This window comes from Chanodichthys erythropterus, chromosome 12 (genome assembly GCF_024489055.1).
Source record: "Chanodichthys erythropterus isolate Z2021 chromosome 12, ASM2448905v1, whole genome shotgun sequence".
Taxonomy (NCBI): Eukaryota; Metazoa; Chordata; class Actinopteri; order Cypriniformes; family Xenocyprididae; genus Chanodichthys; species Chanodichthys erythropterus.
In genome coordinates, this window is record NC_090232.1 from 35035029 (window position 1) to 35179207 (window position 144179).

The following is a 144179-nucleotide window of genomic DNA, read 5'->3' on the forward strand; positions in this document are numbered from 1 at the left end:
TTTCACTAATGCAAAACACAATTTACAGATGTACAACTATGCACAAAATGTTTTGAATGTTTAAAATTTACTAGTTTATCACTGAATCTGAATCAAATTGTCATTCACGTGTGAGTGGCCTTGGATTTGTGTGTGTGTTTGGATATTTTCCTGACAGCACTCTCCTCCGACACGGGTTTGTTGAATTTAGCCAAAAGAGTGGTGGAACTATGACACATTTTTGTAGGCCAAAACCCAGAAGGGAGTTAGAAGTCAATGAGTTTTTTTAATGGGTTTTTGGTTAAATGGCTGAAATAAGGTCCAAGCTATGCATACTTTAAAGGTGCCCTAGAACCCTTTTCACAAGATGTAATAAGTCTAAGATGTCCCCTGAATGTGTCTGTGAAGTTTCAGCTTAAAATACACCATAGATTTTTTTATTATTCAATTTTTTAACTGCCTATTGTGGGGCATAATCAGAAATGCGCCAATTCTGTGCGTGTCCCCTTTAAATGCCCCCAAGCTCACAACTCTATAATACATTGCATAAACAAAGTACACACATCTAATATAACCCTCAAAATGGATCTTTACAAAGTGTTTGCATGCAGCATATCAGATCATGTAAGTATAATATTTATATTTGATGTTTACATTTGATTCTGAATGAGTTTGATAGTAAGAAACGATGGCAACTTTAACCACATTTAACAGTACATTAGCAACATGCTAACGAAACTTTTAGAAAGACAATTTACAAATATCACTAAAAATATCATGATATCTTGGATCATGTCAGTTGTTATTGCTCCATCTGCCATTTTTTCGCTATTGTCCTTGCTTGCTTACCTGCACAAAGTCTGTTGATTTGTCTGTGCAACTCCAGACGTTAATATTAGCTGTCTAATGCCTTGAACATGGGCTGGCATATGCAAATATTGGGGGCATACATATTAATGATCCCGACTGTTGCATCACAGTCGGTGTTATGTTGAGATTCACCTGTTTTTCAGTGGTCTTTTGCACAAATCAAATTTACATGAGAAGAAGGAAACAATGGTGTTAGATACTCACTGTATGTCATTTACATGTACATAACTCTAATTATTTAACTATGCCGAGGTAAATTCAATTCTCAATTCTAGGGCACCTTTAATGTTTCTATTCTAAGATAAAATACATCAGTATTACCTTAACCGTGACTCAACGCTGTTACGTGTCTTGAAAAAGACGGTTGCTAACAAGTGGCTAAATAAAACTAGAGGCTGTCGGTGAAATTACATGTCATCATACTGAACAACAGGAAAGCTCAGTCCACTTTTACAGCCTAGTTATGCTTATTATTGCGCTCTTAAAAAAAATTCTAATTCAAACATTTTGGTAAAATGTTTTTAGAGAGTTGTCGGAGGCTAAGTGGTGGTGACGCTGAAGTTGAGGGACATTGGTGTAGTTCGTTTATAGCCTACCTTTAGCTTTTTGATTGCATTTAGGCATCAAAAGTAAGAAAAGTTGTAGACTATTCATCTGTGAAAGTGATCTTGATGGACAAAATGTGTAATACCGGGTTCAGACTAGGCCTACACAATATTTTTGTTGGTTACGATAGTCACTTTGTCAGATTATATGATTTTGACTCTTGTCGTGTCATGGACAAGAAACGTCAGACTACACGTTGCTACAAGACCATTCATTGCTTGCCGTCTTTAACCACATGTATGCTGTGATCGAGAAGGCTGGACTATCGACCGACAAAAGGTGCCGTGAGAGTCTTGTCAGAAAAGCCCAAAAGTGGACATATATCTGGATTGCATGGCTAATTAGATTTCCTCCAAAGAGAACTGAGGTAACATACAGTATGTTTCAGTTACCTTTTTCACTCTGTTTCAGTAGTCGAAGAAAAATCAAAAACACAGGAGTGTTGATGCCATAGCTCCACAAACATTGTAAAATTCCACCTAAGTTAGCAGGAACGATATTGTCTCTCTTTTGTTTTGAAAGCATGTAGGAAAGCACTTAACTGTGCTTCTATTTGCCAGTTACACCCGTGACGGAACTTGTCATGGATGACTGAAAAAAGATTAAACAAAATTCTGTCGGTTCAGCATCCCAGACGCAGTTTACCAATCCCCACAACTCCTGAAGTCAAGCAGATCATGGCAAAATTGGGCTAAAATTGTGTAGTCTGAACCGGGCATAAAGATCATTAACTTTTGTTGATCACAGAGCTTATTTTTTGTGAAACCCAAAAGCCTATGGGAAAATCCTATTGTTTTTTTTTGTCGAGGGAACCATCGAGATGCTAACTGCCGATTGGCTTAGTGACGTCATAGTTCCACCATTCTATCAGATTTAAGCTTATCAAACAACCAATCATAATCATGTGAAGGCATGCCTACCTGGATGTTACTTTATCAGCTTTCGGCCACAGTTCAAGTCATGGTAGAGCAGAGGTATGTGCAGTTAATCGGTTCATTTCTGTGTGTTTATCTGATCGCTAACTTCTTTAACTTCAGTAAAGCAATAGTTTATTAACTGCTGTTTAGCCCATAAACATTAATTTTAAGTATTCATGGATTCATAAGTTTACTTACTAAATAATTAAAGAATTATTAATTTAAGATTCATAAACTCCATAGAAAGCATAACAATGTTTTGACTGATGGAAGATGTTATAGTAATAGACGATTATGAAAATATAATATTTTGGGGTATTTTTTAAGTGGTCTCTTGTGTTTTTTAATGAGGATAGGAAAGAGCGGTCCATCACACATTCAACTGATGATGATAATGTAATGATATGCATACATTGGAGACCATTTAGATTTCATTTATGGTTTGTTTCAAGTTTTGTTTCAGATTTCTGTGGCAAATAATGTGCAGAGATAACCTACTGGTGACCTTACAATTCCTACTGTAATTATTTGAATGCAGTCATGTTGCAAATGCAAGCCATCCATTTTGACAGTTGTTTCAACAAGAGGTTAAAAAGTCATGCTTTGTTACTGTATCCTGCTGACTATATGTACACGCTCAAGGCATAAAGCCCTGCTATGCATTATTAAATGTTCATGTTTTATATCAGAATTAAAAGATTCAAAGACATTTGTTACAGTTGATGTATAAGTTTTATTAATATAAAAGTTTCTCAATCCTTTGGGAATAAAATCTATATAAAATATCTTGGACATGATTAATTGTATTGTTCCTGATACATATGAAGATCATGACCTGACAATCTCAAGTATGAAGTAGCACAACATTTAGTACAGAGAAATATATCTTTTCTTCCAGTTGTGCTGACTCATCAGGGGTGAAAAAGTTGACTTCGCACAAAGCATTTCAAAATCCTTGATTATAATTGTCCCAAATAATGTTTATAAAGACTTCATCCTTGTCTGTAAGACTATATGTTTTAATATTAGAAACAGTGTTACAGTATAAGTTTGATGCCAAAAATATTAATGTTTTAATCTTAATTTATGATTAAATCTGGATAATCTGGATTTATTTTTTTTTTTTTTATAATCCTATAAGGTGACATTGTGTTAGGAAAGCAAATGGGACTGGAGGAAAAATAACTATGAGTTTAATGACAAATTATGAAGTTTGCTTGAAAAAGCAAGGCCAAAAAGTTTGCAAAAGTTTTAAAAAGCTTGACATTTGAGGGTTTTCAGTGTGAAAAAGTCTGAAGTTTAAAGCTGCAGTCTGCCATTTTTCCTCTTTGTCTCCATCTCTGTTTGAAACCTGCGATTGCAGTCATATGCGGAATTGTTATTGTTACGTGCCTTGTGCATCGGCACGACTCAGCGGATGAATCTACTGTTTGCTTTCAGTCACCACACCGGCGTGGATACTATACTTCAGAATCACAGATTCAACATCTTGAATATGACCAATATAAGAATTTTCACTGGAAAATATCATCTGAACAAGTAAGAACATTTCTGCAACTTTTGTTCTGACCAACTGAGGAAAAAAGCATCAGGCCTACAATAAATCGTGCTGATTAAATCTAACAAAAAATTTGCTTTTTTAGCAGCAAACACTTAAGATGGGTTTAGTGCACACAGGGGTAAAAAGTACCAAATGTGTACAATGAAATATACTGCTGTATCTTTAATGTTGTGGCTTATTTTTCTGACAGAAGTCCTGGACATCTTGTTCAGATACATGGAATAATGGATTCTATTAAATACTTACAGATAAAAAATAAAAACCTGACTGTCCCTGTTAGAAGCCATATAATGGGCTGTGGTTGGATCTACCAACAGTACAATGATCCAAAACAAACATCAAAATCAACACAAAAATGAGTCCCCTGACCTGAACCCTAAAGAAAATGAGTGGAGTGAACTGAAGAGAAGAAGCACCAACATGGAGCTGGAATCTGAAGGATCTGGAGAGATTCTGTATGAAGGAATGGTCTCTGATCTCTCCTCAGGTGTTCTCCAAACTCATCAGGCATTATAGGTGAAGACTCAGAGCTGTTATCTTGGGAAAAGGAGGTTGCAAAAAGAATTGAATAAAAGGGTATGATTCATTGTGAGCAATGTGTATTAGAGGAAAACATTTCTCTCATAATGAGATTTTCCCCCCATTTAGAATTATTATTCTCCAATGAAAGGTTGGATTTTTTTGTAGATTTTTAAAATAAAAGTATTAATGATGCAGATTTATTTTCATATTTACCAAGGGTATGAATAATTTTGAGCATGACTATATATAGACAGATAGACAGAGATAGATATGTTTTAACAACTTGCTAGCATGATTAAACATGTTGTTGTTAGCATGATTTAGCACACTGATAGCATAAGCATGTTGCTAGCATGATTTAGAACATTGCTAACATGATTTAACATGCTGCTAAGACTGTATGTAATAGCATGTATGCACAATTAATAATTAAAAAATTGCAATCTCTATTCAAGCACACACGATCTTATTCCAAAATGACAACGATTCCAATGTCTATTAAACCTTGAAAGTTACGATCATGTACGATCAGAATATTTAATTTAAACCTGCTTTCGCACTGCCGCTGATCCAGAGAGTGCAGCGCTCATGTAAGCTATATGTCTGAAACAGCTTCTCAAACAGTGTTTTCGAAAACAGTATTGCTTTTCCTTTGTTGCCAACATATGAAAATATTGGGCTAAAAGTTTAGAGTCTGGATATTGTCACAGTCACCAGTTCCAGCACTACGTTTCCCAGCATCCCTTCTGTCCTGTACCTGCACGTCATCATCATCATCACCCGCACCTGAAGTCACTCATGATTATCACTTATCTGGACTCCCTTTATAAACAGTCACCTTGCTCATTAGTGTTGTCCGTTATCTTATGTTGTTAGTGTGTGTATCCTGTATTCCTGTATGTTCCATTGAATTTCCTAGTAAAGTCTTGCTCTTAACTTCTATTCCTCATCTTGAGTGTTCCTGCACAGCTACCGGTAACAGATACAAACACAGATGTTGTGGCAACCACAATCAATCCTTTAGAAATAAAGTAATGCCTGATAAAGATTCTATTTATTATTCTGTTAAGCCTGTAGGTGGCGACCAGTGACGGTTAAAATGTATCTTAAGAAATTTGTTCATTTATTTCAAACAATTTTTATATAATGAATTCATTTAAATTTAATAAATATATTTAATATATTCTCATTTAACATTTAGACATTTATAAAAATGCATAGGCTTTCAATCGAGGGAACCCGTGTGCCACTAACTTCCGGATTGGCCTACAAAAACACGTCATCCCTGGGGTATTCTATTGTAAAACATTATTACAAGCTTACTGTTGTGAATTGAGACAAGATAATTAGATAGTTTTGAACACTGTTATGTACTTGTTCAAAAGTTGATTTTGGATCATTTTTTTTACCAAAAAAAAGTTGCAGACTGCAGCTTTAAGGATTTGGGGGAACAATGCATTATAATGGAGGGTTCTGAAATATTTTCTTATTTTAAACATGGCGCTTCTCATCCATTGTGCGAAGTTCTTTGCTTTCTCAGCGCAGAGCACAGCGTTTTGTCGATATGTTACCCACATGAGCAAGCTACAGTGTTTGAGTGGGGTTCAAGTTTTCGCGGGATGTAGGTGGGCATTATGCAAATATGTTAACTTGTGACGTGAGCTTCGCGGAAATAGGATTCGAATTACAAATGACTCATTTAAGCGGTTTAGAGTTGACTCTTTTGAGAGACAATAACTTTGTTTATGATGCACTTTCAGCTTTACAACTTTGAGCACTGTTTACATTCACACACAGCTACATTACACACATTACATCACATTAATTTTCTAAAATCAATAATAGGGGCACTTTAATAATGGTCTTATTCTTTCACAGCCACCTGTTGTTTACTATAAAACCCCTGACTGTCCCCCTAATCTTTTATTATATAATTTTGGTGAACTGGTGCAAATTGTAGCCTCAGTTTCCTCTTGTTAGCTGTCAGGAGTGGCACCCGGTGTGATATTCTGCTGCTGTAGCCCATCTGCTTCAAGGTTTGACGTGTTGTGTTTTCACAGATGCTCTTTTGCATACTTCAGTTGTAATGAGTTAATGGGTTATTTGAGTTACTGTTGCCTTTCTGTCAGCTTGAGCCTGTCTTGGCCTTTCTTCTCAGATCTCTGACATCAACTGTCGCTCACTGGATATTTTCTCTTTTTCTGTCCATTCTCTGTAAAGAGATGGTTGTGCATGAAAATACCAGTAAATCAGTAGTTTCTGAAATACTCAGATCAGCGCCAACAACCATGGCACATTCAAAGTCACTCAAATCTTTCTTCCCCATTTTGATGCTCAGTTTGAACTTCAGCAGATCACCTTGACCTTGTCTAAATGCATAAATGCATTGAATTACTGCCATGTGATTGGCTGGTTGCATTAACAAGCACTTGAACAGGTGTACCTAGTAAAGTTTCATGTCTTTCTTTATTCTGTGGATTGCAGTATGTATTATTAATAGCAGAAGGTCCATACATACAATGGTGGCCACAAAGATTTTCAATGAATATCAACTTAGATTTTAGTCTGTTTGCTTTCATATTGCTTTCATAAGACTAAAAATGTGGCATAAAAGTTGTATGTAGTTTTTTTTAGGATGCATTTATCACAATTTTTCCCCCTTTTGACAGTTTGTCAGCCCTTTCACTGTATGGAAAAGAACAACATATACATTCTTCAAAACATTTTATTTTGTGTTCCACAAAACATGACATAACCATACTAAGAATTTCTGAAATTCATGTAATTTTTGTAACTATTTTACTTGAATTATGCTGATAGTATAATTTGTAATGACAATTTGTATACAATGAGAAAAGATGTGCAATAGACAGCAGTTAAAGCTGTTTCATCATACAGATTTTTATTTTGTTTTATTGTAGAGTAGTTTAGTGTTTTCTAGTTAAAATTGTTTTTCTAGTCTGTAATTTAATTAAAAGTAGTTTTTTTTCCTGATAAAAAGACAAAGCCTGGGTGGCCTGGGTTAAAATTAGCAGAAGTTTTGTGTGTGTATATATATACTATATATAGTCAGTAATCTGAGCAATGCGAGAGAACAGAGACAGGAATATGGACCATGTTTTGTTGTCTGTGATTGAGGGATTTTTGTTTTAAGTTCATTTGTTTTTACCAGTGGCAAGGACAAACTCTCTTTAATATTCTCAAAATCACAACAACCTCAGAGGTAATCCAGTACGACTATGGCTTAAATCAAACCAGGAAAGAGACACAGAAAAAGATAAAGGCTTATAAGGCTATACCATGATTGTAACCTCTAGTTGGTAGATTGTAGTCCACTCAGAAACATCAGGAGTCAGTACCAGGTAATGTTATTCCACATGATGAAGTTACATTTTGTCATCTCTCTCTATCTCATTTGTGGGACGGCTTTTAAAGCCGAGGAGGTTGATGGAGCCGTGGGAGTCACGCTGGATGCGGCGAACTCTAGGAGGGGTTGGAGAGCTGAGTGAAGTGGAAGACGATAGATCTTTTTTCCTCATTCTTCCAGTAACCAGCACTACTGGCACAACTTCCTCCACCAGCCCCTCAAAAAGCACCCCTAGACTTTGGCGGATTCGAATGCAGAAGTTTGGACAGCTAAATGTGTAGATAATCGGATTCAACACAGAGTTCAGGAAAGTAAATGTTGTTGCGATAGGTAAGGATACCTCCACCAGATCTGCGATCTCTGTCTTGTACTGAGCCGTCACCTCCAGCAAGCAGAAAACATGGTAGGGCAGCCAGCAGAGAATAAAAGTTGCGATCACAGAGGCGACCATTTTTGTGAAACTTTGCGAGAGTCGAGTGCTTTTTTGTCCGCCTGGTGAAGACGGGCTGCGGAAGAATTTTGAGGATCTTTGTTTGCCATTGCTCACACCCTGCCTTCTACTCTTGAGCCTCTTCCTGCGAGCCCGCAGCTCTAAAACAAAGCAAGAGTAACTGGCGGCAATGACCACCAGCGGCACGACAAACGCCAGCAACACTTTAGACACTGCTGTCGCTACCTGACGCACCTTACAGTCTGTATGCAGTGTGCTCTGGGAGGAATAGAGAGCAAAATCATGATAGCAAAGTTTGCGGCCATCCTGCTTATGCACGACAGAACGGAACATGAAATAAGGAATCGTGTTAACCGCCGCCAACACCCATCCAAGGCCGCAGATCTTCCATGCTGCCGACACAGTGCGACGGTTCTGAGTCCACACCGGCTTAGTCACCAACAAACAACGGTCCAGCGATATCACAGCTAGCAGGAAGGCAGAAACAAACATGTTGATGAAAAAGATTGAGGCCTGAGCCACACACAATGGTCCGCCCAAATTCCAGCTGTGGTTCTTCAGTAGGTAATGAGTGAAAAGCGGCAAGGTTAGTGTGGTTAGGAAGTCTGACAGTGCCAGATTGAGAATCCACACAGCTGCAACTGTCTTGGGACGAAGACGGCAACCGAGCACCCACAGCACCAGTCCGTTTTCCAGAATGCCCAGAGCGGACACCACACCATGCACACTCACCACCGCCAGGTTCACTCGAGTGTCATTGTTTAGGGTGCGAGAGATCATTCTCTGCAGAAGGGGACAGTGGCCAAGGGAGGAATTCATTGCTGTCACAAAAAAGAGAAAAAAATATTAATATATTTTATTACAGCCATCTAAAATGAAGCACATGGATCAAAAAATGAAACCCTTATTATGTAAGCTTGAAATGTGTTTCTTGTTCTTTCTTAAAGTTTAAAAGACTCAACCAGGGGTCCGCGCTGGTATTGTAGTGGAACTGACAATTTTTTGAGAGATTTTTTGAAAGAAGTGTATTATGCTCACCAAGGCTGCATTTTTGATAAAAATACAGTAATATTGTGAAATACTATTGCAATTTAAAATACCTGCTCTCTTTTAATAGACTTCAAAATATAATGTATTCCTATGATGGCAAAGCTGAATTTTTAGCATTATTACTCCAGTCTTCAGTGTCGCATGATCCTTCACAAATCATTTTAATAATCCTTTTAATAATTTAATCCTTTAAATCATTTAAATTAATACAGTTAATTTGACAGTGACAATACTAAGTAGATCACAAAAAGAGTTTACAAATTTTTCACAACAGAACATTTTCCAACAATTTCAAAAAAGAGCAAGGAAGAAGCAGAGAATGTGAAAACAAGCAAATAGGAAGCTGTGGTGAATAGTTATAATCAGATGAGCTTTGAAGTTTAGCAAACTCTGTCAACTTAACTGCATTTACAGTAATACTCTAATGAACCGTCTTAGTCTCTTAACTGTGTTAGTCTGTCTGTGAGGTTTCTGCTGTCGCTGTTTTGACTTCACAACACTTTCATCCAAGACTTCTCTACAATAACATCCTCCTGAGGTATGTTCAAATTTTGTCTTGATTTAGGCATGTACGGATGACCGAGTCACAGCGTTTATCACTGCATTTTGTTTTATGTTGTTATTTCTGAGTCAAAAATCAGCAGGCAGACTATAGTTTATCAACAAATTCACACATTCTCTTACATAGTATTTAAAACACAATTTGACATTATTTACAGTATCTGAAACACATAAAGGCTTTCATAGTGATACATGTTATAGTGTTGAGATCAAGATTCATTGGTATTACTATAAACAGGTACTTATCTCATGCACGTATCTCGCACTTACAGAGTAATTGATGTTTTAGTAGAAATGATCACTGTACGATGACTACCATTCGCTCATCCTCCATCAATCATTCATAAAAGGGCTGTTGCAGTTTATATTCCTCAGCAGAATCTTGGTGTTGATGATGTAAATGTACTACAGTTTCATTCAGGACTGATAATGGATCTCATGTTTTCCTTGGAAAAAAAGAAGCTTGCCATGGGACACTTGAGCATGTCACGGCCTGCCCCATGAGTATCTCCAACAACAACATCATTTACTTAGAAAAACATGAAAAAGGTTGTAGGAAGATCAAAGAAAATCTTGGAAAAAAGAAGAGTGAGCAATCAGGTTCATATATAATGTAACACAGCAGGTGTACATACCATAAAGATTGGTCTCCAGGAGAGATTGCCTGAAAAATTCAGTGATTGTATAGATGAATTCTGTGTAATCATATTTTAGCAAACAATCAGTTAAAATAGATTTTGTTTATGACATACAATGGGGTCCAAAAGTTTGACATCACTAGTCTGTTTCCATTATGCTTCTATATTTTGCTTCAGTTTTTTTTAATTTACACTGTGTTCCAAATTATAATGCAAGTTTTTGTCATTCCTGTGTCTCAAACACAATTTTGTACTGTAGTTTTCAAAAGACAGGGTGTATCGTAGTAAGAAGCAATGCAGAACTGTAGAAAGGAGTAGGTGTTAATGGTAGTGGCCGTAGAGTAGGTCTTTCTGTCACATGACAGTTCTGCTGTTCATAATTAATTTTTCTTTTTCATACAGACAGCAGCTGGTCATAATGTATGTGTGTGCACTTTTTAAATGTATAAACAGTGTTGGACAATGCATATGGATTGTATTATAAGACATTTTGAAGCTCATGGGAAATGAAAACATAAAATTAAGCAGACATATGGAAATGTTTTACTAAATACAGAAAAAAACATGGTCATATTTTCCAACATACAATCGAATATGATTGAATAATTAATGACCTTGTTGAAAATTGAGAGAAAAGGGCCTGTGAGCTATGTGGATCAAGAACCATGAGATTCATCTTTTAAAAGAGAAGTTATTCAGGTATATTCAGGTATATATTGTCATGATCACTAGTGAGAGTGCCCTAGTCAGCCACTAGAGGGCACTCCATTCCGGACTCTTGTTTTCACCCCTTGGACTACATTACCCATACTCACTCCTGGACTCATTATCCCACTCATTGCACACAGCTGTTTTGTGTTTATTCATTAGTGTCTGTCTATTTATACCTGGTTTGTCTCTGCCCTTGTTATGGTGTCTTCACGAACGTTCCTGGTTTCTCTGTTTTGGTTTTCGTTGTGTTTTTCTTGTTTTGTGTACGGACTGTTATCATGGATTTTGACCCTTGCCTGTTTCTGGATTTACGCTTTGGATTACCCCAATAAATACCTGCAATTGGACCTACCCTGTTTGTCTTCGTGTGTGCCGTGACAGAAGACACCATCACTTTAGGATCCAGCAGGATGGGGATTTGGATCACTCCTCCAGCCACGGTGAGGGAGCGGATGGCTCTTGTTCGGGCGGTGCTGGCTCTGCGACAGGAGGGGAGAGAGATAGGGTGTTTTGCCCAGTTTTTCTGGACATTTTCAAGAGGGCTGCGGTATAATGATGAGGCGTTAAAAGGGGTTTTTAATGTATGCCTTGATGACCCTCTGCCCCAGTGTGAGTTGGAGGGGCTCCAGACCCTGGATTTTTGGGGTTTTATCCATTATCTCTCCCGCAGAAACCGTGGGCCAACTCATGCTCAGCCAGAGGCCGCTCTTGCCCGTGAGCCCGCCCCAGAGCCTGCTCTAGCCCGTGAGTTCGCTCCAGAGTCTACAGAGGAGGTGGGCACAGGTTCAGTGCTGCACTCACGTAAGAGGAGGAAGAGGAGGAGGAAGGCTTCCGTCATCCCTCAAGGCCTGGAAGCCTTCCCGGAGTCCGCTCCAGCCAGTGAGTCCACTACAGAGCCCGTTCCAGTCAGTGAGTCCACTCCAGAGTCCGCTCCAGTCAGTGAGTCCACTCCAGAGTCCGCTCCAGTCAGTGAGTCCACTCCAGAGTCCGCTCCAGTCAGTGAGTCCGCTCCAGAGTCCGCTCCAGTCAGTGAGTCCGCTCCAGTCAGTGAGTCCGCTCCAGTCAGTGAGTCCACTCCAGAGTCCGCTCCAGTCAGTGAGTCCGCTCCAGTCAGTGAGTCCGCTCCAGTCAGTGAGTCCGCTCCAGTCAGTGAGTCCGCTCCAGTCAGTGAGTCCGCTCCAGTCAGTGAGTCCGCTCCAGAGTCCGCTCCAGTCAGTGAGTCCGCTCCAGAGTCCGCTCCAGTCAGTGAGTCCGCTCCAGTCAGTGAGTCCGCTCCAGTCAGTGAGTCCGCTCCAGTCAGTGAGTCCGCTCCAGTCAGTGAGTCCGCTCCAGTCAGTGAGTCCGCTCCAGTCAGTGAGTCCGCTCCAGAGTCCGCTCCAGAGTCCGCTCCAGAGTCCGCTCCAGAGTCCGCTCCAGAGTCCGCTCCAGAGTCCGCTCCAGAGTCCGCTCCAGAGTCCGCTCCAGAGTCCGCTCCAGAGTCCGCTCCAGAGTCCGCTCCAGAGTCCGCTCCAGAGTCCGCTCCAGAGTCCGCTCCAGAGTCCGCTCCAGAGTCCGCTCCAGTCAGTGAGTCCGCTCCAGAGCCCGCTCCAGTCAGTGAGTCCGTTCCAGTCAGTGAGTCCGTTCCAGTCAGTGAGTCCGCTCCAGTCAGTGAGTCCGCTCCAGCCAGTGAGTCCGCTCCAGCCAGTGAGTCCGCTCCAGCCAGTGAGTCCGCTCCAGCCAGTGAGTCCGCTCCAGCCAGTGAGTCCGCTCCAGCCAGTGAGTCCGCTCCAGCCAGTGAGTCCGCTCCAGTCAGTGAGTCCGCTCCAGAGCCCGCTCCAGTCAGTGAGTCCGTTCCAGTCAGTGAGTCCGTTCCAGTCAGTGAGTCCGCTCCAGTCAGTGAGTCCGCTCCAGCCAGTGAGTCCGCTCCAGCCAGTGAGTCCGCTCCAGCCAGTGAGTCCGCTCCAGCCAGTGAGTCCGCTCCAGCCAGTGAGTCCGCTCCAGTCAGTGAGTCCGCTCCAGAGCCCGCTCCAGTCAGTGAGTCCGTTCCAGTCAGTGAGTCCGTTCCAGTCAGTGAGTCCGTTCCAGTCAGTGAGTCCGCTCCAGTCAGTGAGTCCGCTCCAGTCAGTGAGTCCGCTCCAGTCAGTGAGTCCGCTCCAGCCAGTGAGTCCGCTCCAGCCAGTGAGTCCGCTCCAGCCAGTGAGTCCGCTCCAGCCAGTGAGTCCGCTCCAGCCAGTGAGTCCGCTCCAGCCAGTGAGTCCGCTCCAGAGTCCGCTCCAGCCAGTGAGTCCGCTCCAGAGTCCGCTCCAGCCAGTGAGTCCACTCCAGAGTCCGTTCCAGCCAGTGAGTCCGTTCCAGTCAGTGAGTCCGTTCCAGTCAGTGAGTCCGTTCCAGTCAGTGAGTCCGTTCCAGTCAGTGAGTCCGTTCCAGTCAGTGAGTCCGCTCCAGTCAGTGAGTCCGTTCCAGAGTCCGTTCCAGTCAGTGAGTCCGTTCCAGTCAGTGAGTCCGTTCCAGTCAGTGAGTCCGCTCCAGTCAGTGAGTCCGTTCCAGAGCCCGCTCCAGTCAGTGAGTCCGTTCCAGTCAGTGAGTCCGCTCCAGTCAGTGAGTCCGCTCCAGAGCCCGCTCCAGTCAGTGAGTCCGCTCCAGAGCCCGCTCCAGTCAGTGAGTCCGCTCCAGAGCCCGCTCCAGTCAGTGAGTCCGCTCCAGAGCCCGCTCCAGTCAGTGAGTCCGCTCCAGAGCCCGCTCCAGTCAGTGAGTCCGCTCCAGAGCCCGCTCCAGTCAGTGAGTCCGCTCCAGAGCCCGCTCCAGTCAGTGAGTCCGCTCCAGAGCCCGCTCCAGTCAGTGAGTCCGCTCCAGAGCCCGCTCCAGTCAGTGAGTCCGCTCCAGAGCCCGCTCCAGTCAGTGAGTCCGCTCCAGAGCCCGCTCCAGTCAGTGAGTCCGCTCCAGAGCCCGCTCCAGTCAGTGAGTCCGCTCCAGAGCCCGCTCCAGTCAGTGAGTCCGCTCCAGAGCCCGCTCCAGCCAGTGAGTCCGCTCCAGAGCCCGCTCCAGCCAGTGAGTCCGCTCCAGCCAGTGAGTCCGCTCCAGCCAGTGAGTCCACTCCAGAGTCCGCTCCAGAGTCCGCTCCAGCCAGTGAGTCCACTCCAGAGTCCGCTCCAGCCAGTGAGTCCACTCCAGAGCCCGCTCCAGCCAGTGAGTCCACTCCAGAGCCCACTCCAGTCAGTGAGTCCGTTCCAGTCAGTGAGTCCGTTCCAGTCAGTGAGTCCGTTCCAGTCAGTGAGTCCGCTCCAGTCAGTGAGTCCGCTCCAGTCAGTGAGTCCGCTCCAGTCAGTGAGTCCGTTCCAGAGCCCGCTCCAGTCAGTGAGTCCGCTCCAGAGCCCGCTCCAGTCAGTGAGTCCGCTCCAGAGCCCGCTCCAGCCAGTGAGTCCGCTCCAGAGCCCGCTCCAGCCAGTGAGTCCGCTCCAGCCAGTGAGTCCGCTCCAGCCAGTGAGTCCGCTCCAGCCAGTGAGTCCGCTCCAGAGTCCGCTCCAGCCAGTGAGTCCACTCCAGAGTCCGCTCCAGTCAGTGAGTCCGTTCCAGTCAGTGAGTCCGTTCCAGTCAGTGAGTCCGCTCCAGTCAGTGAGTCCGTTCCAGTCAGTGAGTCCGCTCCAGTCAGTGAGTCCGCTCCAGAGCCCGCTCCAGTCAGTGAGTCCGCTCCAGAGCCCGCTCCAGCCAGTGAGTCCGCTCCAGCCAGTGAGTCCGCTCCAGCCAGTGAGTCCGCTCCAGCCAGTGAGTCCGCTCCAGAGTCCGCTCCAGAGTCCGCTCCAGCCAGTGAGTCCACTCCAGAGTCCGCTCCAGAGTCCGCTCCAGTCAGTGAGTCCACTCCAGAGTCCGCTCCAGCCAGTGAGTCCACTCCAGAGTCCGCTCCAGAGTCCGCTCCAGTCAGTGAGTCCACTCCAGAGCCCACTCCAGTCAGTGAGTCCGCTCCAGTCAGTGAGTCCGCTCCAGTCAGTGAGTCCGCTCCAGTCAGTGAGTCCGCTCCAGTCAGTGAGTCCGCTCCAGTCAGTGAGTCCGCTCCAGTCAGTGAGTCCGCTCCAGTCAGTGAGTCCGCTCCAGTCAGTGAGTCCGCTCCAGTCAGTGAGTCCGCTCCAGTCAGTGAGTCCGCTCCAGTCAGTGAGTCCGCTCCAGAGCCCGCTCCAGCCAGTGAGTCCGCTCCAGCCAGTGAGTCCGCTCCAGCCAGTGAGTCCGTTCCAGTCAGTGAGTCCGTTCCAGTCAGTGAGTCCGCTCCAGTCAGTGAGTCCGCTCCAGAGTCCGCTCCAGAGTCCGCTCCAGTCAGTGAGTCCGCTCCAGTCAGTGAGTCCGCTCCAGTCAGTGAGTCCGTTCCAGAGTCCGTTCCAGAGTCCGTTCCAGTCAGTGAGTTCGTTCCAGTCAGTGAGTCCGTTCCAGTCAGTGAGTCCGCTCCAGTCAGTGAGTCCGTTCCAGAGCCCGCTCCAGTCAGTGAGTCCGTTCCAGTCAGTGAGTCCGTTCCAGTCAGTGAGTCCGTTCCAGTCAGTGAGTCCGCTCCAGTCAGTGAGTCCGCTCCAGTCAGTGAGTCCGCTCCAGTCAGTGAGTCCGCTCCAGAGCCCGCTCCAGTCAGTGAGTCCGCTCCAGAGCCCGCTCCAGTCAGTGAGTCCGCTCCAGAGCCCGCTCCAGTCAGTGAGTCCGCTCCAGAGCCCGCTCCAGCCAGTGAGTCCGCTCCAGAGCCCGCTCCAGCCAGTGAGTCCGCTCCAGCCAGTGAGTCCACTCCAGAGTCCGCTCCAGAGTCCGCTCCAGCCAGTGAGTCCACTCCAGAGTCCGCTCCAGCCAGTGAGTCCACTCCAGAGTCCGCTCCAGCCAGTGAGTCCACTCCAGAGCCCACTCCAGTCAGTGAGTCCGTTCCAGTCAGTGAGTCCGTTCCAGTCAGTGAGTCCGTTCCAGTCAGTGAGTCCGTTCCAGTCATTGAGTCCGTTCCAGTCAGTGAGTCCGCTCCAGTCAGTGAGTCCGCTCCAGTCAGTGAGTCCGCTCCAGTCAGTGAGTCCGTTCCAGTCAGTGAGTCCGTTCCAGTCAGTGAGTCCGTTCCAGTCAGTGAGTCCGCTCCAGTCAGTGAGTCCGTTCCAGAGCCCGCTCCAGTCAGTGAGTCCGCTCCAGAGCCCGCTCCAGTCAGTGAGTCCGCTCCAGAGCCCGCTCCAGCCAGTGAGTCCGCTCCAGAGCCCGCTCCAGTCAGTGAGTCCGTTCCAGTCAGTGAGTCCGCTCCAGTCAGTGAGTCCGTTCCAGTCAGTGAGTCCGCTCCAGTCAGTGAGTCCGTTCCAGAGTCCGCTCCAGTCAGTGAGTCCACTCCAGAGCCCGCTCCAGTCAGTGAGTCCACTCCAGAGCCCACTCCAGTCATTGAGTCCGTTCCAGTCATTGAGTCCGTTCCAGTCATTGAGTCCGTTCCAGTCAGTGAGTCCGTTCCAGTCAGTGAGTCCGTTCCAGCCAGTGAGTCCGTTCCAGCCAGTGAGTCCGTTCCAGCCAGTGAGTCCGCTCCAGCCAGTGAGTCCGCTCCAGTCAGTGAGTCCGTTCCAGTCAGTGAGTCCGTTCCAGCCAGTGAGTCCGCTCCAGTCAGTGAGTCCGTTCCAGAGCCCGCTCCAGTCAGTGAGTCCGCTCCAGAGCCCGCTCCAGTCAGTGAGTCCGCTCCAGAGCCCGCTCCAGCCAGTGAGTCCGCTCCAGAGCCCGCTCCAGCCAGTGAGTCCGCTCCAGCCAGTGAGTCCGCTCCAGCCAGTGAGTCCGCTCCAGCCAGTGAGTCCGCTCCAGCCAGTGAGTCCGCTCCAGCCAGTGAGTCCGCTCCAGAGTCCGCTCCAGAGTCCGCTCCAGCCAGTGAGTCCGCTCCAGCCAGTGAGTCCGCTCCAGCCAGTGAGTCCGCTCCAGCCAGTGAGTCCGCTCCAGCCAGTGAGTCCGCTCCAGCCAGTGAGTCCGCTCCAGAGTCCGCTCCAGTCAGTGAGTCCACTCCAGAGTCCGCTCCAGAGTCCGCTCCAGTCAGTGAGTCCACTCCAGAGTCCGCTCCAGTCAGTGAGTCCACTCCAGAGCCCACTCCAGTCAGTGAGTCCACTCCAGAGCCCGCTCCAGTCAGTGAGTCCACTCCAGAGCCCACTCCAGTCAGTGAGTCCGTTCCAGTCATTGAGTCCGTTCCAGTCAGTGAGTCCGTTCCAGCCAGTGAGTCCGCTCCAGCCAGTGAGTCCGCTCCAGCCAGTGAGTCCGCTCCAGCCAGTGAGTCCGCTCCAGCCAGTGAGTCCGCTCCAGCCAGTGAGTCCGCTCCAGCCAGTGAGTCCGCTCCAGCCAGTGAGTCCGCTCCAGAGCCCGCTCCAGCCAGTGAGTCCGCTCCAGCCAGTGAGTCCGCTCCAGAGTCCGCTCCAGAGTCCGCTCCAGAGTCCGCTCCAGTCAGTGAGTCCACTCCAGAGTCCGCTCCAGTCAGTGAGTCCACTCCAGAGCCCGCTCCAGTCAGTGAGTCCACTCCAGAGCCCACTCCAGTCATTGAGTCCGTTCCAGTCATTGAGTCCGTTCCAGTCAGTGAGTCCGTTCCAGTCAGTGAGTCCGTTCCAGCCAGTGAGTCCGCTCCAGCCAGTGAGTCCGCTCCAGCCAGTGAGTCCGCTCCAGAGTCCGCTCCAGAGTCCGCTCCAGCCAGTGAGTCCGCTCCAGAGTCCGCTCCAGAGTCCGCTCCAGAGTCCGCTCCAGCCAGTGAGTCCGCTCCAGCCAGTGAGTCCGCTCCAGCCAGTGAGTCCGCTCCAGCCAGTGAGTCCGCTCCAGCCAGTGAGTCCGCTCCAGCCAGTGAGTCCGCTCCAGCCAGTGAGTCCGCTCCAGCCAGTGAGTCCGCTCCAGCCAGTGAGTCCGCTCCAGCCAGTGAGTCCGCTCCAGCCAGTGAGTCCGCTCCAGAGTCCGCTCCAGAGTCCGCTCCAGTCAGTGAGTCCACTCCAGAGTCCGCTCCAGAGTCCGCTCCAGTCAGTGAGTCCACTCCAGAGTCCGCTCCAGTCAGTGAGTCCACTCCAGAGCCCGCTCCAGTCAGTGAGTCCACTCCAGAGCCCACTCCAGTCAGTGAGTCCGTTCCAGTCAGTGAGTCCGTTCCAGTCAGTGAGTCCGTTCCAGTCAGTGAGTCCGATCCAGCCAGTGAGTCCGCTCCAGCCAGTGAGTCCGCTCCAGCCAGTGAGTCCGCTCCAGCCAGTGAGTCCGCTCCAGCCAGTGAGTCCGCTCCAGCCAGTGAGTCCGCTCCAGCCAGTGAGTCCGCTCCAGTCAGTGAGTCCGCTCCAGCCAGTGAGTCCGCTCCAGAGCCCGCTCCAGCCAGTGAGTCCGCTCCAGCCAGTGAGTCCGCTCCAGAGTCCGCTCCAGAGTCCGCTCCAGTCAGTGAGTCCACTCCAGAGTCCGCTCCAGAGTCCGCTCCAGTCAGTGAGTCCACTCCAGAGTCCGCTCCAGTCAGTGAGTCCACTCCAGAGTCCGCTCCAGTCAGTGAGTCCGTTCCAGTCAGTGAGTCCGTTCCAGTCAGTGAGTCCACTCCAGAGTCCGTTCCAGTCAGTGAGTCCGTTCCAGTCAGTGAGTCCGTTCCAGTCAGTGAGTCCGTTCCAGTCAGTGAGTCCGCTCCAGTCAGTGAGTCCGTTCCAGAGCCCGCTCCAGTCAGTGAGTCCGCTCCAGAGCCCGCTCCAGCCAGTGAGTCCGCTCCAGCCAGTGAGTCCGCTCCAGCCAGTGAGTCCGCTCCAGAGTCCGCTCCAGTCAGTGAGTCCGTTCCAGAGTCAGTGAGTCCGCTCCAGTCAGTGAGTCCGTTCCAGTCAGTGAGTCCGCTCCAGTCAGTGAGTCCACTCCAGAGTCCGCTCCAGTCAGTGAGTCCACTCCAGAGCCCGCTCCAGTCAGTGAGTCCACTCCAGAGCCCACTCCAGTCATTGAGTCCGTTCCAGTCATTGAGTCCGTTCCAGTCATTGAGTCCGTTCCAGTCAGTGAGTCCGTTCCAGTCAGTGAGTCCGTTCCAGCCAGTGAGTCCGTTCCAGCCAGTGAGTCCGTTCCAGCCAGTGAGTCCGTTCCAGCCAGTGAGTCCGCTCCAGCCAGTGAGTCCGCTCCAGTCAGTGAGTCCGTTCCAGTCAGTGAGTCCGTTCCAGCCAGTGAGTCCGCTCCAGTCAGTGAGTCCGCTCCAGAGCCCGCTCCAGCCAGTGAGTCCGCTCCAGAGCCCGCTCCAGCCAGTGAGTCCGCTCCAGCCAGTGAGTCCGCTCCAGCCAGTGAGTCCGCTCCAGCCAGTGAGTCCGCTCCAGCCAGTGAGTCCGCTCCAGCCAGTGAGTCCGCTCCAGCCAGTGAGTCCGCTCCAGCCAGTGAGTCCGCTCCAGAGTCCGCTCCAGAGTCCGCTCCAGCCAGTGAGTCCGCTCCAGCCAGTGAGTCCGCTCCAGCCAGTGAGTCCGCTCCAGCCAGTGAGTCCGCTCCAGCCAGTGAGTCCGCTCCAGCCAGTGAGTCCGCTCCAGAGTCCGCTCCAGAGTCCGCTCCAGTCAGTGAGTCCACTCCAGAGTCCACTCCAGAGTCCGCTCCAGAGTCCGCTCCAGTCAGTGAGTCCACTCCAGAGTCCGCTCCAGTCAGTGAGTCCACTCCAGAGCCCGCTCCAGTCAGTGAGTCCACTCCAGAGCCCGCTCCAGTCAGTGAGTCCACTCCAGAGCCCGCTCCAGTCAGTGAGTCCACTCCAGAGCCCACTCCAGTCAGTGAGTCCGTTCCAGTCATTGAGTCCGTTCCAGTCAGTGAGTCCGTTCCAGCCAGTGAGTCCGCTCCAGCCAGTGAGTCCGCTCCAGCCAGTGAGTCCGCTCCAGCCAGTGAGTCCGCTCCAGCCAGTGAGTCCGCTCCAGCCAGTGAGTCCGCTCCAGCCAGTGAGTCCGCTCCAGCCAGTGAGTCCGCTCCAGCCAGTGAGTCCGCTCCAGAGCCCGCTCCAGCCAGTGAGTCCGCTCCAGCCAGTGAGTCCGCTCCAGAGTCCGCTCCAGAGTCCGCTCCAGTCAGTGAGTCCACTCCAGAGTCCGCTCCAGTCAGTGAGTCCACTCCAGAGCCCGCTCCAGTCAGTGAGTCCACTCCAGAGCCCACTCCAGTCATTGAGTCCGTTCCAGTCATTGAGTCCGTTCCAGTCAGTGAGTCCGTTCCAGTCAGTGAGTCCGTTCCAGCCAGTGAGTCCGCTCCAGCCAGTGAGTCCGCTCCAGCCAGTGAGTCCGCTCCAGAGTCCGCTCCAGAGTCCGCTCCAGCCAGTGAGTCCGCTCCAGCCAGTGAGTCCGCTCCAGCCAGTGAGTCCGCTCCAGCCAGTGAGTCCGCTCCAGCCAGTGAGTCCGCTCCAGCCAGTGAGTCCGCTCCAGCCAGTGAGTCCGCTCCAGCCAGTGAGTCCGCTCCAGCCAGTGAGTCCGCTCCAGAGTCCGCTCCAGAGTCCGCTCCAGTCAGTGAGTCCACTCCAGAGTCCACTCCAGAGTCCGCTCCAGAGTCCGCTCCAGTCAGTGAGTCCACTCCAGAGTCCGCTCCAGTCAGTGAGTCCACTCCAGAGCCCACTCCAGTCAGTGAGTCCGTTCCAGTCATTGAGTCCGTTCCAGTCAGTGAGTCCGTTCCAGCCAGTGAGTCCGCTCCAGCCAGTGAGTCCGCTCCAGCCAGTGAGTCCGCTCCAGCCAGTGAGTCCGCTCCAGAGTCCGCTCCAGAGTCCGCTCCAGCCAGTGAGTCCGCTCCAGCCAGTGAGTCCGCTCCAGCCACGGAGTCCGCTCCAGCCAGTGAGTCCGCTCCAGCCAGTGAGTCCGCTCCAGCCAGTGAGTCCGCTCCAGAGTCCGCTCCAGAGTCCGCTCCAGAGTCCGCTCCAGAGTCCGCTCCAGTCAGTGAGTCCACTCCAGAGTCCGCTCCAGTCAGTGAGTCCACTCCAGAGCCCGCTCCAGTCAGTGAGTCCACTCCAGAGCCCACTCCAGTCATTGAGTCCGTTCCAGTCATTGAGTCCGTTCCAGTCAGTGAGTCCGTTCCAGTCAGTGAGTCCGTTCCAGCCAGTGAGTCCGCTCCAGCCAGTGAGTCCGCTCCAGCCAGTGAGTCCGCTCCAGAGTCCGCTCCAGAGTCCGCTCCAGCCAGTGAGTCCGCTCCAGCCAGTGAGTCCGCTCCAGCCAGTGAGTCCGCTCCAGCCAGTGAGTCCGCTCCAGCCAGTGAGTCCGCTCCAGCCAGTGAGTCCGCTCCAGCCAGTGAGTCCGCTCCAGCCAGTGAGTCCGCTCCAGCCAGTGAGTCCGCTCCAGCCAGTGAGTCCGCTCCAGCCAGTGAGTCCGCTCCAGCCAGTGAGTCCGCTCCAGAGTCCGCTCCAGAGTCCGCTCCAGAGTCCGCTCCAGAGTCCGCTCCAGAGTCCGCTCCAGTCAGTGAGTCCACTCCAGAGTCCGCTCCAGTCAGTGAGTCCACTCCAGAGCCCGCTCCAGTCAGTGAGTCCACTCCAGAGCCCACTCCAGTCAGTGAGTCCGTTCCAGTCAGTGAGTCCGTTCCAGTCAGTGAGTCCGTTCCAGCCAGTGAGTCCGCTCCAGCCAGTGAGTCCGCTCCAGCCAGTGAGTCCGCTCCAGCCAGTGAGTCCGCTCCAGCCAGTGAGTCCGCTCCAGCCAGTGAGTCCGCTCCAGTCAGTGAGTCCGCTCCAGCCAGTGAGTCCGCTCCAGAGCCCGCTCCAGCCAGTGAGTCCGCTCCAGCCAGTGAGTCCGCTCCAGAGTCCGCTCCAGAGTCCGCTCCAGTCAGTGAGTCCACTCCAGAGTCCGCTCCAGAGTCCGCTCCAGTCAGTGAGTCCACTCCAGAGTCCGCTCCAGTCAGTGAGTCCACTCCAGAGTCCGCTCCAGTCAGTGAGTCCACTCCAGAGCCCGCTCCAGTCAGTGAGTCCACTCCAGAGCCCACTCCAGTCAGTGAGTCCGTTCCAGTCATTGAGTCCGTTCCAGTCAGTGAGTCCGCTCCAGCCAGTGAGTCCGCTCCAGCCAGTGAGTCCGCTCCAGCCAGTGAGTCCGCTCCAGCCAGTGAGTCCGCTCCAGAGTCCGCTCCAGAGTCCGCTCCAGAGTCCGCTCCAGAGTCCGCTCCAGAGTCCGCTCCAGAGTCCGCTCCAGAGTCCGCTCCAGAGTCCGCTCCAGTCAGTGAGTCCACTCCAGAGCCCGCTCCAGTCAGTGAGTCCACTCCAGAGCCCGCTCCAGTCATTGAGTCCGCTCCAGTCATTGAGTCCGTTCCAGTCAGTGAGTCCGTTCCAGTCAGTGAGTCCACTCCAGAGCCCGCTTCAGTCAGTGAGTCCGCTCCAGCCAGTGAGTCCGCTCCAGCCAGTGAGTCCGCTCCAGCCAGTGAGTCCGCTCCAGAGCCCGCTCCAGCCAGTGATTCCGCTCCAGAGCCCGCTCCAGCCAGTGAGTCCGCTCCAGAGCCCGCTCCAGCCAGTGAGTCCGCTCCAGAGCCCGCTCCAGCCAGTGAGTCCACTTTGGGTGAGCCACCGCCACACCCTCATAAGCGGAGGAGAAGGAGGAAAAGGGCTTCCTCCGTCCTACAAGGCCTGGAGACCACTTTGGTGGTTGTTCGTGGGTTACCGAAGCGCCTTGCCCTGCCGGCGCCACCGAAGCGCCTTGCCCTGCCGGCGCCACCGAAGCGCCTTGCCCTGCCGGCGCCACCGAAGCGCCTTGCCCTGCCGCCTGAGCAGCCCGAGCCTGCTGCCATCACCGAGCTGTCCGCTCTTCCTGATACGACCACGGAGGTCGTCCCCGAGCTGCCCGCTCTCCCTGACACGGCCACAGAGCAACCTTGGTCTGCCCTGCCGCCATCGCCCAGATCTTCTGTACTGCCGCCGTCATCCAAGCCTTCTGCCCTGCCGCCGCCGCCCAGGCCGCCAGCCCCGCCGCCAGCCCTGCCGCCGCCGCCGCCGCCCAGGTCGCCAGCCCTGCCGCCACCGCCACCGCCGCCCAGGTCGCCAGCCCTGCCGCCACCGCCACCGCCGCCCAGGCCGCCAGCCCTGCCGCCACCGCCGCCGCCCAGGATATCTGCCCTGCCGCCGTCGTCTAGGCTTCCTGCCCTGCTGCCACTGCCCCGGCCGTTGGAACCGCTGGAACCCGCCTGGTCAGTTCCTCCAGCGCCGCCCTGGCAACCAGCCAGGACTCCAGACCCCAGGGAACCCGCCTGGTCAGTTCCTCCAGTGCCGCCCTGGCATTCAGCCAGGACCCCGACCCTCTTAGAGCCCCCGTGGTCTGTTCCACCGGCTCCCCCCTGGCCTTTGGTTGGGGGCTCTGGTCCTGGCCCACCATCCCTCCCCCTGATCCTCCTCCTGTCCACCTCCCTCCTGAGTTTTTGTGTTTTTTGTTTTTGTTGTCTGGTGGAGCGTCTGGTAGCCGCTCCTTTGAGGAGGGGTAATGTCATGATCACTAGTGAGAGTGCCCTAGTCAGCCACTAGAGGGCACTCCATTCCGGACTCTTGTTTTCACCCCTTGGACTACATTACCCATACTCACTCCTGGACTCATTATCCCACTCATTGCACACAGCTGTTTTGTGTTTATTCATTAGTGTCTGTCTATTTATACCTGGTTTGTCTCTGCCCTTGTTATGGTGTCTTCACGAACGTTCCTGGTTTCTCTGTTTTGGTTTTCGTTGTGTTTTTCTTGTTTTGTGTACGGACTGTTATCATGGATTTTGACCCTTGCCTGTTTCTGGATTTACGCTTTGGATTACCCCAATAAATACCTGCAATTGGACCTACCCTGTTTGTCTTCGTGTGTGCCGTGACATATATTCAGGTTTGTTTTTGAAAACCTAATTGTTATTTATGCATAAAACCTTTTCTTTAATGAGGGAAAATTTACTTGGTGAACCTTTAAATAAAGTAAGTGAATAATACAAGAGTAATGATGAGATTATTAACTAGTTAGTCACAATAATGTATTACTAATGCATAAGGAACATTCACTGAACCTGTAATGCCATGCGGTCGATAATTTTATTGACTGAACAACTTCCTGAAGTTTCTGGAACCTCAATGTGCAAGAACAGGTGTGGTCCTATTGCAGAATGTGACTATTGTTTCCAAAGATTATGAAACTCGGGAAAACTTTTTACTGGAAAGTCATAATGCATGTTAAAATGAGGCAATGTAGAAGTTTTTATGTGAATGGTCAAAGGTGGTCTTATGGATTGGAGCCTCACTCAACAGTTAGCATCAGGTTAGTTTTATTACTGCTGTAGTTGTTTCCAAACATGTTTTTATTATTTCACATTTAACGAAGGCTATCATAGGTATGCTTTTTACTTTTTATGTTTGAGATGTCATACAATATTTTAAAGGTAGCAATGTTTTAATAATATAATTCCTCCATCATAGTTAATCATTTGCTGAGGTCTGATTGCATGACAACTTCTGTTCACTGTGAGATAAGACAATGTATAAATGTATGTCATCAGAGCCTAACAAGGATCCATAATCAAGGGGACAGACAGGAGGAACCGAGACAGATTGAAGGTACCTTGAATGTAGAAGGTAAGAAGGTCTATTCTATTCTATTCTATTCTATTCTATTCTATTCTATTCTATTCTATTCTATTCTATATGATGAATACATCCCATTAGCATATATATATATATATATTTTTATTTTTTCTAAATTACAAAATTGCATTTTTCCTAACTCAGATGATCATGAAGTCATCTGTGCCCGTCGTGGCCCTGATCGCACTAGTGGTGTCCAGCGTGCAGGCATTTCTGTCAGTTGGGGGTAGCGGAAACACCCATGTGACCATTACTGGTCATGCTGTGATGGCAAAGATCCACGAGGTGTGTGAAGCAGTGGCTAAATCTGAAGGAAGAGAATTCGATCCAACGGTGAGTTTATGTACAAGCTGCAGGGGTGTTTCCTCCAAGGAGGCAAGGGAGGCAGTGAAAAAAATACTATAGTATTTACTATACAAAATTATAGTAAATTGCAGTATACTGTATACATGAACAGCATACTGAGGTATTAACTAGTGAATCGATAAACTGTAATAAATACTGTTGTCTAGTATATTTTAGTTTTTACTACAGTAAATACCCTATAGTTGTAGAAAACTTTATTGGGTAAAGATGATTGGTTCACGCGATAAATCCTCTTGTTTTCGTGCACGTTCTCATTGGACTTGAATGAAGGCAATGATGGCGTTAATGGGAAGACTAATTAAAAAGTATACAACTTGTGACATAAAGCGGTGATTTCATTTCACCGCTTTATGTCACATCAAAATCAAACTTAAAATGGCCTGAAAACATGATGACTGTGGGGGGTTTTAGTGAACAAATCAGCCGGGGGAAATTAAAGTACCGTCTGTCTGTGAGTGTGTGGCATTAATGTATTTTGTAAATTGTACTGCTTTTAATTATTATTTTGGAATAAATGTAAAAAAGTGTAAAAACACAAACTAATAAATAATTAATTACATAGTTATTGCAAAAAAAAAAAAAAAAGTAGCAATGTATTTGGTCTCTCTTTTTTGTGTCATGCTTATTTAACCAGGAAAATTAAGAATAACGGACATAAATTTACATTTGATATACAGTATATAAAAAAAAAAGTGAGAACTTTGCCTCCTCATTTTAAAATACCACCGCAAACCACTGACAAGTAGGGGCATAAAAAGCACTATAAACATGCCATGAAAACTTTTTCTGAAGACAAACAATAACTTTGTTCTGAGAAATGTCATGTTTACTCAAAATGATGACAAATAACTTTTTTTCCACTGTAACACAGGGCTCATCACCCGAAGAGCTGCTGCGTGCATGTCTGGGCACGGCCACAGGTGAGGTTTCGGGAGCCAAGTTTCGCACAGCACTGAATCAGATCTACATGCAGAATGGATTTGTGGACCGTGATTTCATGAGCAGTGCACCACACCACTTCAACAACGAGGCCTTCACTGAGGGGCGCAACCTCATCATTCAGGGGATTGCAGCCATTAAAGCAAATGTCCGTACAGACAACCTTCAGTCTGCCAGAGAATCACTGGGGCGAGTGTGTCACACACTGCAGGTGGGTGAGAGGGGCGATACAGTCAGTGACTATGACAAGCATATTGCTACAAAATTATTCAAGGACCTGGATTTACTTATTAACTATTTGTCAACACATTTATATAGTTATTATAAGAAATGCTTTTGTTTATGGTTGTCACGTGTTTCTCTAAAAGATTTCTAGCAAAAAAAAAAAAAAAAAAAAAAAAAAAAAAGCTACAGTCTGTAACTGTTTTTGGTTAAAAATGATCCAAAATCTATTTTTGCAAATAACCAGCCAGTGTTCAAAACTATCTCCTTACCTTACCCGATTTACAATGGTAAGCTTGTAATAATGTTTTCTAATTTGAGTGCTACTGGTAGATTTCCGCTGGAAATTTGAGCATGCCGCCGTTTGTCTTTGTGTCATCACGTCACGTCTGTTTACATAAAGAAGGAGTCCCAGCTTGTAGGCTATATCATGTGAGTATCTTATACAGTCTATGGCAGTGGTTCCCAACCACATTCCTGGAGCCCCCCCAACACATTTTGAGTGTCTCCTTTGTCTGACACACCCATTTCAGGACTTGGAGTCTTGACTAATGAGCTAATGATCTGAATCAGGTGTGATTGAAGGAGTCATGGAAAACATGCAGTTTTGGGGGGGCTCTAGGAATGTGGTTGGAAACCCCTGGTTTATGGTGAGGATGCTGCAGGTGGCGGATCATTTATAGCCTTTTCTCACAGCAGCATTGTATGGTATGACAAATGGACAATTAGAGATTAGACTGTACAGAAATTGAAATCCACAGGTAACGCTAATACACACTAAATACATGTTGTCATGCAATGCTGATGTTGTTAACATTAACAATTTGAGAACATAGTATAACCGTAATAATAATTTGATGTGATGTGAGCTAAGCGATCGTCAGATTTAATCACTATTGGTAATTATTTTAATGCTTTTTTTCTCAGTTGGTCAGAACAAAAATGGCTGATTTGTTACTTACTTGTTCAGGTGACATTTTCCGTTGAAAATTCTTATTTTGGTCATATTTCCAAGACAGAATCTGCCATTCCAGTGTGGTGACTGACAGCAAACATTCTCCTCAAAACATTAGATTCATCCGCACTGAGGAGCTGTGCCGATGCACAACCCACATAAAGATGATAATAATTGCAGGTTTCAAACAGAGATGGCGACATGGAGGCAAACGTACGGACTGCAGCTTTAAGCTTTCAATATTAATATTATTTTAAACATCCAGTCAACAATATTTGTCAACATTTACTTCTATTAAAAATACAGTAAGGATATGGTAAGTGTACATATTAAAAATCAAAATAAAAAAACGAAACTGGCGCCGCGTTCATTCCGTAAGTTGAATAGGGAAGGTGTAGGATATACAGCGTAAGCTTTTTGAAGAATGCGAAAAGCGGAAGCACGTTCAAGGCGATAATTTGTGTTTATAAAGCATATACAGTTGTGTTTTTTTTTCGAAAATGGCCGACCGTTTCGCTAGATAAGATCCTTATTCCTCGTCTGGTATCGTTTAAAGCCCTTTGAAGCTGCACTAAAACTGTAATTTTGACCTTCAACCATCTGAAGGCCGTTGAAGTCCACTATAAGGAGAATAATCCTGGAATGTTTTCATCAAAAACCTTAATTTCTTTTCGACTGAAGAAAGAAAGACATGAACATCTTGGATGACATGGGGGTGAGTAAATTATCAGGAAAATTCTTATTTGAAAGTGGACTAATCCTTTAAGTCGACTTGGCTCCCGAGTTATGCCCGGTCATAATTCCACAGGAAGTGAAGAAAGCCGAGCTGGGGCTCCATACTCCCAACATAGAGGGCCCACTGGGTGACCCCTTCATGCCCGGAATCTGGAGCCCCAATATAGATTGGGTCCCAAGTTATGCCCGGTCAAATCTGGACAGGAAGTTGCAATATCTATCAGTCTTGGGACTGTGGGGAAAGTAGGGTCCCTCTGGGACCTCTCCATGCCCGGAGTCTCGAGCCTTAACTCGGCTTGGCTCCCAAGTTATGTCCGGTTATACATAAGGCAACTTTAGGACAAAACAGACAGAATGTTATCATTAAACACTTTCACATAGAAAACTGATCAAAGTTTGTAATTAGAGGGGTTCCAAATTGAAACATAAGGTGGGCTTAAATGGTTCCACAGTGAGTAACGGTGAAAAAAGACAATGTTTTTCTTTAAAAATGTAAGATATGTTTATGGATCTTAAATATAATGTGGACTAAGCATCTTTCATTCAAGTTTAGCTTGTGTTAGCTATAGTTTGCATGCGTTTTGTGGCATTATACCATTCAAGCCCATCTTTAAAAAAAAGTTAATTTATGAAAATAATCTGCTCTACGAAACAATATATGATGTATTTATTTGTAAATTAATGAATCACAAAACATTTAGTGTTTGTAGTTCACATGCTTAATTCTTTAGCAGTCTATCTTTCAGTAAGGCTAATGGTTTGACCTTGAGATTAGCTTTGTGTGCAAGCTAATAAAACTCGTCTTTCCATTTAAAGGAAAGATACTATTAAAATGATAAAATACTATTTGTTTATACACAAAAAACAATACATTTATCTCTTATTTGACACAACATCAATGTACTTAGCAAAGAAATGGATGAAAATTGCAGAAATATAACCCGAATTTAAGGCTTTTTCACTTCCAGCCATTAACAATTATATAAATGATTAAAAATACAAAATGAATAGTAGTTATTAAGATTGATGTGTTTGATGTATATATACACACACACACACACACACACACACACACACACACACACACACACACACACACACACACACACACACACACACACACACACACACACACACACACACACACACACACACACACACACAAACACGCATTGCTATCTTAGTGGGGACTCTCCATAGGCTTAATGGTTTTTATACTGTACAAACTGTATATTCTATCCCCCTACACTACCCCTATCCCTAAACCTAACCATCACAGGAAACATTCTGCATTTTTACATTTTCAAAAAAACATCTTTTAGTATGTTTATTAATCCATTTCCCTCGTGGGGACCGCTGGCTGGACCCCACAATGTAGGTGATCTCAGGTTTTTAATACATCGTGGGGATGGCCCCATGATGTAATATAAACAAGAACACAAAAAAAACACACAGAGTAATTTTTTATACAACCATATAAAAAAGCATTTCTTAGTTACAAGATAATGCTTTCATCATTATTTATTATAAGAAATGCCACTGCATAATATCATTGCGCCTGCTGCACCCATGGTACGGCAGCAAAGTTCCTTGATTATTATGCAGGAATGAGAGTATAGTTCTCAGCCATATCGGCCTAGAAAAATCACAACTTTTCATTTTCCCTCAGTCTTAGTACACGATGTACCTATAGTCAAGTTTTCAATAAGAAAAATATTGAAATACTTGGTCATTTTTGTGCGAGATGCTAACGGTCTAATCAGACTCAATGAAGTATGCTAAGCTATGCTAAAAGTGGTACCGCCACAGCCGGAGATCGGCTGAATGGATTTGAAAACTGTAAAACTCAACTGTTTAACTCTAGGGGAGTTGGAAAATGAGCCTATTTTCAAAAAAAGTGGAGTGTTCCTTTAAGCAAATACAAAAAACAAAATTTGAATATTAATATTATGTAAAACATTCAGTTGAGAATATTTGTCAACACATTTACTGTACTTCAATTAAAAATACAGTAAGGACTTAAAACACATACGTGTGCGTAAAAAAAGTAATTTTCATAAACAACCATAAACAAAACCATTTCTTTATTGTAAGAGTACATATAATGTAAGCTTTAATATCAATGATATTATTTTATGCATTAATTTTATTTATTTATTTATTTATTTCAGGATTTTTACAGCCACAGTAACTGGGTTGAATTAGGGAACAAAAGTACATATGCCAACCTCATCAGACCGGATCTCAACATTGAGAACATTGCAGGTAGATAAACCAGTGGATGTGATTTATGAGAGGGACTCATTTGTGGAAAATAAATATGATTACACAATTCTTTTAGTGTTGACATGTCCAATGTTCATGTGTAAATAGCTCTTAATAATCAATGTTTCAAATTAAAATTGGAGATAAGTGAACAGGTGACTTGGTGCAGCTGATAACAGGTTACACCGGAGAGTACACATCATATTGTATGAGATTCATTTACAAACCCCATTTACAAAAAAGTTGGGACGTTTTGTGAAATGCTGTGATTTGTTATTCTCTTTAACCTTTATTTAATTGACAATAGTACAAAGAAAAGATTTCCAATGTTTTCACTGGCCAAATTAATTGTATTTTGTAAATATAAACAAATTTTAATTTTGATGGCTGCAACACACTCCAAAAAAGTTGTGACAGAGGCACGTTTAAGACTGTGTCACATCACCTTTCCTTTTAATTACACTTTTTAATCATCTGGGAATTGAGGATACTAATTGGTGAAGCCCAATCTTGCTTGATACAAAGCGTAAGCTGCTCAACACTGTGGTCATCACTGTCTGATTCCTTTTTTCATGATGGGCCATACATTTTCAATAGGAGTCAAATCTGATGGCCAGTCAGTCACATCTACATGTGTCTACAAAATCATGCTTTTGTATCACATGCAGAAAGAGACCTGACATTGTCTTGATCTAATAACCATGGACTTTTCATGAAAGATATCATCCTGATGGCAGTATATGTCTCTGTACAATCCCAATATATGCCTCCACGTCAATTGTATCTTCACACATATGCGAGTCACCCATGCCGTTTGCACTGATGCACCCATATACCATGACAGACGTTTGCTTTTGCACTTGTCGCTTCTGAAAGTCTGGATGGTCACTTTCATCTTTGGGACTACAAACTCAACATACTTTTTTCCCACAGAAACAAGCTTAATCATGCAGTAGCATGTTTACCCAGCACGCAAAGCACGCAATTGCATGGGGCCCCATGCTATTGGGATGTGAAAGTAGGCATCCCTTAAGTCCACTGAGGTGAACCAATCCCCTCTGTTAATGCTTTGCAGAACATCCACAGTATGCAGCATGTGGAATGGAAGAATCTGAAAAAGCTTGTTTAGCTGCAGGAGGTCCAAAAGTGGCTGCTGGCCTCCTACTTTCTTTGGTATTATAAAATACGTTGAATGAAATCTTTTGTCTGGAGCATGATGGTTCACCCTCTCTATTGGTCCTTTCTTTAGGAGGGGACAAATCTCTTGAGAAAGTATTGAGGTATGAACCGGGTCTCGAACAATGGTGAATTTGGGCTAAGAGCTGAGAGAGGGCCGGTGACGAAATTGCAGCCTGTAACCTTCCGTCATTGTGCGTACGACCCACAGGTCCTTGATGCATGTCTGCCAATAGGCCAGATGTTGGGCTATCAAAGATCCTGTCACTGACCGAAACGAGAGTCAGCGTCTGTTTATTCTCGCCCCGTTGTCAAAAGGCTGACGTTGAGGTGGGTACCATGCCTACCGTCACTGGGGGGCTGGCATGGCAGCTGTGCTCAGTATTTACGGTTAATAAATGTAGTGTTGGGGTGGTGAGATTGCCTGATTTCTCTAGGGTGGGGAAACCGAGAGAAGCCTGGGTAGCTAGCAGTGGGCACTGGGGTTCGAAATTGAAAGGTTCTATGCACGCTCTCCTGTTGCCGTGTTTCAGCCAATAAGGCACGACGGTCCAGGGCATCTTTCACTGCTGGTCCGAACACATGGCCTGTAACAAGGAGCAAGCCATACTTGGTAGCGGCCATGCAACAATGTGCCTACCATAAATCTTGGGCCGTATAGCCCATTGTCTGAAATGCTGTACTCAAGAGATCCTCCTGAGTCTTCTCTTCTCCCCTGCCTGATAAAGAGGTTTGAATCACCAGTAGCAAGTGACTCAGTGAATTAGAAAGCTGGCCCACCCGTGTTGCTTTGTTTTGAGCCTTGACAATGAGGTCATCTGTGCCTCTATATTCAGCACTGGGGCAACATGGGTTTGGACGTAGTGCCTCATCTGGAGAAACTACCAGCGCTGCCATGCATGGTTCTACCGCAGGCATGTTAGCCAGCCCGCTTTTCTCTGCCTCCTCCATATTTGTCAATGTGCGTACTGCTGGGTTCACTCGCATTCTGTGAATCTGAACATAAGGCTGATAAATATTCAGCAACAAAGTCTTTACAAACCGGAAAAAATACATCTTTTGTCGTTGTCGTCCTAAAGAGGGCACTGGAAACTGTTGCTTGAGCAGGCGGAGTGTCTACATTCAATTTCGCAAGAGCTATTCTTAGAGTGCTCTGCAGTGGAACTGCATGGCTTTCTGTAGTATCTTGTGATGTCTGTGAGCTACCACTAAAATCCAGAGATGCAGTAAGCTGACTGTGGCTCAATGGTTGGTACAAACTGTTCACTAGACTCAGTGTCTTGATGGACACCTACTGGACTGTTCGGGAATGTAGTATTTGATGCTGCTGTAGAGATTATATCATAATCCTCATAAAACCTGTCAACAGGCTCAGTATTTTCTGCAAGAACGCTAACAGGGTTCTTATTCAGTGATAGCAAGAGACTTTTTATCTGTTCCATGTCAGATGACAGACTTTCTACTTGCTGCACTTATGAGGTCTCTCAGTCTCCTCTTTTGAGTGTCGTTTAGCAGTTTTCTTCTCTTTGTGCAAAGGTCTAGCCACTGTGTCATCCTCTTCACCAGTAAGGCTCACTAGCCTATCTTGTCTCTGGGCCACTGACATTATAGAACAGTCCATACAAGGATTAGTGAGTGCCTCACGGAGGTAATCCAAGACTAAGCTTGATGGGCATACAGTAGTTGATGGTCATCATACAGCCAGGGTGTGAATTACTGGGGGGATTTGGGGGGGAATGAAATGTTACCTATAAATATGAAAAATTGTGGCATTACATTTACAGTAGGTTTGTTCTTGTTACATAATATTTTTAGTCATTTTCTTTTACGCGTGTAGTTTGCAGTGTTGAGCATTACAACCAATCACACACATTTTGATGAGTTTAGGAATGCAGTGTCCAATCAGAGGCGTTGTGATTAGTCACCACACAAATGCCGGTGACTAATGAGGGTTGCAAGCGCTCGCTGACTGAATTCTGAATCTGAACTCACGCAAATTTTCTTTTATCATCACAAACAAGAAAATGCAGGAAAGATGCAAGAAAAAGATTCATTTTGCAGTATATCGGGAGTTTTTGCGAAAGTGCATAACTCACATTAGACTGAAGTCATGGACCGCTTCGGTGTTCTTTGAATGCTTTTTTTAATGTAATGGATATATTCCTAATTTGAAAAAATGCTTTTGTTATGCTACCGAAATGATCAATGTTAAGACTTCTTTTACTAATCCGTAAAAAAGCAATAAACAAACTCAGTTCTTGGCTCGTTTTGTCTGTAGCCAGAATGTGATACTTTTTCCCCACCAAAAAACTTTGCAACTGGTTAAAAAGGTACTTAAACAACAGATACGCAAATTCAAATAGATTTTAATGAGGTACTTATAAAAACTGGCCCCTACAAAAGGAAAAAAGTGTATGTATGTAATATATGTAAATTATTTATTACCGTTGCGAGAAGAGAAATGAGGAAGTCTGTCGTGTGACACGCCGTGTTATAACATCAGTGACGTCACACACAGGTGTCATAAGGTGACTTTTTTGGTATACAACACTCGATCTGCGGCAACCGCAAAGAGAACATCCACTACGAAGCACCGCCCTGGTGGTCAGCAGATACAAAATATAGCAGTTTATTCTATAAACTTTTCACTTTTATTATGCTTCTGTCCCAACTATTTTGGAGTGAGTTGTAGCCATCAAAATCAAAATCAAAATTTGTTTATATTTACAAAATACAATTAAGTTGGTCAGTGAAAATATCATAAATAGTTTCTTTGTACTTTTGTCAAATAAATAAAGGTTGAAGAGAATTAACAAATCATAGATTTCTGATTTTATTGCATTTTACAAAATGTCCCAACTTTTCTGGAAATGGGGTTTGAATGTTGACTGTTTCTAAACAGCAAGTAAGTAAATTGAGTGCATGTTTGTGATTTATATGTGTTATACTGCTGTAGATGGAATGCATGTGTATTTGTTAATGTGCAGACGTTGCAATGCCAACATGCAGTGACTGTGCCAGTGGTACCTGTCCAAATCAGCTGCTGCCTGCCATTCTGAATGGGAAGTTCCTCACTTCAGGATACATGGGATTGTTCTCCCCTAACAAACCTAAAGGTGAGGAGACATACATAAGTCTATACCAGAAGACATGCATGAGCATACATACTGTAAAAAATGTAAGATGAACTTGAAATGTTTCAGTTACTACTTCCACTGTTTTTTTTTGGTTAGTTAGTTTGTTTTTTAAGCTAGCTTAAAACAAATGTTGGAGTCAGCTTCCTAGAAGGAGTGGTTTTAAGTTGTCATGTGTAAACAACTGAAACATGTTGTTGTAACTAGGATGTTAGTGGTACGGTTGTGGCTCAACTAATTTCTTAACATGTCTTGCACATTTTATTCTTTCCAGTATTACACAATGCAACAAAATCAATTTGATATATTGTGTTCATGTGGTGAGAAATGGTTTTAAGCAAGGTCCAACTTTACCAAAGGGAACCCTAACTGTGACAACACAAAATTCATTTATTTGCTTTTGATTAAGTTTTTTTTTAATTTAATATAAATATACTATTTATAACAAAACTTAATCAAAAGCAATAAAAGCAGAGCTAAAACATTTAGTAGTTCTCAACTTAACTTAGCATTATAAGCAGAGGCTGTATTAACCAAAGCATTTATAACTTTTTATGAAATTTAAAAAAATAAATAAATAAAAAAATAACAGATACTTCAAAAAGCATTTGACAGGTAAAAAATAAGATATCAGCTGCATTTTCCCATTTAAGAAAATTATTTAATAGTGATTAGATGTGGAAAAGTGGGAGATAACTAAGTTTAAAAATATTGTTAATTGTTACAATTTCATTATTTATCTTTTAACCGTGTGTGAAAGGTAAATGTAGCCATGGTGGAGAGACTGATCTCAGCAGTACCCAGAATCCTCGAGGTGGGATCAGTAAAGATGAACGCCATTCCTATAATGCTGATCTACACAATAAAGCCGTGAACCTGGCATCTGAAGCCACCTTGGAGCTGCTGGAGGACATCCGTGGAGCTATAGGAAACAAGAACTACCTTCGGTATGGGGATACATTCCTTAGACAAACTTTATACATTTAAGAGATTTTATTACTTGCAAAGCTGTGAGCAAAATGTCATGTTTTCTTAAAGGGAACCCCTGGTGTTAAGACTTGTATGGCTCAATATAACGTAAATGATGTCTCTTGCTGAAATATGTAGTAGAAAACCCATGAAAGATTTATGTTATTTAAAAAAATCCATGACATATTTGGGCTGATTTGGACAATAAGGCGGCGCCATTTTGTTTGCGTTCTATGTGGGTGACGTCAAATGGTTGCACTCACTGAGCTACTAACACTGTCTTATTGATATATTTAACACAACACAACTCGGAATGTAATATACGATGCCACATTGTGCAGCTTTTGGTTGTAATTTTCAGTCGATGAGCCATAAGAGAAGCGATGTAAGTCTTTACTGCTTTACTAGCAATAAGAGGAGAAAAGAATGGGAAGTTGTGCAGAATGTTCCCTAAACTGCCAGCTCCACCCTGGTCATCTGCACAGTCGGCACCACCCTGGTGGCTTCTTAATCTGCCAGTGCCGCCTGCTCACCAGCTGGTGACCCCCAGGATTCCAGGGTAAAGTTGGACTCTCATGGAGTTTCTTTTGCTCCACGCCCTCCTCCCCAGCCCCGCCCTCCCTCATCTTTTAAACTATTTGTGTACGGCATGAGGACGCGCCTTTTCAGGAGGGGCATATTGTCATGTTTCAGTTTGTGCTTGGACTTTCAGTTTATATTTTGATTCGTTCCGGTGCTCCTTTGTTCAGTTTCCCGCTGCCACTACTTTTGTTTCTATGGTTATCATCATCATTAGTTCAGTTGTTTCAGCTGTTCGTCATTAATCATCTTGTCTCTCTATGATTTAACCTGCACTCTTTGTCCAGTCTCTTATGTTAAGATGTGTTTGCACTGCCTGTTTGCCTGCTTTTTTGAGATGGAATTTACCTTTTGAGTTTTTGGAAACCTGATTCGTCTGTCTACTTTGGATTACCTGCATACATTGTTACAATTGCAGTAATACATTACATTTTAAATTATATTCTAACATAAAATGTACTCAGTTACTAACGTAACCTCGGTACCCTTAGATACGGAACGAACACTGCACCGTGTGCCTTTAGGCTAGACGCAATGGGGAAACTCCTTTTCTCCTATTTCTGAAGCCTTTTTTAATCACGCAGTGAAACTGCACGGCCATTGGTTCGTGTAGTTGTAATAAAACAAACCAATGATGGCGCTGCGCAAGCCTATGGTGAGAGGGCCCACCAGAGCCCACCGAAATGGGCTTCTGGCTATATAAGTGGGGTAGTACATTGTAGTCTATCCATCTGGATAGCCTTGGCTCCGTGACCGGGTGCCCTTTGGTGCAGCCTCCGAAGCGTACAAAGAGATGTTCTGACTGTCTGAATGAGGCGGAACAGTCAATGTAGGTTCTTAGGGCTCTGACTAGGAAGAGCAAGTTCAGCTCCTGCTCATCTTGAGAAGGAGGAAGTGCAGAGAGAGTAACTACCTGAGCTCTGACCGGAGTGGAGAGAACCTTAGGAACATAACCATGTCTTGGTTTCAGGATGACTTTGGAGTCATTGGGCCCGAACTCAAGACAAGAGTGGCTCACAGAGAATGCCTGTAAGTCTCCCACTCATTTGACCGATGCTAACGCTAATAGCAGAGCAGTTTTGAGTGATAAGGGATGGATGTCAGTGGATTAAAGTGGACCTTTAAGGCCTCTTAGAACCATGGACAGGTCCCAGATAGGGACAGTGAAGTGGCGAGGCAGGTTCAGCCGCCTAGTTGTTTTTGCCCACTGACTGTTCGGCTATAGGAGGGTGAGAGGCTGCAACATAGAACTTAAGAGTGGAGGGCGTGTGGCCCTTATCCAATAACTCTTGAAGGACTATGTCACACGTAGAAGGGTCTTCACCATGGGCTGTGCACCAGGCGGAGAAGACTGACCATTTAAGGGCAGAGATGTGTCCCGCAAACAGGGCTCTAGCTTGAGAAATGGTATTTTGGACATTTTAGTGGAGATCTACAGGCTCCTATCGAGAGGCCATAAATGCAGAGCCCACAGTTCGGGCTGGGGGTGCCAGATTGTTCCGTTCACCTGAGAGAGGAGATCCCGTCTCAGTGGGATCGGCCATGGCGCTGCTGAGAGCAGCTGGGACATCTCCGAGAGCAAATGCTGATTCCTCCAAAGTGGGGCCACTCGGAGGACCTTGTGCCCGCCCTCCCTGACTCGCTTGACGATCAAAGCGACCGGGGGGAAGGCATAAAGTAGGATGCTGGGCCAGCTCATCCTTGTTCTTTGAAAAATAGATTGGGCAATGACAATTGTCTTCGGAGACGAAGAGGTCGACCTCTGGTGAACCTTATGGGGGTGGAGCATCCACTCCTCTGGTGGGCCCTCTCACCATAGGCTTGCGGTTTATTGCTGTGCCGTCATTGGTTCGTTTTATTAAAACTACATGAATGAATGGTCATGCAGTTTCACTGCATGATTAAAAAAGGATTCAGAAATTTGGAGAAAAGGAGTTTCCCCATTGCGTCTAGCCTAAAGGCATACAACGCAGTACAAGTGTGTTATCGAAAGGGAACAGTTATTTTGCAATTTAATACTATTCCAAAATAGTGCTGTTTTTGATGTGAGCATAATTTTGGATAAGACCAATTCCAAACTTTTGAACAGTAGTGTATGTAGCATTCTTAATTTATAAGTTTAAATAATGTATATACTATAAATGTAATGGGAATGCATTAATGTTCACATTTAAAATCCATTAACCAGATTAACTATTTTTGTCCTCCTTCAGGCTGATGGGTATCGCACGATCTGCAGTACTGGCTTTTGTGATTGACACCACAGGCAGTATGGCAGACGACATTGCAGAAGCCAAGAGAGTCGCCTTCAACATCATTGACAGTAAGAAAGGAACTCAAGATGAACCATCTGAATATATTCTGGTGCCATTTAATGACCCAGGTGAGTGCAAAAAGGATTTCCATTAGGCTATGAAATACATGAAATATTTGGTAAAAATAATACTTTTTAATTACACTGTTTTTATTGATACTTTTCATTATTGAATTCAATTAAAAATAGGTTTATTTAAAGGGTTAGTTCATCCAAAAATGAAAATTCTGTCATTAATTACTTACCCTTATACCGTTCCACACCCGTAAGACCTTCGTTCATCTACAGAACACAAATTAAGATATTTTAGTTGAAATCTGATGGCTCCATGAGGCCTCCATAGTGAGCAGTGTCATTTCCTCTCTCAAGATCCATAAAGGAACTAAAAACATATTTAAATCGGTTCATGTGAGTACAGTGGTTCAATATTAATATTATAAAGCGACGAGAATATTTTTGGTGCGCCAAAAAAAACAAAATAACGACTTATTTAGTAATGGCCGATTTCAAAACACTGCTTCAGGAAGCATCGGAGCACAGAAGAATCAGTGTATCGAATCTGCTGTTCGGAGCGCCAAAGTCACATGATTTCAGCCGTTGGCAGTTTGACACGCGATCCGAATCATGAATCACAAAATAAGTCATTATTTTGTTTTTTTGGTGCACCAAAAATATTCTCGTTGCTTTATAATTTTAATATTGAACAACTGTACTCACATGAACCGATTTAAATATGTTTTTAGTACCTTTATGGATCTTGAGAGAGAAAGTGCATTGCTCCTATGAAGGCCTCACGGAGCCATCGGATTTCAACTAAAATATCTTAATTTGTGTTCTGAAGATGAACGAAGGTCTTACGGGTGTGGAACGGCATGAGGGTAAGTAATTAATGACAGAATTTAAATTTTTGTGTGAACTAACCCTTTAATAGCAACATTTGTTCGTCATCTTGGGGTTTTTCCCCGCTGAGTTTATTGTAATTGAGAGAATTTTTGTTATTGTAATATTCTGTTTTAGAATTAATTAATGTACCCTTAATTAGGTACTTTTGGAAAAGCACTTCATGTTGATAATGTGCCTATAAAGTGCCTTAAAATGTTTCCTCTGTAGGCAGCTCACTAGGACTTGGAAAAGAGCAATTATGTACTTTTTTACTCTTATTATTGCAAAAGTGATAAATTTTTTTCAGATACAATTGATATGAATTTGCAGATTTTGGACCACTAATAAGAACCACAGACCCTGATGTAATGAAGTTAGAGATCTCCAAGCTCAAAGCTGCTGGAGGAGATGACATACCAGAAATGTGCCTGTCAGGACTTCAGGTACTGTGTCCCCAGGTGAAAAAGAAGTACACTTCCATAATGTGCCTAACATGCTCTATGTTTGCACACTAATTTTGTTCTTAATATACTGAATATTATTTAGTACTTCTTAAGATCATCTTAAGAACATCTAAGTGTACTCAACTGTGCTATTTTGAGACGCCATGAATATGAACTAAAATGTGTTTTTAGCATACTATCTCTGTACTTAAAACAATTATTTAATTACCACTTGTAGTACACTTGAACCCATCTTTCATACACTAGTAGTGTATGAAACATTTTAGTTCATATTCATCGTGTCTCAAAATAGCACAGTTGAGTACACTTAGATGTTCTTAAAATGATCTTAATATTTAGTATTTTAAGTACAAAATTAGTGTGCAAAAATGGAGCACTTTAAGTACATTATGTAAGTGTACTTTGTTTTTTCCACCTGGGTCATGTGGTCTTTTAACCAGTCAGCTTAATCGTCATATCTGAATAGCAACCACAATAGTCTGCAGTCAGAACTATATATTAGATAAATAAATAATAAATACTGTAAAGAATATTATTGAGAATATGTGAACCTTCATCCACAACCAAACTGACTGTATTACTATTCATTATTTGTTTGGTAAAAAAAAAACCCAAAAAAACAACAACAACAAAAAAAACACTAAAAGGGATTCTGTTTTTATTGACCACTCTTCATGGTTCTTCTCCTTTCTAAACTTCTGTCTCTCCCACAGTTGGCTCTGACAGGTGCTCCCTCCTCCTCATATATATATGTATTTACCGACGCTCCACCTAAGGATATATACCTGGAGAACATCATCACCGCCCTCATCCGCAGCACCAAGTCTACGGTAAACTGTCCATTGTTGTTCCACTTTCTCTCTTTGCCATCAACGTTTTCACCAGCCCTCCATTAGTTCCCCATTTATTTCCATCTCTCACCCTCTCTTTTCAGGTGTCTTTCTTCATGACAACATCAAGGAGGAAGAGAAGGGCATTGAATGCACGGCCAGACTTTCAGGTGTATTATGACATGGCCTTGGCCTCTGGTGGTCAAGCCATTGAAGTCTCCAAGTCCAGCATCTCTCAAGCCACTGACATCATTGTTGATACCTCTACTTCAGCCCTGGTATGATCAGCGTCTTATAGTCATTTTGAAATTTTAAATATCTCCCAAACAAAACTGTTTTACCGGCTGACATAAATGAGTAAAGCCAAAGTTTTTTTCCTTGCAAATATTTCCACACTCTGTCTTCTTCCGTCAGGTGACAATTCTTCAGCGCTCCAGAGATCCAGGACGTGTGGAGAGTTTCTCCTTCCTACTGGATGAGTCTGTGTCCAACTCTACCATCTACATCACAGGAAGTAGCCTCACATTCAACCTACGCAGCCCGACAGGTAAACTCAGAGGCACTTTTAGTAGAATGTGAACCACATATTGGGCAAATCCCAACCAGATGTGAGCATAATGAAGCCGTTTGGAATGCACTTAACAAAGGTAGCAATGAAAGACCATGTAATTTTCTCATTAGCTTCACAAGGAATGTTACCACAACAACGTTAGGAAGTGACAACAGGAACATCTTATTATTGCTGTAAATATGATACAAATAAATGTACGTTAATGAAGTTTTAAAAATGTTTTATATGTGTGTGTGTGTGTTCCCAATATTCTCTTAACTTTATAAGTTAAACACAAAGCATTAAACACATTTCTTACCTATGAAACTCTATTAATCCTCATGAAATGCATGATGAAAATGTGTGTAATGTATCTCAACAAAACAAAACAACTTGAATTATACTGTTTGTACGTTAACTCCAACTCTTCTGCCATATCTAGATTTAAAATGAATTGTAAGGACTTGTGACTTGCCACCCTGGGTCACATGACCATAAACGATTAAATTACTTCCTTGAAGTGACCATCGCATTTTCCCTACGTTAACAGACTTTTGGAAGGGCCTTTTATGAAGGGATTCAGTTGTTTACTTTCATTTGGAATGGCCCTACAAATGGCGTCCCCTTCTCGAAATGCCCTTCAAGAGTGTTGGAATTTGCCCATTTTCAATAGTTTGGAATTACTGAAAACTAAATAAAAGCATTTTTGTTAACTAAAATAAAAATGTAACTAACATAAAACATTTTTTTATGTACAAACCATTTTCATGATACAAAATTGATCTAAAATTGAATCAAAATGGAAATTAATTTTAGTTCAATCATGACAACTCTTTAAATTAAATTCAACCAGCATTTATTGGCATGGGGTATGAAGTATACATGGCTTGATTTTGGCGTACGAGATCTGCTACGCTGCTGCTGCTGCAGTTACTGCTGCTGCTGTTGCTGCTGAGCAAATACAAATTCTTCAGCTTAGTCAAATAAAACAACAAGGAAAAGGCTGCTGCAAGAATGGTAGAACCCCCGTAGCAGATCTCTACAGGTGGCGCTGGGGAGGAGGAGGTATAACAGCGCTTCACGTTGCGCAGCTTGTCGATCGCAGGCTAGGGTACGATATATATGGTTGCATGGATATGGAATTACTTCTGATTGGCTGATGCCACAGCGTAGAAAGAACCAATCAGCGCTCGGTTAGAGAGTATTTGAATGAGAATGTCATCATTGAAATTTAAATGTAGAAATTAGACAGTGTAGAAATACAGTGTCATTTTATATAAAATGAAAAGTAAAAATACAAAAAAATAATTGTTTAAACTGAATTCATTTAAATACAAATGTAACAATCAACTTAAGGGGCTCTCACACCGGACGCGAAGCTCAGCGGCGCGACATGTCTTTAAAATTGGAACACATAGTTTTCTATGAGTGTACGCACACCAGTGGCGCCATTCGGTGCCTCGGAAAACAATAGAAAACAATGCGTTCGAATTTTAAAGACGTGTCGCGGCGCTGAGCTTCGCGTCCGGTGTACGAGCCCCTTTAGATTATACATTTATTTTACAATTTACAGGCTCCAATAGCTGTTAAGGCAAGCCGTCAAAATATGTTTTTGGAAATAAAATAGAAATAAACACTAAATTAAACATATAAAACTAAGTTTTGATTATATTATATTGTACTATACTCATTTGGTTGATTCTTGATTGTTATTATGAACAACTTCAATATAAGATATTAAAGTAAGTTTCTCCACTATTATCAAATGGTATGCACTTGCTTCCAGGTGTGTCTCAATCTAACACTGTTGCCACCGGACCTCTGGGAACAATTCAGTCAGTAGGAAACCTGCAACGAATCCAATTAAATGAAACTGAGATAGGCCTGTGGTTTATTGAAATGACGACAACTCGGCCCTACACCATAAAAGTGATTGGTGAGACATTATGTACATATTTAATTAACCAATGCAAGACAAAAGACTAAAGTCTTTTCCAACCTGTCTTTAGACCTTTGTAATGTAGACAGTAAAGAAATTGATTTAAATTTAAAAGAACGTGCATTTTTCAGGTCAGAGTGCAATTACATTCATCTACAACTTTGTGGAGGAATTCAAAGGACCCCATCCTGGATATGCTGTTATTGATGGGCGGCCGTCAGCAGGTTTGAACTGCTGTTGTGTTTAACTAATCGATTCTTATAAAAGTATTTGAATGGAGGTGTTAAAAGATTGTTTGCTCTTTATTCAGGCTCACCGGCTAAGCTGCTACTAACACTGACTGGAGAGAAAGGTCCAGAGGCTCTAGAGGTGCATGAGGTCGCTCTCGTGGAGGTGTCTGGGGTCAAGGTGTCTAATGGATCCATAGAGAAAATGGCTGGTGGAGATTTCCTAGTTACTGTGAAAGATGTGCCAGAAGGAGAGTTTGTGATATTGCTGAAAGGAAAAGACAAGACCTTCTCCAGCCTGTTCCAGAGGCAGACCACCACACTGATGTCTCAGTCCAAAGTCACTGTCAAGGTACAAACTGCATAAACACTTATTTTCAAAAAGTTATTTGATCCATTATGACATTCACTCTGTTCCAAAACTTAGTGAGCTGTACTAAAAGGTAGACATGGTATCTGCCTCATAAGATAAGACTTTTCCTCCAGATTTCAAAGAATTATTGCATATATTTTTCACAGAGAATGGCATGACATGCCCAGAATGCATTGCACCAAGTTCAGTGAAAAAATAAATGGGCTACAATAAATCAATAGTGGATGAGGGGAAAACACTGGGTTGCATTCACTTATAATTTTCCATGGATTTTAAGTCCCACCGTACATTTTTTTTTCTTGCTCGCAAAGCCGTTTCACTCTTCACAATACAGAAGAACGTCTCGGTTACAAAGGTAACCCTCGTTCCCTGAAGGAGGGAACGGAGACGTACGTCGGACAGACCGACGAATAGGAATCTCGCTAGAGAGGCCAATCTACTTCGAGTGTAACTAAACGAGCCAATGCACATTGGCATGCAATCATATGCATCAGCTGCTCGCCTCGCAGCGCGGGTATATAATGAGCAGCAGGTGCGTTGCATCTTCAGGTTTTCGCTGAGGAGCCGAACCGGATAGGCGGCAGCATCAGCGGGGTACAGCGACTGTGGCGACGGGACGTACGTCTCCGTTCCCTCCTTCAGGGAACGAGGGTTACCTTTGTAACCGAGACGTTCCCATTCAGTCGGTCACGTTTCGGCGTACGTCGGACAGACCGACGAATAGGAATCCCTACCAAAGCGCCACAGGAGCTGCCCCCTTCCAGCGCTCTGTTGCAAGCCACCTGAACCCCCTTGCCTGAGGATGGTGGGACAGGGCTAACACAGAGAGAGTCGATCACTGCTGTTCCCCAAAACCCATTCAGTGAGACTATTGGATAACGCTGGGAAAGCGTACCCTTCGCTGGGAAAGGAACGCTGCGGAAGCCACATCCTTCCCCGAAGGAGTTATGTGGAGAAGTACATATGGACTAACCCTGTAGGGCTGTGCTACATATGGAAGAGCTGGGGTGACTCCAACCCGATGAAGGGTAGGTTCTCCCAGAGGGAAAGACACGGGCTTCGTTTAGGAGCAACCGTGGAACCAACCATATGGGATCCCCGTAGGGTCACACATATGGAACCCAGCCTAAACCCGGTTCTCAAGGATACAACGGAGTATAGGCCTGGCGCCAGACGCTCCGCCACGTCGGCTGCCGAAGGGATATTGGAGGACTCGACAGGGTCTGCCTTGTAGGGACTCTCTGGAGAAAAGAAGCGCATGTAGCGCAGCAAGCCGACACTAAGCCGGGGCCTCTCCGTGCCTCTGACCTGTGGCGAGAACATGGGAGGAGACCGGCTCGACACGAAGGCTATAGTATCTAGCGAACGTGTTAGGTGTCGCCCAGCCCGCAGCTCTACAAATGTCTGTCAGCGAGGCGCCACGAGCCAGCGCCCAGGAGGATGCGACACCTCTCGTGGAGTGAGCATGCAACCTGAGCGGGCAGGGCACACCCTGAGCTTGGTAAGCCAGGGCGATGGCATCCACTATCCAGTGGGCCATCCTCTGCTTGGAGACAGCCTTTCCCTTCTGCTGGCCTCCATAACAGACAAGAGCTGGTCTGAGGTCCTGAGGCTTTAGGTTCTGTCTATGTACAGTCGCAAAGCGCGGACTGGACAGAGTAAAGCCAGGGCTGGGTCTGCCTCCTCCGAGGGCAGCGCTTGCAGGCTCACCACCTGGTCCCTGAAGGGAGTGGTAGGAACCTTGGGCACATAGCCAGGCCGGGGTCTTAGTACCACGTGGCTATCACCCGGCCCGAACTCCAGGCACGATTCGTCGACCGAAAATGACTGCAGGTCCCCTACCCTCTTGATGGAGTCCAATGCCACCAGCAGCAAAGTCTTCATAGACAGAATCTTTAAGTCTGCTGACAGCAAAGGCTCAAAGGGAGCAATCTGAAGTGCTCTCAGCACCAGAGTGAGGTCCCAAGAGGGTATGGAGAGGGGGACGAGAAGGATTTAACCGTCTCGCCCCCTAAGGAACCTGATGACCAGGACGTGCTGACCAACAGATTTGCCATCTAAGTGGTCGTGGTAAGCGGATATAGCAGCAGTATGGACTTTTGAGGGTGGAGGGGGGACAGCCTACGCTCCAACCCTACTGCAAGAAGGAAAGCACGACTCAGATCGAGCATCTTCGGGGGTCTTCCCGGCGAGAAGGGCACCACTCGACGAACAGGTTCCACTTGAGGCGTAAGCACGTCTCGTAGACAGTGCACGTGCCGAAGTGATGGTGTTAAGTACCTCAGGGGGTAAGTCACCTAGAACCTCCGCATCCCGTCCAAGGGACCAGACATGGAGTTTCCAGAGGTCTGGACGCGGGTGCCAAAGAGTGCCCAGTCTCTGAGAAAGAAGGTCTTTCCTCAGAGGGATGGGCCAGGGAGGGGCTGTCGCGAGGAGTGAGAGTTCTGGGAACCAGGTCCGGTTGGGCCAGTAAGGCGCAACTAACAAGACCTGCTCCTCGTCCTCCCTGACTTTGCACAGGGTCTGTGCAAGTAGGCTCACTGGGGGAAACGCATATTTGCGCAGGCCCCGGGGCCAGCTGTGAGCCAGTGCATCTGTCCCGAGTGTCCCCTCGGTCAGAGAGTAAAACAACTGGCAGTGGGAGGTTTCTGGTGAGGCAAACAGGTCTACCTGAGCCTTTCCGAATTCTCTCCAGATCAGCTGAACCACCTGGGGGTGGAGTCACCACTCTCCTGGCAGCGCAGCTCATGATAGCTCGTCGGCCACACGGTTGAGCACACCGGAGACATGAATGGCGCGAAGCGACCTCAGATGCTTCCGACTCCACAGGAGGAGATGGCGGGCGAGTTGTGACATGCGACGGGAGCGTAGACCACCTTGACGGTTGATGTACGCAACGGTCGCAGTGTTGTCCATACGGACCAGTACATGCTTGCCCTGAAGCAGGCCTTTGAGGCGGCTCAGAGCAAGGCGTACTGCCAGCAACTCGAGGCAATTGATGTGCCAATGCAGATGGGGTCCCGTCCAAACCCCTGAGACTGCATGCCCGTATTACGTGGCACCCCAGCCGGTGGCAGAAGCATCTGTGAACACCACAGCATGCCGGGACACCTGTTCTAGGGGCACTCCTGCCCGAAGAAACAAGGGGTCCGACCACGGACTGAAGGTTCGGCGGCACTCCTGAGTGATTGGCACCCGGAATGTGCCGCGCTGCCACGCCCATCTCGGGACTCGGCCGTGAAGCCAGTGCTGAAGCGGTCTCATATGAAGCAGACCGAGCGGTGTTACAGCCGCAGCAGCCGCCATATGCCCCAGGAGCCTCTGAAAGAACTTCAGTGGGACCGCTGTCCTGCCATTGAATGTATTCAGGCAGTTCAACACTGACCGAGCACGTTCCTCTGTGAGGCGTGCTATCTGCTCGACCGAATCCAACTCCATACCGAGAAAAGAGATCCTCTGCACCGGGGCGAGTTTGCTCTTTTCCCAGTTGACCTGAAGCCCCAACTGGCTGAGGTGTCTGAGCACCAAATCCCTGTGTTTGCACAACTGATCCCGGGACTGTGCTAGAATGAGCCAGTCGTCGAGATAGTTGAGAATGCGAACACCCCGTTCTCTCATGGGAACAAGGGCTCCCTCCACGACTTTCGTGAAGACGCGGGGAGACAGGGCCAGCCCGAAGGGTAGGACTCTGTACTGATATGCTCGACCTTCGAACGCGAATCTCAGGAATGGCCTGTGTCGCGGAAGAATTGAAACATGGAAGTACGCGTCCTTCAGGTCAATCGCTGCAAACCAATCTCGGGGACGGATGCACTCGAAAATGCGTTTCTGCGTGAGCATTTTGAATGGTAGCTTGTGGAGGCTCCGATTCAAAACTCGCAGGTCCAAGATCGGTCGTAACCCGCCGCTTTTCCTGGGTACAATGAAGTAGGGGCTGTAGAACCCCGACCTCAAATCGGCTGGAGGGACCGGCTCTATAGCGTCCTTCGCCAGTAGGACTGCGATCTCCGCACGCAGGACAGGGGCATCGGCATCTTTCACTGTAGTGAAGAGGACGTCCCTGAACTTGGGGGGGGGAGCCGGGCGAACTGAATCGCAAAGCCGACCCTGATGGTCCGAAGGAGCCAGCGAGACGGACTGGGGAGTGCTAACCCGGCTCGCAGAGACCGTACAAGCAGGACCAAAGGGACCACCGGTGTACCCGCAGCAGGGCAGCGAGGTGGAACACAGGGACACGGCTCGGGGGGCTCTCTTTGTGAGGCGGCCCGAAGCGGCGTACAGTGTGCTAGGCAACACTTACCTGGCTCCACGGATGGACAGAGGGAGCAGTCGAGGCTTTGGCTGCCCGCTGCTCGCTGCTGTCCGCTGGCGACAGAAGAGGGGGATGAGAGTGGTGAGGTTTTTCTCCTCCCACCGCTCTCCAAACCCTCTTCAGACCTGGAAATGGAGGAACTGCTCTTTAAAATTTGGGTACCGCTGCCTCTTGGGTCAGTGGCGGAACAGAAACAAACCCAATAAAGGATTTACCACCTGGCCCTCCTCCAGGGGTGGAAGAGCAGCCCCACCCATCTCTGGGTCGCCCGTCTCAGGGGTGATTCTCACCAGCCAGTTAAACAGCTGCAGAGACGGGAGGCGTCATCTCCCCGCAATGGATACAGCAGAGCCTGCTGGGCCGGAGTTTCTTGCAGGGGACGACACCCTTGGCGACGAGCAGACTGAGGGGCGGCCCAAGAGGAACTCAATGGTTTGTCATGGGAAGCTCCCCTATCCGCTACTAACTGAGGAGAACCGCTGGGCTCAGTCCTCGACAGTGTCACCGAAAGGCCACCTCGTAAGATGGGAGCATTGAGAAAGCATTTAGCTTGACAACCTCTCACACCTCACAAGGTAAGCCAGGGGGCACTTCTGGACCACGGAGGTGGACATCGTCTGGCTGAGGGCCTGCACCGTGACTTTGATCACGGTTAGTCAACAAGCGCAGCTCAACCCCAGCACAGAACTACCCTCATGCAAAAAGAGTGCCTTGGCCTCACATGCAGGGTGGGTGTGGTCTGTGTACAGCCACCCCATCCAAGAGGGTAGTGAGAGAGGAAAAACTTATGCAGATTGGCACCTTTGGCATTCCATATTTATGGCACCAATATACCCCCATACTGCCAAGTTTTCCATGCACACCTGGAAGACCCAGGAAAGCATGGCTGTAAACTCTGAATCTGAGTCAGCATAAGCACACACCATTACAGTGGGCAGCGTCACCCTCATTTCCAGAGCATAACAGCACTCTCTCCGATGCTGCAATCGACGTCTGTCCCTCAGCTGGAGCTCTGAATGAAATGCTAGGTTCCCCTATGAAAAGGACCAGCAATCCAATCCAGAAACTGCACAGCTTGCAATGCGCTAGAGAGGGAGGGGCCCTAGGGGGTTGGTTCCCCGAAGGAACCCCTCAACCTCATGTCACCCAAGCCATATCAGCAAAGTAGACCTCTTCTGGTGCACCAGAGAGGGCGCTACAATGGAGATTACGCAAGGGAACCGCGCATCTAGAGCGCCGAGCGAGCGCTGGGTTGCCGTGACAACCCGCGCTGCAGCCCGGCAGCTCGACGGCACACGACACGCAGAGGAGCGAGAGGTTTGCTCTCGCTGATCTCCGCGGTCTCCCAGAGTGTCGGGCAGAGCCGCGGCTGTGCTTTTACACACAAGCGGCAGCTGGCCAACAACAGAGGGGACTCAAGCTTCCCGGAGAAAGAAGAGTCACGACCGGCGTGTCGACGTGATCATGTTCTCATATGAAAACATGAACACCCACGAACATAATTTCAGCACGCGCCCAGACATGCGAAACTGTGATCGTGGCCGTCAGTGAGGACAGGAACGATCGCATCCAGAAACACAAGTAAGATGTCGTCTTTAAAAAGACGCGAATCTACTTGTGTAAGCTCTTTCAGGGACTTTACTCTTTTAGAAGTGCTGAAGCACGCAGGGGAACGGCCACCGCAACACAGACAGGGATTGTGTGCAGCCTGTCATGTGCTTTCTCTCTCTTTGAAGGCGCTCACTCTTACCAGCCGTAAAAACGGCTTTTCAGCGCTCAAAAGCGCACCGTACCGGCCGTGAGAACAGCCTTCTGACGCTGTCAAACAGCTATTTGCTCAAAAACGGCAAACGAAACAGAAAAAGAGAGGACGTCGACCCCGCTGCTGTGCTGTTCGCCCGCACTCGGAAAAAAAGAGAAGTTCAACCAAAAGCTTGACTCGTCTTCTAGCAGACACTCGCTTGCAGAGAACAGGAACAAACACCGTTCGGCTCCGAAGCGAAAAGCTGAAGATGCAACGCACCTGCTGCTCATTATATACCCGCGCTGCGAGGCGAGCAGCTGATGCATATGATTGCATGCCAATGTGCATTGGCTCGTTTAGTTACACTCGAAGTAGATTGGCCTCTCTAGCGAGATTCCTATTCGTCGGTCTGTCCGACGTACGTCGAACGTGACCGACTGAATGGGAACAGACTATCGCAACTTGTGTTTCATGCCGACTCTAAGTAAAAAAAAGTCGGCTTTGTGTTGTTAGCTTAGCAACATGCTAACTTGCTATTTTATGCTATTTTCTGGAATTGAATGTCTTTTTTTTATTTACCTCTCCATCTACAGGCAAAGGCAGACAGCTCCATGTTGCCAGGAGAAGAATTTAAACTAAATTTTACAGTTACAACCAGTGGACCAAGCGGTGCCTACACAATTCGTGCAAGGAATGACAAAAACATCCCTATGACGCATTCATCAACGTAATTTCTACACTTCTCAAATCACTCAGTGATTACTAACGTACAGGCTTTTATAGCTTTTCTTGTCAAGAACAAAACTCTGTGCCACAGTTCTGTTTCTTTGTCATCACAGGCTCAGTCTCGTGAGCGGCGGCAATGCTCAAGGGACAGTGTCTCTCACTCCTCCTGCTGATACGGTCTCAGGCACAGATGTTACGCTAACCATCGAGGCAAAGGGTCCTGGAGGAAGTGATTCTAACTATGCTGTCCTTCGACTTTCTGTTCTCTCCAAGGTAACCTCACATGCGTTCAGACAGACTATTTCTATATGAAATGTTATTTTTCAACAAACCACACGCCACATGAGTCATTTCAGTCATGGGTTTTGATTTTGCAGTAATGGCGACTCAACACTAAATTAAACTTTTTTCGTGTGGTCTTTCAGCCAGTCAGCTCAAATTTTTGTTGACCTATATTTAATATAATGTTCAAAAGTTTGCAGTCAGTAAAATTTTTTTTTTTAGAGAAATTAATTATTTTAGCAAGAAAGCATTAAATTGATCAAATGTAAATATATATTATAATATTCTATAATATCATGCATATGCCACATTATTCATCAGTAAGCTGTTGTTTTAACTCATCCTTTAATGTCTGTTCAGGTGACTGACTTGACACCTCCAAAATGTGAAATTGTCGATGTACAGGGCACTTGCTACTCCTCATCTTGCAGCTCATCAAACTGGGAATTGTCTGTCAACATCACAGACAATAATGGCACAGGCATTGAGAGAATTTCCATCCAGCAAGGCAGTGGAAACTTTACCCAGAAGATAGTGGAAGACGGTGTGATGGGTCTATATGAGGCCTCATGTTGTTCAACTTCCGTGACTTTGTCCGCAGTTGACAAGGTCGGGAACGTGGGCAGATGCAGTTACACCATGAAGTCTAGTGCAGGCTCTCGCCTCATGTCCCTCCCTCTGTGGGCATCTCTGCTTTTATACGGTTTTCTACGTGAATCCTTTACTCTGTAATAATATTGAGTTCATCAACCAAATACACAATCATGCTATCATCGCTCTCATCCCATCCTTCTATAAATAATATATTTATAAAGCTTTCTCAGAGCTGTGAGATTGTGTAAAGCAAAGCATTTCATCCCAAACATTTCATTATCGGTATTTCCACCTATGCAGGACTACTAATGAAGAACCATGCTGCTGATTCAGAACCTACAAACCTCAAAGTTAAATTAAAGTTTTATGTGACCTGATCTTAGAACTGTAAATCAGGAATCATGTATTTGTATTAACTCTGATGTAATTTATTTTGTCAATTATGATTGTCATATTTAATACTAGTTGAAATATTTATATGACTAAAATACAAATGGATGTTGCAAAGAAATGTAAAAATTATTGTTTTTTAATTTACAATATTTATGTCCAAATATAAGAGGAAAATGTCTATTTTAGTTTATTTTGTGTAACCATGTTACCAATATAGTGAATATCAGTATAATTTTACAAATTAACGTAATCTAAATCTCAACGAGTTATTCATATGTTATAATGCATAGCAGAGCTGTTGACCACTTTACATAAACCCGTAACTCTAATATGAGTTGTACTCGCATACGGCTTTGAGTCTTTTTTAAGCAGGCTACACAGTTCAACGTGTGCGTGTTATAATTGCCTAAAATGAAAAGATATTTTCACAGTTTTTCACAATGTATTTTAAAGTGACGCTGATAGCTAGTAATTTAATCTTGTTTTGTGTCTTACTTGCAATTAATGTCAGTTATTTTTACTTATTTCAGTCTTGACGTTTGTAAATGGTGTTTTGGACAGTCATTGTTTTATATAACATTACACCACCACGGTTGATGTGATTTGCAAGTTTTCTTTCTTGTCTGCATCAAAGTACACTCAAATGAATTAAATAAATGTGACACCATTTCAAGACAAACTGTGGAGCAAATGATCATTTTTAATAGATTATCAATTTTTAGGACTCAAATTTTTTTTTTGCAAACAGTAATATGTGACCCTCATACAATTAAAAAAAAGCAAATGAACTCATTTTCAATTTGAGGTGTTACAAGGAAAAGGCCTTTCTCCAGAGTGAATAAGCTGATGTTTGGTAAGGGTAAAGTGGTACACAAAACTCTTCCCACACTGATACCGTTTCTCTTCTGCATGGACTTTTACATTCTCCAAAGCAGATGTGTTGCTGAGGACCCTTCCACACTCAAGACACTCAGTAATTTTCTGCAATGTTTTACTCAAAGATTTTGGTAAGGCTTGACTTTCATTATTGGAGCCAGAATGTGACGTTTCACTAATCAAGTTGTTCTGCCCTAGATCCACCCTCTTATCATTGACCATGACTGTGCCATCCTCACCTGCAGGAGGGGAGGGGGGAGGGCATACAAACTCGGGGTGTCTTTGAATTCAGTCCTGTGTAGGTTGATCATTTTCATTTCCATCAAAAGATGTGGCATCTTTTCCCGCATTATACATTACCCAGTCCATATAAGTATAGATATCCAGCATGATATTTTTCCCCATTAACCCTCTACTGCACACGTTGATGGCACATGAAAAGAAAAAATATTCCACATAAGTTTTTGGTTCATTTGGGGACAACACTGTCATGCGTCTTGTTTGTTGTCTGCTTGTTCGTCTGTGTCTCGTTCTGTGTTGCAGGAGGAGTCAGTGAACCTGTCAAACGTGCCCAAGGAGTATCATGACCTGAAGGAAGTGTTCAGTAAGTCCCGGGCTGCTTCTCTTCCTCCGCATCGTCCCTATGACTGTGCTATAAATTTAGTTCCAGGGTCTTCTCCGCCCAAAGGCAAGTTATATTCACTTTCTAATCCTGAAAGGGAGGTCATGGAGAAATATATTTCTGATTCTCTGGCAGCTGGGATCATCCGCCCTTCTTCATCTCCCGCGGGGGCAGGTGTTTTTTTCGTGGGTAAGAAGGATGGGTCTCTGCGGCCGTGCATTGATTACAGAGGACTGAACAACATCACGGTAAAGAATACTTATCCTTTGCCGTTGATGTCTTCTGCCTTTGAGCATCTGCAGGGCGCGTCTCTGTTCATGAAGTTGGACCTGCGCAACGCTTATCATTTGGTCCGCATCAGGGAGGGGGATGAATGGAAGACGGCTTTTAACACCCCTAGAGGGCACTTTGAATACTTGGTTATGCCGTTCGGCCTTTCCAACTCGCCCACTGTCTTCCAAGGACTCGTCAATGACGTGTTGAGAGATATGGTCGATCAGTTCATATATGTCTACCTGGACGACATATTGAATTTTTTTCTTCTTCTCTCCAGGAACACGTGCAACACGTCAGGCGAGTGCTCCAAAGGCTGTTAGAGAATGGGCTTTTTGTCAAGGCAGAGAAGTGCGTTTTTCATGCACAGTCCGTTCCATTTTTGGGGTACATCGTGTCGTCCGAGGGGGTGCGCATGGATCCTGACATGGATAAGGTTGTGGTGGATTGGCCAATTCCAGATTCCCGCAAGGCCCTGCAGAGGTTTCTGGGCTTTGCCAATTTTTACCTGCGTTTTATTCGCAACTTCAGCCAACTAACCGCTCCTCTGACCGCCTTAACCTCCCCTGCAACGACGTTCAGGTGGTCTGATGCAGCTGAGGCTGCATTCACCAAACTCAAAAGCCGCTTCATTTCAGCTCCCATTCTTGTCGCCCCTGATCCTTCACGTCAGTTTGTGGTGGAGGTTGATGCGTCAGAGATGGGGGTAGGTGCAGTTCTATCCCAGCACTCCGCAGCGGACGATAAGATGCATCCTTGCGCATTTTTTTAACATTGTTTAACCGAACATAATTACGACATTGGCAACAGGGAGCTGCTGGCGGTCAAATTAGCTTTTGAAGAGTGGCGTCACTGGTTGGAGGGTTCAGGGGTACCTTTCATCGTCTGGACTGATCATAAGAACCTTGAGTATATTAGATCCGCTAAACGACTTAACTCTAGGCAGGCTCGGTGGGCTCTGTTTTTCGGTTGCACGAACGGGCAAGCTGAGAGAGCCAACCAGGATTTGGAGAGAATGTTGCGATGTCGGGTTGCTCAGAATCCTTCCTCCTGGAGTCAGCAACTTCCTTGGGTGGAGTTCGTGCACAATTCGTTGCCAGTGTCGGCTATGGGCCTGTCGCCTTTTCAGTGTAGTTTAGGTTACCAGCCACCTGCCTTTCCCAGTCTGGAATCCGAAGTCGCGGTCCCCTCCGCTCACGCCTTCGTCCAGAGGTTTAGTCACATGTGGAGACGAGCATGAGAGACTCTTCTTCAGGTGGGGGCGCGCACCAAGGCACAGGCCGATCGCCACTGGCTGAACCTCCCGTATACGTCGTTGGACAAAAAGTGTGGCTTTCTTCTAAGAACATTCCGCTCCGCTCCGTGAGTAACAAATTAGCACCCAAATTCATTGGCCCGTTCACGGTCACCAAGATTCTTAGCCTGTCCGCCTCAAATTACCACCAGCATACAGCAAAATTCATTCCGTCTTTCACGTTTCCAAAATTAAACCCGTTTTTCATTCTAACATTAATCCGCCAGTCCCGGTTCCTCCCCCGCCGCGACTCGTAGATGGGGAACCTACTTATTTGGTTCGTCGTATTTTGGACGCTAGGCGAAGGGGACGCGGATTCCAGTACTTGGTGGACTGGGAAGGTTATGGTCCGGAGGAGAGGAGTTGGGTTCCTGCCAGGGACATCCTGGATCACTCTCTTATTGATGACTATCGTCAACAGGTAGGCTCTCCTGGGACCGCCAGGGAGGCGCTCGTAGGAGAGGGGGTACTGTCACAGTTCATGGGTTCACTTACTCGCCCTCGTGTGGTTGTGGTGTGTGTTGCACTGAGTGAGTGATTGTGTGGGCGTCACCCACCTGTCTGATTGTGATGTGCTGCCAGCCGTGTCTTGTTCAGTGTTTGCTACTTAATGTGTGTGTCTACATGGTGTCTTTGTCAGTTCGTTGCAGGCTGTCCCGCTGTCGTGTCTCTGTGTTTCACCTCCTGTTATCCTGGGGTTCTGGACCTTCGTCTTGTGCCCGCGTCTGGGTTGGATTATTCCTTGGCTTCTGATACCCATTGCAGCCCTGCGTCACCCGATTCATCTGTTTCTACACATCACGGCGTCAGCTCGTCTTTGTGACTGCAACAACTGTCCTTTTTTGGAGTGAAGTTATTGTACAGCGTATTCTGTCAATAAATCCTGTTTTACTTGCACTTGGATCCTCTCTCTGTGTTCATTTCCTGACAGAAGAAGAGGAAAACTGATTAGGTTGTTTTGGATATTGAGAATGTTTAAGTGAAGGTTGAGGTGGGTTTAGGGATACAGGTCCCTGAACTGGAAGGTGGGGAGAAGTAAATGGAATGTGTTTTGGAAGGTAAGAAGGTTGTGTATGGAAGTAAATTTATGCCAAATGTTTTTGAAATAAAAAGCTTGTTGAATCGCACTAATTGAGAAAAAAAATGCATTACATTAACTGTGTTTGCATTTTAATGCATTGTATTTTTAAGGCTTGCATTTTTTATGGGCTGAAATTCAACATGGTTGTGTATTTAAGCTGTAAATATTTACACACACATTTTCATTATTAAAAATTCAATCATTTATATTCACCTTTCAGATTTCACTTCCAAATTTTTCATTCTGTTTTAAAATACAACCTGTAATATTCGACTAGCAATTTTCAGTCCATTTTATTTCGCTTTACAAATTCACTTTCACAAATTCATTGGTTTAAATTCGGCAGAAAATTCAACATTTCACATTTCCCAGTCTAAAGTCCTAGAATGCATTGCATTGCTGACGTCACGTTCCTGGACTCTATACTGCTTTCAGCTACCTGGGGGCGATCGAGATGCTTTGGCTTCAATTTTCAAGACTTTTGTGGCACGTTTGGTATGGATCAAGAACCATGAGATTCATCTTCTAAAAGAAGTTGTTCAGATTTTTTTGACAACCAAATTGCTAATTGGACATTGTAAATTGCACTTCGAAGATGTAACATTCCTCAGTCTACATTCAGTTATGGAAGGAACTTCAAGTATGAAGTGCATCCACAAAATATTTAAGGATATTAGTGTGAAAACTACAGTTAAAGTTGCTCTTATACTAACACCGAATAAGTAATAGTAAAAAAATTTTTTAGTATTTCAGTATATTTCAAAATGTACTATTTTTTTATGTGTAAAACTTTTTCTTTAATGAGGGAAAATGTACTTGGTGAACCTTTAAATAAAGTAAGTGAATAATACAAGAATAATTTGATGAGATTACGAACTAATTAGTCACAATAATATAATATTACACAATTAATGCATATGGAACATTTATTAAACCTGTAATGCCATACTGAACAACTTCCCTGTTTCTGGGACCGCAACGTGCGAAAATAGGTGTGGTCCTATTGTAGAATGTGTCTGTTGTTTCCAAAGATTATGGAAAGTCATAAAGCAAATGAAGTAATGTAGAAGTTTTTTATGTGAATGGCCAAAGGTGGTTATATGGATATTGATAACTTCTGTACACTGTGAGATAACACATAATGTATGTCTTCAGAGCCTAACAAGGATCCATAATCAAGGGGACAGACAGGAGGGACAGAGACAGATTGAAGGTACCTTGAATGTAGTAGATAATAAGGTCTATTATATATTCTATTCTATTTTCTATTATATTACATATGAAGAATACTTTATATGTGATGAATACATTGTATTAGCATAAATATATCTACAGTGCATACAGAATTATTAGGCACATTGATTTTCTGATCATATTTTTTTTCCAAGCACATCTTACCAATTCCAAACCACATTAATCTTAATAACTACTATTAATTTTGTATTTAATCATTTATAAGTAATATATAATTGTTTATGATGGCTGGAAATGAAAAATGCCTTATATTCAGATGTGCATAATTATTATTAGGTATGTTTTCTTTTACAGATAAAATGAGCCAAAAAAGACATTTAATTCAGACTGGAAAGTCAAAAATTATTAAATGCCCATGAGAAAGATGCAATACTAATGCATTACTAGAAATTGCATGACCATTGGATAGTGAAATGCTCATTGGGTCAGCAGGGTCAGACAAAAACCGGTGGAAAAGAAAATACACATGTTAACTGCAAAATAATTAATTAATTCAATTCACATTTATTTGTATAGCGCTTTTCACAATACATATCGTTTCAAAGCAGCTTTACAGAGAATGCAAGTCAACATTACAATTTAGAAAATGCAGTTAGCAATAATGTAATAATTTAGGCAATTTAATTTACAATCACTGTTAGCAGTTTAATTGAAGGTAGAAGCAATAAGCTCCTGGAAATAATGAATTACATATTAACAATAATTAGAATTTATAGAAATTTGGGAATGTGCATGTTGATCATCTGAAGTCTTTGCAGGAGTTAGCACCGTCTCTTCAAGGTGTTGGTCATCTGAGGTCTTCTTAAGAGGCTGGATCCAAACTGAAGCTGATGTACTCTCTAATCACCTCGGGACAGGCGTCCCAAGATAAAACAGAAAAGTAAATGGAGAATAATTAGCGTAGCTGCTGTTCATAATATTAAGCAAAGATAGTCATGTGCAATTGATCTGATATGAGATGTATTATGTGAATGCTTGGCTAAAGTGATGCGTCTTTGATCTACATTTAATCTGGGTGAGCGAGTCTAAGCCCCGAACATTATCAGATTATGGAAAGTCATTTCTATTGAGTCATTTCAAGGCTATTCCAGAGTTTAGGAGTCAAATGTGAAAACACTCTCCCTCCTTTAGTCGACTTAGATATCCTAGGTACAACCAGAAGTCCAGAGTTTTGTGATCTTAAAGAGCGTGAAGGATTGTAGGGCAATAGAAGGTCGGTTATGTACACAGGAGCTAAACCATTTAAAGCCTTATAGGTCAGTAGCAGTATATAATCAATACATAACTTAATAGGTAACCAGTGTAGAGAAGATAAAATTGGTGTTATATAATAATATTTTCTTGACCTAGTAAGAACTATAGCTGCTGCATTTTGGACCAATTAAGGTGAAGAATTAAGTGTGAAACCATCAGGAACCCTTTAGTCTTCAGCACTACCATTTTCCAGAACTGCAACCTACCTGGAGTCTCCAGAAGTGTTCAGAGAAAAAGGATCTCAGAGACTTAGGTTATGTAAAGAATCCTAAAAAATGACCCCCTCTTAATAAGAATCACAAGCTGAAGTGTTGAAATATATATATATATATATATATATATATATATATATATATATATATATATATATATATATATATATATATATATATATATATATATATATATTTTTTTTTTTTTTTTTTTTTTTTTTAGAGGCTTTATAGACAGACAAATTATGAATGATTCTTGAAGGACCAGCACCACATGCACTGTTTGAAGAATTTTTCTTCCAGAATCTAGCAGTAAGTTTTGGGAGTTCATTTTTCATTTGGGAGTTCATCTCTGCAAAACTAATTTCAGGGTAGGAGATGGACTGAAAATGAACTCTTCAGTCTGAGTTAAATGTCTTTTTTTTGGCTCATTTTATCTGTAAAAGAAAATGTACCTAATAATTGTGCACATCTGAAAATAAGGTGTTTTTCATTTCCAGCCTTCATGAATAATTATATATTACTTATAAATGACGAACTACAATATTATAGTAGTTATTATGTTAATTTTGGTGGGGAATTGGTAAGATGTGCCTTGAAAAAAATATTATCAGAAAATCACAATACACACAGGTATGTGTGTGTGTGTGTGTGTGTGTGTTTGTATTTCTTGTGTATAGGTTATATGTGTTTTGCATATATATTTTTATATGTTTATATGTGGTTTAGTTAGTTTATTTTTTCCACATTAATAAAAAATAGCTTTTTTTTTTTTTTTTTTGTACAGGCAAGCATTACTTAATTACTAAATAATATTCTTCTTGACTCAGATGATCATGAAGTCATCTGTGCCCGTCGTGGCCCTGATCGCACTATTGGTGTCCAGGGTGCAGGCATTTCTGTCAGTTGGGGGTAGCGGAAACACCCATGAGACCATTACTGGTCATGCTGTGATGGCAAAGATCCACGAGGTGTGTGAAGCAGTGGCTAAATCTGAAGGAAGAGAATTTGATCCAATGGTGAGTTTGTGTGCAAGCAGGTGCATAAAAAGCACTATAAACATGTCATGAAAATTGTTCTGAAGACAAATAATAGCTTTTTTTTTTTGAGAAATGTCATGCTTACTCAAAATGATGATAAATAATTTCATTTTTCCACTGTAACACAGGGCTCATCACCCGAAGAGCTGCTGCGTGCATGTCTGGGCACGGCCACAGGTGAGGTTTCGGGAGCCAAGTTTCGCACAGCACTGAATCAGATCTACATGCAGAATGGATTTGTGGACCGTGATTTTATGAGCAGTGCACCACACCACTTCAACAACGAGGCCTTCACTGAGGGGCGCAACCTCATCATTCAGGGGATTGCAGCCATTAAAGCGAATGTCCGTACAGACAACCTTCAGTCTGCCAGAGAAACACTGGGGCGAGTGTGTCACACACTGCAGGTGGGTGAGAGGGGTGATACAGTCAGTGACTATGACAAGCATATTGCTACAAAATTATTCAAGAACCTGGATTTACTTATTAACTATTTGTCAACACATTTATATAGTTATTATAAGAAATGCTTTTGTTTATGGCTGTCACATGTTTCTCTAGCAAATCAAAAAACTTAAGCTTTCAATATTAATATTATGTTAAATATCAGTTGATAATATTTGTCAACATTTACTTCTATATATACTTATAATTGTACACATGTACATTGCAATGTTTGTAAATATTTTATTATATCTTTTCATGTGACAACACTGAAGAAATGACACTTTGTACAATGTAAAGTAGTGAGTGTACAGCTTGTAAAACTTTACAAATTTGCTGTCCCCTCAAAATAACTCAACAGTACACCCCTAAGTGAAAATGTTCAAATTGGGCCCAATTAGCCATTTTCTCTCCCCGGTGTCATGTGACTCGTTAGTGTTACAAGGTCTCAGGTGTGAATGGGCAGCAGGTGTGTTAAATTTGGTGTTATAGCTCTCACTTTCTCATACTGGTCACTGGAAGTTCACCATGGTACCTCATGGCAAAGAACTCTCAGAGGATCTGAAAAAAGAATTGTTGCTCTACATAAAGATGGCGTAGGTTATAAGAAGATTGCCAAGACCTTGAAACTGAGCTGCAGCACGGTGGCCAAGACCATACAGCGGTTTAACAGGACAGGTACCACTCAGAACAGGCCTCGCCATGGTCAACCAAAGAAGTTGAGTGCACATGCTCAGCATAATATCCAGAAGTTGTGTTTGGGAAATGATGGGTTTGATGAGACCAAGATAAACTTATTTGGTTCAGATGGTGTCAAGCGTGTGTGGCTGCAACCAGGTGAGGAGTACAAAGACAAGTGTGTCTTGCCTACAGTCAAGCATGGTGGTGGGAGTGTCATGGTCTGGGGCTGCATGAGTGCTGCCGGCACTAGGGAGCTACAGTTCATTGAGGGAACCATGAATGAGCAGAGCATGATCCCCTCCCTTCAGAGACTGGGTCGTAGGGCAGTTTTCCAACATGATAACAACCCCAAACACACCTCCAAGATGACTTCCTGAAAATCCTGAGAGGATTCAGTCACCCTCTGCCATCTGCTGTTTGGCTGGAAGAGCACTTGCTGCTGAACCTCAGGATGTAGATGACAACACATCGTGAGCTGCCCAATCACATGGGAGGTCTACACTCCTCTCAAACTCTCCGGCCAGCTCCATCTGAACTAGACGCTGAAGGGAAGAGAGCCAGATGAGAGTGGAGCGTTCTCAGTGGAAAATGCTCACAATTGGCACAGGCAGCTCCCTTGAGAGCTTGCATGCTCTTCTTTACAATGAACGTACAGTTTGTGTGTATCGTCAATATTTCGGACATGGATAGATACACTTCTTAAACCACTTGGTTTTCTCTGTACATTTCGTACTGATTGCCAGCGATAGCACTTCATACATAGTCCCTGAAGACGAAAAAAGTGGATGACATTCTCTAGGTGCCCCTTATATATTTTCAGGTCGCACCACTATGATGTCACAGGCTGTAGCCGGTCAATATGTTATTGCCGTGATTTGATAAGTGTTTCAGACACCGGTGACATGCGGAGGCACCAATAGTGGTAGGTTAGCAATGCAAGAACTTATAGGCTATGTTGTGTGTGTGCACAAGGTGCCGGGACGATTTCTCCCAGCGCTGCAGGTGAGTGATGTCTAAATACTATTCTGTTGTCTTATATGCTGCATTTGCACATGTATAAAACTAACGCCTTGAAAAACACATTTGGGTATTTTTAAGGGGTCACACCAAAATGAACATCCCTAGTTTTAATCCAGTTTCCAGTCCTCCTTTCTCACTTTTCCAGCTGCTGGCCTGAAGGCACACTCGCTGCTACACTGAACATGAGGACGCATGCACACCAGTGGTGTGCGGAGGTGCTTTCAATAGGTTGTTTTCAGTCACGTGGTTCTCGAGACGCGCAAAATTCCGGTGGAGGGCAAGCAGTGAAAATTAGAATGGAAGAGATGGGAAAAAGTCCGTTCTGTGCTGATTTAGACAGAAAATCACAACATATGTTGGACGTGATACTTATGTTATGAAGAGGAGCGACATTTCCACTGACTTGAAAGACTTGACTGCCATCGAGGAGGTAGATATAGAGGATGTTAAGCTGCCGTAACGCCGTGTTCAGTTCTAGTCTGGGTTTGTTTACATTGCGCTGCCTTTCTGCAAGTGATGTTGAGGGCAGTATTTTAATTTTCTGTCATGATTGTGAAAAATGTCGCCATTGTTGGTCATTTATGCTGAATCGAGAACTGTAATAGGAACTCACTATATCGTTCGGGGGGAAAAAAAACGAGAGGGAGTAAAATCTTTGCGTGGCAGGGGGAGCTGCCACTGGACCTGCCACGGTTATGCGCGCCTGCCCCGCGACCTGCCACGGTTATGCGCGCCTGCCTCGGGACCTGCCACGGTTATGCGCGCCTGCCTCGGGACCTGCCACCGTTATATGCGCCTGCCTCGGGACCTGCCACGGTTATATGCGTCTGCCTCGGGACCTGCCACGGCTATATGCGCCTGCCTCGGGACCTGCCACGGCTATATGCGCCTACCTCGGGACCTGCCACGGTTATATGCGTCTGCCTCGGGACCTGCCACGGTTATATGCGTCTGCCTCGGGACCTGCCACGGTTATATGCGTCTGCCTCGGGACCTGCCACGGTTATGCGCGCCTGCCTCGGGACCTGCCACGGCTATATGCGCAATCCTGCACTTATTTATGTATCCGTTTGCTTTCATGTGTCAATCGCAGTGTCTGGTAGCTGTAAACAGTGAGAGATCTTGAGGCAGGCGCGACGCTAAACTGTGGCAGGCGCGACGCTAATAATAGCCATGAGACACGCTCCATTATGGACAAAAAGCGAATAAAATATGAGTTTAGATGATAAATATTGCAATCCTGCTCTTATTTATCTATCCGTTTGATTTCATGTGTCAATCACAGTGTCTGGTAGCTGTAAACAGTGAGAGATCTTGAGGCAGGCGCGACGCTTAGTAAGAGAAACGCGACGCACTCGGGCCAAAAGAGCAAATAAAATATAAGTTAAAATGATAAAGAGGGACAGGATTGTGCACTGTTTGCACGCCTGCATCAATCGGCATTTATCATATATGCATCATATAACAGTGGCAGGTCCCGAGGCAGGCGCACATAACTGTGGCAGGTCCAGTGGCAGGCGCGCATAACCGTGGCAGGTCTTAGTGGCAGCTCCCCCTGCCACGCAAAGATTTTACTCCTACTGGAAAAAAATGCTAATACAATTTTTTGCCTTGGTTGAGAAGGTGAGACGACTAGCAAATGTAATAATGTCACTAAATAAACCCACTATCTTTCACTCAAAATAAACACATACTGTACTTAGCTGAGTTTTGTATTTGGTTTTTGTGTAATATTTAATTAACATTGTTTGTGAGTATGACTCACTCGCTTTATAACTTGCACACAGCCACTTCAAAACTGTTGATGAGCTTCTATAGGTTTGATTTCGGTTGTCATTTGTTGAAATAAATACAAAAATACAGCGTCTCGGTGTCTGTCCCTGAATGTGACCCTCCGATTCTCCTTCGTGGTCATATGGGAAAGTGAATATTTACAAAAACAACATTAAAACTAGTTACATTTACACGCTTCCAACAAAGAAATGCATCGACTTCTGTCAGCTTGTTAAACATTTATTTTATTTGGACATTTTCTACAATACGACGGCTGAAGCAGCAGCGCGTGACTGTTTTCATGGTAACCAGATCAACATGAACGGAATTCTACAAAAATGAAGTTAAAACACCAAATTATCAATCACTAGGACATCTTCTCCTCCCTGCAAACGATAGCATGAAAGAATGTGAATATTTAACCAATTCAAAAACAAAAGGTAAGGTATCCATATTCATTTCAGTATCAGCAGACGCAAAACGCTATAAAAGGCGACAACTTTTAAAGTTAAAAAAAACTAAATAAGTTATAAAAAACGGTATAAGATATGTAAACGATAAAAACACCCTCTGGGTTCTCGATTTTAACGATTTGAGCAACCATAAACAACGCAAAACATACGAATATTGAGTTTTTGATAGGATTCCTATATAGAAACATCACTCCCTGCCCTCCGGACACATTCGCGCTGTTGCTGTGACGTCACGTGAAACCAACCTATTGAGGAGGCAAAGTCCTCATTTATGTCCCTGTTACACAATTTTAAGTTAACGTTACATAAAAAGAGAGACCAAATACAATTCTATTTTGTTATTTTTACACTATGTAATGTTCTATTTATTAAAACCAAATAAAAATTTCAAAACCAAAAAAAAAAAGTTAGTGTTTTTACTCATTTTTACATTTATTCCAAAATAATAACTAAAGGCAGTAACAATTTAAACTATTATTTATATTATTATTAACTAATATTCAGCTTTTCTTTTTAATAGTCAATTTATTTTCAGCAGTCATCAAGCTTGTACACACTGGTCACTCACTCACAGACACAAAGATGGACACAAGCACCACGAACACCGAACACTGCATTGCCTCCTTAGAGAACAGGCCCCTGGCGCACACAGCCTCCAAAATATGGAGGCTCATGTTGTTTCCACTAGTGCAACACTTTGTCTATGTAGGCCTATATGTTTGTTTTACCATCTTCAGCTTCTCATGGTTTATTTTAATTAATGGAAGTCCAAAGTATTAAAAGGAGAAGTCTAAAGTCTTGGAGAAGCCCACATGTGAGCTATGACATGAAAACTATCCCGAAAACTCTCCTGATGGCCGTAAATAAGCCCGGGCTCTACTAGGGCTCTAATACTAGTGATTTATACACATTTTAATGTCACATTTTTTCAAGTCACCTTTATTTATATAGCCTAGCACTCTTTACAATGCAGATTGTGACAAAAAAAAAAAAAAAAGCTTTACAGTAATGGAGGGAACATAATTTTGGCTGTACAGCAGTTCTACAAGAAACTGTCCAGCTTAAGTAAGTTCAGTAATGATTTTGTAATATTTGCTTTATTTTATTTTTGTAATTTTTATTTTTATTTTTTAGGAGGCACTGCCTCTGATATCTATCTATCTATCTATCTATCTATCTATCTATCTATCTATCTATCTATCTATCTATCTATCTATCTATCTATCTATCTATCTATCTATATATATATATATATATATATATATATATATATATATATATACACACACATTTGATTACTTTTATTTGGATCTGAAAAACATTACAATGAAAACAGGACCCAAATACTCTGGGAAGGATCTTTGGCAAGGTGACAGATCTACAGTTCAAGGCTCACATACTTGTACAGGTTCTTCCATTTAGAACACTCAACACATTAAGGATAAACAAAACATCTCCGTCTCCATATTTTCATGCTCCCTATGATGGCTGAAACAGAGCAGAATTTTGCAAGTCTTTTTTTTCTTCCTTTTTTTTGCAGCCCCCCTAACTGCATCCCCCTGATCACATTCTTATGGACATGACCTAAACTTCCAAATACCAAAATTATTAATTTACAGTTGTATCCAAGTTGGTGAATGAGATCTACCAGTGATTGATATTTCAATAGTTTAGAATAGTAACAGGTATCCATATACAGGTCAAAGCAACAGCCCACCTCAAAAATACATACAGATTTCATCACCTCATTTACAATTACAACGTCAGGAGTATTTGGAATATTTTTAAAGTAATCACTATCAGATACATTATGATGAAACCAGTTAAATTGTACAGTATTATGCTTGTAAATCTTACTATCATGTCCACAGATTACCTTTTGCAAGTCCTTTGCAACCAGATCGACCAGACGGTCATGTCTGGCCACATACAGTCCTTTATAATTGTAGCATCCGTTGAGTATATGAGCAACCGTTTCTTTTTCCTGCTGAATTGAATGTAATATACAGTAGGGTTCATGCTTTGATGGATACCATGTTGCCAAATTATACTTCGTTGGAAGACACTGTAATCTTGCTTTGATCATGAATATTAGGATGTCATCTGAGATTGAGAAGTTTGTCAGGACAGAATGGGACACTGAGTGGTCAGCAAATTGGAGTAATGCGAGTTTTCCTTGCAGTCTGAGACCTGTCCAGTGCTGTCCGTTTTGGATTTGACTAATATGAAGAATTGAGGCTCTTGCGTGTTTAATCTGTAGCTGCTGCACACACACACACACACACACACACACACACACACACACACACACACACACACACACACACACACACACACACACACACACACACACACACACACACACACACACAGAGTGCATGTAGAATTATTAGGCAAGTTGATTTTCTGATCAGATTTTATTTTTTTTTTTTCAGGCACATCTTACCAATTCCAAACCACATTAATCTTAATAACTACTATTAATTTTGTATTTTCTTATTTTGTAAGTGATATATAATTGTGAAGGCTATGAAAAATGCCTTAAATTCAGGTGTGCATAATTATTAGGTACCTTTTCCTTTACAGATGAAATGAGCCAAAAAAATTTATTTAATTCAGACTGAAAAGTCAAAAATGATTAAATGGCGATGAGAAGGATGCAATACTAAAAATTTCAGTTAAGACCATTAGGCAATGAAATGCTCATTGGGTCAGCAGGGTCAGACAAACAGGTGGAAAAGAAAATACACATGCTGAAAAAGTATATAATATAAGCTTAAATATAACATAAGCTTTATTATAATTAATATTATGTTACTCCTTAATTTTAATCAATGTTTTTATTTTCAGGATTTTTACAGCCACAGTAACTGGGTTGAATTAGGGAACAAAAGTCCATATGTCAACCTCATCAGACCGGATCTCAACATTGAGAACATTGCAGGTAGATAAACCAGTGGATGTGATTTATGAGAGGGACTCATTTGCGGAAAATAAATATGATTACACAATTCTTTAAGTGTTGACATGTCCAATGTAAAAAGTATAATAATAATCAATGTTTAAAATGAAAACTGGAGATAAGTGAACAGGTATGCTGCTGTAGATGGAATGCATGTGTATTTGTTAATGTGCAGACGTTGCAATGCCAACATGCAGTGACTGTGCCAGTGGTACCTGTCCAAATCAGCTGCTGCCTGCCATTCTGAGTGGGAAGTTCCTCACTTCAGGATACATGGGATTGTTCTCCCCTAACAAACCTAAAGGTGAGGAGACATACATAAGTTTATACCAGAAGTCATGTCATTGGTCTTTTTTTCTTTGTATAAGCAGCTATGTCTTGTTACCAAATTAAATAAATACATTTTAAAATGTTTATTTAAACATGGCAACATTTTTATTTTAAATTTTTTTATTTGAATATGACATATTTATTTTAAAATCTTTATTTGAATATGGAAAAATCATACCTCGTTCTACAATATTTATATGAACAAATCACTGACAGAGACCCCTCCCCTATCAGCCAATCACTGTGTGCAAAGTGTTCTGAAATATTCTGTGTCTGAGATTTTTGGTGACTCTGGGCAGAGCTTACATGAATATTCATGAGTTTATTGTTTTGTGTTAAAGCGGCACTGAACATTTTAGTGCACACTCCTCTTTTTTATTATTATTATTTTTTTATAAGACTTCAAACAAACAGTCAATATACAGTCAAAACTACAATAATACATATACACATATAAAAACAGCCAGGAGGGAGGCTAAAAATTATATACAGTAAATATATTAAAGGACTCACAGACAGAAACAGTTTTAATTGCTTTCTTATAATGTGAATGAAAAATAGTCTTGATATATATTTGCATTTCTTTTTCAAGAACCAAAATCAAAGTTTGTTTAGCCTACTTACATTTTTGTATGTGAAATTTACCAAAAAGTCCATGCTCCTCGGATCACAATTTTTGGTAACATAATTGTGTTTCAGCATGGAATGAAGTTTAATTAGTTTTTTTTAATAACTGTTTATGTATGCTCAATAGTTTGTAGGCTACATTGAGTCACAGTTTGTTTTAGTTTTCATGGACATTCAGTTTGTTTTCATTAATCACGTCTTCCTTTGTTCAGTTTTCCCACCACCTTTTAGTTCATTTGATCATCACAGGTGTTCATTTTTAGTTCCCTCGTTTACTGTGTATTTAATTGTTGGGTACACACTACAAGATAATCGGGCTGATTTTGGGCTGATTTCTCCCCTTCCAACAATCCTAATGTCCCGATTATCTTGATGGTTCTACAGATTATTTTATCAGATTTTCCTGTGGTGTGAGGTGTTTTAATACAACGTGTCCTGTAAAACATACCAAAATCATTCCAAACACTGTCAACGCAATTTCTCCCTGCCTATTGTCCGTCATGTTTATTCTGAAGTCTCAAGAGTTTTTGTGAGATTTCCCATGTTCACAGTCGGGACTCTGGTTGAAAATCTGTTTGTGTGTGGTGTGCTGTCTTTGCCACACCACGGCACACCACACACTATAGGAGCAAAACGGTTAAATCTAGGATTTTTTTGTCCTCATGTTTGTGGTCTCTCACATTTTGAAAATCTTTTAAGTTTTCAAAAATCTTTTATTGTGTACCCAGCATAAGTTGCTGCCTTTGCACTCTTCAGTTGTCTGGTATTACTTGTGTTAAGAAACACTGTTATGCACTGTAAAAAAAATCCCAGTAAAATTTACGGTAAAAAAACGGCAGCTGTGGTTGCCAGAACTTTACCGTAAAAAATACAGTAGCAACGTAAAAAAAAAATAATTACGGTAAAATAATGTATTTCATTTACTGATATAATGTTAATTTACCAACCTAATGAAGTACTAATATCTGTTTTGTACCTTTTATAATACACTGACAGTCACCAAACACAGTGGTGATAAGAGTCACATAATGAATCAAAGTTCATCACAAGCAGATTTTCCACAAGCTGAGAAGGACAACACTAACATATAGAAGGTGCACACAGTCTCATTCACACACAAACACTAAACACCATCATGGTAACACACATGAAATTTTAAAAATGCAATAAACATTAATTTAACAACATTAGATGTAACATAAAACCCTAATGTACATAACTGATTAGAAAAAAATGAGAAAAACTAAGAAGAAACAGAGTTATTTCAACGAAAATATATCAAATGTGAAGTGTCACGCAGGGAATTGTGGGAATGTCAATTTACGGTTTTTCACTGTAAATTTTACAATGAATTGTTATTTTTCACTTCCAAAAACTATGAATTTAATGGTATTTTACCGTAAAATTACATTAAATGTACCGTTAGATCTATTACAGTTATTCACCGTATATAGTACGGAAACTTTCTGTAAACCAATTGACAGTTTTTCACTGCAGCATCTTTACAGTCTTTTACTGTTAAAATCGCAGTCATTTTTCATGCTTTTGGATCATCTTTGAGTCTTTTAAATAAACCTTGTTAGAATTTTGTATTTATCTTCGTCTTCATTGGAGCAACCTGTGACAGAATACCAGACCAATATGAGAAGAAAAGCAAGAAAAATTGCTTTTATTAATGTTGCCCCGATGAGGGGCAACAAACTACTTTTGGGTGGAGGAACAGTCTTTGTTTTTCAAAGCGGCAGAGACAAGAGATTTCGGTGTGGTCTGGATGAAGTTCTCCACTTCGTCATGCCCCGCGGCGATCCCTGCTGGACCCTAATGAGCTACAGGAACTTCGCACTGTGGACGAACGGATCCATATTCACAGTGGGCGAAGCGGAGGATTCCAGCAACCTCGTCCAGCCACACCCCACTGACGTCTTGCAAGCCAACCCAGAGCACAGCCCACCAACACCCCTCACCACGGAGACGACAACGCCTGAGCCCCCCCGCAGACAGAGAGCTTCTGCCCGCCGCTAGCATGGAGCCTATGACGACAGCGCCCACTAAACCCCCAGAGCCCAAGTTCCCATGTGAGTCTGACCAGGGTTGTGAGCCGGCAACAGCCGTCCTGGTGGGAATTTTGGTGGAGTTTGACACTGGGGAGTTAATTCACTGGCTAATTCACTGGAACACAGAACTACTGCTTTTCACCCTGCCCCACACTAATCTTGTTACCTGTCCCTCATCATCGCTGGTTACACCCAGCACTGTATTATTGGACTGTTTAAATCAGGAAAGTGTACTGTTATCGGTGGTTTTGCCCAATCTTCCTCGTTCTCATCCACCAGTTCTCCAGCCCTGCCTCAGCTGTCCTCCTGCAGCCCCTCGTCTTCCCCTGTGTTACCTGACAGTAAAGGTGAAGTCTCAGTGTCTGCACTCACCAGCATCGGCAGTTTAAGTTGATCCTGTGGCTCAGCCTCCGACCTCAGATCCTCTCGTACCACCTCTGCCTGTCGACCTGTTGGCTTCACCTTGTCTCCTACCACCCTCAGCTCCACCAGAGACCCTCGACCATTAAGCTATGCCAGGCTCCCTCGTCCCATCGGCTCCCCTTGGTCAGTCGTCAGCCTCCTTCCCCCAGACTCGCCTTGGTCCGCGGTTGCACTGGCTTTGCTTCAGGACCTGGGAGCTCTGATGTCACCTTGGGCGTTCATCCAGTGGCGTCACTCGATTCAATCAGCCCTCTGTGGCGACCAGGGTGGGCGAGAGCCGAGAAGGAACGACGCAAGGCCGGTGATGCAAGTGATAACAAGCATCACCTGGGAGGCGCACCGGCCTTGAGTCTCGACAGTGAAGGACGAGAGAGGACCAGGCCTGGACTTTATTTTATGTTTTATTATGTTTGTGTGGCCGGTAGACGTCCGCGAGGGTCTGCCGGCATTACTTTCGTTTCGTTCTTTGTGTAATTTTATATTAAGGTTTTGTTGAATGTTCGCCGGTTCCCGCCTCCTTCTTCCCGTATATACGAACTGTGTTACACCCTCCTATTCGGAGGAGACATTATATCACAATTATGTTCAGTTTGTTTTACTTTTCATGGGCATTCAGTTTGTTTTCAATTGTCACGTCTTTCTTTATTCCATTTTACCACCACCTTTTAGTTGTCATGGTAATTAATTTGATCATCACAGATGTTCATTATTAGTTCCCTCGTTTAAGTTGCTGCCTTTGTACTCTTCAGTTGTCTGGTATTACTTGTGTTAAGACACACTGTTACGCTTTTGTATCATCTTTAAGTCTTTTAAATAAACCTTGTTAGATTTTTGTATTCATCTTCATTGGAGCAACCCGTGACACATTGTGTCATGTGATATAATTTAATGATTACAGCCACTGACTTCCCAGTGGTCTATGGTTAGGATAGGCTCAGAGTAAATGAGCCAGTTTTGTTTGTATATTCTTAAATATTCTTAAGAGTTACAGTTTCATTATTTGTCTTTTATGTGTATATGAAAGGTAAATGTAGTCATGGTGGAAAGACTGATGTCAGCAGTACCCAGAATCCTCGAGGTGGGATCAGTAAAGATGAACGCCATTCCTATAATGCTGATCTACACAATAATGCTGTGAATCTGGCATCTGAAGCCACCCTGGAGCTGCTGGAGGACATCCGTGGAGCTATAGGAAACAAGGACTACCTTCGGTATGGGATACATTCCTTATATATCCTTAGACAAAGCATTTAAGAGATTTTTCTTAAGCATTTAAGAGATTTTATTACTAGCAAATGTCATGTTCTCTTAACAACCTGGGGCCATATTCACAAAGCATCTAAAAGTAGCTCCTAACTGATTTAGGAGAAACTCTTAAAAATAATGGGCATGTCAGTCCTAAATTTTTGCTCTAAGAGTATTTCACAAAGCATTTTAGTGTTTTCTACATTACTGTTCAAAAGTTTGGGGTCAGTAATTTTTTTTTTTTCAAAGAAATTAATACTTTTACGCAGCAAGGACAGATTAAATTGCCTATTAAATATTCACCTAGCATGATGATTTCTGAAGAATCATGTGACTCTGAAGACTGGATTAATGGCTGCTTAAAAAGCTTTGCCATTACAGGAATAAATTACATTTTAAAGTATATTCAATCAAAAAAACCAGAAAACAGTTTGTAACGAGGTTAGTAGATCAGGGAAGAAGGAGGTGGGAACCAGCGAATGTTCAACGCACTTTAATACAAAATAAACACATACAAAAGGAAAGTAAAAATGTAGCCTTGGTGAGCATAAGTTTGGATAAGACTGACCCCGAACTTTCGAACAGTAGTGTACGTAGCATTCCTAATTTTGTAAGTCTAGGTAATTTATATAACTATAAATGTAATGTGAATGCATTAATAATCACAATTAAAATCCATTAACCATAATAATTGTCCCTCTTTTTTACCTTCTTCAGGCTGATGGGTATCGCACGATCTGCAGTACTGGCTTTTGTGATTGACACCACAGGCAGTATGGCAAAAGAAATTGCAGAAGCCAAGAGAGTCGCCTTCAACATCATTGACAGTAAGAAAGGAACTCAAGATGAACCATCTGAATATATTCTGGTGCCGTTTAATGATCCAGGTGAGTGCAAAAAGGGTTTCCGTTAAGCTTTGAAAAGGTTTATTTAATAGCAACATTTGTTTGTAATCTTAGGGTTTTTTCCCCACTGAGATTGTTATCTGTGAAGAAAACGTGCAATTCTACCTAAGAATTTGACCAAAATTAGGTACTTAGGAAAAGCCTTTATGTTGGGAATGTGCCTGTATGGTGCCTTAAAATGTTGCCTCAGTAGGCAGCTCACTATTTGGAAAGAGCAATGATGTACATTTTTATTCTTTATTATGGCAAAAGTGGTCTATTTTTTACAGATAAATTTATGAATTTGCAGTTTTTGGACCACTAATAAGAACCACAGACCCAGATGAAATGAAGTTGGAGATTGCCATGCTCGAAGCTAAAGGAGGAGGAGACCTTCCAGAAATGTGCCTGTCAGGACTTCAGGTACTGTGTTGTGTGGCCTTTCAGCCAATCAGCTCAATCCTCATATCTGATTAGTCTCTAATCAGAACTAATAAATATTAGAATATTTCTAAAAAAAAAAAAAAAATTGAGAATATGTGAACCTTCATCTATAACTACTGTATCAGGATCCTTTGTTTTGTCAAAACACTATAGCCTCTTTTCACTACAAGGAATCGGTTTATTGACCACTCTTCATGGTTCTTCTCCTTTCTAACCTTCTGTCTCTCCCACAGTTGGCTCTGACAGGTGCTCCCTCCTCCTCGCAAATATATGTGTTTACTGATGATTCACCTAAGGATATATACCTGGAGAACATCATCACCGCCCTCATCCGCAGCACCAAGTCTACAGTAGACTGTCCATTGTTGTTTCACTTTCTCTCTTTGCCATCAACATTTTCACCAGCCCTCCATTAGTTTCCCACTTTTCCATCTCTCGACCTCTCTTTTCAGGTGTCTTTCTTCATGACGACATATAGCAGGAGGAAGAGAAGGGCACTGAAGGCAGGGCCAAATTTTCAGGTGTATTATGACATGGCCTTGGCCTCTGGTGGTCAAGCCATTGAAGTCTCCAAGTCCAGCATCTCTCAAGCCACTGACATCATTGTTGATACCTCTACTTCAGCCCTAGTATGATCAGCGTCTTATAGTCATTTTGAAATTGTAAATATCTCACAAAAAAAAAAAAAAAAACGCTTACTGACATAAATGAGTAAAGCCGCAAATGTTTGCACACTCTGTCGTCTTCTGTCAGGTGACAATTCTTCAGCGCTCCAGAGATCCGGGACGTGTGGAGAGTTTCTCCTTCCAACTGGATGAGTCTGTGTCCAACACTACCATCTACATCACAGGAAGTAGCCTCACATTCAACCTACGCAGCCCGACAGGTAAACTCAGAGGCACTTTTAGCAGAATGTGAACCACATATTATTGAAAATTAAAGCATTTTTGTTAACTAAAATAAAAATGTAACTAACATAAAAAATATTGTTTGTAACTAAACCATTTTCATGATACAAAAACTAAAAAAAATTGAAATTTTAGTTTTTGATACATGGTAAAAACGTTTAAACTGAATAAACTACAAGTACAAATTTACAATTAACTTATTGACTATAGATTCAGTTTACAATTTACAGGCCAAATTAGCTGCCAAATTAAGACAAGCTGTCAAACAGTTTGGATTTCAGCTATCCCGACAAATTTGTATTATCTTCATTACATCTTAGGATAAGTCAGTGTTGTGTACGTTTTACCAGGCTACTAGCAACTCTGAACATAAAATCTGTAACACAAGATGAAAGGAAATTCTGGTTTAGACTTATGAAAGAGTGGTGGCAGCAACAGTACGTTGCACTGACTATTGTAGCGTGGCCACATTAAGTAATTTTAAAGTTTTAGTTTGGGCGCCAGTCTTTTTATCTTATTGGTGGATGGCAGAAACCACACCCTTTTTTTTGTCATCATCTTTGATTATTTTCCTTCAGATAAATTATGAAGATAATTATCATAATTAATTGTTTTGAAAATTCGTTATTTATTTCGCTTATTTGTTCGTTGAAGGTGATAAAGTGAAAGAAAATCTGACTTAGCGTCAAAGTGTAATGATCCATTACACTTAAAGGATTAGTCCACTTTCAAATTAAAATTTCCTGATAATTTACTCACCCCCATGTCATCCAAGATGTCCATGTCCTTCTTCAGTCGAAAAGAATTTAAGTTTTTGATGAAAACATTCCAGGATTATTCTCCTTATAGTGGACTTCAATGGACCCCAAATGGTTGAAGGTCAAAATTACAGTTTCACTGCAGCTTCAAAGTGTTCTACGCGATCCCAGACGAGGAACAAGGGTCTTATCTAGAGAAACCATCGTTCATTTTCTAAATAAAAAATTTAATTATATAAGTTTTAACCATAAATGCTCATCTTGAACTAGCTATCTTCTTCTTCTTCTCTAATTGTTATATACTTGCACTAGCAAATTGAATATGACAATTTAGTTCAAACTTTGACCTGTGGAGGGCAGTAATACACTTGGCAGTGTCTACACTCTTGGAATTCAAATAGAGAAAAAGAGGAGAGCTAGTTCAAGATGAGCATTTATGGTTAAAATGTATAAAATGTTAATTTTTTTTTTAGAAAATGAGTGATGGTTTCTCTAGGTAAGACTCGTCTCGTCTGGGATCACGTAGAATGCTTTGAAGCTGCACTGAAATTGAAATTTTGACCTTCAACCGTTTGGGGTCCAATGAAGTCCACCATATGGAGAAAAATCCTGGAATGTTTTCATCAAAAACCTTCATTTCTTTTCGACTGAAGAGAGAAGGACAAATTATCAGGAAATTTTAATTTGAAAGTGAACTAATCCTTTAAGATAATCTTGCCTCAGGTTGTGGACGGCAATAGCCTGTTGACCTGCCCTCTATAAACTTGAAGACTTAAAATCAGAAATGGGAAATGCATCCCGTCTAACTGGGGATAAAACTGATCCCCTCTAGGGATAAAAAATGAATGAAGGGGTAATATCAAAAGCAGAGGTAAGAAAATTGCACACTGCATTGTATATTATAAAACTTGAAAGTGTAGTTTGCAGCCTGCCAGCATTAAACATGAAATACCACTAGGTCAAAATGACCACAATGAAATGATTTGCACATTAATGGTACAATAGGTGATTCTCTACAGAAACATTTTTTGTTATGCTGGTTGAAAGTCTCATATCCTGATAGCAATCACTATGTTACGTGGTCTAAATGTATTTTTATAAATGTATATTGTCTGTGAAAGATGTATAACCATAAGATGTTTGTTCATTATTGCATTCGGTCCTAATGAAATCATAGCATGTGTTCCCTGTCAGTCAATATGTGTTTGCATACCACTGCGGTGCCTGTTCACGCAGACATCATACGTCATCAGGGCCTTCACGTGCGCTGTACAGACAGAGCGAGAATGACAGGCAAACATCAACAACCTAACTTTAGTCTCTCCACTCGCTAGCTAAAGTGTGTGTGCTTCAGCTGTTGTCAATCAAGACCTCCTCTATCACCTGCAACCTAACAGAACTGTCAGTGTTCTATCATTACTGCATTCACTGTTTGAACTGCTATACTCACCTGCTTGTGACCATTACCTGCTTCTCCGAATAAACACTCTCATTCATTCCAACATTGTTGCGAGTCTGTGTTCCGTAACAGTACTGTTACTCACAGTACTTTGTTCTCACCGGTGAAAAACACATGATGTACATCTGGTCGTCTCGCCTCTGGTCTGTGCGTGTTCATGTGTTTTGAAAGAGGCGTGGCTTTGGACGGCGATTTGCAGGGAGGGTGGGATCGTATGCTTTCAATGCCTGCAGACTAGAGTTAACATTTCCCAGATCACCTATTGCACCTTTAACTTTGGCAGCCAAACAAATGAAATAAACGGAAACTCTGAAAACTCTAGAAAACTCTGAAAATCAAATTATAGCTAACAATGTTAAAGTGAAAAGTTAGAAGTTATTGAAAATAAAATAGAAATAAACACTAAATAAAAATGTATGGAATGCACTTGCTTCCAGGTGTGTCTCAATCTAACACTGTTGCCACCGGACCTCTGGGAACAATTCAGTCAGTAGGAAACCTGCAACGAATCCAATTAAATGAAACTGAGATAGGCCTGTGGTTTATTGAAATGACGACAACTCGGCCCTACACCATAAAAGTGATTGGTGAGAAATTATGTACATATTTAATTAACCAATGCAAGACTAAAGTCTTTGCCAACCTCTATTTAGGACTTTTTAATGAACAAATTGATTTAAATTTAAAATGTGCATTTTTCAGGTCAGAGTGCAATTACATTCATCTACGACTTTGTGGAGGAATTCAAAGGACCCCATCCTGGATATGCTGTCATTGATGGGCGGCCATCAGCAGGTTTGACCTGCTGTTGTGTTTAACTAATTGATTCTTATAAAAGTATTTGAATGGAGGTGTTAAAAGATTGTTTGCTCTTTATTCAGGCTCACCGGCTAAGCTGCTACTAACACTGACTGGAGAGAAAGGTCCAGAGGCTCTAGAGGTGCATGAGGTCGCTCTCGTGGAGGTGTCTGGGGTCAAGGTGTCTAATGGAACCGTAGAGAAAATGGCTGGTGGAGATTTCCTAGTTACTGTGAAAGATGTGCCAGAAGGAGAGTTTGTGATATTGCTGAAAGGAAAAGACAAGACCTTCTCCAGCCTGTTCCAGAGGCAGACCACCACACTGATGTCTCAGTCCAAAGTCACTGTCAAGGTACAAACTGCATAAACACTTATTTTCAAAAAGTTATTTGATCCATTATGACATTCACTCTGTTTTAAAACTTGAGCTGTACTAAAAGGTAGACGTGGTATCTGCCTTATAAGATAAGACTTTTCCTCCAGATTTCAAAGAATTATTGCATATATTCTTCACAGAGAATGGCATGACATGCCCAAAATGCATTGCACCAAGTTCAGTGAAAAAATAAATCCAATAAACCTATAGTGGATGAGGGGAAAGCACTGGTTTGCATTAACTAATAATTGTGTACAGATTTTTCATATTTATATGCACATGAGAACTTCTCCCTGTGGGGGTATAAAACTCATCCTTTTATGTTTGTATATGAGTTTTATGGTTTTATATGATATATATGAGCTTTATGGTTTTATATGGTATGTATATGAGTTGGGGGTTAGTTTTACTTACAGTCACCAAACTCGGTACATTGTTCCCATCGAGCCGGACAACTTTCTAATGTACAGTCATTAGCTCCGACCAACAGGAAGTCAGCTATTTTTGTTTGGAGGATTGTTTTGGATTTTTTGAATCAAGCTCTGGATTTTTAACTACTGCTCCAAAGACCATCATACGATTCAAACTAAACTTTCTCAACATGATGCAAATATATTGAAAATGCTAAATTGTGAACAGATATTGGATATTTTAAATGGTGTTGCCATGGCAAAGGATTAAAGTAATAATAAAAAAAAAAAAAACTAGAATAGTCTCATATGTTGTAAATGATAAATTATACATCATTTATATCTTTATAAAATAATACAAATAAAAAGTAAAAAACAACTTAATACAAAGTATAACCACTAGATGGCGGCAAATGCCTATTTTTAAACAGGGTTGAGAAAAGCCTGGTTGCTGAGAACAGTTTTCAGACATAATTAATTACTATTATTAGCTATTGCATTTGGATATATATTTAGACATAATCAAAGACTACTTTCTGTCACAGTTTTGATTTTACTTGTTTTGTTTAAAATGTTGAATTTTCTGGCTCAACTAACGTAAACATTCTCCAACTTATTATTTGATCTCACTCTGCCTCTCTCCCTTTCTCTTTCTCTCTCTCTCTCTCTCTCTCAGTGTGTGTGTGTGTCAGTCTATTCTATACTTTTGATGGTTTTGAGTTTAAACCATTCATTGATTGTGTGCTTTTGCCAGCATTAATAGATAAGAAATATCTTAGGCCTTCTCTTTTTGTCAAAATATATTATATCATTAACAAAATAAAGACATAGTTCCAGTTAATTTGTAGTGCACTGACAATATAGTTTTATATAATTAGTTTTATAATTAAGTTTATACAAATATAAAAAGACCTTAAGATAAATATTTCTGGACTTAAAAACTTTTGAGCTGCAAATGATAACTTGCTCATAACATGCTCATTTGAAATCTACCTATGTTACCTATGTGTCTTTAGACACAATGACTTACTTTTATTAGGTATTACATTTGGATATATATTAGACATTATACAAAAAATCTACTTTTTGTCAGTGTTTAGATTTATTTTATTTTTTGTTTAAAATGTTGAATATTCTGGCTCAACTAGGAAACAGTATCCAAATAATCCATTGACCTTGTGTGTGTGTGTGTGTGTGTGTGTGTGTGTGTGTGTGTGTGTGTGTGTGTGTGTGTGTGTGTGTGTGTGTGAGAGCGAGAGAGAGAGAGAGAGTTTATTTTACACTCTTGATGGTTTAGAGTTTAACCCTTTCATTGTTGTGAGGTTTTGCCTGCATTACTGAATAAGAAATCTCTTGGGACTTAGGACAGGGATAGGCAACATTGGTCCTTGAGTGCCGCGGTCCTGCAGAGTTTATCTCCAATCCTGAAAAAAAAAAAAACTGTAGCCTTATTCTGCCTTCACATGCTCTTGGAATTATCATAAATACGACTTTCCTATAGGAAAAATTGCACATGAACGCCCTCCAATTTCGAAACTTGAAGGTAGCATTTGTAATCCTGAAGACATTGATTAGCTTGTTCAGGGGTGTTTGATTAGGGTTGGAGCTAAACTCTGCAGGACAGCGGCACTTCTAGGACTGACATTGCCTATCCCTTAGGATCGGTTTCTATAAGTTTCACTGACAAAATAAAGACATAAAACTACTTTATTTGTAGTGCACTGACAACATATTTTAATATAATTCATTTAATAATAAGGTTAATAAAATGTTTTAAAAAAACTTAAGATAAATACTGATGGACTTACAAAAGTTTGAGCTGCAAATGATAACTTCACACTCATTTGAAAGTGACCTATAACATTCTATGACATTGAATTAATCTAAATTTTAGCTCATGGATGTGGCTATTGCGTTTTGTGGTCATGGTGGCACCAGCTGGCTGCAATAAATGTGCCGTATACTGGTTTGACATAGTCCTTTTATATTTACCCACTTTAAAGGCATATTGCCCACATTGCACAGTTTCCCTAAAGCCAGGGTGGTGGGTGGGCCCATCATCACTGCTTGCAGCTATATTTATTTTGTGAAATTTGTGTGCCCTCATAATTTTTAATAAAATAACATCTCTTCTCTTCTCTGATTATGTGTTTACTGGCATGGAAGATCACAGCAATAGCAAACCACAACCATCTCCCTGTCTGATGAATTCCCAAAATCAAGACAAAATCAAGTCCTGCCCAATGTTTTTTCTTGTTTGAGAAGCCGTTTTACTTGGATATATGTCACAATAGGGAAGAAAAGACTCTCACAACTTGTGTTTCATGCCACCTGTGTTGTTAGCTTAGCAACATGCTAACATTAAAAAAATCTATTGAAATCTATTGTGGTTGAGTCTCTTGTGTGGAAATCAGTCACTTCTGAGGTTCCATGAAAGTTAGAATACTTCCTTTAGAAGGCAGTAGGCAGCTCCCAGGTTGTTTAAAAAAATCTATTTTAATTATAATTCTATTTTCTAGAATTGAATGTCCTTTCTTTTGTTTTATCTCTCCATCAGGCAATAGCAGACAGCTCCATGCTGCCAGGAGAAGAATTTAAACTAAATTTTACTGTTACAACTAATGGATCAAGTGGTACCTACACAATTCATGCCAGGAGTGACAAAAACATTACTGTGACGCATCCACCAACGTAATTTCTCCACTTCTCAAATCACTCAGTGATTACTAACGTACAGGCTTTTATAGCTTTTCTTGTCAACAACAAAACTCTGTGCCACAGTTCTGTTTCTTTGTCATCACAGGCTCAGTCTCGAGAGTGGCGGCAATGCTCAAGGGACAGTGTCTCTCACTCCTCCTGCTGATACGGTCTCAGGCACAGATGTTACGCTAACCATCGAGGCAGAGGGTCCTGGAGGAAGTGATTCTAACTATGCTGTCCTTCGCCTTTCTGTTCTCTCCAATGTAACCTGACATGGGTTCAGACAGACTATTTCTATGTGAAATGTTATTTTTCAACAAACCACATGCCACATCAGTCATTTCATTCAGGGGTTTTTTCAATAACGCAGTGTAACTGCACCGTCATTGGTTCACTCATAGACAAGTTGTTGAACCAAAGGCGGCGCGGCTCAGATGCGCGGCCTATGGGTAGAGAGTGCGCGAACATTCCCGCCAAAAGGGGCGGGGTAATGTGCTATATAAGCAAGCGTTTCGCCATAGGCCATCAGGCCATATCGACTGAAGCGACTACCTAAGCCGCAGCCCCGTGGCACGGCAAGTAACGCAGTACTCATTCCATATCTCAGGGAACCGAGGTTACGTTAGTAACCGAGTATGTTCCCTTTCGATATTTCACTCGTACTGCATATGGGGGAATGAATTCAACCGCGCCGTGCCACGGCTGGGGAACGACAGAACTTGACCGGACGCCATAAGGGGGGACCATGGACAAGTGAAGGCTGAAGCCGCTGTTACCCTGTTACACTACGAAGGAGAGAACTCCTGGGTTTGCGGAACACCTTGAGGGCCACGAATTTACACTGAAAGGACCCGAGCATGTAAGGTCGGAACGTCCAACTGGTAGAATCTGACAAAAGTGGACGGCGAAGACCAGCCGGCCGCTTCACAAATGTCTTTGATTGAGACTCCACTGGACCAGGCCCACGATGAAGCCATGCCCCTAGTGGAATGGGCCCTATCTCCGATGGGGCAAATAGCGCCCACAGAGGAGTATGAAAGAGCTATAGTGTCAATGATCCATCGTGATAGACGTTGTTTTGAGACCGGGGACCCTTTGGTGCGGCCACCAAAACAAACGAATAGCTGATCGCTCGATGTAGACGTGTAAAGACCTAACGGGGCATAAAGATTCCAGCTCTGGCTCGTCCGATGAACAAGGAAGCGCAGAGAGTGAAATCACTTGTGCTCTGAACGGCGTTGAGAGCACTTTGGGAACGTAGCCAACCTTTGCTTTCAGAATGACCATGGAGTCGTTTGGACCGAACTCAAGGCATGCAGGGCTCACCGAGAGTGCCTGCAGATCGCCAACCCGCTTTACTGATGCCAAAGCAAGTAGTAAGGCGGCTTTGAGCGTTAAGGGTCTGAGGCCCGCTAGACGCAGTGGCTCAAAAGGAGGACCTTTAAGAGCTCTGAGGACCACAGAGAGGTCCCAGGGGGGAACAGTGAGGGGACGAGGAGGATGCAATCGCCTAGAGCCCCTCAGGAACTTAATGACCAAATCGTTCCGCCCCACTGATTGTCCAGCGATGGGCAAGTGAAACGCTGCAATGGCTGCTACATAGACCTTAAGTGTAGAGGGGGCTCGCCCCAACTCCAAACGCTCCTGGAGGAAGGTTAGAATGGAAGAAACATCACATTCTTCTGGGTAAACGAGGCGGAGGGGAGTTTGCACGAGAGCGCTTTTGGGCCGCTCCGGCCACGGCGAGACTTGCCCCAATCCTCTTCCTTCTCAGATCAGGATGACTTCGGAGTCACCGGGTCCGGGTCCTGGGCTGGGGTCACTGGCGTCTGGGGAAGGAGGAGCGCTTAGAAGGGCACGAGCGCTGGTGTTGCTCCTTGGGCGGTGCTCCTTGGGCGGTGCTGCTTGGGAAGCAGAGGGGGCGGGCTTGGTCTGCTGAGCCGGCGCAGGCCTGGGGTGGCTAGAAGCAGACGTGGAGCTAGAGCGTTTTGGCAAGAAGTGTCTCATTGCCTGAGAGGACTTCTGCGCAGCAGTAAAACGCTCTGTGAAACCCTCCACCGCAGGTCCAAAGAGTCCTGACGGGGACACGGGGGCATCCAAGAAGGCCGTCTTGTCCTGCTCCTTAATCTCCGTCAGATTCAGCCACAAGTGGCGTTCCAGCACAATAAGGCTGGCCATTGACCTGCCAATGGCCTGGGCCGTGGCTTTCGTGGCCCGCAGGGCTAAGTCGGTAGCGCTGCGAAGGTCCTTGAAGGCAGGCGCATCAATGCCGGACTCGTCCAGTGAGCGGAGGAGTTTGGCCTGGAAGACCTGGAAGATGGCCATGGAGTGAAGTGCTGAAGCGACTTGGCCCGTTGAGGCGTACGCTCTTCCTGCCAGGGAAGAGGTGGTCCTGCAGAGTTTGGACGGGAGGGCTCTCTTGGCTTTCCATCCCACAGCCGCGGGAGGGCAGAGATGAGCGGCCACTGCTTCGTCCAGGGGCAGCAGGTGTTCGTAGCCTTTTTCCTCCGAGCCGTCCACGGCAGTGAGGGCTGAGCGATGGGTCGTGTATAGGCGGGCAGAGTAGGGGCCGCGCCACGAGCTCCTCGTGGACTTCAGGGAAGAACGGGGCGGAGCGCTGGCGAGGGGCCTGGCGGCGGCCTGGAAAAAACCACTCATCCAAGCGGCTCTGCGATGGCTCCTCTGGCGGGGCCCAGTCGAGGTCCAAATCCTCCACGGCTTTGGACAGGACACAGAACAACTCGGCGTCCATGCCCGTGCCGTGCTCAATGGGCTCCAGTGAAGGCAGGGGGGCGGGGTTGTCCGGCTCGCCAGCCACCGCTTCATGTTCAGAGGCTGCCATAGGGGTCGCTCTTGGAGAAGGCGGCCCGTGAGCGCAGAGACGCTAAACTCATGCATTCGCAGTGTGGGCATGAGCCGCCGGCAAGCGCGTCATCCTCGTGGGCAACGCCCAGACATCCAACCTCCGCCAATCCAATCCATCCGTGTCCGCCTCTTCGACGGCGGAAGAGCTTCTTTGAAGGCGGCGAGCAGGCTTCTGCGAGGATCAGCGAAGAGAAGTTTCAGTCGTCACTGAAGGAGAAAGGACTGATGGCCTATGGCGAAACGCTATCCCGCCCCTTTTGGCGGGAATGTTCGCGCGCTCTCTTCCCATAGACCACGCAGCTAAGCCGCGCCGCCATTGGTTCAACAACTTGTCTATGAGTGAACCAATGACGGTGCAGTTACGCTGCGTTATTGAAAAGGCTTCAGTAGCGGGGAAAAAGGGAGACTTTTCCCCATACACAGTACGAGTGAAATATCGAAAGGGAACTGGAGTGTTTTCAGTAATGCTAAAAATTCAGCTTTGCCATCACTGGAATAAATTAAAATTTATTTTAAATCGCTAATAGTTAAGAATTGTATTGTTTTTACTGTGTTTTTAATCAAATAAATGTAAATATATTATAAATATTCTATAGTATTATCTGTATGCCATGTTATTCTTCAGTAAGCTGTTGTTTTAACTCATCTTTTACTGTTCTGTCCAGGTGACTGACTTGACACCACCAAAATGTGAAATTGTCGATGTACAGGGCACTTGCTACTCCTCCTCTTGCAGCTCATCAAACTGGGAACTGTCTGTCAACATCACAGACAATAATGGCACAGGCATCGAAAGCATTTCCATACAACAAGGCAGTGGAAACTTAACCCAGAAGGAAGTGGAAGACTGTGTGATGGGTCTATATGAGGCCTCATGTTGTTCAACTTCCGTGACTTTGTCCGCAGTTGACAAAGTCGGGAACGTGGGCAGATGCAGTTACACCATGAAGTCTAGTGCAGACTCTCGTCTCATCAGCATGTCCCTCCCTCTGTGGGCATCTCTGCTTTTATACGGTTTTCTATGTTACTCCTTCACTCTGTAATGATATGGAGTTCATCAATCAAATACACAATCATCCTATAATTCTCTTTCTCATCCCATCCTTTTATGAAAATATTTTTATAAAGCTTTCTCAGAGCTGTGAGATTGTGTAAAGCAAAGCATTTTACTCCAAACAATTCATTATCTGTATTTCCAACTATTCAGAACTGCTAATGAAGAACCATGCTGCTGATTCAGAACCTACAAACTTCAAAAATAGATTAAAGTTTTATGTGAACTCATCTTACAGGTAGAACTGTACATCAGGAATCAAGTTTTTTTTAATTAACATGGATTTAATTAATTTTGACTATTATGATTGTCAAATTCATTCTAGTTTAGTGAAATATTTGTATGACAAATACAAATGGATGTTGCAAAAAAATAAATATAAATGTTTTCTAATCTACAATATTATTTTTTTCTGTCCAGATATAGGAGGAAAATGTCTATTTGAATATATGTTGTGTAACAATATGTTTCCAATATAATAATATCAATATCATTTTAAAAATATCTGCAATGACCTCTAAACAAAATAAATGGTATTTTATGTCTCAGTAACCCCATTGTACAACTTTTAGCCTTACAAAACTTAACTTTACAAAATTTAACCTTAAGGACAATGACATTTATAGTATGTGAAGTATTATTATGATCCACCTTAATTTCCGTAAACATTAAGGTATTATGTTTACTAACTTGTATTGTTTTTGTGTTTGCGTTTACTGATGTGGTACGTTGCAACATGAACATGTAATCTAGAAGACTTCTCTTGCTGTTATTATTTTTGTTGAATGTGATCTCTGTGGTATAATTGCATTGCAATTTCTTTATGGGGTGACTAAAAAAAAAAATATATACATTCACTTGAACTGCATACCTGTTTGTCTCATGATTTTTTTTTTTTTTTTATTATTTTCATGTAACTGGTATATTTTATACCTGGCGCCTGAAATTTATTTGGTTAAAACCAAAAAATTTAAAAGATTAATTTGGATGGGCTGCCACCGTTACATCATATAATTACAAAATTCAAACTTTCAATTTGTGTTTTATGTGTGTGTGTGTGTGTGTGTACATATGAGCAATATCACACGAGTAGCCGTGTGATATGGCTGTATATCAGCATGCTGTGATGCGGCCTCGTGCCTTCGGACGAATCACAGCGTTCTGATATACAGCCATATCGCACGGCTACGAGTGTGATATTGCGTTTATACAACAGTTCGACGGCAGGAGTGTGTAAATAAATAAGAACAACAACGGAGTGTCTTTAAAACCCTCTTTTGTGCAGCACTACTTCCTTCCGCCATGGATTCAAATCTCAATTTGACAGTTGGACCAAGCCTCCGTTACTAATTCTAAAACGTCACTTCAGAACTAGTAACGAAGGAACGTTTCAAAACTCAAGTTGTCAGTTGAACCAAGCCTCCGTTGCTAACTCTAAAATGTCACTTTAGAACTAGTAACGAAGGAACGTTGAGTCGCTTCATTGAAACACATTGAATTTTCTACAGTATTAGAGAGAGAGAGAGCGCGAGAGAGAGAGAGTAGGCTATTACCTGTGTCTGGTATATTGCATTACATTCATTCATCAAGTCGATGTTCATAATATTACATCCTTTAAACAAGTCCGTTTGAATGTCCGCTGAGTTAAGCGATCTTTGTATTTGTCTTTTTTTCAGCTTTGGGAATTTTCCATCCATAACACCACAGAGCTTGTGACAAAACCTCCTAACTCCATTGGATCCTCAAACTGTCAATCAAGCCTCATTAATCCGCCTCACCTCATGAATGAAGTGAGCACGCAGTTTGGACATCTCTGTGCAATGCAAAGGTAAATAAAGATCTGATGTTTGAAAAAAAAAATTGTAAAGTGTTTTCTTTACTCAAAAAAACATATGTTTATAAAGTTTAATGTTTTACATATTTGAAGCGGAGAAGAGTCTGATATGTCCCGTCTAGTTGTAGTCAATGTGCTATATAAGGATGTAACGTAACGTTTATTATTATCAAATTTAATATAGCACAATTTGACTTAACAAATAATAGATTAATAAGACCAAAGATTGCCCGTTCTATGTACTCAAATTGAATTATGTCTCGTGTTTAACCACTATAAGAGCCAGTGGCAAATCCCCGAGGCACTGGCCGAGATGAAGCTGTTCTCGGCGGTTAAAGAAGCACTGAACGGTTGCTGACGCACTCGAGATCGCATCTCCGAAAACGTCAAAATAAATTGTAAAATAGGCGCTGTTATTAAATATGAGTCACATATTTCAGGTCTAAACAACTACATTCTCGCCAAAAAAACTATTAAAACTACAGTTCGTGGTACAAGAAGTAGTATTTGTAAAAATTACGGTTGGTTTGATCGGCCGCCATGACGGTCACTTCAAGCAGAGTGATACAAACGGTGAAAAGGCAGTAGGAGTGCTGTTATCACTGAAATATCGCATGGCTATCAGCCAATCAGATTTGAGAACCAGACAGAACTGTTGTATAAATATATATATATATATATATATATATATATATATATATATATATATATATATATATATATATATATGAAGAGTTTCGTTGCAAAACGAGATATATCCATTTTGAGAAATGTTGGTTATTTGACATTATTATTTAAGACATCAACAGTCAAGTTCATTCAATTTTTTGTACATTAAACTATTACTTGAGCTCAGTGAAGGCCAGGGACACAATATTCTTAAAATCCAGGATATTTTTTGTTTAATTTTATGTCCATAAATAGTTCATAAATAAGTCAAAAACCATGCCAAAATGCAACATATTTATCTTAACATTGTCAAACATCTTAAATTGGTTAAAAAAAACAATACATCATAAATATATGGAATAGTATATACAAAGATTGATTAATAATAATAAGATTCTGAGTTAGCTTTGGCCAGAACATACACAACACAACATAACATTTTTTTTTTTTTTTTTTTTTTGCAAAACGCTATATATCCACCATAGGCTATATTCTACTACTGTAATACCATTAAGAAAAGCTAGTGAATCAATGTTTTGTTTGTGTGTGTGTGTGTGTGTGTGTATTTTCTTGAGTGTCACATGGGCTTCAGATGCCAGTGTGTGCCTTTTAGTCTACTCTTCCCCCCTGTGGACATCACTGGTCACAGCCAAAGCGTGATTGTAGAAGGCCTCGACGTTTGCTGGGGCACCAATGGCTTTAAGCAGGCTGATGATGTCCTTCTTCTTCACAGCCTTCACAGTGGTCATCATGGTCAGGGGATCTGCTTTATACTGGCCCCAGTTGTTGCCTCTCTTCAGGAGAGTGTGCTGGTAGGTGGGACCGCTGAAGGTGGTTCTCACCCCCAACCCTTTGCCATCGATCTCCAGCACCCGGGCTTCGCTGATCTTGTAAGACCGCATGGACTGTATGAGAGCCTTGGCTGTAGCTTTGTGGTCAAAGCTCTCCCAGTCCTTCCCGTACACATACACAGAGCCATGCTTCTTCAGGATGCTGGTGTATTTGTCTGGCAGGAGGATGGTGTCCTGCTTACGAATATCCTGCTCAATTCTTCCAAAAACTCTGTCAACAGGGAGAAAACTATGGCCACGGACAGGGAAGAAGCACTCCATTTTCACATCTTTAAAGATAGTGCTTCGTAGGCTGGACAGCATTCCCACCATTGTACTGTTTTTGTTCTGTCCATAGCAGGAATCGCTGAAGAGCCTCAAATGGCCAGCCTGTTGGACATCTTCGGCTAGACTGGTTCTCAGGCAGTGGTCCAGGGCAGAGGCGGTCATGTTGCTGTCTTTTCTATTTTGATTTTCAAGCCACACGTAGAGATGACAGTCACTCAGTGCCTGCAGACTCCTCTCTCCATGGTGGACCACAACACCAAACACATACATGTAAAGCTGCCTAGAGTAGTAGGTCTGGCCAATGGGAGACTTGGGCAGAGAGAGGTTCTGCATCATGTCAAAGCAGACAGTAACTGTGTCCTCCACTGCATTTAGCAATGTGTAGAACAACCGGGCTCTGCGTCGGTGGAGCATGACAGACACGATCTCTGCCTTCCTCTCTTCCTCAGTAAGGTGAGGATCTTTCATACGGAGTCTCGAGCTCATACAGGTGGCACAGCAGTCCTTTGCTGGATGCCCAAATCCCAAGTTGAATGAGGTGCAGAAAACATTGTAATACAGGGAGTAGCTGATGTCCCTGTGGTTCTGCTCCTGGAACAGCCGGTGCATTTTGGTTACTGACATGTCACTTGGGAGGTACTTCCGTCCAGGTGCACCACGACGAGCGTAGTGGCTGGCCTTGCACATGAATGAAGACACATGCTGAACTACTGCCTGCCTGTTCTCCATCTTCTCATGAACATTTCTGGTTCCACCCCTGCACTCTGGTCTGGCTTCACCATGTTGACTGAAGTATTTCACCACTCTGGAGACTCTGTCTTTACTAACACCTGTGGAGTACAGAAAAGGTATTAATAAGGTTGTCTGTGTTTTTTTTCTGGAACCTGAAAATCATAAATTAATTGAATAAAAGGCTACACCTCTGGCTTCTACCCAAGATTGAACAGGCCATCTTAGACTATAGTTTATAGCACCTGGGTTAAGGATGGGCATTTGAAGAAATCTTTTGGATCATCAGTGGGAAAATTAACAATAATTAATCAATTAATCGTAAATATTCATAATATTCAAAAACATAATGCCATAATAAACTAATGGGACTATGGCGTGTGCCAGTAATCCAGGGCAGTCCCTGAATGAAAAGGTCGGATAACAATTTACGGACGTCTGTGTGCTTGTGCTTCACATAGGGACAGTGGGCATTAAAAAAAAAAAAAAAAAAAAAAAAAAAAAACCACCGTTGCGCTGCCTGGCTAGCTGAGCTGTCAGAGCAAACAAACGGCAGGATGTTTATCGTTTCAACCATCCTTAAACAGCTTTGGACTATTTGTGATTAGTTACAATTTAGATAAGTAAGATTAAGTTAGTTAGATAAACGACTTGTAGCTTGTTACAGAAAGAGTGGAGGCTCCTTCCACACCGCTGCTGAAAACCAAACCTGTATGATCAGAGCGGGCGGAGCCGCGGTGTCACAGTTCTTGTCTCTGTTGCACCGAGTCCGCGACACAAGCTCGCCTCGCCCCGTCATATTTAATTAATTATTTCACTGTAATAATAATAATAATAATAATAATAGCTTATAGAGTTTATTGGTTGCTGTGAAAAAACAGAACCGTTTATTTTTCTCCATAACAACCTGTGCCCTTTATGATCCCTTATAATAAATCAACAACAACAAGAATTAACGTGAGGTTTTAGGCTATAAATAATAGGTGCAACCGCATAAATAAATCTTCAGATAGGCTACTCAGCTACATGTAAGAAATTATTTAAAAAATAAACTTATCAAGGACACTTAGAAATGTAGCCTTGCAGACAGGTATCTTGTGATGGGGAGGAGCGCAGGACAAAAGGCAGTATTTCACTGTAACCTCCATGGCTTTCTTCTTGACATCAGCGGAGACTCGTACCCTGCTGCATTTGCTTATTGTTGACAGACGCAGGAGTATTTTATCCTGGTCCACTTTTGTAGCGTTTTTATACATTTTTGTGAAGTTGAAGGCTACATCTTCATCTGACAGTTTGTCGGCATGACACACCAACATTTGGCCTACTCGCAGTCGCACGATGACCACAATTAATCTTTGGATGTTTTCCCTCCCCTAAATGCCTTGCCCGTTTGGTCTCCCCCCTTTGATGATTTTCTATAGATGCCTTCCTCTTTCTCCCAACAGCAGCTGGAATGACCGGCTCCAATCCGTCATCGAAATCCATAACGTTAGCTTGACTCTGAAGCTTTGATTCTCTGACTGACAGACAGCTGTTGATCAGTGACGTAGCCTACGTGACTGACAGCTCGCCTTATAAACAATAAAATGGTAAACGTTTTTTAGTTAGCCTATTGAATCCTCTTTTTAAAAACATATGTTTTTTTGTTTTGATATTATTGTTAAATCACTGAGCAAACTCGGAGCACTTTACCGACGGTGACTCTCTCCTCGCGTGACATCCTGAGCTCGCACAGCATCCTGAACGTTCTATAGCCTAACCGTTATATCGCACTTTGTAAAGAAACTGGGCTGGCGGATATCGCATTTTGTGAAAAAAATACATTTTGAAGTAGGCTTAAAATGTACATTTTTAAATGTTATTAATGGCAGCAATTCACACATAGATTAAGGTACATCTGAACAATGATTTCCAATAATAAAATCCAAATGTCAAAAAATGGCGTTTATCGCGTTTTGCAACGAAACTCTTCATATATATATACACACAGTAGGATGGACACTAGAAAAGTACTATAAAAAAATCCAAGAGACCAAGTATCAGCCCTTCTCTTCCTTCATTTTTTGGATTGAGCTTGTGGTACAGTAAATTCTTCCAAAACTTTGCCACGGAGGTGGAACCATTACGTGCTCTTCTGAGAAATGCCACTGAAACTGAGTTCGAATGGACTGCAGAAGCAGACCAATGCTTTAACAAACTGAAAGCTGTGCTGGTGGAGAGCCCAGTGCTTGCACTTTTTGAACCTTCCCTTCCTACGATCGTGTCAAGTGATGCTTTGGACTATTGTCTTGGGGGAGTACTGACACAACTCCATGCAGATGGTGTAGAACACACTGTCGCTTTTGCTTCACATACGCTTAGTGCAGCAGAGAGAAAATACCCTACAGTGGAAAAGGAGGGTTTAGCTTGCATGTTCGCTGTAGAGAAATGGCGTCCGTACTTATGGGGTCATCACTTTACCTTATGTGCTGGCTACAAAAGGAATTGGCCATGCTGGAATGAGAGTCGCTTGGTGGTCAGTCCAGCTGATGTGTTTTTCGTACGACATCGAATACCGCCCTGGTGCTGAAAACCAGGCTACAGATTGCTTATCAAGACTTCCCTTACCAGTGACCACTGAGCACATTGAAGAACCAGAAATGGTTGCTGCAGTCTTCGCAGGATTACATTCTGTCCATGGAGGATTTTACAATAGCTTCCGAATCTTGTCCTGAGCTGTGGTTACTTAGAATGCAAATACTGAATGAATGGCCACATAACAAGAAGGGTGTAGATCCTGCTCTATCTTCTTTCTTTTTCATTCATGATGAACTGTCAGTACATGAAGGATTGATCATGTGAGGTGAACATCGTGTCGTTGTTCCTGTTTCTCTTCGCTCAACCCTGGTAAAGCTGGCTCACGAAACACACCAAGGTTTGGTTAGAATCAAACAAAGGCTACGTGAATGGAACTGGTGGCCGAAAGTGGATTTGTTAGTTCACTCAGTGATTTCAACCTGTCTTACTTGTCAACTCAATGATAAAACTGCGAAGACAGCTCCTGCTCCATTACAACCTGTAGAGTTGCCAGATGGACCTTGGCAAAAACTGGGTCTTGATATGGTCAGACCGTTCGAACATGCTGCATCAGGTTGTCGTTTCGCAATTTCATTAGTGGACTATTACAGCAAATTGCCAGAAGTTGCTTTTTCTTCACACATCATGTCGTGGCAAATTTGATGTTTCTTTGTCCCTTCAGATCTGGTCTCGAAGAAAAACTTGCAGAGTCTAAGTTTCAGGTCTCAGAAGTATTTAACTTTATTGTCAAGCAACAAATTGAGATGCCAGCTCCGCATCTGAGGCTCCCTAGCTGGGGCTCAGTTTTATACATTTTTCTTATCTCTTAAAAACACAACAAATTAATATCATTGGCTTTTTCTTATCTCTTAAAATACACCAAATTAATATCATTGGCTGGTAATATTCGCTCTTACATTTTCCCATATTCTCACTTACACGTGTTCTCCCCTCACACCTCCTTAATTGCAGGTGTTGCTTATGTAAGAGAATTTTCTTAGTAAGGGTGACCAGTTTCCAGCTACTGTACATCTTTTGCCTTAATCTCTCATGGCCTTCTGCCAATTTGATGGTCAACCCTTTTCCCATTGGCCAAATGAAACATTGTATCAAAACAGTGAACACTCCCAGAGGCAAGAGGCCTTCACGTGACACCCTTGACAATGTTCTTGTTCATTTCACAGCCACCTGTTATCTAGTGGAAAATTACAAACAAAATATTCTTAGTGGTCAAGTAAACTTGTCTGACCCTTGCAGTTACAAAGGCCAAGAGGGCCTCACAACACTTCTAGCCTTTATTATAAACAAACAAATTCTACAATTGTTTTCTATTGGATGGATAAAATACTCCATCATATCCCCCCTCTGGGAATTTCTTAATTCCCACTTCCATTTCCCTTTTTCCAGAGTGCAACCTCACAAGTCAGTCCTCTCATCTTCCATCTTATGACCAATAGTGGTCCTCCTTTTCACTACGAAATGGCTGCCTAATGTGACTGCACTCCAGAAGAGGTCAGAGTCAAACATCACTGCCCACAATTTTTACTAGGGAAGTGTAAAAGGCTCTGCCTCCCTAACTAAACACTCTAGGGGGTCAACAAAATAAAAAACAATCAACAATTTGTGTTAAGGCATGTGCATGGAATGTCTTGTCACGTATATAGAATATATCAGTGATTAAACTCATTATGGATAATATAACATTATTTAAAGATATTCATTTTGGTCCACTGGTTCTCCCATGGTGTCAGAGGAACTCTCAGGCGCTTCTGGTGGCCTGGAGCGCTATCTGGGCTGCTCCACCGTTGCCAGAGGTACCCTGGTTCTTCCTAGGGCACTATCTGGTATTGGGGCTGACAGCGGGTTTTTAAACCACCAGTAAAGTCTGCCCAGGCTGCCAAGCACTGTTGTGCTCGTCGATCCTTTCTTCTTTTGAGTTGCATTGGAATTTTCAGTAGGTTAGTAAGTACACATTAAAACTCCAAAGTAATGATGAGTAAATGAATGAATATAGTAATAAAAGAAATTTAAGAAAACATTCTTGTCATTTCCCTTTAAATCTGGTTGCATTACCTCGTAACACGGATAATGACCTGCTTAAGACCCTCAGTCGTCCCCTCTCATTCAGGTATAATATAAGTATAATAACTTGAAAAAACATAATAATAATAATAATAATAATAAAAGATAAAAATGAAAATAAAAACAGGAAGGGGGTTTTAAGCCAAAATAATAAACAAAACACCCACTTACTAACTGCCTATTCTACCCATGTTCTAAATTACTTACCCACTTTTTTTAACCAAAGAAAAGACATGATGTGGCTAACTCCCTTTCTCACCAAAAACATGATCAAACTTTGTGATAAAAATAAAAAAGGCACCCCTTCCATCTCTTTATGTAGTTGGTCTTACAGAAACTCATCCAGTTCATCCAGACCTTGACCAATTGGATACACTCTAGTGTTGGTGCATCCGATATCGACTCCAGTTCATCTTACAAATACATTAATCATCTGTTTGGCAGCTGCACTGGCCATCATTGATCTGAGAAAAGGCACAATACAACAGAACAACAAAACAAAAATAGCAATAGCCACTTTCATTATTATTCTAACTTTAGTAAATAATTTACCCCGTAATTCAAATATTTTGTCAAACTAGTTCCCAATATGCTTATCTCCTTCATTTTCAGTGATTTCTTTCTTGTATTATTCAGTTTCTTCATTGCCTTGTTGAATGATCCATCAGGAGCTGTATTATTTGGAACATAAGTACAACAGTTAGCTTCACATACTTCCAAACACCTCCTTTCTTCTGCGAATAACCAATTTAATGTTTGTCTGATTTGCCATGTCCATTTGTTTATGGGTCCCCAACTGTTCTCCCAAAGTTCTCAGTGCATCTTCAGCGTGGTTAATGAGCTTCTGTTCACAATAAATGTAATTCATATTTTTTCATAAATTATACAAATATACTCAAATTCTGATTTTTTTTTCTTCTTCATCTCCATCCTTAAATTCATTTAGTATTCCCCTTGGTTGACCATTCAAATCCATGTACACACCTTTTCTGACATTGTTTTTGGACACAAATGTTGCATTTGGCTAAAAAATAAAAAAAATATCAATCATTTATCAAAAAAAAAAACATCAAATCATCTGTCAGTAACTTTATCACTTCAAATCATCTGCCACTTCCCCCCTTGCGCAATGGTTAAAAACCATGCGCATCTAACAGTTGCTGATCTAATCATGGTTCATCTTATATCTCATTTGTCCATCAATCTAAAGTTGAGGTGTTTTAGAGTTTGCCTCCTAATTGACTCATCAATATTTCTTTAATTTTATATGCAATTTACCATCCTAAATATCAAGGTTCGAATACCACCAATACTAAATTAGTAGCAAAATTCTAATGACATGATCTACTGAACATAGGCCATGTGGCATTCCCCATTTTACAGTGTCTAAATGTTTCCAATAATACAGCTGATCAGTATTAGTTACCATGTAGTTGTGTTAAACACCACAGTCATAAACCCCCAATGTTCCAATTATCTAATAAATCAAATAATCTGCTAAGTCTGGGACATATCGCAGTGTTAAAGGTTAAAGAACCGATTTCAATTTCTCAAAGCTAATTTGTCATTCATCTGTTAATTTAATCTTTTGTCTTAAGCCTTTTTTCCTGTTAGTCATAAGCTGCTCTTTGAATTCACTTTAGATCTCACCATTATTTTGAATTGATGACCAACAATACAGTATTAACATCATGCAATCCCTGGTAATGACAGCCTTTGTGATATCATACATTTGTAATTTTGAAAATACTACTTTAGATCTAGCTCAAAAACTTCACTATGAGCAAAGATGGAGTGACCAATGCCATAGCTTTATCATCCACATTTTTTCAATTACATTATGACCCCTTTCCCCATGTAGAAATCTCAGTATCATACAGGCTCATCAGCTCTGTCCTAAAAGGCAAGTCTAAAATGTTTCTCTACATTGGACAACTTCATCAATGATCTAATTATGCATTTGCCCTTAGTTAGTTAATTCAATATCCCCTCACTAAGCTAAGTCCAGTACCAGTTTTAGTTAATTGTTGAGTCAAGCAAACACTCAACCTCCCCTCCTTTTTTTCCCTTATTTTTAATGCTTACGGCTGGACTGTTGTCTATTGAAAGAAAGCAGATAAAGAGTGTTAGCTTAACAGAATGTAGAGAACTGCTGTTAGACCAGTGAATAATCAAAATACAATTAATATGGTTAATCAATCAAATTTGAAGCGGTCTCTTTTGTGATAATTGGAAATGTATCACCTGTGCCTTAAGAAAGGATGAAGTCCTTCTGCTCGAGTCAGCAATCAGTTGAACTGGTCGGGCTGCTGTTCGAGTGTTTCCCTCCTCATCCGATGCTTTTGCTCTGTCAGTCTGTGATGGCATTCAAGGGCCTGGTGTCATGGTCTGACAGTGGTTTGACTCTGGATGCTGTTGTTTCTCTGCCTCTCCTCAGTCTGACTTTTGATCAAGCTGCGGAGGAGACCATTTGCATGATAACAGCATATTATCTCAGTCATTACCGCATTGACTCTGTTTTTGTCCATATCAGCCCCTCAGAAGTTTTCAGATTCCTCTCTCAGGGGGAGTGAAGGACCTATCAACCAATGCCTCTCCTCCTCTCTGCAGCCATGTCCTTGTGCTTCTTGATCTCACTTGTTGCACAGTCCAGTTGCTTTCAGTTAGTTTGTCAAGGCAGCCGTCCCAGAAGTCATCTGGGGTCATCTGGAGATTGAACACTCAGAGAACCGCATTAATCAAATTTATCCTTTATAAATTCTACAAAGTCTCATCTGGTTGAAAACAGCAGTTTCCCCATGCCATTTTAATAAAGCAAGTTCTTTTTTGCAGAAAACAGCAAGCATTTTTCTTCTTTGCAGAATGCAGAAAATAGCAGCATTTTAGTCTTCTGAGTAGCCTTATTTTCAGTCACATATATATCATAGTATTTTAATAACTCTTATTATTGATACCTATTCTCAAAAACCTTTTAGGGTTAAACCAATAAGTCTAATTGTTGTATAATCTGTATAATCATGTCTGTTAAAAATGTCTGTTTAGCTTGGTCACTCAATCTTGCTTATTCAACACAATGTACAACAAGGTTATTTTAATTAACACAATCCAAAAATCTTAAAATCTCTGCAATGGATCAAATTTTAAACTGTCTCCCAAGGATAACAAGACACAAATTTCAGGTGTCTTCATATGACATGTCAGTGTCAGTAATACAGTTGTAAAACCCACATCTAGCATCTCTATTTTTTAAAAGTTTATTCCAATTTTTTCTATAATCCTTTTTGTCAGTTATTTGGATTTCCTCAGGGAACTGCACAAACCACTTATACTAAGGAGAAAACTCCAATGTTTTTGGTGGCCACCAGTTTGTTCAATCCTACAGATCAATCCCTGTCAGCAGGCCTGCTTATTAATTTAATTCCCTATGGACCGGTCAACTAACATTTATGCAATATTATTTTCTTTCAGGGGTACTCATCCATTTTTGGTGGAGTTTTCTTAGTAATTGTTCAGTTGGCCTACTTTTAATTCAAACTAGTTTAGCTTTTTTTCTACAATCCTACATATGTACTTGTTTTCCATTTCTCTTAGTACTTCAGCTGTTTTTGAATACAGTTTTTGAGAGGTTTGTCTATGGCTTCCAATTTACTTTTTTTAATGCTCGTTTCATCATTGATAAATATTTTAAGCAGCATGCTCTACATACAAAGTGTCATGTGGAATTGAATTTGGAATTCAAAACTTAACTTTTTTTCACCTGCATTCCTGCTCCTTGTGGGCCTATTGTTATATTATAGAATTAACAGGATCTTCTGCCCCTTTTGTGTCATTTAGCCTCTTCTTTTCGAGTTCTCATTCCAAAATCAAAAATTTACCCTCACCGAACACCTCCAACTGTCCACAGCCAATCCATCATCCGAAGTGAAAAATCAGTGTTGGCTAAAAAAAGTCTAAAACACAAAAGACCGATGTTGTTCGCCTTTTGGACAGCAAGAAAGATAAAATTTTCACCACTGTTCAAAACACCCAACCAGACCGACAACACGGCCTGGCAAACCAAACCTTTATGTTAGCTCAACATACTGACAAGAGACCGCTGCCACAACTGGCAAAACTCTAATTCAACTCACCGAAACTCAACCAGGCCAACCAAAAAAAAAAACAAAAAAAAAAAAAAACAGAAATCCCTGTCTTGGAGAGTTCCCAAACATTGTGAATTGAATGAAATTCAGTTTTTGTCATACAGGGCTCATGGAGTTACTCTTATGTACTCATTTGATAATTGTTTTCTCTACATCTTTTCCCTAAATCTCCTAACCAATATACATTAGCTCACAATAATTTACTTAACTCTTTGGTGGTCTTGTGTTGTATTTTAACCTACAATTTTGCAAGCTCTTTTCTCAGGGCCTACTTCCCTTTCTTTATTCATTTATCAGTCCTTTCTATGTCTCAATCTAACTCCGTTATATCGGACAGACTTTAATTAGATGTCTCTCTTTTCTTTACGTTTTCTTTGTACGACCTTGGTATCTCTTTTTTTGACTCCCTCATGGCTTGATGCCTCCATTTTCATTTCATTCTCATGTGTTCTATGTGCATCTGCTAACTTCTTCCTGTAAATTGATGTGCTTATCTCTCTTTCTTTTTTACCCTACATTTCAGCTTGTGATATCTGAATGATTTTAATAGGCTACTTCAAAAAGTTGTAAAAGGTCAAAGTTTTAGGCCAATGCATATAGCAGGGAATAGACTGGGCACACGACTGTTACTTATATGTTATTAGCTTGACATTAAAATAGAGTTATTAAATCTCAGAAAACACAATAAACAGGTGATACGCAATAAACCTCAGAAAACAACCCATTGCAGTACTCGCGTCATCTGCACCCCCCTGAAAAGTATGCACAGAAAAGCTGCCTCTTGGACAGCGTGCAATGCCAACTCCTGTTCTCCCTCATGGCCCTCCACAGTCTAAGTCTAAATATCTGTCTTGCTGAGTATTCATATGAGCATAGTAGGTTATGTCATATTAGTTTTTAATGATATTCTAATATCGATCTAGCTTACTGCAGTGTGCAACAAGTGAACACTCTGCAGCAACTCAAATACATTTAATATGATAAACAGCGCTGTGTTACCTCATACGCTTCTTCATCTTGTGACAAAAATACTACAAAGACGTTTAGTCAAAGACGTTTAGTCCACATCAATAGAAATTTACAAAAGTGATTTTATATACCTAGAAACCACATTAAATGCAAGTGAAATGTCTACTTTTAAGGTTTCAGAAAAATAAAATGTCAAAATGTGGGTGAAATAATGTTCCATTGTCATTAAGTGTAACACTTATCTTTATATAAAAATTTAAACAACATACTATAACCTGTACGTATTAAAATATATAAAAGAATAATCGAGCATACTAAATTTTATTGCATTTTAAATGAGTAAAACATTCTTGCTGATAAATGGGCAAATCCTAGGATAGTGGCAATGTTTAAAATGTTAATTACAAGTAATTAGCATTTGGGGTAAAAGGAATTAGTCTTTAATATGGCATAAATAGATTTTTTGTTTTAAATATCCCTGACAAGATTGCTACACTGAATTACATTTTAGTGTGTCTTCTGTAAATCATGGTAAAAACTAATTTAATAATTTTTGCTCTGAAGAAACAAACAAATTAACCCTCTATGGTTTGCATTATAGCTCTAACTATGAATTAAACAGAGCCATTCTGATGTATTGGAAAACAACAACGACAATTCAAAGTTGTATTATACTTATTGTTTTGATGCTTGAAAACCCTTTTTCATCTTTGACCCTTAAATCAACACTGAATTGCATATTGCATTTTTTTTTCCTCAATATCGTATAGCCCTACCTCTTTCTTCTACTCTTCCTGATATGTCAGACATCCTTTTCTCCAAAGGGCCATAAGGCAGGCATAAGGTTTCTCCAAAGGGCCATAAGGGGAGGCGATCTCTCTGCTCCCTTTCCTTTTTGTCATTATATCTCCATTTGTATTATCTCCCAAATTTTAATGATTTTTAATCAATGATTTAGCTTTTCTGCACACAACCACATCAAATGTTTCCTTAGCTTGCCTTATGTTTTTAAGCTTTTTGTCCTTTTTCCCTATTTTTTGGAGGCTATCCTATAGTATCTCTGTGTAACTGATGTCTATACCTTGGCATCTCTAGGTGTTGATGCTATTATAATATAAATTATGACTATATGTTTCACACTTTTTTAGTAGGCTATATGCCTCTCTAATCCCAGCTTGCATCTATTCATAACTAGTTATCACCACAATAATGAGACAATATTTAAATATTTGATTAGTCTTTCTTAGGTATTTTAAACTGGCAGTTCCTCTATTCCACTGGTGGGAATAATGTTGTTCAATAATCAAAATGTTATTCAAAGTCTATGTTGGAATTTGTTCCCCACTTTCTGGTTTATGAAATAGTCACAACCAGAAAGGGTGAACTTTCTCTCTCTGTCTCCTCCCTCTACACACACACTTCTCTCCTCTCACAGCCCCGCCTTTACTGCACTCTCTAGTTTCCTCCTCTCTCTGTCAGAGGTAGCTCCACCTTTATCTTCACTCTAGTTTTCTCCTCTCTCTATCAGAGGTAGCTCCACCTTTAGCTTCACACAAGTTTTCTCCTCTCTCTGTCAGAGGCAGCCTCCCCTATCTTCACTCTAGTTTTTACAATGCAGGCTCAATCACACACTTTTTAAAACAATCACACACCCGGTTTTTCACTCACGCAGCACACTTTGAAAATTACTGTACACCAGTTTTTGCAAAAAATGGAGAAACTGAGTTTTCTCTATGAACTTTTGCTTACTTGTTTTGACTTATTAAGGACTGTGTTTCCGTCTGGATCGCAGCGCTTACAGTCTGGAAAGTGTCCAGATAAACAACTGTTTTTTTTCAACAGTTCTTTTATAATATTTTACATTCCCTTTTATTATGTTGGATTTCAGTGTCCATTAAAAACTCGGTTTTCCATTTCACAAAATCAACAGGAATATTCACATATATTTTTAAACAACATTCTCATACGCTTTTGCCAACTTTACACCAAGCAATAAAAATTTATTATACATCAATTTTTGCTAAAATGGAAAAAGTTTTCTCTGTTACCTTTTCCGTTATTGTTTTGACTTATCAAGGGCTGTGTTTGGTCAGTGTCCAACCAAATGACAGAGCCAATTTCTGGGAATGTTTTCATCAATTCTTATAATTCTTTTACATTTTTTAATCACATTTATAATTTGGAATTTTAGTGTCCATTAACAATCTTGTTTTTCCATTTCACAAAACCTGCAGGAATATTCACATATGCTTCCGAACAACACTTCTCATATGCTTTTATCAATTTTAGACCAATCAATAAAAATATTATATGCAACAATTTTTGCCAAAATGGAAAAAAACAAAGTTTTCTCTAATACCTTTTTTCTTAATTGTTTTGACTTTTTAAGGGCTGTGTTTGGTCAGTGTCCAACTAAACCACAGAGCCAATTTCTGTGAATGTTCTTAGTTTTTTTTTTTTTTTCAACAGTTCTTTTAACAATATTTTACATTCCCTTTATTATGTTGGATTTCAGTGTCCATTGAAAAACTTGGCTTTTCCATTTCACAAAACCAACAGGAATATTTACATATGTTTTTAAACAACACACTCATACATTTTTATCAATTTTACATCAAGCAACAAAAAGCAGTTAGAAACAACCCAAGCAATTTTATTTTACTTTCTACCTAATTCTGCATTATACACAATATTATACATCTCAGTCACTTTTTTTTATCAAATCGCCCTCTCTTCTCAAGGCCTTCTTTATTTACAACTAACAGTTCCCGTCTATCTGGCAGTCAGCTCGGAGCCCCCGCTCAGCGCCGGGTCCTCCCGTCCGCTCTGGCTATCACACAGACAATCGTGATGACACAACTCGGCGCTTTTCACACATACAGACGTATTTCACATACAGACATAACATTTATGTGCCCCACTCAGGCAGACAAAAACGCACTTCATGCGTATTTGGACGAACGCACCTCATGCGTTAAACATTTAGACAAACGCACTTCATGCGTATTTGGACGAACGCACCTCATGCGTTAAACACTTAGACGAACGCACTTCATGCGTATTTGGACGAACGCACCTCATGCATTAAACACTTAGACGAACGCACTTCATGCGTATTTAGCGCACCTCATGCGTTAAACATTTAGACAAACGCACTTCATGCGTATTTAGACGAACGCACCTCATGCGCTAAACATTTAGACGAACAACACTTATATACACGCATGCGCTACCCCTGGGACCTGGAAGTTACTTCTCCTTTAATTTTAATTAATTCAATCAATTATTTCAATCACCTATTTTAAATTTGATTCATTTCAATTTAAAGTCTTAGGCAGTCACCACGCAGGCATTAGCTCACAAGGGGCCACACAAAACAAATATAAGCAAAATTGCTTACCTTATTTGTATAGCGCCTTTGTTTTGTGAAGCCTCATGCCAGCACGCCCACCGCAGTTCCACCCCGACCTCTTCCTGGCTCCTGGCTCAAGGCTCGCCAATTATGTCGTGGCAAATTTGATGTTTCTTTGTCCCTTCAGATCTGGTCTCGAAGAAAAACTTGCAGAGTCTAAGTTTCAGGACTCAGAAGTATTTAACTTTATTGTCAAGCAACAAAGTGAAATGCCAGCTCCGCATCTGAGGCTCCCTTAGCTGGGGCTCAGTTTTATACATTTTTCTTATCTCTTAAAAACACAACAAATTAATATCATTGGCTTTTTCTTATCTCTTAAAATACACCAAATTAATACCATTGGCTGGTAATATTCGCTCTTACATTTTCCCATATTCTCACTTACACGTGTTCTCCCCTCACACCTCCTTAATTGCAGGTGTTGCTTATGTAAGAGAATTTTCTTAGTAAGGGTTTCCAGCTACTGTACATCTTTTGCCTTAATCTCTCATGGCCTTCTGCCAATTTGATGGTCAACCCTTTTCCCATTGGCCAAATGAAACATTGTATCAAAACAGTGAACACTCCCAGAGGCAAGAGGCCTTCACGTGACACCTTGACAATGTTCTTGTTCATTTCACAGCCACCTGTTATCTAGTGGAAAATTACAAACAAAATATTCTTAGTGGTCAAGTAAACTTGTCTGACCCTTGCAGTTACAAAGGCCAAGAGGGCCTCACAACACTTCTAGCCTTTATTATAAGCAAACAAATTCTACAATTGTTTTCTATTGGATGGATAAAATACTCCATCAATCACTACTGAGGCTGTTACTTCTTTCTTACATTCTGTCTTTGCACGGGAAGGAAACCCATTGTTTGTTGTTACGGACAATGGACCTCAGTTTCTATCTTCAGTTTTTTCGGATTTTCTTTCTGAACGTGGCATCAAACACCTGCATACAAGTGTGTATCACCCACAAGGAAATGGTGCGATTGAACTTTGGAACAGAGTACTGAAAGAGTGTATCTTATCTGCGGAACAAATGAGAAAAGCTTGGAGACTGTCAGTAGTTGAGTTTCTTTAGAGTTATCGTGCTACTCCTCATGCTATGACCGGTGTATCTCCATCTGAACTAGACATGCTTCCTGTGAAGGAAGAAAGTGACAAATGTGCTGGTGTACAAGATACTGTCAAGGAAAGACAAGAGAAATACACAGACAGGAAAAGGAGAGCTAAACCTGTTTCTTTCAAGGTCAAGGAACAAGTAAGAATTAGAAAGCCTGATCATGTTCTCAAAGGAAGTCTTAAGTATACCTTACCTTTGTCGATTCGTGAAAAGATCGGATCAAATTCGTTCTTGCTTAGTGATGGAAAGAAATGGAATGGACTGAAACTGACTAAATTTCCAAATCAAATTGAAAAAACAGCTCAGGGATCAAATCTGCCCACTCAGAACTGCCCAATCATTCTCAGGAGAAGTGAAAGATGTGTTAAACATCTTAAACATCATGGTGGATTCCCATCTGTCTCAGAGGGGAAAGAGCCATGTTGATACACTTCGTAAAAGTGTGCGGAGCTAGGGACAGCCCGAAGGGAAGGACTGTATACTGGTAAGCCAGTCCCTCGAATGCGAATCTCAAGAATTGTCTGTGATGGGGGGCTATCTGGATGTGAGTCTTTCAGGTCCAGTGAGAAGAACCAGTCCTCGGGGCAAATCTGCCTGAGGATCTGTTTCAATGTAAACATCCTGAACTTCCATTTCCTGAGGGAGCGGTTCAGGAGTCTGAGGTCGAGGATGGATCTGAGACCACCATCCTTCTTGGGGACGAGGAAATACCGGCTGTAAAAACCCGATTCGCTCTCGGAAGGAGGGACCACTTCTATGAGTCGGCGCAGACTTGGGGGAGTGTTGCATGGCTTGGGACGACTTCGGTGCGGCAGTAAAGCGATCAGTGAAGCCCTCTACGGTGGATCCAAAGAGACCGGCGGGGGAGACAGGTGCGTCCAGGAAGGCCACCTTATTTGCTTCCTTGGTCTCTGTCAAATGCAGCCAGAGATGGTGCTCTAACATTACCAGGCTGACCATTGAGCACCGGATGGCCTGGGCTGTGGCCTTCATAGCGCGCAGGGCCAGGTCCGTGGCGCTGCACAGCTCTTTGAAGGCGGGAGCATTAATTCCAGACTCTTCCAGAGAGCAGAGGAGTTTGGCCTGGAACACTTGAAGAATGGCCATGCTGAAGCTGCCTGGCCTGCCAATGAGTAGGCCCTGTCGGCGAGAGCAGAGGTTGTCCTGCATGGCTTGGATGGAAGAGCCCGCTTGTTTTTCCATCCAACAGCAGCAGGAGGGCAGAGGTGAGCAGCCACTGCTTCGTCCAGGGGCGGCATCTGCTCATAGCCCTTTTTCTGAGAGCCGTCCACGGAGGTGAGAGATGCAGAGGTGGTCAGCCTGGTCAGCTTGTCGTAAACTTCAGGAAAGAATGGTGCAGCACGCTGACAAGGGGGCTGGCGATGACCTGGCACAAACCACTCGTCTAAGCGGCTGTGTGTGGGCTCCTCTGGGAGTGCCCATTCGTGGTCGAGCTTCTCGACGGCCCTGGAGAGGATGCGGAAAAGCGTCCATCCCTGCCCTGGTGTCGATGGGCTAAAAAAAGATGGCAAGGGGGTGGAGTCTTCTGAGTCACCGCCCCACTCCTCCGTTTCAGAAGCCGCCAATGACATGCTGTCATCAAGCGGCTCGTTCTCTGAACTGCCAAAGGACACCATGTCCCTCGCTTCAGCCGAGGGATGCAGGTCTGGGCGGGAGAAAAGGACAGGAGACGGCTCTCTGTGTGGAGAGAGTGAGGCACGTGGGGGCTGAGCCAGCGTGAGCTCGCTCATGTCCAGGAGCTGAGCCTCTTTAGCCTGCTGTTTCTTCCTCGCAGGCACCTGGGAGGAAGACAATGGGAGGAAGAGAACGGGAGGGCCTGGGGGCGGGACCACTTTCTGAGAAGAAAGCTATCCGTGAGCGCAGAGAGGCCAGACTCATGTTTTTACAGTGAACATTTTGACACAAAATGATAACTGCAATTCACGTTTATCTGCCTAAAGTCCAGTTCCCTGTTGAAAAAAAACAGCATATGCTGCTACGGTAGGTTTTGAAGCTGGTATGCTGGTTTGAGCTGGTTTATGCTGGTCCTATGCTGGTCCATGAGCAGCATAGGATCAGCTCAAGACCAGCATGGACCAGCATAGGACCAACTTAGGACCAGCATGGAACAGCACAGGACCAGCACTTGACCAGCATAAACCAGCTCAAACCAGCATACCAGCTTCAAAACCTTCCTTAACCAGTATATGCTGTTTTTTTTCAACAGGGCAATTGTTTCTGTGAATTGCAGCAATCCATTTGCTTTTATTCTGTAGCTTTCGGTAGTCTGTGAAAATCTACCTTAGATTTTGTCTCAAAGCTATTTGTACAGTCAATCACAAAGCTCTCCCATTTTGGATGCGTTTTCTGTTTGGTAACCAATACTGCCACTCAATGTAACCGCAGTCGTAACGGCCGACTGTGACATCACATGCATACCCTCTATATTTAAAATATATTATAAAATGTATTTTATTCCTGTGATGGCAAAGTAGAATTTATCATCATTACTTCAGTCTTCGGTGTCACATGATCCTTCAGAAATCATTCTAATATGCTCATTTGGTGCTCCACTAATTTTGTGCATAAAAAAATATTTTCAAAATTAAAATACAAGCTAATTTGACAGTGACAATAATAATTTAACTAAGTAGATCACTGTTACAGTCTCAGTCACGTTCTGTTTGTTGTCATATGTCACATGATCATCAGTCACCATGGACATTAACTTGATTGTCACAGCTGTTTGTCACTTTGGTTAATTGCTCTGTGTATTTAAGTTACTGTTTTCCCTATGTTCATTGTCCGGTCTCGTCTTTAGTGAGTTGTGTTGCGTTTCTGCTTGTACCTGTTGGATCTGTGAAGTAAAGACTTATTTTGTAGCTCATCTCCTTCGTCGTGTGTTTCCTGCGCAAGCAACTTGTAACAATCACAATGTTCAAAGAGCTTACAAATTTCTTACAACAGAAAGTTTCTCAACAATTTCAAAAAAGAAAGAAGTAGTACAGAATGTGAAAACCTGCAAATAGGAAGCTGTGGTGAATACTGATAATCACATAAAGTTTGAAGTTATGCAACCTCTGTCAACTTACTCTAATGAACCGTCTTAGTCTCTTAACTGTGTTAGTTTGAGGTTTCTGCTGTCATTATTTTGACTTCACAACACTTTCATCCAGGACTTCTCTACAATAACATCATCCTGAGGTATGTTTAAATTTTGTCTTGCCTATGTGCATGGATGATTGTAAGCATTTTGAGTCACAGCATTTATCATTGTCTACATTTTGTTTTAACTTGTTATTTCTGAGTAAAAAAAAACAGCAGCCAGACCAAGTCTGAAACAAAATGTTTATCAAAAAATTCACACATTCTCTTGCATAGTATTTAAAACACATCAATTTTATATTAGTTTGCATTATATAGGCTTTCATAAAGATACATTATAGTGTTGAAATCAAGAATCATTTGTATAGTTTACAATGACAATAAAGCTTTTTTATTATTATTAGGAGTGCAAAACTTACAACATAGGGTGAACACAAAACACAACAACAATAAAACAGCAGTGATAGTAACCGCAATAACAAATGGGTAATAGTAGAAATAGTAATAGCATGTATAATAATAATAATATTTTGTGACGAAGCAACAGTAATAATAATAACAGTAATAATAACACTAAAGATGGTGATAAGTTATGTTGTTGACAACAATAGTAATATCAATAATAATAATAATAATAGATAACACTGATAATAATGACAATAATAACAGAAGTGGTACTAATACTAAAGATGGTGATGATAATATTTTGTGTTGACGTAAAAAGTAAAATCAATAATAATAATAATAATAATAATAATAATAATAACAACATTTGTATCAATAATAATAGCAACAGTAATAACAGTAATAATAATAATAATACTAAATATGGTGATGATGATAGTATTTTGTATTGACAGCAATAGTAATATCAATAATAATATAATAACAATAACAATAGTAATAAAAACAATAGTAATGCTAAAGATGGCGATGATGATAATATTTTGCGATGTCGGCAACAGTGATATCAATAATAATTACAGTAACAATAATAATAATAATGATAAAATGACAATAGTAATAGTAATAATGAAATAATGACACATACCTAACACATACTACACCTCTCCTAGTTTCTGTGTCAGTGTGCATGTTTTTTTTTTTTTTTTTCTCCTTCTCATTCACAGTACAGTTACTATTTGTATGTATGCCTAAGCTGAGGTGGTGCATTAAAATCAGCATTTGGTGCATTAAAATCATGTGTGGTATATGTTAGGTGTTGATTTGATTTGGTTATATTTTTATATTTTAGATATTTATATTATTGTTATTATTATTATTTTATTTATTTTATTTTAATTATTAAAGATATACATTATACCATTACCGTCCTTATATCAAGCAAAATATCACATTGCCATCATTCCATTACTACTAAATGTTTCTATGATATTGATAATATTAATAACAATAATGTCAATAATAATTATAATAATGAAAATACTCACAATATTACTAAAACCTTGTATAAAAATGTATAATAATAAATGAATACATAATTAATTAGGATGAGTGTGTCAGATTTGTAATGGTTGAAGGAGGTCTGATCTGGAGTGTTGTGGTTCCAATATACAGTTGTAATGAGGTGAAGAATATTCTAGGGAGATGTAGTCTGTGAGCAAATTTTTTCAATGCGTTATGTGAATAGTGTTTCGGAATTTCCAGTTCAAGAATATAGTTTTCTTGGCGATGGCTAAGGCTACAAGGAGCATCCTTTTGTTTGTTATTTCCTGATTTAGAGTTGATAGATCACCTAGTAGACAGAATAAGGGGGATAATGGGATGCGGCAGCCCAGGAGGCAGGATAGGGATTCAGCGATGTCTTTCCAAAAGTGTTTAATGGGTGGGCAGTGCCATGTGGCGTGGATATATGTGTCCGGACAGTTTTGTGAGCAGTGAGAGCAAATTTCTGATGTGAATCCCATTTTAGACAGCCTTTCCCCAGTTTAGTGTGTTCTATGAAGAGTCTTATACTGTATGAGCTGAAGGTTGGCGTTTTTAATCATGGAATAAATATTTTTTTACAAATTTGAGTCCAGAAGTCTGTATCAGGAGCAATCGAAAGGTCTTCTTCCCATTTGATTATTGGTAAAGTTATGGTTTTATTTGAAATAGTTATAATTTTGTATATTTTGGAAAGTCATTTTTTCGGGGAGGAAATATTAACTAAATCTGCTAATGCTGTAGGAAGGTGAAGATTGATAGTTCTATTGTTGATTTCGAATAAAACAGCTGATTTGAGTTGCAGATAATTCAAGAATTGATTGCTCCCGATCGAATTGATTGCTCCGACCGTACTCCTGGACTAAGTAGGAAAATGCAACAAAGTTGTTAGACTGAAAAATGTGATTTATATGTGTGATGCCCTTTTGTGCCCATTTATGGAAATTGAGCGTTTTTTTGTTGCTTGTGAAATCAGGGTTGTTCCAGAGTGGGGTGAGTGTAGATGGGGACTGATTGGAGTTTGTGATTTGATGATATTTCCACCAGGCTGTCAGAGCAGAGGCTATTGTCAATGCTTTGAAGCATGGGTGATGTTTAATGGATGGACTGAGAAAAAGGATGTCTGATATGTGCAAGTTTTTGCAGAGTGATTGTTCTATATCTAGCCATATAAGGTCTTTCTGAGTGGGGTGAATCCATTTATATATGTATTGAAGTTGGTTTGCTAGTGAGTAATGGTAAAAATGCGGTGCTTCTAATCCTCCTAAGGATTTGGGTTTTTGTAAAGTGCTTAATTTTATCTGTGGTGGTTTATTTTTCCAGTAGAATCGGGTAATGATGGAGTCTAAAGATTTGAACCAATTGAGAGAAGGTTGGGTTGGGATCATTTAGAATAAATAGTTTATTTTTGGAAGTACTGTCATTTTGATTATAGCTATTCTGCCCTGGATGGAAAGTGGCAAGTTGTGCCAGCGGTGAAGGTTGTATACTAATGTTTTCAGTAAAGGAGTGAAGTTGAGTCCAGTCAGCTCTGACAGCCTGGAGGAAACCTTAACACCTAAATAAGTGATGTGGCCTGTGCATAGAGGAATAGGAGATACCTGGGCTACCACATCCCATTGTAGTGGAAGTATTGAAGATTTATTCCAATTTATTGCATAATCTGATATTGTAGAGTATAAATCAATGGTTTTAGTTATTTCTTGCAGAAATGATTGAGGATTTTGCAAAAAGAGTAAAATGTCATCAGCATATAAACTAATCCTATGTTGTGTTTGGGGTGTGTGGATTCCTCTGATGAGTGGGCTCTGATGGATGGCTGCTGCTAAGGGTTCAATGAAGATGGTGAATGAAGAAGGAGAGAGTGGGCATCCTTGCCTAGTCCCCCTGTGCAGTGTGAAGCTTTGTGATGTTAGTCCATTGGTTGTGACTGTGGCAGAAGGTGCTGTGTATAAAATTTTAATCCAATTAATAAACGACTCACCAAAGCCAAATTTTTGTAATGTAGCGAATAAAAAGCTCCAATTGACTCTGTCAAAAGCTTTTTCTGCATCTAAAGTGACTATAATGGTATTTTCCTGTTGTAGTGATGAATAATGGATTAAATCGTATAATCTGTGTGTGGTGTTGGATGCCTGCCTACCTTTAATAAAACCAGTCTGATCCAGGTGGATTATGAATGGGATCATTTTTTTTTTTTTCAATTCTATGTGCAAAAACTTTACAGATTATTTTGATGTCTACGTTGATGAGAGATATAGGACGGTAGTTTGACGGAAGGGTTGGATCTTTAGGTTTAGGGATAAATGAAATAGTGGCTGTGTTCATGTGCACTGGTAATCTTGAATTTTGAAATTTCCATTATTGCTCTGATGAATAATGGAGATAAAATGGCCCAGAAGTGTTTATAGAACTCAGCAGGGAAGCCATCGGGACCTGGTGCTTTATTGTTAGGCATTCGACTCAGGGCAACATGGAGTTCTTTTTCTATGATTGTTTTATCCAGTGCGCTGATTTGTTTGGTGTTAAGTATTGGGAGTTGAATATTATTGAAAAATGAATTAATATCACCTTGTCTTTTGTTATTATCAGATGAATAAAGTTTAGCATAGAAGTTTAGAAATATTGTATTTATTTCTTGTGGAGAATTAAATTCCCTGCCTGGTCCTTAATAGTTGCAATTGTTTTCTCTGTTTCTTTTAATCTGATTGGCCAAATATTTACTGGATTTGTTGCTATGATGGTAGGTTTCTTGACGGAGTATGTAAAGTATGTAAACCTACTACAGTTTCATTTAGGACTGATAATGGATCTCACTTGGGCACTTGAGCATGTCACGGCCTGTTCCATGAGTCCCTCCAACAAACAACATTTACTTAGAAAACATTGAACGTGTTGTGGGAAGTTCAAAGAAAATCATGGAAAAAGTAAATTATAATGTAACAATGCAGGTGTTCACTCACCCAAAACTTAAGTAAATATTGGTCCTCAGGAGAAACTGCTTGAAAGACACAAACATTCAGTGATTGTATAGATTGTATATGTGTAACCACATTTTAGCAAAGAATCGATCAAAATAGATTTTATGACATACATTGGGGTCCAAAAGTTTGAGATCACTGTAGTTTCCATTATGCTTCTATTTTGCTTCTGTTTTTCTAATTTACTATTTTTTTCCATTACAAATAGCCTATAATGTATAAACAGTGCTGAACAATGCATATGGATTGTACTGTAAGACATTTTGAAGCTCCAGGGCAATGAACAAATAAAATAAATGATAATGACACATGGAAATGTTTAACTAAATACAGACAAAAACTGAGGAGCATGGTCATATAATTACCTACATATTATGATCGAATATGAATGATAATGACTGACTTGTTGAAGATTGAGAAAAAAGGACCTGTGAGCTACGGGTGTGGATCAAGAACCATGAGATTCAGAGAAATTATTCTGATATTCCGACAACCTAATTACTAATTGACATTGTAAATTGCACCTTGAGAATTTATTTGTAAAATTCGTCAGTCTATATTCAGTTATGTAAGGAACTTCAAGTATGAAGTGCATCCACAAAATATTTAAGGATATTAATGTGTAAACTTGTTAATGTGAAACTGTCTGTTACATACCTGTTCTCAGATATCTTTAACTAAGCATTAGGTGTGTTCCCCCACCCCCTGACAGGCAAGCATTATTACATTACTAAATTGTATTCTTCTTGACTCAGATGATCATGAAGTCATCTGTGCCCGTCGTGGCCCTGATCGCACTAGTGGTGTGCAGGGTTCAGGCATTTCTGTCAGTTGGCAGAAACACCCATGAGACCATTACTGGTCATGCTGTGATGGCAAAGATCCACGAGGTGTGTAAAGCAGTGGCTGAATCAGAAGGAAAAGAATTCAGAATTCATTTGGTGAGTTTATGAACAAGTAGGGGCATAAAAAGCACTATGAACATACCATGAAAATTATGCATTTCTTCTAAAGACAAACTATGGAAGCCCGTTTCCGCCACTAAAAAAAAAAAAAAAAAAAAAAAAAAAAACCAAAAAAAAAAAAAAAAAATATGAATTGCGACTTTTTATCTCAGAATTCTGACTTTTTAACTCGCAATTGCGTGATAAAAAGTCAGAATTCTGAGATATAAAGTCGCAATTGCGTGATAAAAAGTCAGAATTCTGTTCTTACTTTGCTTGCGTTTCCTTTCATTGCGACTGACCATCAGGATTACTGCTTTGTTATTATTATACATTAAATAGAGGACATCATAAAGGATTATATTTAGCGCCGATTTACCAATAAATATTGATTTTACTTGAGGAGACACATAAAGATTAGTCTCCGGACATATGCATTATGCAGGAATATGCATATAGAATGTTTCCACGGTAACCTTGTACGCAGCGTTTCAAGGAGAAAAAACAGCTTTTACTGCCATCTAGTGGGCTTAATACTAAAACAACCAATACCTATCATGTTTCATTAACTTTGCAACTCAAGGGTAGAATCATGCAATTTTGCAAATTACAGTCGAGGTATTTGGGCAATAAAAGTTGTTTTTAACAGAATGGATACACTAATGAATTTTACACAATAATAACAATATAATAATAATCATAATAAGAAGAAGAATCAGCTGTGGCGGAGACGCAATAAATCAGACAAAGCTGAAGTGGCACATTTTATACACCAACAGCTTCAGACTTCACGGCAGCACGGCTATCGTTGGATGCACTGTTACAGACAGAGATACTGACCATCAGTTAATTGCGAGAAAAAGTCAGAATTCTGCAATTGCGACTTTTTATCTCAGAATTCTGACTTTTTATCACGCAATTGCGACTTTATATCTCAGAATTCTGACTTTTTATCACGCAATTGCGACTTTATATCTCAGAATTCTGACTTTTTATCACGCAATTGCGACTTTATATCTCAGAATTCTGACTTTTTATCACGCAATTGCGACTTTATATCTCAGAATTCTGACTTTTTATCTCCCAATTGCGAGTTAAAAAGTCAGAATTCTGAGATAAAAAGTCGCAATTCATCTTTTTTTTTTTTTTTTTTTTTTGTGGCGGAAACGGGCTTCCATACAATAGCCTTGTTTTTAGAAATGTCATGCTTACTCAAAATGATGACAAATAACTTCCTTTTTTCACTGTAACACAGGGCTCATCACCCGAAGAGGTGCTGCGTGCATGTCTGGGCACGGCCACAGGTGAGGTTTCGGGAGCCAAGTTTCGCACAGCACTGAATCAGATCTACATGCAGAATGGATTTGTGGACAGTGATTTCATGAGCAGTGCACCACACCACTTCAACGATGAGGCCTTCATTGAGGGGCGTAACCTCATCATTCAGGGGATTGCAGCCATTAAAGCGAATGTCCGTACAGATAACCTTCAGTCTGCCAGAGAAACACTGGGGCGAGTGTGTCACACACTGCAGGTGGGTGAGAGGGGCGATACAGTCAATAAAAAAAGGGGGTATGGTTGGAGTACATATGTGAGCAGAGCACTTAGGGTGCAAATGTTGTGGTTCACTGGGTCATATTTACACCTTAAAGGGTTAGTTCATCCAAAAATGAAAATTATGTCATTAATGACTCGTCGTTTTAAACCCGTAAGACCTTCGTTCATCTTCAGAACACAGTTTAAGATATTTTTAGATTTAGTCCGAGAGCTTTCTGTCCCTCCATTGAAAATGTATGTATGGTATACTGTCCATGTCCAGAAAGGTAATAAAAACATCATCAAAGTAGTCCATGTGACATCAGTGGGTTAGTTATAATTTTTTGAATCATCGAAAATACATTTTGGTCCAAAAATAACAAAAACCACAACTTTATTCAGCATTGTCTTCTGTTCTGGAATCCTTTCCATTGAATTGATTCCATTGAATTGATTCCACTGAATCCTTTCATCTGTCAGCGTTGGTAATGCACTTTTATGTCGCCGTGGTTGTTTTTGGCGATTAGGATATCCACAACGAAAAGAGGCAGGGTTGTGTTTTATATTTTGTTTTGTCATGTAGCCTACATGAAGTGAAGATAATCAATGCACGCGTTGCCTGAACAACATTTGTGTGGCGCCTCTTGTGTTGTCATTCCCCTTGTAGCACGCGCAAGTGATGATTCTCTGTCAAGCAATCAACATTCTGCAGAGTGTAGCTCCACTCTTTTGGTACGGTACTGTTGTGCTTGGTACCCCAACAAAAGGGTCCCAAAAAAGTGGTACGGTTCGGAATTAGGGAACCAATCACAACTTTTGACAATGGAAACGGCAAAAATTGCGTACCGTACCGAACCGAACCACTCAGTGGAAACGAGCCAGTAGTGGTATCATAAAGTGGAAGCAATTGGGAACAACAGCAACTCAGCCACGAAGTGGTAGGCCATGTAAATTCACAGAGCGGGGTCAGCACATGCTGAGGTGCGCAGAAGTCGCCAACTTTCTGCAGAATCAAAAGCTACAGACCTCCAAACTTTGTGTGGCCTTCAGATTAGCTCAAGAACAATGTGTAGAGAGCTTCACGGAATGGGTTTCCATGGCCGTGCAGCTGCATCCAAGCCTTACATCATGTGCAATGCAAAGCGTCGGATGCAGTGCAAAGCACGCTGCCACTGGACTCTAGAGCAGTGGAGACATGCTCTCTGGAGTGATGAATCACGCTTCTCTGTCTGGCAATCTGATGGACGAGTCTGGGTTTGGTGGTTGCCAGGAGAACGGTATTTGCCTGACTGCATTGTGCCAAGTGTAAAGTTTGGTGGAGGGGGATTATGGTGTGGGGTTGTTTTTCAGTGGTTGGGCTTGGCCCCTTAGTTCCAGTGAAAGGAACTCTTAATGCTTCCGCATACCAAGTAATTTTGGACAATTTCATGCTCCCAACTTTGTGGGAACAGTTTGGGGATGGCCCCTTCCTGTTCCAACATGACTGCGCACCAGTGCACAAAGCAAGGTCCATAAAGACATGGATGAGCGAGTTTGGTGTGGAGGAACTTGAGTGGCCTGCACAGAGTCCTGACCTCAACCCGATAGAACACCTTTGGGATGAATTAGAGCGGAGACTGTGAGCCAGGCCTTCTCGCCAACATCACTGCCTGACCTCACAAATGCAATTCTAGAAGAAGGGTCAAAAATTCCCATAAACACTCTAATAAAAATTGTGTAAAGCCTTCGCAGAAGAGTTGAGGCTGTTGTAGCTCTGCAAAGGGTGTGCCAACGCCATATTAAACCCTACGGATTAAGAATGGGATGTCATTTAAGTTCATGTGCATGTAAAGGCAGGTGTCCCAAAACTTTTGGCAATATAGTGTATATATAACTTGCCATCATGAGGTACAGGGCTTTTCACTGGGGCAGTACCCTTAAAAGGACAAAGTTGTACCATTTTTAGGGGTACAATATGTTACAATAGCAATACAAGGTACAATTTAGTAACCAAAGGTACATATTTCCTTTTCAAAGGTAAAAAAACTGCAATATGTACCCATTATAAAGGGTACAACAGGTTTAGCCTTGAGGGTACTGCCCCAGTGACAAGCCATTGTACCCCTATACAAATATACAAATTTTGTAATTTTTTTTTTTTCTGACATTCAGTGACTATGACAAGCATATTGCTACAGAATTTGTCAAGTACATGATTTTACTCATTAACTATTTGTGAACACACTTATAAATTTATTATAATAAAATGCTTTTGTTGTCACATGCTTCTCTAAAATGTTTTTTTAGCCAATCAAAAAATTTAAGCTTTCAATATTAATATTATGTTAAAAATCCAGTCAATAATGTTTGTCAACATTTACTTCTATTAAAAAAAAAAAAAAATTATATATATATATATATATATATATATATATATATATATATATATATATATATATATATATATATATATAAAATGTATTTTTAATAGAAGTAAACACACATTAACAGAGTCATTTTATATACAACCATAAATAAAAGTGTTTCTTAATTATAAAAAATGCTTTCTTTATTATAATTTAATACAATAAATGCTTTTCTTATAACTTAAGCTTTGAATAGTAATATTATGTAAAACATTCAGTAAAATTCTTTATTATAAGAAATGCTTTTGTTTATGGTTGTGACATGTTTCTCTAAAAGATGTTTTCAAGCAAAATTAAAAAAAAAAACACAAGCTTAAATATAATGTAAGCTTAATATCATTAATATTATTACATATTAATTTTAATGCTTCCCCCCCCCCCCAGGATTTTTACAGCCACAGTAACTGGGTTGAATTAGGGTACAAAAGTCCATATGCCAACCTCATCAGACCGGATCTCAACATTGAGAACATTGCAGGTAGATAAAGACAGTGATAAAAATAAACATGATTGCACACATTTTTTTTTAGTGTTGACATGTCCAATGTTAATTTGTAATAGCTCTTATTAATCAATGTTTAAAATGAAAACTGGAAATAAGTGAACAGATGACTTGGTGCAGCTGATAACAGGTTACACTGGAGAGTATATCATGTTGTATAAAATTAATCTATGTTGACTGTTCCTAAACAGCAAATAAGTAAACTGAGTGCATGTTTGTGATCTATATGTGTTACTGCTGTAGATGGAATGCATGTGTATTTGTTTATGTACAGGCGTTGCAGTGCCAACATGCAGTGACTGTGCCAGCGGTACCTGTCCAAAACAGCTGCTCCCTGCCATTCTGAAGGGGAAGTTCCTCACTTCGGGATACATGGGCTTGTTCTCCGCTGACAAACCTCAAGGTGAGGAGACATACATAGGTTTATACCAGAAGACATGCATGTGCATACATACTGTAAAAAATGTAAGATGAACTCAAAATGTTTGAGTAACTACTTCCACTGCTTTTTAAAAGCTAACTGATTAACTTACAACAAATGTTGAAGATTAATCAGCTTCCTAGAAGTTGTTGTAACTAGGATGTTAATAGACAGTTGTGGCTCAACTCATTTCTTTACATGTCTTGCACATTTTTTTTTTCTTTTCAATATTACACAGTACAACAAAATCAATTTGATATTTTGTGTTCATGAGGTGAGAAATAGTTTTAATTAAGCAAGGCTTTACCAAAGGGAACACTAACTGTGACAACACAAAATTAATTTATTTGCTTGTGATTGTTTAAAAAGCAATAAAAAGCAAAAGCTAAAACACTTAACTTATAATTAAGCAGTATAAGCAGAGGCTGTATTAACCAAAACATGTATAACTTTTTACCAAATTTTAAAAACATTAACAGATATTTCAAAATGCCTTTGACAGTTAAAAATAAGATATGAGCTGCATTGTCCCACTTAATAAACATTTTTAATAGTTATTAGAAGTGGAAAAGGGGGATATAATTAAGAGGGGGGAGGGGGGGGGGTCTCACACAGTTTCTGCCAATCTCATGTTAATCTTGAGTACCCATAGAGTAGTAGTGCGTCCTTCATATCACCGAAAAGTCTTTAGTTTTATCATATTTATAAAAGATACATACGCTGTACCAAGCCTTTTCGAAAACAGCCGAGCGCCTGGAGGCGTGTTGTGTGAACGGAAATAGAGTGACAAGCTGTCATGAGCACGTGCAGCTTTTGCGTAGAGATCGTCTGCAAGCCATCAATGGTCAGCTAAACAGATGTATTTAAACACACACAAAATACACCATCGTATTATCCCTGGATAACTTTTGAATCACTATAATGAATATAGCGTATATGGAATGATGAATAATGAATTTATGAATTCACTACATTCGTATTGTTTACATTATATGCACTTAGGTGCCTATTGCCAACAAAACAGACATTTGAAGCAGTTTTACTCACCACCTGCGGTTCTGACTCATGACCGGGATCATTATCGCTGTGACCGCTCCATCTTTCAGTTTCAAACGATCTGTAAATCCAGCATTGAACTGGGCCTTGTTTATTAAACCATAATTATTTGTCTTTTATGTGTATATGAAAGGTAAATGTAGTCATGGTGGAAAGACTGATCTCAGCAGTACCCAGAATCCTCGAGGTGGGATCAGTAAAGATGAGCACCTTTCCTATAATGCTGATCTACACAATAAAGCCGTGAACCTGGCATCTGAAGCCACCCTGGAGCTGCTGGAGGACATCCGTGGAGCTATAGGAAACAAGGACTACCTTCGGTATGGGAATACATTCCTTATATATCCTTAGACAAACTTTCTTAAACATTTAAGTATTATTACTTGCAATGCTGGGAACAAAATGTCATGTTCTCTTAAAGGCTTAGTTCACCCAAAATGAAAATTCTGCATAACTCTTTATATTACAGCCTGGGAAGTAGGCCTCCTACGCAAGTAAAACAAATTTACAGCCTGCCTTTCAGTAAATATAGTGTTCCTATAAAGTAGGCTACGGGATAAGAGAACAATATTTAACGTTTGAGGAATAAAGGGGTAACAACTGGGAAAATTAACAAATATTTATACTATATATATATATATATATATATATATATATATATATATATATATATATATATATAAATATTTATATAAGTATTTTAGAACTAAGGGGTACTTATTCTATTATTATGATACATCTGCAGGCTGTGTGTTGCTTGTTACCCTCATGTTCCATGAAGTTGTAGGGTACATACAATAAAAACGTCCACACAATCTGATATCACTGACTCTGAAACCTTTATTTGAAAAACAACTTAATTATAATAATAATAATTCCTTACATTTATATAGCGCTTTTCTGGGCACTCAAAGCGCTTTACATTTCGAAGGGGGAATCTCCTCAACCACCACCAATGTGCAGCATCCACCTGGATGATGCGACGGCAGCCATATTGCGCCGGAACGCCCACCACACACCAGCTTATTGGTGGAGAGGACACAGAGTAATGAAGCCAATCAGTATATGAGGATGATTAGGAGGCCATGATGGACAGAGGCCAGGGGGCAAATTGGGCCAGGATGTCGGGGTTACACCCCTACTCTTTTCGAAGGACATCCTGGGATTTTTAACGACCACAGAGAGTCAGGACCTCGTTTAACGTCTCATCTGAAGGACGGTGCTTTTTGACAGTATAGTGTCCCCATCAGTATACTGGGGCATTAGGACCCACACAGACCACAGGGTGAGCACCCCCTGCTGGCCTCACTAACACCTCTTCCAGCAGCAACCTAGTTTTCCCAGGAGGTCTCCCATCCAGGTACTAACCAGGCTCAGCCCTGCTTAGCTTCAGTGGGCAACCATTCTTGGGCTACAGGGTGATATGGCTGCTGGCATTCAAACAGATTTACAACAGAGATGTTCTCATAATTTACTCATCTTTTTCGCTTCCGACCAACTGTCACCAGCACATGGTAAAGACTAGAAGGCATACAGCTATGGCCACTGGACATGCGCACATCATTATTGCATCGTTTAATATTTATTTATTTTATTTAATAACTGTATTTGCAGTATTGTAAGGGTAGGTTTAGGGTTGTGGCTAGGTGTAGATATTAATAAAACACAATTTAATAAGTAGCAAATTTAATTTACTGTCCTTTATCCTCAGATTTTGCTTAACTTCCAGCCATAGCTGTATCCCTTCTAGATACAACCCCATCGCATGCATGAGTGTCTTGATGTGGTCACATCAAAGTCGACATGAAACTTGGGCATGACCTCCGTGGTCATGTTAGGACAGACAGGAGGTTCAGGGATGACCTCCGTGGAGGAGCGGCTTCTGGAGCGGACTCATGGGCTGGAGAGCAGTGTGTGGCCAAAACACACAAAATGCCCATCGTCGCAACGGGAGTGTAGTCATCAGTGAAGCCTTGATAGCTTCAGATGCGACGTTCGTGACGTCAGGAAACACTGATGTGGCTGCCATGGTGACTGAAGGCTCTGGTGCAGCAGCCATGACAGCTGGAGGCTCTGGTGTGGGAACCACAGGATGTCTGATCCACATAAACAATTCCCAGACTCATGTTTGCTCGTTCTATACAGGGAATAATTTAGAACTGTGTGCCTAAGGCAAAGTCTTGTAATGATTGTATCTTCTCTTCTTCTGCCAAAATACCCTCTTTAACCTCCTACTTGATTTTGGATATTATAAAGATGTCTTTCCTGTCACTTCTTATTCCAAAGTTCTTGCCATTTCCCTTTTATAGCTGTTCTGATTTTGGAATGAAGCGCAATGTGAAGCTTGACGTAAGCGCGCTGTGGTCTCTGTTCTCCTGTCTTGTTTGTTTCTCATTTTGTTGTAAGCATTAATTAAAATAAATATATAAATAAAACATCCGACTTCCATGACTTTTCGCGTGACTTTCTTGGCACACTTATGTCACGCTTCAAGTTATGTCAAGTGTGAACGGCGTGAACTCAACCCTTTTATGTTAGTGATATCAGATTGTGTGTATGTGTTTTTATTTTATATAGCCTGTAACTTCATGGAACAAGATTGTAACAAGCTACACTTCACACCCCGCAGATGTCACACTTACCTGTAACTACATGAAACAATAGTATATTTCTCAGTATTTAAAAAAAAAAAAAAACGTCACAATAGTTTGTTTTACTTGCATTGAAACTCTAAAGCCCAAACTAAAACAGCTGCACTTTTGCTATCACAATTACTGCATGAATGCACTAATATGTACCCTGCAATTTAAAAATTGGTAAACTATTATTACAAAAAGTCACGTTTTTTAATGAAATCTAAAAGCTTTCTGTTCCTCCTTAGTCTACGTATTACACTTTTTAAGAATGAGGCTGTGCTCGTCCTTTGTGCAAGTTACAATACATTTATTTCTCTGTAAGAGATATGAAAACACAGTTTAGATCGGGAGCACTCACTATAGCGTGCACACTCAAACTCTTTCATGACATACTAAACGCTATTTCCACTGTACTAGCTTAACCTATTGTCAAAAACAATATCCTATTGTGCAAATGCAAATACTGTACAGGACAATAGACACGTTACCCTTCTAAATCCATAAACATAACACAATTCCCGAACATGTTAGATAAATACTCTTACAAAGCCTAGGAGTACAGTGATTTAACATTAAAATATCACATTACATTCCTACACAGATACATGCACATACTTCATATTTGTAACCGTAGAAATGATGATTCGGTATATATTCACAATACTCTTAGCATTTATAACTGCATGAACTATCTTACTGCTTTTTTAATCATTATTTTATTAATTATTTTTAATTAATTATTATTATTTTATTTATTTCATTATTTCACAGTTTTAATCCAATATGAAATATGCTTGTGAACTTACTATTTTATGAACTTGATTTTAAACCAACACCTGATACTGTATTTTAACATCCCATTCTCACTAAATGGATAGTAAATGCATTTTTAACACAGAGTCTCACTCAAATTCACGAAATGCTCTCTGAACTGAGAGGCTGAAAGAATGACACTAGATGAAATTAACATGGGAGTGGGGTGAGGACTGTTCACAATTTTTAGCTTAGCTTACTGAACACCACATATGGCTAATCAATGTTCTTAAAGTGCATATTGCAGGTTTAACATTTTTTTCGAGATGAATATATAACCTTGTACAAAAATACCATATAAAAAGGTACTGCAGGGTTTAAAAATGTTTTGCAGGACATAAGGGCATTAATTTAGTAGATAAAGTGACGGTCTCTGTAAAAACCGTTTTTTTTCAGCGTCGCGTCATTTTACGTCACTAAAGGGAGATGTTCGCAGAGCTCTGTGTTGATTCAGTGCAGAATATATTGGTATTTAGCAACAGCGGCCGTGAATCAGTGTGTTTTCGGTAGTTTTTGTATTCTATTTATCATCGTAATGGTAAATTATTGTATTTGTGGAGGTTGCACAAACTTCAGCCTGTCAGGACATCGAGTACAGAGGTTTACTAACAAGAAAAAGGACGCTGCTGTCTTCTGTGCCGGGGTTTGTTTTGTGCAGGTGAAAAGACGGGACTTCACTTCTGCATGTGCTTCGAAAAACGCGTTCATTTTAGACTGGAGGATTATCATCCTGGCGATATGATGGAGTTCAACATTGTAATACTTCTGTAAATGATTATATTAAATTAATAAACTTACACACGCTATGCTTCTTCACCGTTTTTACTTGAATCAATTTCAGCACTGATACAAATTATGTACACATGCATACAGTCTCACACTCACACAAAACAGTTTTGAATTACGTGCTGGTAATGTAATTTCATTCATGCCATGTATATACTGTAAACGTATATATACCATAGATATATACATTCAAGTTCACACAACTACATAATCACGGCGTAATATACATCCTCACACTATCAGTGAATGGGCACGGAATAAACTCATAACACAGAATTAATGAATAAAGGATAACATGAAATACAGTAAGTTAACACTTTATGTTTGGCCGCCGGCGGGAGACATGATCACGGATCCGTCAGAGATGCAGCTCGATGAAGACTTACGGTGCACATTTTAAGTTTTGTGTTTGATTATTACATTTGCTAACTACCAAATCAGTCGTGATGAGAAACGGCTATATCACGTAACGTTAGTGTGGACGGATATTAACGCGTGTGACATACGCTTGATCAAAGTTTATTCGTTTGTTATTAGTAATCAGTTAGGCCTACTCCTAGATGACCAATAGCTTTGCTATTGCCTGATTCATGATAATAATCTGTACAATATTGTGATCTGAGCACATGTCGTTAACGTTATATCTATAAGCCAACACCAGTCGCTGTCCTGTTCTCCACTGCTTCTCCTCACACAACAGCTCAATTTGTCTCTTTTGACAGTTATTCTGTCTAATTCTGGCCTGTCCCTGCTCTCTTGACCACATAGCAGGCTAATTGTATGGCTGTGATTAGTTATACGAGTATAAATAAGCATTTACAATTTCCTCAGCATCCGAACTGTCATTGCGATCCATTGTTTTTCTATAGTTTATATTGATCGCGTTCCCTTCAGTGACGTCACGTCCGATTAGGCATTTTTCAGATGCGGAAGTAAAATTTTCTCTCAAAAAACGATTCCAGAAGCCTATGTAGCGTTTTTATGCGTGTTTTTTCAAGAAAATCTATTTCATACATTATTTTTCTACACATTGAATCACTAAAGCTCTAACCTGCAATATGCCCTTTAAGTTTATTATCCATTACTCGTCTCTCATTTTTCATCTCAACCATGGTATTTTTAAGCACCTGTGTTTCAGTTTTGCTCACACTTAGTGTTACGATCCTTTACCAGGATTATTAACATCACTGTCCGCCATTTTAGAAGCAAATAGCCTACTCACCAGTCAAGCTAAACATTTCGTAATGCCTCAGGCACGAACTGCAGTTCTATGAAATATCAATACTCTTGTGCATTGCTGAAAAATTAAATATTGTCAGCTTACATGTAAGAGATATGAAAACAAAGTTTAGATCGGGAGTACTCACTGTAGCGTGCACAGAACTCGATATTTCCACTGTAGCGTCAGCGACCAGACTAGTGTAGCGCTTAGGGTGCCCTCTGCTGGTGAAGATGGGTTTACTCAGAGCTACACATACGCAACTACCACTTTCAGGGCCCAGAAAGGTAGTAAAGGCACCATTAAAGTACTCAAATAAATGTAGCCTTGGTAAGCATAAGTCTGGATAAGACTTTTAAATGGTAGTGTATGTAGCATTTCTAATTCTAAATAATATACAGTATATAACTGTAAATGCAATGTGAATTAAATAATGTTCACATTAAAATCCATTAACCAGAATAATATTTTTCCCTTCATCAGGCTGATGGGTATTGCACGATCTGCAAGGATAGCTTTTGTGATTGACACCACAGGCAGTATGTCAGAAGAAATTGCTGAGGCCAAGAGACTTTGCTACCTCATCATTGACAAAAAGAAAGGAACTAAAGATGAACCATCTGAATATATTTTGGTACCGTTCAATGATCCAGGTGAGTGCAAAAAGGATTTCACACTGAGTTTGTTACACACCACACACTGAGTTTGTTGTTCTCTGTTAAGAAAACGTCTCAGGTTACGTATGTAACCATGGTTCCCTGAGAACAGGGAACGAGACTCTGCGCTGACTGCGCTATGGGGGAACATCCTCCGTGACCCGTGCTCGAAATGCCAAAAATCACCACACTCCAATCCTATTGGCCGGTGACAGCCTATCACGTCAAACAGCGCGAACCGTGACGTATAAAGGGAGCGCCTGGGGAAACAGCCGACATCTTCTTGTCTTTGAGCGACTGTAGCAGGCATCCCACAGCATGGCATGAAAGCACAGAGTCTTGTTCCCTGTTCTCAGGGAACCATGGTTACATACATAACCTGAGTTCCAGGGAACTCAGTTCCAGGGAAAAACCGGGGGCAGAACTCCAAGGCTGTCAGTGACAGCATTCCCTACGGCCAACAGCCCAAGCTGAGCCTAAAAGAGGCCTTCCTAAAAAAGCCTACCAAGGCTGCTCGAGCATCTGGAACCAACAGCCCGAGAGGGGGTGGTCCCTTTAAGGGAATGTGGCCAAGGAACCAAAGGAACCTCGGCCAGTCACTCGGGGGGAAAAATCCATCCCGCTGCCACCAAGGTGGCCTAGCCAACCTTGTCTGATATACAGAATCTCCAAGCGCAAACTCCAGAGAGGAGAGCAGGAAAGAGCGACTGCGAAAGGGCAGTAACAACTAAAACCCACACGCAGAGATGGGCATCCTGGAGAGCGGAACTCAGCTAAACGCTCTGGACCCTCGTATGAGGGGAGTACAACCACTCATCCAAGGATCTACTCAGCCGTTAACAAGGTGCTGAGGAGGCTGTGCGCTAAAGACCCCTGACCCAGGGGAGCACAAACCAGCCTGGGGGCAGGTCTAACGGGAGACTTCATAGAAGTTTACAACAATACCAGCTTAGGGAGCTAAGCACAATTACGCAGTTAACCCCGAAGGGAAGTACAAAGCTCAACCTAACAGACAGACCGTAAAGCGGGCACATAGTCATGGAGGCCGGGAAAAGGGCCTACAACATAACCAGAGTTCACCAGAGAACTAGAACTGAATGCAGACGGCAGTAGCCCAGGACGGTCTGTAGGGCCACACTCTTGCATATCAAGGTGGAGCAAACACCAAGACATAACAGCTGCAAGTGCCCACGAGATAGCCCGTCCAACACAAACCAACGAGCAGTGCACTCGGTGAAGTACCTTCTACTCTTTAAGCAAGAGGAGTACAACATACGCCATCATGCGCTAAGGAAAGGCCCCGTGGGCCTATAATCCCAGCAGGCACGTGGCATCAGCACGTGGCAGTGTTATCACTTAAAGGGAATAAACGCACAAAATACTCAGTAAAAAACATCTTTTACTCTCAGTGAGAGGAGTACCAAGCTAAACTCCGACATGCTAGCAAAGGAAGGCCTGAAAGCGGCCTGTAACCTTAAAGCGCGCGGCGATAGCTAGTGCATTTACCCAATCATGGAATGATGCCCGTACACGACCAGCGTAGCTGGGCCAACAGGAAGCTACAAAAGAGGCCTGGAGAGGCTACCACTTAAAGAATCATGTGGCACTAGCCCGTGGTCATGACAGGGCCCTAGCTACAAAGAAGGGCCAGTATAACCTAAAATGACAAATTTAAGGGAACTAGCTACACAACCTGAGTCTAGGCATACACATTCCAGCAGGCAATGTTAAACATGCTAAACAGCATGAGCGTAACGAGCATCATAAACCAACAGTGCTGTATCCAAACAAGCTGCATACAGAGAGGCTAACAACAAATAGCCAACAATCAAACAGCAACGAACCCCAGATGCTGTGGTGCAAACGACCGGGAGAAGTCGGGTAAACAAAATTCCCAACACTCATCCTGAGTGTGCGATCCAACAGGTGATGCACTCAGTGAAACACAAACCCTAACCGTGGAGTACAACAATAACACCGTATTCATATATAGAGGCCGGAAAACCTGCTATCATAGAGAACAGGTGTAACTTGTGGCAGTACAAACACGCTCACATAACACGCCTGCATAAACATATGAAGGGGAAATATGGGCAAAAAACGGCCAGCAACTTCCTCAGAAAGAGGCCAGAACTAGGAACTATACAACCACAGGGGAATAGTCATGACAGGGGGATGTAAACAAACATACACCTAACCTAGTTCTAGCCTAGCCGCTAGCTAAGGACTGTATGTAGACCACGCTACACTCGGGCTACAAATTCCCAAACACACAGAGAAAGCAGCGCGAGCGACAGCATTAGGTGGCCGAAAAACCGGCCAACACATAACTGACAATAGCGAAAGCTAGTTCTAGCTATACACAGTATCAGCCGAGAAACTACACCAACGCTAAACAACAAAACGGCCATAAAGGGCCTGCCTGTAACAGTCAGCCTAACATACAGTTATTTGCCCAAATAACCCCATAAAACATGAACAGATGACAACTATATGCACGGGAAGCTATACAGGCAAAGCAAGGTCTATATAGAGAATGAAAAATGGACCTGGCTTACCTCCTGCGGCTCGTAGAACGCAGATTCCTCCCCGATTCATCACACGGAGGGGAAAAACCAAAGTTCCAAAGCCCAAATCACTTTCACTATCAAGCCAGACGGCTGGCCGTCAGAAATATATTCATCATAGGCCCATCACATCAGCCCGACTGTAAAGCCCGCAGCATATAGATGTCACAAAACGCTACCGGGGGGAGAAGGAAGAGCGAGGGCGAGAAAAAACCCTTGCGAGAGCGGGGATCGGCTCCTCGATCACCCCCTCTCAGATCTTGCTTCTTCCTTCTAGCGTCTCGCCGTCTCTGCGACTTACTCAGAGGAGGCGCACGAGCGGCAACACTTTCCCTCTGGGCCTGCCTCTGAGCCTCGGCTCGAGACGGCCCGGGATCTCCCTGCTGTCTGGGCCCAGAGCTGGATCTGAGCGGGATGCAAGATCTATATGCCGCGGAGTGCGTCTTCGCCTCCCTGAACTTCTCAACCACCACCTGCACGGAGGTGCCAAAAAGCTCAGAAAATGTTTCTCTTTCTCCCCGATGTCCGCGCAGTTGAGCCACAGATGCCGCTCAGTGGCCACCATGCCCGCCATAGATCGATCGATCGAGGCGGCAGTTTGTTTGGTGGCCCTCAGAGTGAGATCCATGGTCCAACGTAACTCCGCGATCGCCTCAGCGGAAAGACCTTGACCCTGATCAAAATCCGTAAGCAGATCAGCCTGATATGCCAGAAGCACTGACATAGTGTGCAACGCCGCACCAGCCTGACCTGCAGCGGCGTAAGCTCTGCCATTCAAATGCGACGTCACCTTCAACGCTTTGGATGGCAGGGCCGGAGCTTTCAGTGTCGGTGCACTCCCTGTAGCGAGATAGTTCGCAAACGTCTCTTCCACAGGAGGCATCGACGCGTACCCATGCTGGCCCAATCCCTCAACATCAGCGAAGTCAGCTTGCTGATACTGATGCTGATGGATTCGGGCCGAGTACGGGTTCTTCCATGCCTTCTCGATCTCAACATGAAGATCGGGAAGGAATGGAAGGCTCGCTGGAGTTGCCGGGTTATGAGTAGAGAGAAAACGATCGTCTAACCTGCTGCGAGCGGGTTCCCTCCTCACGCGCTCCCAGGGCAGCTGCAGTCTGCTCGAGGCGCGTTCCATAACCTCCAGCAACTCTGAAAACGCCGCGCAGGGAGGCCGCGCACCTCGGCCATCTCCTGCTCTCCAGGGCCTTAGGCCAAGAGAGCACTAGCTCCTGGGTCTGAGGATGTTAAGGATAAAACATCGTCGTCATCCGCCAGAAGCGCGTCCTCGTCAGTCGCTTCAGCTTGAGAGAGATTGACACCCCTCTCAAATTTTTCAGCGAGCTCCACCTGCGAGCCCCATGATTTCAATTGCCGCTGAGCCTCAGCACGAGAAGGGCCGGAATCACCAGGCAGCGGTGATGGCACTTCTCCCCTAGAGAAGAGGGCCAAACGAGAACGGAGCGTTCTCAAAGGAAAACACTCACAGTTAGCACAGGCAGCACCCTCAAGTACTGTCCGTGCGTGCTCCTCGCCCAGACAGAAAACGCACAAGTTGTGTGTGTCCTCCGGTGTCAGAAACCTGGGACAAGGATCAGCACACTTCCTGAACGATTTAGCAGACATAACTTTTGGCAGAGTGAAAAAGGCACAAGCAAAAACAGTCGCGAAAAGACAAGAGGATGTCGGTTTCCCCAGGCACTCCCTTTATACGTCACGGTTCGTGCCGTTTGACGTGATAGGCTGTCGCCGGCCAATAGGATTGGAGTGTGGTGATTTTTGGCATTTCGAGCACGGGACACGGAGGACGTTCCCCCATAGTGCAGTCAGCGCAGAGTAGAGTTCCCTTTCGAAAGGGAACATGCAATTTGGCCACAAATAGTAGGCACTTTTTGGAAAAGCATACATGTTGGGAATGTGCCTATGAAGTGTCTTAAAATGTTTCCTCTGTAGGCAGCTCACTGGGACTTGGAAAAGAGCAATGATGTACATTTTTACTCTTATTATGGCAAAAGTGATCTAGGTTTTTTTACACATAAAATTTGTATGAATTTGTAGATTTTGGACCACTAATAAAAACCGCAGACCCAAATGTAATGAAGTCAGAGATCTCCAAGCTCAAAGCGGCAGAAGGAGGAGACACACCAGAAATGTGCCTGTCAGGACTTCAGGTACGTGTGGCCTTTCAGCTCAATCCTCATATCTGATTAGCGACCACAATAGTCTCTGGTTAGAACTAATAAATAGTAGAATTTTGAATATTATAAAGAATATTACTGAGAATATGTGAACCTTCAACCATATCTAAATTGACTGTATCAAGAACCTTTGTTTTGTCAAAACACTATAGCATCTTTTCACTACAAGAAATCAGTTTTTATTGACCACTCTTCATGGTTCTTCTTCTTTCTAACCTTCTGTCTCTCCCACAGTTGGCTCTGACAGGTGCTTCCTCCTCCTCGGAAATATATGTGTTTACCGACGCTCCAGCAAAGGATACAAACCTGAAGGAAACCATCAACGCTCTCATCCGCAGCACCAAGTCTTCAGTAAACTGTCCATCGTTGTTTTGCTTTCAGTCTTTGCCATCAACATTTTCACCAGCCCTCCATTAGTTTCCCATATTTCCATCTCTCTCCCTCTCTTTTCAGGTGTCTTTCATAATGGGGTCATTTAGCAGGAGGAGAAGGTCATTGAATGCACGGTCAGAATTTCAGGTGTATTATGACATTGCCTTGGCCTCTGGTGGTCAAGCCATTGAAGTCTCCAAGTCCAGCATCTCTCAAGCCACTGACATCATTGTTGATACCTCTACTTCAGCCCTGGTATGATCAGCGTCTTATAGTCATTTTGAAATTGTAAACATCTGAATTTTTTTCCTTGCAAATGTTTGCACACTCTGTCTTCTTCTGTCAGGTGACAATTCTTCAGCGCTCCAGAGATCCAGGACGTGTGGAGAGTTTCTCCTTCTTACTGGATGAGTCTGTGTCCAACACTACCATCTACAACACAGGAAGTAGCCTCACATTCAACCTACGCAGCCCGACAGGTAAACTCAGAGGCACTTTTAGCAGAATGTGAACCGCATATTATTGAAAACTAAATGAAAGCATTTTTGAAAATAAAAAAAAGCATTTAACTAAAATAAAAATATAACTAACATAAAAATATTCTTTGTAACTGTAGAAAATAATTAATCATAACTTGTTATAATTAATTATAAATATTTGAATCAGTTAATCTAATTAACTTGAAGTTGCTGAATTACTATTACAATCAATTAATCTGTTCGGCCAGTGAACACTCAGTATTGATCATCTATCAACTCTTTAGAAAGTATATTTTCCATGACCACAGAAAAATATCGCTTTCTTAGCATGTTGTGCTCTTAATCGTTATCAGCAACATTGGTTAATAAGCAGATCAGAATCAACTCACAAGAAAGCATTAAGACTTGTTAAACTGCACCCCAAAAATACAATCAAGCCTAGAAAAAAAAACACTGAACCACCCCTTTAACTAAATCACGAACACATAGCTAGACTAAACACACAGACATACACAAATCATGCATACATAGGGAATGAGAGAGTGGAAATGAATTTAATCTGTAGCAAAAACGGGGAATGGAGCTATGAAAAGAGTCATTTAACGCGCCATCCGTTTCTCAGTATAAAGCACCTTTGCCGTTTAGTGTTTAAATGTACTATACTTGCATATGCCTTAACTGTTGAGGAGTGTCCGGATCTGCAGGCTCAGGAGAAATTCTTGATGGTTCGGTCCGATGGTGCTGAAGTTGTAATCAATATCTTCTGCATTGAGTGAATAAATGATGACGAACTTGCACTGTTAATTTGACTCTGTTGTTGAGGAAGTTGTGCATGGCTCGAAGTGAGCTTGGGGGCCGGGTGGGGTCTCACGTGACAGCAATCCGTAATATCAGCAGGAACAAAGAGAAGACCAGAAGAGCGTGCAATCTGCAGGGGGGCTTTTTAACCTCTACAGAAGTCACACCTTTGAGTTTTGGCTTGACCAATGAGAAGGGTGTAGTTCTCTGGTGGGAGAGTTTCTTTGTTCGAAAGTGACCTCATTTGCATGAGGGGAGTAAGCTATAAGTCCATTTATCCTCTGATAAATATAACAAACATACAATGCATTCTGTGAGATGATGTCCACCAACGTATGATTCATTAAGGAGTAATTTGATATGAAACACCACCTAGATCAGGGGTGGGGAACATTGATCCTGGAGGCCCATTGTCTTGCAGAGTTTAGCTCCAACCCTAATTAAACACACCTGAAGCTAATCAAGGCCTTCAGAATTACTAAATTTACAGGCAGGTGAGTGTTTACACAGGCCCCGTCCACACGGAGACGCGTTTCAGTGAAACCGCACAAATTTTTTAGCGGATAGGCGTTTCGTCCACACGGATCCGGCGTTTTCGAAAGGTGAAACCGGTATTTTTTGAAACCGGGTCCCAGAGTGGAAAAATTTGAAAACGCCGGCTTGACGTTGTCGTGTGGACGGGGCAATCCGTATATTTTCTGAAACGATGATGTCATCACCCCACGTGCCGACCCTAGTCAGACGCGCTAACACCACAAAACACCACCAACAACAGCAATAGCCGACTCTACATGCTTGTGTTCGTGCTGCAGAAGCTACTGAACCAAAATAAAGTGTTATTTCTAAGCTTTGCTAAAGTTTGTATTCAGCGCGCAAGGTTTATGCGCATGCTCCAAGTCTTCTTCGCTGCTTTAAGTGCATTTCTGCGGCAGAATTACAGCGCCACATAATGGTCTGGCATGTATACTACATCGTTTTGAGTCGTTTCAGCGGTTTCGTGTGGACGCAGATATTTTTTGAGACGAGGAAAAAAAAAGATCGGTTTAGGGTAAGCTCCGGCTTCGTGTGGACGTAGCCACAGTCTCTCCACTCTAGTCTTTGTGGATTTTGAGAAGGCTTTTAACAGTGTGGACAGAGAAGTTATCTGGAAGCTAATGGCACACTATGGGATCCCACTAAAGTTTGTCTCCATCAACCAGCAGTTGTACAGCTGCTCGACATGCCAGGGTGTACACAAAGGAAAACTTACAGAACCTTTTGAAGTGCGGACTTGAGTGAGACAGGGCTGTTTGCCGTCACCGACCATCTTTTTGTTGGTAGTGGATTGGAAAATGTCCATAAAAAAAGCCAACACAGGCATCACCAAACAGCTGGAGGACCTCGATTTTGCAGACGATATCAGCCTACTCTCACACAGGCAACAAGACGCAGAGCAGAAGCTGAACCGGCTCTTGCAGGAAGCAGAGAGAGTTGGCCTCAAAATAAACACTAAGAAAACAGAAACCATGAGGATTAATAACAAACAACAGGATCAAATCCAACTACATGATGTGTAGTTTCTAGACATGCCTTCAATACCCTACGCCCCATCTGGAACTCGGCAGCGCTCTTCAAGCAGACCAAAGTCTGCATCTTCAGTACTAATGTGAAAGCAATCTTGTTGTATGGATCTGAAACCTGGAGACTGACAAAGATAGCCACCAACAAACTCCAGACCTTCATCAACAAATGCCTCTGCTTCATTCTACACATCAGATGGCCAGAAAAGAACTCCAGCTTGGGGGAGAAAACAAAGCAGCTGCCTACTGGCCAAGAAATATGCAAGAGGAAATGGGGCTGGATAGGCCACACCCTCTGCAAGAGCCCTGAAAATGTTACCAAAGACCGGAGTGGAACCCACAAGGAAAAAGAAGAGTGGGCAGGCCAAAACAGACATAGAGACAGTGCACTGAAGCTGAGATGAAGGCAGCTGGATGGTCGTGGGCCCAGGTGAAGAGAGTTGCCCAAAACCAAGTCCGCTGGAAGACTGTTGTTGAGGCCCTGTGCTCCCTTGAGGAGTTTGTGGAATAAGAAGTCAAACATTTTGAATTTCAGCTATCCCAAAAAATTTGCATTATCTTCATTCCATTTTAGACCAGGATAAGTCATAGTTTCATGCATGTTTTACCAGGCTACTAGCAACTGAACGTAAAATCTGTAACAGAAGATGAAATAAAAGTGAAATAATGGTTTAGTCTCATGAAAGAGTGATGGCAGCAACAGTACGTTGCACTAACTATAGATAACCTTACCTCATGTTAAGGATGGGAATAGCTAGTAAAACCTAGTTGACCTGCCATTTATAAACCATTAGACTTAAAATAAGAAAGGGAAATGCATCCCGTCTAACCAGAAATGGGGATGAAAAATGAATGACCAGAAGAGGTAATATCAAAAGCAGAGGCATTCTGCATGGTATACAGTATTATAAAACTTGAAACCTTTGCAGCCTGCCAGCATTAAACATGAAATGCCACCAGGTCACAATGACACTGAGAAATTGAAATAATTTTAAATTCCAGTTAGCGCATTAACTTTGGCAGCCATATAATCAAAATAAACTCAATCTACAAAACTCTGAAAAAACTAACAATTTTAGAAGTTACTGAGTGTATATAGTTAAATAAAATATAAATAAACACTAAATTAAAAATGTAAAACTGTAATAATTGCAAATTTATTATATTATATTGTACTGTACTCATTTTGTTGGTTGCTATGCACAGCTTCAATATGAGATATTTCTAATGGTATGCACTTGCTTCCAGGTGTGTCTCAATCTAACACTGTTGCCAACGGACCTCTGGGAAAAATTCAGACAGTAGGAAACCTGCAACGGATCCAATTAAATAAAAATGAGATGGGCCTGTGGCACATTGACATGACAACAACTCGGCCCTACACCATAAAAGTGATTGGTGAGACATTATGTACATATTTAATTAACCAATGCAAGACAAAAGACTAAAGTCTTTTCCAACCTGTCTTTAATGTAGACAGTAAAGAAATTTATTTAAATTTGAAAGAACGTGCATTTTTCAGGCCAGAGTGCAATTACATTCATCTACAACTTTGTGGAGGAATTCAAAGGACCCCATCCTGGATATGCTGTCATTGATGGGCGGCCGTCAGCAGGTTTGAACTGCTGTTATGTTTAACTAATCGATTGAATCGATTGAATGGAGGTGTTAAAAGATTGTTTGCTCTTTATTCAGGCTCACCGGCTAAGCTGCTACTAACACTGACTGGAGAGAAAGGTCCAGAGGCTCTAGAGGTGCATGAGGTCGCTCTCGTGGAGGTGTCTGGGGTCAAGGTGTCTAATGGAACCGTAGAGAAAATGGCTGGTGGAGATTTCCTAGTTACTGTGAAAGATGTGCCAGAAGGAGAGTTTGTGATATTGCTGAAAGGAAAAGACAAGACCTTCTCCAGCCTGTTCCAGAGGCAGACCACCACACTGATGTCTCAGTCCAAAGTCACTGTCAAGGTACAAACTGCATAAACACTTATTTTCAAAAAGTTATTTGATCCATTATGACATTCACTCTGTTTTAAAACTTAGTGAGCTGTACCAAAAGGTAGACATGGTATCTGCCTTATAAGATAAGATTTTTCCTCCAGATTTCAAAGAATTATTGCATATATTCTTCACAGAAAATGGCATGACATGACCAGAATGCATTGCACCAAGTTCAGTGAAAAAATAAATCCAATAAAGTCACTTGTAAGGTTAAAGGAAGTTATAATACTTCCTTTAAAAGGCATTAGGCAGCTCAGTAGTTGTTTAAACAAATCTATTTTAATTAGATTGCTATTTTCTGGAATTGAATGTCCTTTCTTTTGTTTTATCTCTCCATCTAGGCAAAGGCAGACAGCTCCATGTTGCCAGGACAAGAATTTAAACTACATTTTACAGTTACAACCAGTGGATCAAGCGGTGCCTACACAATTCGTGCAAGGAATGACAAAAACATCCCTATGACGCATTCACCAACGTAATTTCTCCACTTCTCAAATCACTCAGTGATTACTAACTTACAGGCTTTTATAGCTTTTCTTGTCAAGAACAAAACTCTGTGCCACAGTTCTGTTTCTTTGTCATCACAGGCTCAGTCTCGTGAGCGGCGGCAGTGCTCAAGGGACAGTGTCTCTCACTCCTCCTGCTGATACGGTCTCAGGCACAGATGTTACGCTAACCATCGAGGCAGAGGGTCCTGGAGGAAGTGATTCTAACTATGCTGTCCTTCGACTTTCTGTTCTCTCCAAGGTAACCTCACATGCGTTCAGACAGACTATTTCTATATGAAATGTTATTTTTCAACAAAGCACACGCCACATGAGTCATTTCAGTCATGGGTTTTGATTTTGCAACCCAACACTGAATTAAACATTTTTATGAACAAAAGCAAAAAAAATATCAAACAATTATATCAATTATATCAACAATAATCTCAATATCAAACAATTATATTTATTAGACCCACCAAAATGCAAAATTATTAACTTGGCATGGAATTAATAGGAAAATCTTTAAATGTCTAAATTTAAAAAGTTTGTGGTGAGTATGATTTTTTTATGTTTTGTTTTTTTTAAATAAATAAATTATTTTATTTAGCAATGAAGCAGTAAATAATCAAAAATGTTTTTTTTTTTAACATTGTTACAAAGATTTATATTCAAAATGAACACTGTTATTTGCTAAACGTTTTATCAGAGAATCCACAAAAATATCAAGCAGCACAACTGTTTTCATCATTGATAATAAGAAATGTTTCTTGAGCACCAAATCAGCATATAGTATGATTTCTAGAGGATCATGTGACACTGAAGACAGGAATAATGATGTTGAAAATTCAGCTTTGCCGTCACAGGAATAAATTCAAATGAATATAAAATTTATTTTAAGTTGCTATAATAGTTGCTGTTTATTGTGTTTTACAAATAAATGTAAATATATTATAAATATTCTGTTATATTATGTTATTATGTTATTCTTCAGTAAGCTGTTGTTTTAACTCATCTTTTACTGTTCTGTCCAGGTGACTGACTTGACACCACCAAAATGTGAAATTGTCGATGTACAGGGCACTTGCTACTCCTCATCTTGCAGCTCATTAAACTGGGAATTGTCTGTCAACATCACAGACGGTAATGGCACAGGCATTGAGAGAATTTCCATCCAGCAAGGCAGTGGAAACTTTACCCAAAAGAAAGTGAGAGACGGTGTGATGGGTCTATATGAGGCCTCATGTTGTTCAACTTCCGTGACTTTGTCCGCGGTTGACAAGGTCGGGAACGTGGGCAGATGCAGTTACACCATGAAGTCTAGTGCAGGCTCTCGCCTCATGTCCCTCCCTCTGTGGGCATCTCTGCTTTTATACGGTTTTCTATGTTACTCCTTCACTCTGTAATGATATGGAGTTCATCAATCAAATACACAATCATCCTATAATTCTCTTTCTCATCCCATCCTTTTATGAAAATATTTTTATAAAGCTTTCTCAGAGCTGTGAAATAATGTAAAGCAAAGTATTTCATCCAAAACGTTTAATTATTGGTATTTCCAACTATTCAGGACTACTAATGAAGAACCATGGTGCTTCATTAGTTTTATAATGTTTATGTGAACTCATCTATAAATCAGAAATCATTAAAGTCTTTGTCTTATTAACATGGATTTAATTTTGAGTTATGGTTGTCATATTTCATACTAGTTTAGTGAAATGATTCGTATGATCAAAATACAAATGAATGTTGCAAAAAGGTAAAAATTATGTAAAAATAAAATTTTGTGATGCAGATCCCAGCAGACAAGCAATGATTATGTTAGAGATCAAATTTGAATAAGGAATAACAAATTTTATTAAAAATTATAGAGACATGTTTATCCGGTATTAAAATTGTAATAACATATACGTTTAAACAAAAATAAGATATCTTATTCTATAGTTTATAATAAATTCCAAAGTGTTGTATCTAAAAGATGAAGATTATGAAGATCACAGTATAGCGAAAGAAGGACCCAAAATAAGTAAGATATTTGCTGAATAAAAAGAGAGGTAGAAAAGAAGAAGCAGAAGTGATAAGCAACATAAGAGCAACGAACCTTACATCCTCTTAAACTTATGTTTTGTTCTGATAAGAAGAGGTCAAACAGACTTATCCATTATGACATAGTTGGTGCAACGGCTAGGTCGGTGTGACCAGTCATATGTCAAAAATAAATGAATATATTAGGTGATAGAACAGATATATGAGGTGTGGTTTTGACACCTTTAAGACCTTTAAGAGAATTTTGCATATCTTACAAATTTTATTAAAAATTATAGAGATATGTTTATCTGATATTAAAATTGTAATAACGTATACGTTTAAACAAAAATAAAATATCTTATTCTATAGTTTATAATAAATTCCAAAGTGTTGTATCTAAAAGATGAAGATTATGAAGATCAGAGTATAGCGAAAGAAGGACCCAAAATAAGTAAGATATTTGCTGAATAAAAAGAGAGGTAGAAAAGAAGAAGCAGAAGTGATAAGCAACATAAGAGCAACGAACCTTACATCCTCTTAAACTTATGTTTTGTTCTGATAAGAAGAGGTCAAACAGACTTATCCATTATGACATAGTTGGTGTAACGGCTAGGTCGGTGTGACCAGTCATATGTCAAAAATAAATGAATATATGAGGTGATAGAACAGATATATGAGGTGTGGTTTTGACACCTTTAAGACCTTTAAGAGAATTTTGCATATCTTTCATTATCTCATGCCTCATTATCTCACATCACATAATAAATTTGGATGGAAAATACACCACTCGATCTTACAGCACAGAAGAGACACCAAAGATCTTACATTTGGAAATAATCATACCAGAGCATACAGTAGAAAATATATAAATGATTTTAAAAAATCTATAACGTGTAAAAGAATAATAATAAAGCAATAAACCCCAAGAAGCCGTGGTTTACAGTGAATTTATAACAGATAACGGGTGTTGTTAGGCACGACACGGCGCAGACTGCCTAAACCCCCTTAGCTGTTATATTATCACTGTAAACGGCGGCTTCACTGGGCTTAATGCTTTTATAAAGCGGTTACAACACAATACAAATATTAAAGCCAAAAAATATGTATCAGTGCGACTTTCATGCAGGAAAATCATTAAAAGGCTTTCTTCCGCTGGAAAAAAATAGTCCCTGACTGTGAACAGCAACAGAAGTTACATTTATTTTGCGATTAGATGGGCCGAAACTATCCCTTTTATAATGCAGCTTATAAAAAGGTTAGTTCCAGTCCTTGATTCTGATTGGTCAGTTGCTGTGTGTAGTTCACGATAAAGCGTGGCTGTGTATCCATGCAACACACTTAGCAACCATCCTTAGCAACATAATCAATATAGTTATGTATTTCTGCAAAATTAACTGTTTATTATTTATCTAATGAATTATGAGTGTGACCCCTGTTGGTTTTATGTTGCGGCATTGACCTTTAATTTTGAGGCCACGACCTTCCCACTGTCAAAGAGACTTCTCATATAGGAGAAACATATGTTGATGTGTGCACGTCTATGTGGAAGCCCACAGAGGGAACATTACTGTATTTAATACTTTTCTGTTTCAGCTATGGTACTGTATGTCCATCAATTTACACTGTAATGACACTTGCAAACTCGCACTGTGCTGCAAATTGGTCTGTTTTTAAATGATGGAAAACATGTTTTCTCATGCTGAGACAGGCTAAAAAAATGTATGTGTGTGAGAAAATATATATGGTGTTTAGAAAAATCAATGACACAGCGGATGAGAACAGTTCTCTGTTTTTATTTGAGTTTCACAAGATGAGGAATATTCTCTTGCCATTTACTGTCACTGTCAGGAACTATTTTTTAGTGGAGAGCATTTAATGAATTCAAAACATTTACATATTAATATATACATTTTTGGTTTTAATACTTGTATTGTGTGGTAACTGTTTTATAAAAGCAATAAGCTAAGGTACTCGAGTTGTGCTTTATTGTAAATAAGTTAATGTATCACAGCATGGCCTTGTGCTTACATAGGAAATATAACAATTGATGATTAAATTCATAGCAGTCAGTGACTCAAATTCATAAGGAAGAGATTAATAAGATTCATAAAAATGAATAATTAGTAAAGGAAATAAATAAAATGCATCAATCAAAAGAATAAATTGAATTCATTTGAATGTGAATAATTTTGCATACACCATTTTGTAATCCACAAAATTACCCTTTACACTAAAAATTTTATTTTAGTGTATTTTGTGTAAACGTTATAAGGTAACATAAATTTGGAATATCAATGTAGGCTAATTTTACAAATATTGTATTTTATGTCTCAGTAACCCTAACGTAGGCTACATCTTTACAAAGTGTTTGAGTGTGACGTGACGTGAGGCCAAGGTGTCCTATACTCAAAATTTTTGCTCTGCATTTCACCCATCCAAGTACACACACACACACACACACACACACACACACACACACACACACACACACACACACACACACACACACACACACACACACACACACACACACACACTGCATTGAGTATTGAACAACACACACACACTGTGAACACACACCTGAAGGCTGTTCCATAAAACAAGATCAGAATACAGGCCAGGCTTATTTTGGTTAGTCAGACTGATTTTCGGTGGATTTTGTTTCATAAATCAAATTTAAAATAGTTCAAACTCAGTTCCCTTTTGATTTGGCCACTTCGACATTGTGTTTCCTGTGCATATGGGAAACCTTCCTCCAATACTACTGAAGCCAATCAAACCTTCTGATGTGTCTTCTGCCTGGGTCGCACCCATGCAGTGGCAACGCTTGGAGGATCAGACTGATTTAACAATATTTTTGGACTTACGCATGATGATTGTGCACTTATAGGAGCAGAGAATCCAGTCCATTCACAATGCACTGGCCTCGTTTGTGCAAGGCAAGGCGGTTTCTCTAAAAACGTTTCAAAGACTGCTTGGTCTAATGGCAGCTGCAGCCTCCGCCTGCCGGCTGGGCTTGCTACATATGAGGCCGTTGCAACTATGGTTACAGGACCCAGTCCCACCGCAGACATGGAGAGCGAGGGGCAGAACGCCTTGTCATAAAGCGATCATGTCTTGAGGCTCTGATGCCCTGGTTTGGCACAGTTATGTATGAACAGGGTATGGATGGTCAGATGGATAATGGTGACCACGGACACATTGTTGTCAGGCTAGGGAGCCCTCTGCGACGGCAGACCAGTGTTTGCCATGTGGGCGAGAGACCAGCAGCATTTTTGTCCATTCTTCTAGAAGCAGAAGAACCATCTTTGTGAGGTCAGGCAGTGATGTTTGGCAAGAAGGCCTGGCTCGCAGTCTCCGCTCTAATTGACCCTTCGCAAAGACCCGCCCCCCTTAGTTACTGTTGCTTTATCCGACAAACCATGGCGCTGTCACACCACACAGCATGAAAAATACATCGCGGAGTAAAGAGGACACTGACAACACGTCAACAGACAAGACAAAGCAGGTTACTTATGATATTAAACAAAGTCGCAACTTTCAGATTGTGTAGGGGTTTTTTTAAAGAAATTTTAACAATAAAAAACGTTTTGTGGCTTTTTAATGTGTCGTGACAGATTGCTGTAGCGCCTCAGCTCAAGTCGGACAAAACGGCGGAGTCAGTGTTCTGACTGGTTTGATCGCTTGTCAATTAAACTCCCGGCGAAGGGTCAATTCATCCCAAAGGTGTTCTATCAGGTTGAGGTCAGGGCCCTCATTTATCAACGGTGCGTATGGACAGATTTGTGCATAATGAGTGTGTAAGAACAGTTTCATGCAAAGTGTGGGATTCACCAACTTGTACCTAGACGTAGAAATGTGTGTAAATATAAGCACACAATCTAGTGTTAGAATAATGACACCACATGAAAAGCATTTAAGAATGTCACAGTATGCATTAAGCAATCCACATATGTCCTGTGTTTCCTTTAATTATAAAACACTCAATTTATCATTTGTCTAGTTTTAAACACGATGCGTAATTGGTGTCAAATCCTATAAAAGACAGCTGTGAAAAATCTTTGTCTCAGTGCAATGGTCTATCTTGCATTATTGGAAGACTTGCCAAACAATGCGTTCCACAGAGAGTGCGTTTTCCAATATCGTGCTGATTCCAATATCGTGCTGATCTGCACAGAGTGCTCTCTTTTACTTGAAAACTGAAGAATCTGCAGGACCTGAAGGATTTTTCTGAAGAACAGAGCTCAGTTTAACTGCTCAGAACAAACAAGAGACTCATGAACCACCATCACAAAACAAACAAACAAACAAACAAACAGTCATAGATCATCAGGTAACGACAAACAGTATTAAGAACCAATGGTTCACATACTTTTGAATGGGGTTATTTTAATAAATTCAGCTATTGTTTTGTCTTGTGAACTAAAACCCAACATCTTTTATGTAAAATATCTTACTCAGGACAGTGCTAAACAAAAAATAACATACATTTTGTATGATCTCTCTTATTTTATTAAAATAATTCTCATTTTCACAGATTCTGCAAGGGGTTCACAAACTTTTTCTTGCCACTGTATATGGTTCATTGGAGGCGTTTCCGGATGCTATTTAACGTGAACGAGCATGGTACTAATGCACATGTGGGATTTATCAACAATGATTGCTTATTCATGTGCGTAAGAACTGCGTGTGCCCGCTTGATAAATACGGATTTTCTTGTACATACACATTCTAAATTTCATTCTTAGGACAAAATATAGAACCTTTTCTACGCACTGTTGATAAATGAGGGCCCAGGACTCTGTGCAGGCCAGTCAAGTTCCTCCACACCAAACTCGCTCATCTATGTCTTTATGGACCTTGCTTTGTGCACTGTTGAAGGGGCCATGCCCAAATTGTTCCCACAAAGTTAGAAGCATGAAATTGTCCAAAATATCTTGGTAAACTGAAGCATTAAGAGTTCCTTTCACTGGAACTAAGGGTCCAAGCCCAACCCCTGAAAAACAACCCCACACCATAATCCCCCTCCACCAAACTTTACACTTGGCACAATGCAGTCAGGCAAGTACCATTCTACTGGCAACCGCCAAACCCAGACTCATCCATCGGATTGCCAGTCAGAGAAGCGTGATTCGTCACTCCAGAGAACATGTCTTCACTGCTCTAGAGTCCAGTGGCGGCGTGCTGCCATGGAAACCCATTCCATGAAGCTCTCTACATATTGTTCTTGAGCTAATCTGAAGGCCACATGAAGTTTAGAGGTCTGTAGCTATTGACTCTGCAGAAAGTTGGCGTCTTCTGTGCACTGTGAGCCTCAGCATGCGCTGACACCGCTCTGTGATTTTACGTGGCCTACCACTTCGTGGCTGAGTTGCTGTTGTTCCCAATTGCTTCCACTTTGTTATCATACCTCTAACAGCTGACTGTGGAATATTTAGTAGTGAGGAAATTTCACAAATGGACTTATTGCACAGGTGGCAACCTATCACAGTACCACGCTTGAATTCACTGAGCTCCTGAGAGCGACCCCTTCTTTCACAAATGTTTGTAGAAGCAGTCTGCATGCCTAGGTGCTTGATTTTATACACCTGTGGCCATGGAAGTGACTGGAACACCTGAATTCAATGATTTGTCCCAATACTTTTGGCAATATAGTGTATCTTTCTAAGAAATTTATTGACAAAAAAAACCTCCAGACAACATGAACTGTAGAAAATTTTAAGTTATCAAGGAGCTTTATACATCTTTTTTCAGCGGATCCCATTGCAGCAAGTCTATCCCTGATAGCCTCACTTTCATACTGTCATGGCACTGGTCTGAATAAGGTCAATAGGCTATTTTAAATTTCCACACACACACACGATGCTTCAGATGTCCAGTAATTACATTTTGCGGAAGCCCACAAGTCATTTGTTTCTCCTTCTTCCCACGCAAGCAAACTCAGCAATTCAAAACTTGTCCCGCAGACCTCTTCACAGCATATTTTAAAGTGATGCTGACATCCATTTATTTATTTATTATACATTTCAGTTCCTGTTTTGCATCTCAGTTCCAATTCTTGTCAGTTATTATATCAATTTTGAGGTTTGTGAATGTCATTTTTGGGGAACATAAATCCTGGAGGGCCATTGTCCTGCAGAGTTTAGCTCCAACCCTGGAAAAAAAAAAACACTCACCTGCCTGTAACTTTAGTAATCCTGAAGACTTTGATTAGCTTCAGGTGTGTTTAATTCGGGTTGGAGCTAAACTCTGCAGGAAAATGGCCCTCCAGGTTCAACGTTTCCCATCCGTTTTAGACAATCGAACCCTATCATATGATAACATTACACCGCCACCCTGTGGATGATATGATTTGCAACATTTTTATTTGCATCATACTACATTCATATGAATCAAATAGATTGAATACAATTTTAAGAGAAACTGTGGAGCAAACTTTGATAATTTTTATTAGATTATCAACTTTAGGATACAGATCTGTTTTGCAAACAGTATGTGACACTGAAAATAATTCAAATTATTCAAAAAATAACTCCATTAGGTTTCAATTTGAGCTGTTTATATAGTAGTTTGGACACTATAAAAGTGGTATAAAAAATCCAAGTATCACGTGGTAGTATACAAATTTCACATTGAGAAATGAATAGAAAAATAATCACATTTTAAGAAACGTTAACAATTAAATCACTGTACAAAATTGATGCAATAAAAATATAAAATATGTATACTTTTATTTACTTTTCTGTATAAAAATAGCATCTCCATAAATTAATTTGCAATCAGGCCTAATACAATTATATTTTCTGTAAGAGAATATCAACTGAATGCATTGTTAAACAATCCAATTTATTCCACTTTATGTAGCATGTTGTGTGTTGACATGTTTCTTGAGATGGGCAGACTGAGTGAAACGTTTCCCACATTGCTTGCACTCAAATGGCCTTTCTCCTGTGTGGATGAGCTTGTGTCTTTTAAAGTTACCTAGATCCACGAATCCTTTTTCACAGTGGGGGCAAATGTAGCGTTTCTCTCCTCTATGCCCCTGCATATGCATATTCAGAGCAACTCTATGTTTAAACTTCTTCCCACACAGCGTGCAGGAGAAGGGCTTCTCTCCGGTGTGCATACGCATATGGGTAGACCGGTCTGCCTTGGCCAAAAACCTCTTTCCACAAACTTTACAAGGAAAAGGTCTTTCTCCAGAGTGAATAAGCTGATGTTTGGTAAGGGTAAAGTGGTACACAAAACTCTTCCCACACTCTTCACACTGATACCGTTTCTCTTCTGCATGGACTTTTACATGCCGGTTAAGGCCTCGTACACTAGGGAACGCCTTTCCACACTGGGAGCAGGTATAAGGTCTCTCTCCTGTATGAAGTCTCATGTGGTTCTCCAAGGCAGACGCATTGCTGAGGACCCTTCCACACTCAGGACACTCAGTATTTTTCTGCAATGTTTTACTCGAAGATTTTGAGAAGGCTTGACTTTCATTATTGGAGCCAGAATGTGATGTTTGCACCCAATCCACTCTCTTATCATTGACCGTGACTGTGCCATCCTCACCTGCAGGATCTATTTGTCTGGATTTGGAGAAAATCTTTCTCTGTTTTCTCAGTCTAGACTGGAGTGTGGGAGTGTCGTCATCTTCTGAGAGGTCTTTATCATTTCTATCTGTGGTTTCTGCACTAAAACATGGGGAAAGCGGTATGTCTCCTTCAAAGTCGTCAACTGGAGACACAGAAGTCTCTGATGATAGAACTGGCACTCGACCTAAAACAATGTTAGCGGAAGCAGAAGCGGCAGCTTGTTGCTCCTTAAGTGTTAGCAGTGGCGCAAGTTGCCCGGATGGTTGAAAATGGTGCATGGGTGTCTGCTCTGGGGCCTCTTGTGGGGTCATCACAATGGTCGAGTGCAAATGCAAAGTATCAAGAGATTCAAGCAAACCTGTCGTATTATCAGGTGGTGGAAACATCTGGTCTGAAGAAGAGGAGAACTGATTGGATTGTGTTGGATATTGAGAATGTTTAAGTGAAGGTTGAGGTGGGTTTATGGAGACAGATCCCTGAACTGTGTTAACTGGAAGGTGGGGAGAAGTAAATGGAACGTGTGTTGGAAGATAAGAAGGTGGTGGCGGTTGAGTCGGATTGTGTGGGAGCACCAAAGGGAACTGGAATGATGGACTTGAAGTCACAGAATGTGCTGGTATTACCTGTGGTGATGCAAAAACTTTTTGAGGTGGAACAAGACTGGTTGAGAGAATCCGATCCTGGACTGCTGAAGGTATATTTGGTGTGATAGAAACATGGCCTGATGGCATGGCAGCAGGTAACTGT

General features: G+C 41.9%; 5 protein-coding genes across 5 annotated transcripts in view; 3 read left to right on the forward strand and 2 right to left on the reverse strand.

The window, feature by feature from the left end:
- Positions 1–7841: 7841 nt before the first annotated feature.
- Positions 7842–9092, reverse strand: LOC137032350 (prostaglandin D2 receptor 2). The gene has a single exon (XM_067404104.1). It carries the CDS (start codon positions 9090–9092, stop codon positions 7842–7844), a length of 1251 nt encoding a protein of 416 aa, XP_067260205.1.
- A 15180-nt stretch (positions 9093–24272) lies between these two features.
- LOC137031571 (von Willebrand factor A domain-containing protein 7-like) lies at positions 24273–52341 on the forward strand. Its single transcript, XM_067402604.1, has 18 exons — positions 24273–24351; positions 24590–24665; positions 24819–25007; positions 25912–26190; positions 30063–30156; positions 34320–34448; positions 35227–35413; positions 38228–38397; positions 39541–39653; positions 40388–40504; positions 40609–40782; positions 40919–41051; positions 42841–42990; positions 43125–43217; positions 43304–43572; positions 50243–50376; positions 50489–50648; positions 51018–52341. Exons 3-18 carry the CDS (start codon positions 24819–24821, stop codon positions 51387–51389), a joined length of 2763 nt encoding a protein of 920 aa, XP_067258705.1. The 5' UTR covers positions 24273–24351; positions 24590–24665; the 3' UTR covers positions 51390–52341.
- A 7005-nt stretch (positions 52342–59346) lies between these two features.
- On the forward strand, positions 59347–84393 carry LOC137032290 (von Willebrand factor A domain-containing protein 7-like). The gene is made up of 16 exons (XM_067404014.1): positions 59347–59529; positions 59679–59957; positions 66792–66885; positions 67079–67207; positions 71362–71548; positions 72300–72469; positions 72777–72889; positions 73144–73260; positions 73363–73539; positions 73664–73796; positions 76473–76622; positions 76738–76830; positions 76917–77185; positions 80177–80310; positions 80423–80582; positions 83850–84393. The coding sequence occupies exons 1-16, from the start codon at positions 59347–59349 to the stop codon at positions 84225–84227; spliced, it is 2766 nt and encodes a 921-aa protein (XP_067260115.1). The 3' UTR covers positions 84228–84393.
- Positions 84394–105908: 21515 nt separating this feature from the next.
- Positions 105909–138383, forward strand: LOC137033117 (von Willebrand factor A domain-containing protein 7-like). The gene is made up of 17 exons (XM_067405237.1): positions 105909–106061; positions 111145–111330; positions 112589–112867; positions 115659–115752; positions 116051–116179; positions 117387–117573; positions 123191–123360; positions 127989–128101; positions 128363–128479; positions 128582–128755; positions 128847–128979; positions 132585–132734; positions 132859–132951; positions 133032–133300; positions 133675–133808; positions 133921–134080; positions 134853–138383. The coding sequence occupies exons 2-17, from the start codon at positions 111145–111147 to the stop codon at positions 135222–135224; spliced, it is 2760 nt and encodes a 919-aa protein (XP_067261338.1). The 5' UTR covers positions 105909–106061; the 3' UTR covers positions 135225–138383.
- A 3768-nt stretch (positions 138384–142151) lies between these two features.
- LOC137032082 (uncharacterized) overlaps positions 142152–144179 on the reverse strand; it is a 5514-nt gene continuing 3486 nt past the window's right edge. Inside the window, exon 4 of the mRNA XM_067403609.1 lies at positions 142152–144179. This exon is cut by the window's right edge and continues 643 nt beyond it. Within this exon, the coding sequence (XP_067259710.1) occupies positions 142703–144179 (1477 nt within the window). The 3' untranslated portion in view covers positions 142152–142702.

Excerpts from the sequence above, each read along its gene's own strand:
- LOC137032350 (XM_067404104.1), bottom strand. The coding sequence starts at position 9,092 with ATGAATTCCTCCCTTGGCCACTGTCCCCTTCTGCAGAGAATGATCTCT.
- LOC137031571 (XM_067402604.1), top strand. The coding sequence starts at position 24,819 with ATGATCATGAAGTCATCTGTGCCCGTCGTGGCCCTGATCGCACTAGTG. Across the intron at positions 38,398-39,540 it reads GGTGCCATTTAATGACCCAG|ATTTTGGACCACTAATAAGA; the intron begins GTGAGTGCAAAA and ends ATGAATTTGCAG. Across the intron at positions 40,505-40,608 it reads TCCGCAGCACCAAGTCTACG|GTGTCTTTCTTCATGACAAC; the intron begins GTAAACTGTCCA and ends CTCTCTTTTCAG.
- LOC137032290 (XM_067404014.1), top strand. The coding sequence starts at position 59,347 with ATGAAGTCATCTGTGCCCGTCGTGGCCCTGATCGCACTATTGGTGTCC. Across the intron at positions 67,208-71,361 it reads CTCCCCTAACAAACCTAAAG|GTAAATGTAGTCATGGTGGA; the intron begins GTGAGGAGACAT and ends TGTATATGAAAG. Across the intron at positions 80,583-83,849 it reads GCCTTTCTGTTCTCTCCAAT|GTGACTGACTTGACACCACC; the intron begins GTAACCTGACAT and ends TGTTCTGTCCAG.
- LOC137033117 (XM_067405237.1), top strand. The coding sequence starts at position 111,145 with ATGATCATGAAGTCATCTGTGCCCGTCGTGGCCCTGATCGCACTAGTG. Across the intron at positions 128,756-128,846 it reads ATACCTCTACTTCAGCCCTG|GTGACAATTCTTCAGCGCTC; the intron begins GTATGATCAGCG and ends TTCTTCTGTCAG. Across the intron at positions 133,301-133,674 it reads AGTCCAAAGTCACTGTCAAG|GCAAAGGCAGACAGCTCCAT; the intron begins GTACAAACTGCA and ends CTCTCCATCTAG.